Source organism: Myotis lucifugus, unplaced genomic scaffold (assembly GCF_000147115.1).
Source record: "Myotis lucifugus unplaced genomic scaffold, Myoluc2.0 scaffold_136, whole genome shotgun sequence".
NCBI lineage: Eukaryota > Metazoa > Chordata > Mammalia > Chiroptera > Vespertilionidae > Myotis > Myotis lucifugus.
Window position 1 is genome coordinate 650,950 of NW_005871184.1, and position 129,392 is coordinate 780,341.

At 37.6% G+C, this 129,392-nt stretch overlaps 4 protein-coding genes, 1 long non-coding RNA gene and 2 other non-coding genes across 14 annotated transcripts in view; 1 reads left to right on the plus strand and 6 right to left on the minus strand.

Annotated features, from left to right (window-relative positions):
* Window positions 1-6,053: 6,053 nt before the first annotated feature.
* Window positions 6,054-16,091, minus strand: AREG (amphiregulin). The gene is made up of 6 exons (XM_006094374.3): window positions 15,806-16,091; window positions 14,522-14,752; window positions 11,469-11,667; window positions 10,391-10,546; window positions 8,864-8,981; window positions 6,054-6,303 (listed from the first exon to the last, which is right to left on the minus strand). Exons 1-5 carry the CDS (start codon window positions 15,864-15,866, stop codon window positions 8,882-8,884), a joined length of 747 nt encoding a protein of 248 aa, XP_006094436.1. The 5' UTR covers window positions 15,867-16,091; the 3' UTR covers window positions 6,054-6,303; window positions 8,864-8,881.
* Window positions 16,092-51,445: 35,354 nt separating this feature from the next.
* LOC111827140 lies at window positions 51,446-51,571 on the minus strand. The gene has a single exon (XR_002830651.1). It is a non-coding gene; the product is annotated as a small nucleolar RNA SNORA28 (small nucleolar RNA).
* Window positions 51,572-58,521: 6,950 nt separating this feature from the next.
* EREG (epiregulin) lies at window positions 58,522-77,475 on the minus strand. The gene is made up of 5 exons (XM_023758644.1): window positions 77,245-77,475; window positions 66,509-66,595; window positions 64,566-64,689; window positions 63,797-63,946; window positions 58,522-61,821 (listed from the first exon to the last, which is right to left on the minus strand). The coding sequence occupies exons 1-5, from the start codon at window positions 77,288-77,290 to the stop codon at window positions 61,740-61,742; spliced, it is 489 nt and encodes a 162-aa protein (XP_023614412.1). The 5' UTR covers window positions 77,291-77,475; the 3' UTR covers window positions 58,522-61,739.
* On the minus strand, window positions 74,583-74,746 carry LOC111827138. Its single transcript, XR_002830650.1, has one exon. It is a non-coding gene; the product is annotated as a U1 spliceosomal RNA (small nuclear RNA).
* Window positions 77,476-77,570: 95 nt separating the features above from the next.
* LOC111827136 lies at window positions 77,571-100,756 on the plus strand. 3 transcript variants are annotated; one of them, XR_002830647.1, is made up of 3 exons: window positions 77,571-77,769; window positions 89,833-89,937; window positions 99,746-100,756. It is a non-coding gene; the product is annotated as an uncharacterized LOC111827136 (long non-coding RNA). The 3 variants fall into 3 exon arrangements; XR_002830646.1 differs by lacking the exon at window positions 89,833-89,937 and adding an exon at window positions 96,677-96,912; XR_002830648.1 differs by lacking the exon at window positions 99,746-100,756 and adding an exon at window positions 92,537-93,195.
* Window positions 100,757-110,030: 9,274 nt separating this feature from the next.
* Window positions 110,031-118,448, minus strand: EPGN (epithelial mitogen). Of its 5 annotated transcripts, none has more exons than XM_023758645.1 (5): window positions 118,336-118,448; window positions 117,735-117,823; window positions 114,532-114,650; window positions 113,705-113,857; window positions 110,031-112,272 (listed from the first exon to the last, which is right to left on the minus strand). In XM_023758645.1, exons 1-5 carry the CDS (start codon window positions 118,376-118,378, stop codon window positions 112,218-112,220), a joined length of 459 nt encoding a protein of 152 aa, XP_023614413.1. In that variant the 5' UTR covers window positions 118,379-118,448; the 3' UTR covers window positions 110,031-112,217. The 5 variants fall into 5 exon arrangements, with proteins under 5 accessions (XP_023614413.1, XP_006094480.1, XP_023614414.1 ...); XM_006094418.3 differs by having other exon boundaries at window positions 114,532-114,646; window positions 117,734-117,823; XM_023758646.1 differs by having other exon boundaries at window positions 117,735-117,866; window positions 118,336-118,432.
* A 4,779-nt stretch (window positions 118,449-123,227) lies between these two features.
* Window positions 123,228-129,392, minus strand: part of MTHFD2L (methylenetetrahydrofolate dehydrogenase (NADP+ dependent) 2 like) — a 94,607-nt gene continuing 88,442 nt past the window's right edge. For both annotated transcript variants that reach the window (XM_023758642.1, XM_023758641.1), the window contains exon 8: window positions 123,228-124,541. In XM_023758642.1, coding sequence (XP_023614410.1) covers window positions 124,429-124,541 — 113 coding nt within the window. In that variant the 3' untranslated portion in view covers window positions 123,228-124,428. The remainder of the gene's footprint in view (window positions 124,542-129,392) is intronic.

Below are 129,392 nucleotides of genomic sequence, written 5' to 3' on the forward strand. Positions count from 1 at the left end.
TGAAGATAGCATTCCTACCCAAAGCAAGCACCTTGACAATGGGAGCACTAGCAGAGAAAGGAGGTTAAGTAACCCAGCTCTGGAGGCAGAGAGCCTGAGTGTCATTTACTAGCTGTGTGACTCTGGATAAGTTACTTAATCTCCTTGAGCCTTACTTTATCTCTAAAACGTTCTTACTTTCTAAAAGTTATGGTGATTAGATGGGTTACTATGTATAAAGCATTTAGAACAGTCTGTGGGGGCCCAGCTGGTGTAACTCAGTGGTTGAGCATCGACCCAGGAACCAAGAGGCCACTGGTTCAATTCCCGATCAGGTCAGGGCATGTGCCCAGGTTGTGGGGTCATTCCCCTGTGGGGGGCATGCAGGAGGCAGCCTATTGATGATGTTTCTCTCTCATTGATGTTTCTAGCTCTCTCTGTCCCTTTCCCTTCCTTTCTCTCTAAAAAATCAATTAAAATATTTTTAAAAAGAACAATCTGTGGGAATATCTGAGTACTTAATAAACTTAAAAGTATTATTTTTATTATGAAAGTAGTAATTTTTTTCTTCTATTCCACTGTAACAGTTTGCTAAACTTTTATTTTAAAGGATAGAAAAGTACATGGGATAACAGATAAGTGCCTAAAACCTTCACAGTGGCTATAAATAGTCAGGGTCCTTACTCTAAGTGTTTGGTAACAACTGGGAAATTTTGTCAATCCTATATAATAAAACCCTAATATGCAAATTGACCAAATGGTGGAATGACCGGTCGCTATGATGTGCAATGACCACCAGGGGGCAGATGCTCAACACAGGAGCTGCACCTTGGTGGTCATTGAGCTTCCACAGGGAGAGCGCCGCTCAGCCGGAAGCTGGGCTCAGGACTGGCAAGTGCAGCAGCGGTGGCGGGAGGCTCTCCTGCCTCTGCAGCAGCACTAAGGACCCCTGGGGGGATGTCCGACTGCCCGGAGCAGGCCTAAGCCGACAGGCGGACATCCCCCAAGGGGTCCAGGTCGAAGGTGCAGGCCAGGCTGAGGGATCTTCCCCCCAGTGCATGAATATCATGCTCTGGGCCTCTAGTATAAACATATTTTCTTCAGACTCATTATAGCCTCCTTAGGTTACCTTGAAGCTGCTTTTGTGGTTGCAATTACCATATATATTTTGGCAACTCTTAATCTATAATTCTTGCCCTTCCTGAACTTCTGACTGTATCTAAATGCTTACTAGGTGTCTCCTGACATCCCAAACTCAACAGATCCAAAGCAGAACTCATTATCACACTTTCAGAACTGGACTTTTCTTCTTAGTTGCTCAATCTCAGATATGAGGTAAGGGCCTGGGTTGATTCAGTGGACTAATTGACTAGGCTGGTTGGTACTTATTGCCTCATAAGTTCATTACAGATTGGTAAGGATGACTTTGCAAAATAGAGGAGAGCCATTCTTCAGTCAAGGACAACTAAAAAGCCATGCTTCCCACTTAGAATATTCATTAAGCTAGTTCAAAAAACTCCCTACTTTAAATTATGATGTCACCATCTGCCTAGCCACCGAAAGCCAGGAACCTGAGGGTCATCTTAGATTTTCTCTTTTCTCTCACCTTCCTCATTATGCTCAGCCTTACTTTTATAATAAATAACTTTGTTTTTGTGCTTTTAACTATTTTAGAAAAAGTATTCAAATTCAGGTTGAGTTTCTCTTTCCCTGCTTTCGCTTCCCAGGTTCAGGTGTTCATTTCTCGCTTGGCATATTTCAACTGCTTCCGAGACAATCTTCCACCCTTTGGCTTTGGCTCAAGTCCCTTTTTACATAAGGTTGCCTGTGACCTACTTGGAATGCAAATCTGATCAAGTTTATAGTACCGATCAACTGGCTTTAATGGTTCCTCATGGCCTAGAGTATAAGTCAAAGGCCCTATGTGACCCTGCCCTTACCACTCCAGCTTCCTTTGCAGCCTGTTGACTTCACACTTCCTGTTTCAATAACACTAAACTATTTTATGTGTTTTCACTTTCAGGTCGTACTGTTTAATGACTTCATAATTTTGTTTGTACCTATAATGATCTCTCTGTCACTCCTACTCATCCTTCAAGGATAATGTTGGGGTAGCATCTCTGTAGGACGCCCTCCCTAACTTATCAGGCTGAGTGAGGTGAGAGCTCCCTGAACACCCAAGGATCTTGGTACACACCTCATCCAGTTATTTACTGCACTTTCTCGCACCAGCTAGGAGGAAAACATATCAAAGTCAGAGATTGCTTCATGTTCTAGCACTATACTTGAATCATCCACAATAAATGTCTAGTGAGTAAGGCTGAAGAAAATGTATACTGTAGATCAGGGGTCCTCAAACTACGGCCCGTGGGCCACATGCAAATACAAATATTGTATTTGTTCCCGTTTTGTTTTTTTACTTCAAAATAAGATATGTGCAGTGTGCATAGGAATTTGTTCATAGTTTTTTTTAAACTATAGTTTGGCCCTCCAACGGTCTGAGGGACAGTGAACTGGCCCCCTGTTTAAAAAGTTTGAGGCCCCTGCTGTAAATATTTAGGCTGAGGTGAATCAGAGGTTCTCAGCACAAGTCTTATATAGGAAATACCTAGGAATCTTTAACAAATACAGATGCCAATGGCCCACCCGAATCTATGTTGTTTTTTAAAATTTTTTTATTAAAGTATAGTTTGCATACACTATTAGATGTTTCAGGTGTACAACATTTGTGATTTGACATTTATATACCTTACAATGTGATCACCACACTAAATCTAGTAATCATCTGTCACCATTCAAAGCTATTGCAATATTATTGACTGTTTCCCTTCAACCCTTTTCACCTATTCCCCCAAACCCGTCCTCTCTGGCAACCATTAATTTGTTCTCTGTTTCTAGAAGTATTTTATGTGGGGTATTTTGTTGTTGTTCATTATTTTGCAATTCAGTGATTTTATTCCTTCATTTTTATTGAATTTATTCAGGTGACATTGGTTAACAAAATTATGCAGGTTTCAGTTGTCAACTGTTTTACACTAAACAGGCCAAAACATTGAGTTGCCTGGCTGATTTATCTATAAATGACCTGTGATCCACTTCACAGCATCTTTTTTGACTTTTATTTTTTAAATTTATTATTTTTGTTGAATTTATTGGGATAATATTGACTAAGAAAATTATATAGGTTTTAGGTATACAATTCTATAACACATCATCTGTATGTGGTATTGTGTGTTCACCATGTCAAGTTAAGCCTCCTTCCATTGCCATTTATCCCCCCTTTCCCCTTCTTACCTCCCCCCACCCAGCCCCCTTTCCCTCTGGTAATTACCATACTGTTGTCTGTATTTCATAGTCAAGATAGGTTGTCCGCTTTCACCACTCTTATTAAACATAGTACTGGAAGTCCTAGCCATAGCAATCAGACAATAAGAAGGAATAAAAGGCAACCAAATTGGAAAGGAAGAAATAAAACTCATTATTTGCAGATGACACAATGCTATATATAAAGAACCCTAAGGATTCCCCCAAAACTACTAGAACTGACAAATTCAGTAATGTAGCAGGATACAAAATATATATCCAGAAATAGGTTGCATTTTTATACAGCAAAAATACACTACCAGAAAGGGAAACTAAGAAAATCCCATTTACAATTGCATAAAAAAATACCTTGGAACAAATTTAACCAAGGATGTAAAAGACCTGTACTTAGAAAATTATAAGATACTGAAGGAAGAAATTGAAGAAGATACAAATAAAAGGAAGCATATATCATGTTAATGGACATCATTAAAATGTCCATACTACCCAAGAAATCTATAGATTCAATGCAATTCCTATCAAGATAACAATAATGTATTTCACAGAACTAGAACAAATACTTGAAAAATTCATATGGAACCACAAAAGACCTCACATAGCCACAGCAATCTTGTAAAAGAACAAAGTTGGAGGAATCACGCTACCTGATATCAAACTATATACTCCAAGGCCATAGTAATCAAAACAGCATGGTACTGGCATAAAAAGACATACAAATCAATGGTAAATCAATATTTAACAAAATAGGAAGAACATACAATGGGGTAAAGATAGTTTATTCAATAAATGGTGTTGAAAATTGGACAGATATGTGCAAAAATATAAAATTAGACCACCTTCTTACACCATATGCAATAACAAACTTAAAATGGATTAAAGATTTAATGTAAGACTCAAAACCATAAAAATCTTAGAAAAAAAATTGGTAGTAAAATCTCAGACATGTCTTGTAGCAATATTCTTTTCCTGATATGTCTCCTCAGTCAAGGAAAGATAAACAAATGGGACTACATCAAATTAAAAAGTTTTTGCACAACAAAATAACCATCAACAAAATGAAGACATCCCACTGAATGGGAGAACATATTCACCCATTATACATCTAGGGGTTAATATAAAAAATTTATAAAAAACTTATACAACACCAAAGGAAAATCAAATAATCCAATTTAAAAATGAATAGATTTTTCTCAGAAGAAAACATACAGATGGACAATAGATATATGAAAAGATGCTAAAACCACAATGAGATATCACCTCACACTTGTCAGAATGGCTATCATCAATAAATCAACAAACAAGTGGTGGAGAAAAGGGAACACTGTGCACTGTTGGTAGGAATGCAGACTGGTGCAGCACTGTGGAAAACAGTATGGAGTTTCCTTTAAAAATTAAAAATGGAACTGCCTTATGACCCAGCAACTTCACTTCTGGGAATATAACCGAAGAAAACCAAAACACTGATTCGAAAGAATATATGCACCACTATGTTCATTGCAGCATTATTTATAATACCCAAGATTTGGAAACAGCCCAAGTGCCCATCAGTAGATAAGTGGATCAAAAAGCTGTGGTACATTTACACAATGGAATACAACTTGGCCTGTAAGAAGAAGGAAATTTTACTTTTTGCACCAGTATGGATGGACCTGCAGAGTATTATGCTAAGTGAAATAAGCCAGTCATAGAAAGACAAATAACATTGATTTCACTTAAATGTGAAATCTGATGAACAAAACAAACACATAAAGTGGAAACAGACTTAAAGATACAGAAAACAGACTGATAACTGTCAGAGGGGAGGGGTTTGGTGAAAAAGGTAAAGGAATTAAGCAAAAACAAAACAAAACCCCACACCCCATTCCTTAAATCCGAAGGTCAGAAAGGGGAGCCTGGGCATGTAGTCATTTAAAACTCACGTGACAATGTGCAGGTGAGGCTGGGTAGCAATTGGTTAGATGATCAATGGGCAAGAATTTCATAAGTTGTATGCTAGAGACAGATGGAAGTACTGATGTGCAAGGCAGCTTTCATTCATGAAATTCTGTGTGATGATTGCTGGGATTATGCTTATTATTGGTTAATTTCCCCAAGATGCTCTCCACATATTTTAAAGATTGTTTTGTATGCAGGTAACTTAGTTGACCAGCCAGGAACCAGACTGTGAGTCATTCCATAACATTAATGTTCTTGAAAGACTACCACCACAAATACACATGTATTTGTTATAAAAGATGTAAGAAAATGTAGCAAGAGGAGGAAAGGGAGGTGTGGGTTTTAGACGCTTTATACATCCATGCCACGATGTTAGGGAAAGAGTTTCAAATCTAAGTACTTTCTAGTTCTCTTGAAATGCCACATTTGTAATATTCAATTTTATTCATGTCACCTTATTTATGGTGATGATGATGATGAGCAGTAGATTTTCTCTCTTTTATATTATCAGTGTCTATGCAGTGTCATATGTTCATTTTAGAGGCTTTTATAATTACCAGGACTTGGAATAAATTCTATGTGAAATAAGAAAGCCAGTTTGAGACATTAGTATTTGTGGGAGAACTAAGTGACTCCAGTTTATAATTTTCCCATGATAAATGCTTTCTAAGAAAAGGAATACGTTTTGAATATGAACATAAACCAGTAAATAAAAGGGAAGGAACTCCTTTTAAAACAATCACCTAAGTGTTATGAGAAAATACTCCAGAGTCTTACAATCTCAAAACCAACTCTCAATATTCAAACTCTCAATCTGTTTGATTAAAAAAGTTTATTGAGCTGTAAAATAAATACACTTCCATTAAATATTAAATAAATTATTTACAACCTGAAAAAATACTTTTTCTCTCCATGCATCTTTATATACAGACATAAGACTTGCATAAAAAGTGACAATTGAAAGTTTGAAACCATTAGAACAAGAACGTTCAGTTTTCTTATGATCCACTGAGAAGAGGAACCAACTCATCACTCCTGGTTGTGACTTGGCAGTGACTCCCATCCCTGTTCAAAAATAAAATAAGGTGTTAGAAACAAGCTCAGTTCCAGCACAGCTTTAAGAATATGTCCAAGAATCAGAATTTCTGTCAACTTGTATTTCTAGGATGTCTTAGGAAGAATGCTACAAGCGTTTCAGAGCTAGACTATCACACTGATTTGAATCCCTCTTTCACACCTCCTTTGGTTACATGCCTACTTAGGTAGAAGGCTGAATATGCTTAAACCTGTTCCATTACATTCTGCTTAATAAGAGGCAACAACAGTAACCAAATCTATGCAGTGGACATAGTTAAAAACAAAGGTTAAGTGGCTCAGTGTATTTATGTTATACAGTTAATTTAAGATAATTAGTAGCGAGAGCATAATAATAGTAGCTACCAGTTAATAGGCAGCCAGTGTGTGCCAGCACAGCATATTCCTTTACCTAAAATCATCTGGGACCTGCTTGGGAGGGAGAGGAGGATAAAGGGGGGATAAATAGTGATGGAAGGAGACAGGACTTGGGGTGGTAAACACGCAATACAATATACAGACGATGTATTATAGAACTGTACAACTGAAACCTATATAACTTTATTAACCAATGTCACCCTTAATAAATTCAATAAAAATAATAAAAAATTAAAAAAGAAATCTCAGTCGCACTAAGACACCAAAAATCCACCCTCATTCATGTTGGTAGTCTTAGCATCAGCACATTAAGCCCATACATTAATACGTTTTCATACAATAAGGACCTGAGTATAGCATTGGCATGGATAATTACCCATTTCCTGAATTTACTGAGTTAGTTATGTAATAGGCTTGCAACATACCAATGTTAAATGTGGTATTTTTCCAAGCAAGCATTTAGAGCAGGTGTGGGCAACTTTTTGACTTGAGGGCCACAATGGGTTCTTAAACTGGACTGGAGGGCCGGAACAAAAGCATGGATGGAGTGTTTGTGTGAACTAATATAAATTCAAAGTAAACATCATTACATAAAAGGGTACGGTCTTTTTTTTTTTTTTAGTTTTATTCATTTCAAACGGGCCGGATCCGGCCCGCGGGCCGTAGTTTGCCCACGGCTGATTTAGAGTGTTAATTTAAAATGGAAATGCTGATTTAGTCAATTTGGAATTTGGCTTAAAAATATGCATATTTAATAAGCATCTCAAGTCATTCTTAAACTCATCAAAGGGGAAAAAAATCAATGACTTAAGGATGGGACATCTTTCCTAAATGTCTGAGGAAACAGAGTGCCTTCTTCTGACTGATTTTAAGTGTGTCCTGGAGCTCCTTGCTCCCTCTTCCTCTAGAAGTTTGCTTCATTAGTGTTCACTTTGTTATTTATCAAATCTCCCTCTCCATACTTTCTTACCTTCTTCCTACCAACATGCTCAACTCATCTTCTTTACAAAAAAAATAAAAATAAAAACTGCAATATATAATCTAACCAAGTTCTCACAAATCTGCACCCCCTTCACCCTTCCTACTCTGTTCCTTTAAAAGGATATTCAACCTGCTGTCTCCACCTCACATTTGTAATGCAAGCACTCCGACTTTGGCTCTCCATCATGTGAGCTCAATCTACCATTTCAACCTACTCTCCCCCAACATGCATTTGAACTAGGCTATTTGTCACAAGTTTCCCAATGACCTAGTGCATCTCACAACATTAATCTTCCTATCCTTTCATAATTGCTTGTCCCAATCTCATCAGTCCTTTAAGGCTTACTCCAATGCCACCCGATATATCCATTCTCTCATGCTCTGTAAATGCATCCTACTGGATTCCTTCTACCCCTTCATTGGAAACTCCTCATATCCCATTGGTTTCTTTCTTTTTTAAAAAAATTAATTTATTGGGGTGACATCAGTTAAGAAGATTATATAGGTTTCAAGTGTACATTTCTATGATACATCATCTGTATATTGCATTGTGTACCCACCACCCAAAGTCAAGGCTTCTGTCACCATATAATTGATCTCCTTTACCTTTTACTCCCCCTCCACCTTCCTTCCCACTGGAAACCATCATACCATTGTGTGCGTCTATAAGTTTTTATTTTTCTCATTTGTTCATTTACTATTTTCAGTTTTATATCCCACATGAGTGAAATCATATGGTTCTTGGCTTTTTCTGTCTTACTTAGCTATCTTAGTATGATATTATATATATATATATATATATATATATATATATATATACTGAAATACTACTCAGCCATAAGAAAAGATGAAATAATGGTCCTTTGCAACAACATTGGTTCCTTTCTCATGACACACATTTTACTTCACCTAGTATTCTGTTTCCTTACCCAATTTTCTGTCTACTAAACATTAAGTTTGTTGAGAAGAGCATCTATGTTTCCCTCGTGCTTATATCCCTTATAATACTAAGGACAGAGCCCTTTCTCAATATTGAACTCTACCTCCTGTTTAAAGAATAACACTTTAATGTAGCCAATGTTCACAGTGTATCCATAATTAAGAACACTTACTTTCCTCATTTTTCTTAATAGATGCTATATTTTTTCAAAATTACATTATGTGATCTAATGATATCTTTTAAAATACAAACCTGTAATATCATCTTCATTTATGCTATGATGTGTGCATTTCCATTTCCATTTTCTTGTCGAAGTTTCTTTTGTTCTTCAGCTTCTCCTTCATATTCCCTGAAGTATCGCTTTCGAAGCCTTCAGAGAACAAAATATGCTACTGTCATCAAAGTTTTATTTATCATATATTAACTGGGGTTTTCAGGAGTACAGGGAATTCCTTTTTGTGCATCCTTTATAGACCATTATACATTATACCCTACACCATAAAGTTTTTTTCATGTTTTCCAAAGGATTATTAAATATTTCAACTTGAATAATTACAGGTTTAAATAATTACTTCAAAACATCTTTAATTGGCAACCTTTTTTTCTTTCTCTCCTATGTCAAATAATAATGGTTTGTCTGAGGGTATCTTTCCTAAACATATCTGCATATCTAGTTTGAGGTACTGACAGATCAACATCATTTCTAGGGTGTGCAAAACAAATTTAAACCACAGATCAAACTTTATGTGCACCATAAAACAGTGTTCTTTTTTTAAGTGCCATTTTATCATTATCTGATCCGCATTTAAAATAATAGTAAACAATGGCAGAGATAACCCCTTGTTTCCTGAATGGCAAGAGTGGTGGATCATGTACACAATCCAGTTGTTAAAGTAATTTACCAAGACCTAAAATTAGAATAATGAGTCTATTGCTTTTCCCAAGCTCCAGTAGCACATGAGTCATCATAGAGCCATTCACACCCTCCCCCAGCTTCCTTAATTCACTGCCTTCTGTTTGACAGACAATGCCATTTTCACATACCCACCAGTGTCTACAAGCCGGAACAGTCTAGTTCTAGCATTCATTGGTCATGAAGTGAAGTATCTGATCTGTCACTGTGAGCACAGAGAAGATATTGCAGGAGCGAAACAAGTAATAGAATTGTCCCTGCTTCCTACGCCATACCATACCTCCATATGGAGGAAATGTTGTGTGTTTTTAATAATTGAGTTCCCATATTGCATTTGACCATAACAAAATAGGCATAAGCTCTAAGTAAATTAGGATCATGCTATAAAATTCCTAATTTGGAATTTTGCATTCTAATAAAAGCAAAGACGTATCTTTTCTGGGCTCCTGTTTTGGAGCTCTCTGTGATTTTTAGTATCAAAGCAGTATCTCTGACAACCTACTTTGAACAAGGCCTTAGATTCTGGGAGGCTAGCTTAAGCTTAAGATACTCATAGTAGATACCAACACTCTGCAATTTGAAAGTAGTCATGAGTAGAAATATGACATGAAACAAAACCATCAATTTTCAAGTTCAAAAAATGTCTAGATTTTGTGGAAAAGGCCTTTACATATTAAGTTTCTGTGGTGGTCAAAGTAACATAAATTTGGACCATACTGTGATCTTTGTCAATGGAGTATAAAGATATGACCAAAGATCACATGCCACCAATAGAATAATTTATTTAAAATATGAGAGTATAATAAAAATATTGAAATTAACCTGGCATGATTTCATGAGAAATGTTTAAGTTATGCCATACTTACTGGATTATAATAATAGCAGCAACAACAGTGAAGGTCACAGCTGAGACAAAGGCAATTATGACTGCTAACGTAATTTTTGATAAGTCACCATCAACCATGCTCTGAGTCTTCATGGACTTTCCCCCACACCGTTCACCAAAGTAATCCTGATGACATCTGTAAACAACCCACATTTCAAAATTATAATCTCTGAAAACATTCTATATATTTTAGGCTTACTTTCCAGGTTATAGCCATTTAATTCTAATATTTAAAAAATAAAGCACACCTTATTTGTATTTCAAATTCTAAGACATACAATGCATTCAAGCCAAAGATCTGTTCATAAGAGAACAAGTTGAGATTAGTTTGGGTGTTATTCTAGGAAGACACACCTTTTCATTCTTTGTGCTCCTTTTATGACCAGCTGATGAGTTCAGTGATTTGTTATGCAGCTAAAACATTTCACTATCATTTCATGTACTAGCAGCTTTTGGGGGGAAGGAGGATAGATCAACATTATGTGAAAAGTATCTTTAGGTCATTTTTTACCAAGAGGTTATGTAAAACCTATATTGTAAAATGATGGTTTGTACCAGGGGTCAGTCAACTACAGCCCATGGGTCAAATCTGGCCATTTGTCAGGGTTTTTAAAGTGTACAAGCCAAAAATGTTTTTTACATTTTAATTGATTTTTAGAGTGAGGAATGGAGAGGGAGAGAAAGAGAAAGAGAGAGAGAAACATCAATGTGAAAGAGAAACATTGATTAGCCACCTCCTGCATGCCCTTACCAGGGATCTAGACTGCAACCAGGGCATGTACCCTGACCCAGAATCTGTCGACCTTTGGGTGCACAGGAGGATGCCCAACCAACAGAGCCACACCTCTCAGGGCTACCCAGTTACTTTTTAATTTGTTGTATAAGTACATACATAATCTTGACCCAGGAAGTCTAAAATATTTACTGCCTGGTTCTTTAAGAAAAGGTTTGCAGACTCTTGGTTTATACATTGGAAATATGAAAATGGTTTTCTGCAGCTGGAAGTTTCAGACATGGTGTTAGAAATACAGAATTCTACGTAATTTAGGAAAACTTACTTGCATGATACTCTTTTCAGATGCTCTATATATTTGCATTCTCCATGAATGCAGAAATTTTGAAATTTTGTATCACATGGATTTTTCTTTTTGTTCTTTCGATTTTTTCTATTTTTCTGTCCTTTTTTCTTTCTTTTGGGTTTGTCTGTAGTGTTTTCACTTTCTGTCTTGTTTTCCTTGGGTTTAACTACCTGTTCAACTAAAAAAAAAAAGATTTATTGACAAGAGTCTCTCTTCATTTTGAATATCATTTTGGAGACATGACAGAAAGAAATTTTAATAGTGAGAGCTCATGGGAATAACCAGCATATTTGTCTCATTATGTAACACAATTCATACACAATAATAGGGCAAAGAGAATACATGTATCGTGTGGCACTTATAAATCTGAACCCCTTTGTTATTTATTCACTTAGAAACATATTTTGAATTTATATGTATCATTATTATCATTATTGATGATATGGGTTACCTGTCCAAGAAAACCCATAAAATATTTTAAACAGCTTTCAAATTTCTAGTAAATACCAAGTTCTTGGTACTGGACATTAATTAAATTAAACTCAAATAACAGTGGAATGTATTGTTACCCAGATGATATAAAGGAGGACCCTGAAGTTGAGTGAAGATAAATAACTGGCCCTGGGACACGCGGCTTGCAAATGGCAGTGCTGGGACTTCACAGCCTGTCATTTCCCCGCTCCATCATGTTTTCTCTTGGAAAAGGTCAATGTCATTTAATGTCATAAAATGGGACATGCGCATATTTGTGGCTTTTATTTATCCATATGGGTCTAGTGCTCACTATCATAATTGGGAATTAGTGTGCATTGCCTGAGGGTGGGAAAACCTGAAGCTTATACATTAGAGATCATCCGTTTTCTCCAACTCCCACATTACAATGGACTATAATTAATCAATACCTTCCAGGGGGTTCATTTCTGTGGTCAATCAATTTGAAAAAATAAGAGTCTAGCCAAACCAGTTTGGCTCAGTGGATAGAGCGTCGGCCTGCGGACTGAAGGGTCCCAGGTTCGATTCCGGTCAAGGGCATGTACCTTGGTTGTGGGCACTTCCCCGGTGGGGAGTGTGCAGGAGGCAGCTGGTCAATGTTTCTCTCTCATCGATGTTGCTAACTCTCTATCCCTCTCCCTTTCTTTCTGTAAAAAACCAATAAAATATATTTTTTTTAAAAAGAGTCTAGATATATTTGTTCTTGATGCTTCAGAGACTCATCTTAACTCCCAGATCCACAGAAATGTTTTTTTCATTGTCATCGTTATGCAGGGTATAGTTTCCCTACATGTTAAATATAGAGAGAAGGAGTTTTAATGTTAGAGCTGTGCATTTTGTAGTATTAATCCCTGAATAGACTTATCTGACCAAATATTGAGCAAAGCTCAATGACAAGAGGCAATGATCATAATGTCAATGTCATAATCCCATTAGTCATAATGGTCCTACAGTGTCCACTAAATGGAAAACATTAGAAACATAGGGAAGGGTATCAAGATAGAACCTTGTGATTAAAGAAACAACAAATAAATATTATAAATATTTCAGCAGGTTATTACAACAACATTAAGAATAGTCAAAATGGGAGCTATGTTTAATAGGTAGCTATTCAATTTTTATACTGAAACTTTCCTCTGATATTAAAAAAGTGCCACAAGTTAGAATAAGTCCTCTTATAGGTACATTGTAAATGGCTATTATTGCATTTTACCAGACATATTACAAAGTTTAGACAGAGGCAAATAGTTGCTATTCTGAATAACCCCTTGGATTTAATAGCCTTTCAAAGGAGTTAAACCAACATTTTCACTCTTATCACACAATGTACTGCAATTTTAACCACTAGCCATTTTCACTACTAACAACTTGACCTTTTGAAATGTTAACAACTGGAAACATCTTTAAGAGAACAGTTTCTAGAATCTTAATGGTCTAATATAATTTCTCCAAAAGTAAGAATTATAAATGGACCTCTTCCCACCATACATCCAAGTACAAGTTCTGAAGCAAGGGAATAAAGTGGAGTGTTCACTAAAGCTTTTCCCACCTGTCACTTAAGCAGGTCACTGTCCCTATGGTATCACTGGTCCTCTCTCACCAGTTCTGGGATCCAGGCAGAGAGGGAGAAGTCCAGGAAGCTAATGTTAGTAGAGAAAGGGCCTCATGTCCTGCCTTCACAGTGGATGATACTAGGATATTCAGATCTGATTTACTGATGACCTTGTCTGCCCTCGAACTCGGAAGTAATATGAGGGTAATGAACAATCTTTACCTCCTACTTAGATACTCTCATTTTAAGTAAATGTTCTTTTCTAAAGCCAACAGACAAAGCGAAGAAAACTATGACTCACTATTATTGAGCAGACAAATGGGATTTGGAGTTAAATTGTGATTTTAGTGATGTAAAATCCATGCATATCTGTTCCTTAATATTTCCAGAAGATGCTATTATAATTACATATTATAATTACCTATTCAACATCTAGTGCTTAAGGCTGAAGTCCAATTGCTCCTTTTCCTCTGTTCCCTTGTGCTAGAATGTACTTCCTTTAGGGAAGAGTGGTGGTGGGAGAGGGAACAGAAGCTGAGATACAGAGGAGACAGAACTAGCAGGTGTCTATGTCTGTCTCTCAGAGTAGGGTGTGTGAGGCACAGTGGGAAAGAGCATAGGATCTGGAATCAGACAGATTGGAGTTCTCATTCTGGCTCATCTGCTTACTGGCTAATGGAACCTTGAGCAGAACACTGAACCTTTGCAAGCTTCAATGACCATATCTGTGAAACGATATTTCCTATTCATAGAGTTGTTGTGAAGATTGGACTTAATAGACATAAAACATTAGAGATCTTGACATATAGGATGTGCCCTCATATAGCTCTTTCCATCTCAGTTTGTGGGCTTACCTAGCAGGCTATACAACAGCCACACATACCATAAAGCCACTGGAAGATTCAGGGAGCGGCTTTTCTTTGGAATTCGCTTTGCTCATACAAGCACACACTGCATAGAATACATTTTCGCCTTATCCTCTACTCACCTCTGACTGAATCATCTACGATATAGCCAGATATTTGCCTCTCAATATCATACTCTTCTGCATAGTCATAGTCGCTCCCCGAGGACAGTTCACCATCAGAAGGCACCTCACTCACAAGGGAAATCTCACTTCTTGAGGTGACTTCAAATTCATCAGCACTGTAGTCCCCAGAAAAGGGCTCCCCTTTCCCAGAGGAGGTGTCATTGCCGGCCGATCCAGCAGCATAATGGGCTATGGGAGAAAGAACAAGGGAAGAAATGGTAAAGCAGAGTGCCTTTCTCGCCAGTCAGCCGCGCTCAGGAGAAATGTTTATCTTCTGATATCAAAGCAGTTATTGCATATGTGCGATTGCGATTGCGTCACTCATGAAAGCAACTCCACGTTTTGCCAACAAGCAAACTCAGCTGTTCCAATTACAGAGCTTCTTTCATCGAGGTTTTCTTTTCCACGGAGAGTCTACATTAATTTCCACATCAAAAAAAAAAAATACTGCCAAGTAGGCAAATTAATCTAACATACATAATTACTTAACAGGTATTGTCTAAATATTCCCATCTCTTCACATACCAAATGCATTGGTTGCTAGAATGCCGCCTGCCCCATGATACCTAGAACCCTAGACAGGTTCTCGATACAAGTATCAGATTTCCTTAACACGTGCTCACATTTTCAAAAGCCAATGTACATAAAATGTAAAAAGTAACATAAAAGGTAGTCAATAATGATTCTTCCTGTCAGTTTTATTATTGTTGTTCTTGATTGAGAAAAAAAAACAACAACCTGGGAACTAGGTAAGGTGCCCCAACTTTAGCCTTTAGACTTCAAGAAAACACTGGCGCTTTGAACTTCAACCTGGGACGATACGAGGTCCTCTAAGAAAGTGAAAACCAAATCGCTAGACAGAATTTAGACGAGACGCCTGGGTCCAGGGCTTAGAACTCTGAGATCTGCAGAGATCACGTCACCTCTCTGGACTTCGCCTGGTTTCTCTAATCTAAAGCGGAGGCTGCGGATCACAGGATCGCTCAGGTCTCCGGCTGAACTTAGAGTACAGGACGGGGTCTCCCGCACCCGCTTCCTGGCCTGGGACGGGGGACACCTGCTTGCTTTTCTCTCCCTCCCAGGGAGCAACCCCGGGGAGGAAGCTACTGTGAGTACCTCCCGCGGGAGAGTTGGGAGCCCAAAACGCATTTTTTTAGAGGAGCTGCCACAAAACTCCAGAGGCGAGCGCTTTTGCGGGCAGTGGGAGCAGCGCTGGGCGGATCGGAGCCGGGATGTCCTCACCTGAGCCCAGGATCAGCAGCGACAGCACCACCGGCGCCCGCGGCAGCAGCGGGGCTCTCATTGGTCCCTCGGCGCGGCGGCGTCGCGGTCTCTGGGGCAACCGGATCGGGAGCTGCGGCTGGAGGAGGAGGAGGAGGAGGTAGGAGACCAGGGGGAAACCGGGAGTGAGCGGCAGTGCTCGCCGGCCCGGCCGGGCTCGGGGCGCCGCACGCAGCGCGGGGAGCTCGCCTCGGGTTCTCCGGGATCCGACTCGGGTGCTGGCTCGACGTGTGCGAATTTACCGGAGGCGCGGCGCTCACCTGCGGCTTTATAGGGCGGGCGGGGACTCCGGCATCGCCCGTGACATGACGTCAAGGCCACCGCCGTGGGTGGAGGCGGCCGCCGCCCCAGAAGAGGTTACTACCCCAAAACCACACACGGATGGAGGCACCCCGCCTACCTCGAGCAGAGAAAGCCGCTGGGAGGAAATGGAAATTAAACCCCTAGCCGCAAACAGAAAGAACATCAGATTCAGATTTGAGGGCGGGAGTGGAGGCTGTGACCTAGTATCTGACAAAGTCCCAATTTTTCAAGCTCTCTGGAAAACCTCCGCGTATACTTCGGTTGGTTTTAATATTACAACAGGTAGGGATTCATTGGAACAGAAGATGTAAAAGCACTTTAAGACCGAGTGACTTAATGATAGCCCAGTGTCTTTAACAAGGATAAATGAAATTCAATAAATGACCAGAGAGCCCTCAACCAAGGGCCCTTTCCCACCCACCACTATGAAGTGGCCACAATTTCAACCACCTCCCTTCCCATTTCTTTAGGTGGTCCAGGGCGCTCATCAAAATTGATATTAACCATTTATTACCGACAAACTATACACTGGAAATATTAAACCGTCTCAACAACCTTGCTGGGTAAAGTATTATCTCCCTGTTTTACAAGGAGGACAAATGCCAGCTTTTCAAAGCCAGGAGGACTTTACACAGCAGGCCATGGCAGAAGCCAGATAAATTTAAATTCGCATTCAGCTGACTCTAAAATCTTTCTACTCTGATAAAGGAATATAGACTAAACTGATCTTTAAAAAGAGAGTTTCTGGAGAGAACAACACAGCACAAAGGAATAATCTCTATTGGTAGCATATTGGCATATGGATGAAGGGTGGTGCCCAAGACTATACCCAGAGCTGCTTAATTTGACTAACCATGATGTAGAAACAACCCCAGAACTGGATTTTCCTTGACTTGAGAGAAAAAAGCACTGTTCTAAGTGTTTCCATGTCCTGACGATGCATATCTCTTCCCCATCCTTGCAGTAAAGCAGGCTTTCTAGCAATGTGATCACAGAGCATGCGTCCTAATTCTGAGAAACTTTTCAAATGCTACTTTTTAATGGCATATCATACTGAGTAGGCTAAGTAATACATTTAGCAGAATATTGTCATGACTCATGCCTTCTCTCATATTCAACATTTACTGAGAGCATATTTTGTGAAATTCACTTGTTTTTTATGCGGGGGGGTTTGGGGGGGGGTTGGGGAAGGCAGTACAGAGGAAGATTAAATGATGACCAGCTCCCTGCTGTCCAGTGCAGTGCGCTGTGGGCCAACTAGAAGAGTAATCCTGTTACATCAGATGATAAGGATTCAGAGTGCAATGGGAAACAAGGATGCAGTTCACTTTTGCCCATGAGTATTAAGGGGAAGCTTTGTAGAAAGAGGGAGAGTACGCTCAGTAGTTTTCCCAGCAGAAAATTTAAATGGAAGGACTACCTGGTGACACGGTGTGACTGAGAATAGAAAATAAGACTAGAAAGATGGCACCACCCACCCGAGGGTAAAGCAGGGGCCTGCACTGTCATCCTTTTTGGCAGATGAGATTCAGAGCCTGCCCACAAATTTCAAAAGATGGTGGAGATTTTGTTTAGACTTCAGGCCATGAGCCTACACTTTTGCACCTTTCTGCTCTGCTAGATGTCCATTTCTTTTTAATTCTGTTCTTCCCCCTTTCTTGTGCTTTCTTCTTATGGAGGTCAAAGCAAGTTGTGCATATATGTCATCATATATGTTTTACTTTGAAGTGAAAGTTGGCTCTTCACATTACAATTGGAAATTTAGAGGCTGATAATTTACATTTGTGTGGAATATAACATAGCATCATAGGGCCACAATGGCTAGTGCTTAGTATAACCTTTAGATTCAATCCAATTGAATTTTCATATAGAAATTCTACCACATAATAAGTTGCTTCATATTTGAAAGACTCAGATTCTTCATCTGAAAATAGGAATAAAAATATCTATCTGCTGCTAAGCAGATCAAATGAGATAAGATACATAAACAAGTAGCATAGATCCTAGCATTTGGTGAGTACTCAGGAAATGGTAACTATTATTACTAACCATGATATTATGATAGTTATATTAATCACCTTAAAGAATTAAGAAACTCTTATAAATGGAGCTACTCACAGAGCAAGTGAAATAATCTCCTTCAGTATTTTCAAGCCATGCACTGTGTACCTACTTCACATTAAGACTAACCATTTTGAACATTTTATGTGCATCATAGGGTAACTTAGAGCATCATAATCGAATCACAATGGCATTACTGCTTGATGACTCGTGGCATTCTGGAATATATGCATGAGAAGGAAACCAACCCCATTTAAGTGTGAGATTCTTTACATTCTGCATATTAAGCTCAGACAAAGAGGAAAAATTTCAATAAATTAAGTAGAAAAGCAATTCTTCTTTATCCTGGTGAATTGATGGTTCCCTCACCTAGAATGAGGTAAAGGGCAGTCCTAAAGGCAAATGCTCCTAGCCAACCACTCATTTTGGTGCCTAGTGTCTGGATCCTGATAATATTTTATACATATAGTGGAAACAAACTCACTTTGACTATGCCAAAAGGTGTGCTACATAACCAAAGTATAAAGATGTGTTTGTTCATATAATTCATCATAAGTTTTCATGAATAGTGCCAGTGTCTGAGTATTAATTACATCATGATCCTTTTTATGAGTAAATACATGAACCCCCAAACTAAAATTAAGAAATTTTCTAATGTATAAGTAATGTTTCCTATATTATTAGTAAATGCTTTAGCTCTGTTTAGACGTCTATAATTTTCGACTTTTTCACCTTAGAATTTATCCATGCTAAAGAATATATGATTTATAGTTCCTTCATAAAGAGGTTTACATGAACTTGATTGTTGGGTACCTTGACATACTAGTAAAATAAAACTATTTGCTCTTTATAGCCTTAACATGATTGGCTTTTGCAGACCAAGGACTAAACAGATGGGGCTGGAGGTGGTGGATGGTTTGATAGGATGGAAACACACAAAAATGAATCGTCTGGGTAGTTCATTTACTCATCAAGTGTGTTTGGAGAACTAGATACTCTTCTAGACATTAGGTCCTTGTTTTTAAGGACCTTAAATTCTATTAAGGGGATACACATAATAAACAAGGCACAACACATAAAATAATTTTCAGTAGTAAGAAGTGCTGGAAAAGAAATAAAATATGAGCCCTAGCTGGTTTGGCTCAGTGGATAGAGCATTGGCCTGTGGACTGAAGGGTACCGGGTTCAATTCCCAGGGCACATGCCTGGGTTGCAGGCTCCATCCCCAGTAGGGGCTATGCAGGAGGTAGTAGATCAATGATTCTCTCTCATCATTGATGTTTCTATCTCTCTTCCCCTCTTCCCTCCTCTCTGAAATAAATAAAAATATAGTTTAAAAAGAAATAAAATATGAGATATAGAGAACTTGGGATGATGGTGAAAGTTAATAAAAATAAATACAAGATAGTTCCTACACTTAAGTAACTCCCAGGATAAACAGATGGCAGGACAAAACAGAGGATTTTCCTACTGAACAGTAATGACAGTGTGGAAGAGCAGAGATATATATAGACAGGAATGAAGGTAGAGATAGAGAAGAATGAGGGATGCTAAATAGACAGAAGCCTTGAATTGGGCTTCAACAATGTGGAGGAATTTAGAAGATTATGGAATTCCTTTCACTAATTGTTTCTCAAATATTTCTGTTAGCACGGCTAGACAAGAGCTCTCTTTAGCTTACTGAAGGAAGGCAAACTAATCGAATCACCTGAGAAACATTTCAAAATGTTCACTCTATTCTCACTGGATTCAGTAGGTTTGGTATGGGGTCCAGCTACATATATTTTTTAAACTTTCAAGAAAATTCTGATTGTACCTCTGATTAAAATTTTCTCCAGTAGGGGATGCAAAGATGAAAAAAGTCAAGGTATGTTCAGAGATATTATAAACTGGTGGGACTGTACATTCATATAGATGGAAGTTTTGTTGGAAATGTGAAATATGGAAAAATGAATTTCAGCAGGAAGCATGTGAGTTAGTGTGTTGCACACACTTATTTTACCTCTAAGAAACTCATGTTACAAATGGACTCAAATGCTATTTCTTTAAATAGGGAACTACTTTAGTGTACTAAAAAGATGTCTGGGGGCGGGAAAAGTCACTTTTTACTAAGTCCTTCAGGAACCAATTTGTTGCATAAATGGAATCAGAACTACACTGAATTAATATGGAGGCTCCCTAACTGTATTCTGCAGGAGAGACCAGGAAACAGGATGTCTGCAACCATCAGACACTAAAATAGGAAGCATGTCAAATTTTAGTATGCTATTAATTCTTCATAAATTTAGGATTTCAGGATAAGATTTGGCATTTTAATATTTCAGAAAAATTATATACTGAAGTTAGATGGTTGAAGTAGAATCCTATGAAAAGTTTTTACTACTTGTAGTAATTAAATAATTATATCCTTGATTTTTAAATTATGTCCAGGCAACCTTTTATATGCATTTAACCTTTCTTTAAAGCATTTCTACTTTCCTTATTGTTTTTGCATTTTATTTTACATTTCATCACTCCAGTTATCGCATATTCAAATATTGTATGATGACCACTTGCTGAGTTGCTGAACTTTTAAGTAACTCTTGTTACTTAAAAATGGATATCATATGCATTCCTCTAAGAATTATATGAGTTCTGTTATGAGTTTAATGTCTAAACATTCATGCATTTTTAGCCAAGCTAGGATTATATATAGATTTTGTTGTTTTTTTCCCCATGAGCACAACAGGCTTTTATTTCCAAGTTCAGTGACAGTAATAGTGTTTTAAATATCATTAGTGGAGAAATTACTAATTTTTTGTAGAGATCACTCCTGTACAGTCTGTCATATGCAGAGACAGGTTAAACCAGAAAGAAACTGTTAGGCCAGTAGGTCAATGCAATCCTTAACGCCATTTTGTAAGCTTCCCACCACTGGAGACTGAAAGATCAGGAAACACTCGCTGGACACCAGGAATCAGACCATATAAGGAATGGAAACTGTCCTGAAGGCACCTGAATGATCACACACCTGCATTCCATCCCCATCCCAAACCCACCAGTTCTGCCCCAAAACCCACTGATGACAAGTTTCCCACCAATGACGGCATGTAAGGACGAAACTTCGGCTCCTGGGTGCTGCCATCATTGACCCAATGTCCCCTTGGCTGGGTGCGCTGCAGCCCTTCCCTTTGGGTATCCCTTCCCCTAGTCTATCTAATAAAGAGGTAATATGCAAATTGACCATCACTCCAACACACAAGATGGACACCCCCATGTGGTCAAAGATGGCCACCCCTATGTGGCCACAAGATGGCCCGCAGAGGAGGGCAGTTAGGGCCACCAGGCCTGCAGGGGAGGGTAGTTGGGGGTGACTGGGCAAGCAGAGGAGGGCAGTTGGGGACGACTGGGCCTGTAGGAGAGGGCAAGTGGGGATGACTGGGCTTGCAGGAGAGGGCAGTTGGGGACAACCAGGCCTGCAGGGGAGGGCAGTTGGGGGTGACCGGGCATACAGGGGAGGACAGTTGGAGGCGATCGGGCCTACAGGGGAGGGCAGTTGGGGGTTATCGGGCCAGCAGGGGAGCAGTTAGGCGTCGATCAGGCTGGCAGGAAAGTGGTTAGGGGGTGATCAGGCTGGCAGGCAGAAGCAGTTAGGGGCAATCAGGCAGGCAGGCAGGCGAGCAGTAGGAAGCCAGCAGTCCTGGATTGTGAGAGGGGTCCCAGATTGAAGAGGGTGCAGGCTGGGCTGAGGGACACCCCCTCCCTTCAGTGCACGAATTTCATGCACCAGTCCTCTAGTCTCTAAATAAATTCAATGTTTCTTTAACCACTGTTTGAGGTGGCTATTTAGCCTACCCATGCACACCATCCACTTTAACCTTTCAGAAACTAGTCTTTATATGTCATATACTTCCCAAACCTTCCTGAATGTATGAGCTGAAATTTCATGGCCAGAATAAGGGAAAGTATTTGTTAGTTAATATGGAAAAAAAATAGACACATGTAGATCTCATAAAGAATTGAAAATATAGTTATAAATTTTATAAACATTGTATGTCTCTCAGCATTCTTCCTAAAATGCATAGATTAGTCTTAATCTTGGATTTATTTGCTCCCAAATGAATTGGCCATTTGCATAATATGTAATTTCACTCTTAGATAATTTTCCTTCCACTGGAATCCCAAAACTCATTAATTTTGGTCACTTCTCAAGAAAAATATTTTTAAAATTTATTTTTCAATTATAGTTGACATACTTCAATATGGTGAGCAACATAGGGATTAGACATTTATATATCTTATAAAGTGATAACCCCAAAAAGTAAAATTACACCTTTGGAAAAGTCAAGCAGCTTGCATTTTTACAAGTTCTTTTACTGCCAGAGAGAAGACTATAACAACTTGTACAAATTCTGTGTTAAATTTTGTGTTTCTAAATCTGCCTAAGTCAATGAATTGAATATATGTCTATACTAATTTATAAAATATGCTTTATTTTTATTTTCCTTACAGTGATATTGCAATCTGTACAAAATGACTAGTTTCAACAGGATTTTCCTGGGAAAAACTGAAAGTGTATCTCTATTTCTACTCATATATTTGGGATGTACCACAGACACACACACAGAAGTAAGAAAAAATAGTATAAGAACAAGTCTACATTTTTAAAGAATCCATTATTTTTAAGATTAGAACAATAAAAAAGAGAAAAAGTATATAGATGTGCATTTATTAACATTCTACAAATATGTTACCTATTACGTAAACATTTTTAAAAACTGCATATAGTATGAAACTTTTAATAATATATTTGCAAATATTTATTTACATGTATAAATATGCATATACATATTTACAAGCACAGAAACATTTTGATAGCATATATAAAAATGTTGATAATGTTTACCTTTGGTTGAGGATCTCTGTACAAAGATCGTGTGTTACATCTATTTTTTTTTTTTTAGTTAAAAATCCAATCTAGGAAAAAAGATGATTTCTCAAGCAAACTGATGACATCATTTTTTAATGTTTGAATTTTTTTATTTTAATTAAACTAGAGTTAATAGTTTTAGGTGTACAACATAGTTAACATTTACATATCTAACAAAGTGGTCACTGGGAAGTCTAGTAATCTTCTGACACTCTTCTGACACTACACAAGGATATTTATGATGTTATTGACTAAAATTTCCTAAGCTATACATTACATCTTCATGACTTACTGATTTGTATCTTTTATTTCCTTTTACCTTTTTTTGCTCTTCACTCTACTCCCTTCCCCTCTGGCAATCATCAATTTATTCTCTATGACTATGAATATGTTTTTGTTTTGTTTTAACTTTTTGTTTTGGTTTTCAGATTCCACATATAAATGAAATCATACAATATTTGTCTTTTTCTGTCTGACTTATTCACTTAACATAAAACCCTCTAGATCCATTAGTTGTTGCTAATGACAAGGTTTCATTCTTTATGGATGAGAAATATTCCATTGTATATATGTGCCACATCTTCTGTTGATATGATGTTATTGCCTAAATTTCAAATTCATCTTGCTTCAAGATTGTGGTTATTGAAAATAACATTGGAATGAACATAGGGGTGTATATATTTTCAAATTAGTGTTTTTAGATTCTCATATACCTGGATGTGTGGGTCATATGGCATATGGTAGTTCTATTTTTAATTTTTTGAGGAAACTCCATACTGTTTTCTTTAGTGTCCGCACCAATTTGAAAGCCCACCAACAGTGCACAAGGATTCTTTTTTATGCTTCTTATAATCAAGTACATCTATTTTGCCAATGAGGATGTCAATTTTAAAAGAAAATGATGACTTAAGTTGTCTGCTTTTCCAGACCCTTTTGTACTCTTGTACAATTTCCCTCACATCTGTGCTTGCCTTTGCCATGTGGTGTAGTGAGGAATAGAGTGAGGTGATTAAGGCTGTAGCATCTGAGATGCTGTGAAACTACTGGATTTTCATACAGCTCTTCCCCTTACCAACCAGAGTAAATTATTAAATGTTTTGTGGCTCTAGTTTTCTCATCTTTAGAAAAAAAGATGATAATAACAGTATCTAAGTCAGGGGATCCTGGTGAGGTGTAAATGTGATAATGCATACAACACTTAGAACAATATTTGATTTCATAATTATTCAAAACTAGAGGCCCTGTACACAGATTTGGGCACCAGTGGGGTTCCTCAGCCTGGCCTGCGAGATTGGGGTGAAACCAGCTCTCCAATATCTCCCAAGGGGTCCCAGGTTGTGAGAGGGTGCAGGCCAGGCCAAGGGACCCCTCCAGTGCATGAATGGGTGGAACTGTGGGAGGGCTCCAGGGCATGTCTGGCCTGTCTCGTTCAGTCCCCATCTGCAGGACCCCAGCAGCAAGCTAACCTACCAGTCATATGGTCTGTCCCCTGGTGGTCAGTGCATATCACAGTGAGCGGTTGAACAGCCTTAGCATATCATTAGCACGTTACACTTTGATTGGTTGACTGGACAACCGGACACTTAGCATATTAAGCTTTTATTATATAGGATATTTCTATTATTAATATTGAGAGCAATGAAGAGAGTACTAAGGATGCCAATGGAAAATTTTCCAATGAATATTTATGGCCAGGGAGGAGTAAAATTCTTTTAACTGATTTCCTAACTTGAGAACCTCTGTTTACTGTGACACATAGTCTGTAAGAATTCAAAACTTTTTAGAATGATGAAAACCACAGAATGAGACCTGTTATCTAGGTCTTGTTTCAAATAGCTTGTACTGCTGATTCAAGAGATAAGACATTTCCAGAGCATTGCTTGTTCTTAAACATCTAAACCATTAAATTTTTTCCTTTTCTCACTTTACCTTAGCTGTGTAATATTTTCTTATCTTGTGATGTCATTGTACCAAAATTTCCTATAGAATCAGGCCATTTTTGCCGTAAATACGTTGCTTGTTAAATTTCATTTCACTACAAACTAACCCAACTGACAAAAAGTAAAAGGGAAAGCTATTTTTTTAGTACTAACTACCATATCAATAATTTTGTCATAGATTCTACTCAACATTCAGTCTTACTCTTTCCTTAATAACAGAACCTTGATATTATTCAGACTGGAAATATACCCAAATAAAATATAGCATTCTCAGGGTTCCTCAAAGATATTCCTGACCATGTGTCTAAGTTTTGCCAGTGAGGTCCAGTGAATTTAAACAGATGTGATGTGTAGAATTTCCTGGGTGTCTTTCTGAAGGGAGCTGATGAAGGTGGGGACCACACTGATACTGTGCTTCTCCCTTTACTCCTTTCCAGGTGCCTGAAATATGGACCCTTGGCTGCTTCTGTAGAAATCACACTGGGCCTAACCCTGTGCTAGAATGGTGGAAGAGAAAGACAGGAAGAGCCCGAATCTCTGTACACCAGCCCTGTGCTCTTTACATTCAGACTTCTTTTACATGTGAGAGAAAAACTTCTATCTTGTTTAAGTCAGTGTTGTTTTAGGTTTTCTGATATAAATCATTTAGCTGAGCCCAGCACTGAATGATTTGGTAATCAGACACTAGGTTGTATTCATTACACTATTCCTTTCTATGTCAATGTCCTCCAGCCAAAACACCACCAGGAACACAGCTGACACGTTGCACTGAGGAAGAAATCACACTCTAGGGAACTATGAATATCTCAGTGTAGTGTTAGAAAGGACACAGGGGATTTGGGCTTGTGTTAGGTGATTTAGGTGAGGGTTGAAGGAACAACGTTTTGGATTGGATGCTATCAGGAATCAGGCAGAATTCAATGAGTATCTTAATAAATCTTCTAAAACAGGAGAGAGGCTAAAGCCATAATTGTTAAAGAATTAGCAGTCACCATAATAGTTGGTATAGGAAGGTATTTAGTCACAGTTGTACCTTGGACAATGCTCATGTTTTGTCTGTGTTCAGACATGATTGTAAAATGGATTTTTGCCATAATCCATCATGGCCATGCAGTGGTCTTATTCAATGTGTATGTTTTGGGAAATTATGTTCAACAGGGGAACACCAAGGCCAAGGTACTAGACCAGCTCCTGGATGCCAGGGACTGCCTTTTCTTTCTCACCTACAGCAATGCTTGGTGCAGGGTAGGGGCTCATTTAATGTTGGTTGAATGAATGGAACAAATTAACAAGTGTTTATCAAAAACATACAGTTACTATGCTTATTTCACAGAAATTATTTTAGTTATTTGTATTTAGATATTTAAGAACAATGAACACATATATATTCCATATTTAATGTTAATATATTATATATGATATTCATATATTGCATACATATACGTATATAAACTAGCCTTATATCATTTGAATGAACTTATACTATTTTAAATGATTTTTTTAAATAAGAAAATTGTGTGGTGATTAGATTAAAATTATTTCCAAAGTTCAGCGAGATATTTAAAAAGCTACTGAGAATGATAATTAACTATATTCAAAATGGATAATTTGTAAGAATAGGGGCAGGAATTTTATTCTCTTCATCTGTTCATCGCCCTTAATTCAATTTTATATACATTGGAGGATCTTAGTAAATAATAGTATTTATCATTGTATATAGAGGTCCTGAAAAATCCATTAAGTGTTTTTTTATACTTAAAAAAATACTCATAATTTATTGTTAACTCTGAAACTATTAGTTTGGGTTTCCATTTCCTTTATAGTAAGAAAAGCCTCTGATTGAAAAGAGTATCTTCAAGCTGTAAAAATTATCATATAATTTAGATGGCATTTATTAGGAGTTTAGGTTCTAAATACTTTATAGATATTACCTCACTTGATCTTTATAGAACTGTATAGAATTGTTACCAACCCAAAGTAACAGATGAGACAATTCACTTGCTAGAGGTCACACATTTATTTGATAGAAGTGGGATCCAAACCTAGGTTTCTATGATCCCAAGTTCAGGCATTAGTCACTATTACATATAATGTCTAGTATAGTTCTAGATATATAGTAGGTGCTCAAAATTTCTTTTAAATGGAACTTGCATGGTAAACTGAAATACTAATAATTCCATAGTGTAAAACAAGCATGTCAAACTCAAAGGCTAACAAGAGACAAATAAACAAGGTTTAAGTTTCTGTGGGCCACAAAAAACCAAAAACTTCAATTTTCATAGAAACGTAGGTTTATTTCAATAGAGACATGCTGAATACAAAGGGCTGAAATAAACGAGTAATCATTAACATAAAATAATAGAACATTTTAATAAAACTTAATTTTTTTGAACATTAACTTACCAGACACTGAATAACTGCACAAATTAATAAGCGTAACGCAAATAAACCTATTTCTCTTGTTTTCCGAAAGCGAAATATTTCCTGTTGTGCACACCAAACAAGTCAGTCCAAGACTAATGACCTGGCGATCGACTGCTAAAATATTTGCTGCTAGTATTAGTGGAGAGAAATGGTGCACCTGCTCGTAAGGTGCGTAAGGGAAATGAATGCAACATGATTATAGTAATCAGTCATTAGAAAATGTTGTAGTTTGTTATTAATAAGTATAACAGGATAATGTAAAAATTAAGTTATAAAATGTTTATTAAAATGTTTCTTACATACCATTATATTGGCTGGGCCACAAATATATTCATTATGGGCTGTAAGTGGCCACGGCCTGCAAGTTTGACATTTTTGGTGTAAAAGAATCTAGTAATAAATCGACCTATGACTTTATAATTGATAGGGCAGAGAAGACATGTGAAATAACTCTTAAAGATCCAAAATATTCAGAAGCCTACTAGACATTGACTATTTTAATAAAACTGAAAGACAAATGTACTAATTATAAGAGAGATTTAAGAAGGCTATAGCTCATTCTGTCCATCCAAACACATTTCCAGGAAGGGTATTCTCTGGCCTAAATAGTCCATCTTTTTTATTTTGGTAGCTGACAAGTCATTATTGAAAAAATGTAGATATATCCATTTCACTCAGTCTCATGCCATTGCAACTTTCTGATTAGAATTTGTCTTTCTCTCTAGTTGTCCAATGTTAGTGCAGGCTAGAGGGATTCCTGTAACTAGGTACATCAGCAGTCATATTTTCACTATAAATTATTACCTTGACATCTGGATTTCCACCTTCACTCAGTGCAGCTTTGATTAGACCACTCCTAAAAGCCAGCTTTATCCTTCCAGAATGGCCATGGCAGTGTTCTGAACCTACAAGTCATTCATTCATTCATTTATTCAAGACCCATTACCTATTACATATTAGTATGTATTATTATATATTACCTATTATATCCCAGGCACTGTGATAATCCCTAGGGACACAAAATTGAACAACACAGTTCTTTTACAGAGTTTATAGTGCACAATTAGCTACAGATGACAATTATAATGCATTGCATTAAGTGGCTTGATACTACATAAATGACCTATTATCCTGAGATCTGCATAGTGTGGGAATGAAGCCTGGACTTAGGAGTTCAGCAAGGCTTCCGGGGAGAAATGACATCTGAGAAAGATGAGTTGGACTATTAGATGAAGAGTAGGTGACAGTGTATGCTCGTTTATTGTGAGAGTGGGGGTGAGGATGAAAACACTAGTGTTTCAGGCAAAGGAAACCATATTTGTAAAGGCCTATATTTAACCAGGAGCTGGGGACTATCTGCTGATACAGCTCTGTCTACCAGTTAACTGGGCCACTGTCAGCAGCCTTACAAAGTTACGGTAAAACAGATCTAACTCTTGAAACATATGTGGTGTCTCATCCTTATAACAACAAGTACTCTTCTTCTTTGACCTTTTTGTCATAAGCCACATAGACAGGAAACCAAAGCCCAGGCAGTGAGTGGGGCTCCTCTAGACTTCATCCTCTATGACGTCAGCTTGCTTTGTTTCCTCATATTTTGAGAAGGACTATTACCTACCAAGAACTGTTGCTGTGGCAGGTCTGTTAAACATGAATCATTCTGGAGACCTTAGCACATGTAGCACCCTTCATGCATTCAAGAGTTCTCGATATGAGTACTATTTGCAAATGACACATAGTTTAGGGATTTGGAGCCTGCAGTTGAAAGCCTCTAATATTATTCTTTAAAATTTTGTAGAATCAAAGGATAACTTTCACAGTACAAGCTGAAGACAACATTTTTAAGGGTTTCAACATAGAAAGGCAAATTTCAGTATAGAATAATATTGGGAATAGTGTAGAATTATAGAGAATATAGACACATCCTACATATGAAAGCTTAGGTGTGTGTCAGTTAATGTGGATCTGCATTTTAAGCACAGTGGTGGAATAGGAGAATGAGGATGTGTTTCTCTAACATCTCCTAAATCATTAACATGTTGCCCTATAGCAACCATGTATTTGTTTTAAGGACATTTTCCTTCAACTTCTTATATGCTTAAGATGTCCAAAACATACCTTGGAGAAAAAAAAATCAAATGTCTTCTTTATGAGAGAAAAAACTTTTAACAAATATAAAAATCTCATGAGCTTTCTTATATTACTTTTGGAATGTCAATGAATAAAAATAAATGGCTAGATCACAGAATTTAAAACAAGTTTTATTCATTTCATTGTTAAATTTCCAAAATAATTTTTGGACATGATTAGATCATATCAAGAGTAAAAGTGTGTATGAAATAATTCAGAAAGGCCTCTGTCTCCACCACTACTTCCCTCAGTGCCATTTCTCAGATGTAGTCACTGGTATCCATTTGTTTTGGGTTCTTCTGGTAGTTATTATAACTTTACATAATACAGTGGTAGCTCTATTCTTGACTTCAGTTTTAGACATTATTAAGTTCCTCTAATGAAGAAAAAGAACTATAATACTTAACACTGTTCCCAATTCCATTTGGTTCCCATTTTTTTGTAAGTTACAGCATAGTTGTATTTTTTCTGCATTCAGTTGCCTTTACAAAAAGACTTTAAACAACATACTTTAAACACTGTTTTGGATTTATTGAGTTTGCATAGAACATTTTTACTTTCTCTAAATAAAAAATAGAAATGAGCCGAGACCGGTTTGGCTCAGTGGATAGAGCGTCAGCCTGCGGACTGAAGGGTCCTGGGTTCGATTCCGGTCGGGGGCGTGTGCCTGGGTTGTGGGACATCCCCGGTGGGGGATGTGCGGGAGGCAGCTGATCGATGTTTCTCTCTCATCGATGTTTCTGGCTCTCTGTCTCTCTCCCTTCCTCTCTGTAAAGAATCGGTAAAATATATTAAAAAAAAAATAGAAATGAGTTTATGCTACTGTTTTTCTTTTTTTCACTTTTTACTTTGTCACTTTCTAATCTCTTTAGGTTACTTTATTACATTAATTTTGCCCTATTTTGTTACTCCAACATCCTATTCTATTACTACTAGAGGCCCGATGCACAAAATTTGTGCACGGGTAGAGGAGGAGGTTCCCTCAGCCTGGCCTGCGCCCTCTTGCAATCCGGGACCCCTTGCTCCTAACCATCCTCCTGCTCACTTCTAACCACCCGTTTACTCGCTCCTTACCACCTCCCTGCTCACTCCTTACCACTTGGCTCCCTGCTCCTTAGCACTGCCGCAGAGGTGGGAGAGAGTCCTGCCACTGCCGCTTCACTCGCCAGCCGTGAGCCCAGCTTCTGGCTGAGCAGCACTCCCACTGTAGGAGCACACTGACCACCAGGGGACAGTTCCTGCCTTAATCGTCTGCCCCCTGGTGGTCAGTGCATGTCATAGCTACCAGTCGTTCTGGTTGTTCCGGTCGTTCCACAGTAATTGTCACTGGGCTTTTATATATATAGATAATTAGTGTCCTTTTGCTTTTTTATATAGATTATTTTTTAAATTGAAAATCAATAAATAGCATTTGCAACATTATAGAAACAAGCAATACATTGCATCTGTGAAGAAAGATGTCATTTAAATTCTGCTGCTCAAAATAGAATCTTGTCTATCAATCTATCTCAAGGTGTCTTTCTATTTTGTTTTCTCCTCTTCTTGTGGGTCATATGATCTGCTACTCTTTCTTGAACTACATGTCATTCCCTGTCATGTTCTTCCATTTAGGTTTGTTTTATCCTCCTGGAATTTCTCCTCAGATAGATTTTTTGACATAGGTTGTGTGAGTGTTAAGTTCTTATACATCTTGAAATGTATTTTCTCTTACATTAGGTTGACAGTTGGTTGTATATCACATTCTACTTTTAAATTATTCTGCTCAGAACATTATAGTCACTGCTTCATTGCCTTTCACTGCCCAGTGCTGCTGCTGAGAAGTTACATATCACCAGTATAACACATTTTATCACGCCTTTATCAGAGAGGAAGGGGGAGAGATAGAGAGTTAGAAACATCGATGAGAGAGAAACATCGATCAGCTGCCTCCTGCACATCTCACACTGGGGATGTGCCCGCAACCCCAGGTACATGCCCTTGACCGGAATCGAACCTGGGACCCTTCAGTCCACAGGCCGGCGCTCCATCCACCGAGCCAAACCGGTTCTGGCAATCACCATTCCATTTCCATGCACTGTTAAAGCTTTCAAGTATAAGTAAATTTGATTTTTTTTAGCTATAAATACTTTTAAATGAAATTTTAGTTGAATAAATTAAAAAGCTTAATAATTCTGACAATAAAATGAAGGATAGAATTAAAAATTCTTGATATAGCTTTAAGTGAGAAATATGATGCATTTTCCACTTTTATTATTAAATGTTCTGTACAAACTAAAGTATATTTATAATGTAAATGTCATTTTACAAATGAAGTGTTAAAAAAGAAAGAACACTTGGGTATTATCCATTCTCTAAGTTCGGTATAATTGACTTTCACCTGCATGATGTTAGGAAATCATTTGAGATTGATTCCTAATCAGATGTAATGATTTTTTCCCAAATGATTATTATTTAAACCACTGGCTTTCCCACTTACGGTTTTGTTCTAATTCATTTCCATCCCAAAGTTTTAATAGACTTCAAGAGGAACTATGTGGGATGCAAAAAAGAGGCAGATGACTTTCTATAAACATACTGTGTACCGTCTGAGTCATAACCATTTTGTTGACTGTTTACTTTCCCTGTTGTCAGCACTATAGAGCTGACACCAACGACTTGGAAGTGAGTTACACACTATTCTTAGTTTATTACCATCAGCTCTTGATAACTTAGGGACTCATGTACTCTGAACTGGTTTCATTTCTTACTGTGGACTGGAATATGGCCTTGCCCTGAGCATTAGACCCTTTAAAATCAGACGTTTATCACAGTGTTAAAGTGTAAAGTTTCCTCAAAAAATTGAAAATAGAACTATCATAGCACCCAGCAAATCTTCTTCTAGATATGTATCCAAAGGACATAAAATCACTTTCTCAGAGATATCTGCACCCCTATGGTCACTGCCTCATTAGTCACAATAGCCAAGAAATGGAAACTGCCTAAGGGCCTATCCTATCTAATAAAATATGTCAGACAGAGAAAGATGACTACTATATGATCTCACATATGTGTGGAATCAAAAAATGCTGAACTCATAGAAATAAGGATTAAAATGGTAGTTGCTAGGAGTTGGGAGGGTGGAGGCAATGGGATGTTGGTCAAAGCATTTAAACTTTTAGTTATAAGATGGATACATTTTGGAGACCTAATTCATGACAAGCTATTACTAGTAAAACAATTAAAATACAAAAATACAGAATAATAAAATAAATATCAAAAAATATGAGGATATTAAGTAGTGGATGAAAGTTTGGCTTTTGGAGCCTTTTTTCAAATCTTGATATTTCTACTTATTACATACTAGAGGCCCGGGGCACAAAATTCGTGCACTGGGTGGGGTGTCCCTCAGCCCAGCCTGCACCCTCTCCAATCTAGGACCCCTCAGGAGATGTCTGACTGCCGGTTTAGACCCGATCCCCATAGGGGGATCGGGTCTAAACCCGGCAGTCAGACATCTCTCTCACAATCCGGGACTGCTGGCTCCCAACCGCTCGCCTGCCTGCCTGCCAGCCTGATCACCCCCTAACCATACTCCTGCCAGCCCGATCGACACCTAACTGCTCACCTGCCGGCCCGATTGCCCCCAACTGCCCTCCCCTGCCGGCCTGGTCATCTGCAACTGCCCTTCCCTGCTGGACATCTTGTGGCTATGGTCGCCACCATCTTTGAGGGCGAGGCAGTCATTTAGCATATTCCCTTGTTATTGGCTGTGGGCGCTGCCATCTTTGTGATGGTGTGAGGGTCGATTAGTATATTCCCTCTTTATTAGATAGGATAAGACTTGTAAAGTTACTTAATCTTTGATTGCTTCAATTTGCTAATCTACAAAATGGTAGGGTTATTGTGTCTCAATAGATTGCTGTGAAGGTTAACTAAAATAACCCACATACTGTTTTTGGCTAATTGAAGCACACAAAGACTACTTTTTTTGTTCATCTCTCTCTTTCTCTCTCTCACTACCTCTCTCTCTTTCCCTGACACATATTTTCTCACTCATTGACCACTACTTATTCAGCCTTCAGTTAGAAACTAAATCCTCTAAGGAAGCCTTCTATGACATTTGCCCCCTAAATCGGAGTGCATGCCCTTCCTACATATCTCCAAAGCACCCTGTATTTTCCCCACCATCTTGCAATCCCTAGTGACTGTCATGTGTTCCAAATTGCACTGAGACGTTAATGAGACCAGGGTCAATAGTATCTTGAGTGAATCTTCAGTGGAGGACCCTTTACTTACCCAGGGTCTAGCACTGCCTAGCACATGAAAGTGCTCAATGAATAATTATTTAATATTTGTATAGTTCATTAAAAATCTTTTTTAATCCACACTTATATATTCACTTGATTTTTCTACCAAGATGCCAAATCAATTCAAGGGGGGTAGAGGGGGAGGGAAGGTCTTTTTAACAAATCTTGCTGCCACAACTGGATATCCATATGGAAATAAATGAACAATGATACGTTCTCACTCCAGTTATGAAGATTAATTCTAGATCCATCCTAAATCTAAATCCCAGAACTTGAAAACTTCTTAAATTATTCTGTCACATATAGTAGTCACTAGCCACATGTGTCTACTTAAACTAAATACAATTTAAAAATCAGTTTCTCAGTCATACTAGGCACATTTAAAGTGCTTCACAGCTGGGTATGCCTCCAGGTTATTATACTGAATAGTGCAGCCATGGCAAGAAGTATCATCATCAAAGAAAGTTCTATTAGACTGTACTGTCCTAAAAATAAAAGTGTGAAAAATCTTATGACCTTGGCATGGACAAAGATTTTCTGGACAGGACAGAAAAACACTAAACTATAGAAGAAAAAATGATCTTTTTCATTTCTTCAAAATTTCTGAGTCTCAAAAGTCATCATTAAGAAAGTGAATAGACAAGCCACAGACTAGAAAAAAAAATTTATAGCACATATATCTGACAAAGAGTTTCCATCTAGATTATACAAAAAATTCAATCAAACTGACAACACTAAAATGAACCATCCTGTAAAACAATGGGCAAAGACATGAAAAGACATTGTACCAAAGATTATATGAGTGGGCAATACATGAATGAAAAGTTACTCACTATCATTAGTCATCAAGGAAATAAAAATTAAAACCACAATGAGATACTGTTTCACAACCACGAGAATGGTTAAAATCGAGAAGACTGACAACACAAAATGTTGGTGATGATGCAGAACAGCTAGTCTCACCTTCATTGCTGGTGTGAGTGTAAAATGGTGCAACTACTTTGGAGAATTTTTCGCAGGCTTTAATAAGGCTAAACTTACATCTAACTTATGACCCAGCAAGTCCATTGAGTTGGGAGGAGTGAGGTTACTGTATACTCCTTCCCAAAGTTTTCATGAAAAACTAAGTTTCAGCACCTATTCTCCTCCTATCTCCCCCTCTCCATCTCCTATACACCAACTTCTCCCCAACCTTACTTAAAGATATGAGTATTTCCAAAAAAAACTGACAAAGATAGCAAATAATAATAATAATAATCTCTCTGTTAAAGGTCATTTAGCAGAGACCATAAAAAGCAAACTGGAGGCCAGAAATTGAGTGAGAGGAGAGTGATACCTGTGGAAAGAGAAAAACACAAAATCTATACTGACGCTGAGCCAGATATTTTGGCATAAATGCAGGCAAGGTGGCTCTCAGTTTAGTCTCATTTTCTGCAATAGGAAATATAAATGTCTATAGAAAACAAGCCAAAAAAAATTTTAAAAAATGACAGGCAGAATCCTGCTGCCCAGAGCCTTAATATATTTATCTTCCTGCTGTCCTTTCCTCCATCCCTTTCTTCCTCCCTTTCCTCCTTCTCCCTTTCCTCCCTTTGGTAAATTGAGTCAAAGCCACAATGGAAATGATATCTCAGGGAGAGAAACATGTACATGAGGCAGAAGTGAATAATCTATGTTTTTCCTCCATATTTCAAGGAATTCTCCCATTGCCACAAGCTGTCATGTTTAAATACCATGTGTCATGGGGAGGGAGGAGTGGAGACAGTGGAAATAGAGTTGGCTTTCTTCTTCACATGTCCTCGGCCTTCTGGAGCACCATGGCACAGCAGAAAGCATCACCTTTGGAAGCAGAACTAGCTTTACTTATAAGTTATATGATCTTGAACAGGCTGTTAAAAGCTCTTTCAGTCTCAGTTTCCTCATCTGATAAATGGGGACTAAGGAGTATTTTCTAGGCTCCCAGTAAAGGTTGGCTCCCTTCCCTGTGCTGCAACTTCACACAGTTTACCTCTTCGTTCTCCCCCACACAATACAGGTTGTTTTCCTCATCTTCAACAAGGAGGTAGATGCATGTAAGATGACCCTTGTTAATACAAATTAAAATATTTTATGTTTATAAAGTGCTGCACAGTGTACAAAGAGTTTTCACACACATAAATTAAGAGCATCTGGGAAAAAGAAATGAGTATGCAGATAAAGGGAACCCCTAGGACCTATATTCATCATCTGAGTTTTTGCTCAGAGAAGAACCAATTCTCATATTATACTCAGAATGTTTTACTTTTATTTGCTTCAGCTTTCAATTGACTAGCCCATTGCAACAAATAAGCTTGCTTTATTGCTTTCAATAAAATTATTTTATCAGTATAATTTGCATCACTTGTTTGTTTTATCCATTCATTCTTTTAATAAAAATCTATTTAATATAAATAAATATATTTTAAAATAACATTTACCAATTGCTTTTCTAGACATTGGAGATGAGCAGTGAACTAGACATATGAGGTCTCTGCTCTCATTATAATTTGGGACACTAAATAAATAAGTAGATAAAGACAATTTCAAATGTAGATAAGACTGTGAAGAAAATAAAATGAGTAAGAGAGGGCTGGGGTGATTGTGGCTACTGCATGTTGAAAAGGTCAGGGGAGTTCTCTTCCACTATGCATTTGACCTTAGACCATGTATAGATTTAGGTGGAGGGAATAAAAAGCATAAAACCCTGGGGCTGAAATTGTTTTCAGGGATAATTATAATTCCTTAGGAGACCTAAGAACAAGCATGTAGTGGGACTAGTAATCATATGGAATTTTATGATCTGTGAGAAGGTAGTTACAAACATTTCCAGCCACCTGTTCCCAAATTAATAGAATGGACTAAGATTTTCCAGTATCTAAGTTAATAATCTATGATCACCTTTTATCCACAGGAGAACCAGGCTTGTGTGTCCCCATAAGAGACTTGTTGAATCACTTAATGTAGTGAGTTCTATTAAATTTTATTCTTTGACCTTTTCTACCATTCAAGGAAGTGTCCAGAGGAATGCAGAGATAAAAGAGTTTTGTCCACATACCCTTCTCTGCTTTTACCCCCACTTGCTTTCTTATTCTCTCCACTTGCTTTCTCACTCTCTACAGAGGCAGCTGTGACATCCTGCATGGATAAGGAAATGATGTATATCTTCTGCCACCCACTTAGAAATACTTTGGTGTCATTGGCTATGAATATTTTTCTCTCATCCCCACCCCCTTCTCTAGCCCTGTCTATCCAGTATGAGAACAAGAAACTCATTTTGGAAAACTTGATCTACTTGGTCCCCAAACTTGACCTTGCTTATTCTTGGGTGATTATGTTAAGGATGGATTTTTTTTATTGTATTCTACTGTGGGTTGTTTTGTGTGTTTTTTTCAGTAAATATAAAAAGTTATAGTTTTCTTATTTTTAAAAGATATGTCATCTCATAGAACAAGAAAATGATGGGTGGGTAGATTTAAATATTAACTTAATTTTATTTATTTTAAAGCATTCTTCAGAGAACTATTTTCAGTAGCAAAGATGTTGTAGTGCATTTAAAATACATTTGATTCAGTCAGGAATGTTAAGGACATCTCTAGTACAAAAGGAATTAAACTTGCTGGGTGTATTATGGCTTTGGATAAGATAAACAGTTTGAAAAGGATATGATATCACTCATCTCTTTAGGAAAGCATTTCTCTGTCTTAGAGTTAAAGCTCCAGGCAGAGGAAATGGGAAGGCGGGAGAACATGGCCCAGTTCCAGAGGAGATGTTGGGTCATGGAGAATGAATGAGTCAACAGGCATCAGAGGGTGTGTAGTGAGGGATTGGAAAGAAGGAAGAAAGGAAGCAGTGGGGCCTTTGAGCGCCCTCGCACCTACACCCATGCACACACACCAGGTTCTTGGGGAATATGATGATAAGTCCTTAGTCTTTTCAAAGAGTGACTGTGTACCCCAAGCAACCAAATCACTTCCACAAACTGGCTTGGCTCTGGGGGAGAATCTGACACATCAAAGTTAGGGAGGTGATGAAAGTAGAAGAATCTCTACAGTAGAAGAAAGAGCATTGTAAATTGTCAACATTTCAGTCTTTTGTTTAGACAGGTTGGGAAGGAAATGAGAAGTCAATTCTTGAGGAGAAGCAATGCAAATAAAATTGGTGGCACTTAGTTGTGGCAAAATTAGGTGTTTAAGGCACCCCAGAGGCCTCTTTATGGCATCTGTGTGAGGTATTTTCTTTCTTTTTTTTTATTCTTTTTAAAAAAATATTATAATAAGTATTACAAAGGGTATTACATATGTGTCCTTCCCCCACCCCCCCGCCCTTGACAATCCCCTACCCTCCCTTACCCCCCAGTGTCTTATGTCCATTAGTTATGCTTATATGCATGCATACAAGTCCTTCGGTTGATCTCTTACTCCCCTCCCTTCTGCCCCCAAATCCTCTCTGGCCTTCCCACTGCAGTTTGACAATCAGTTTGAGGCAGCTCTGCCTCTGTATCTATTATTGTTCAAAAGTTTGTAATGGTCTTTATTATCCATGAATGAGTGAGATCATGTGGTATTTTTCCTTCATTGACTGGCTTATTTGTGTGAGGTATTTTCATTTCCCAGTGGACATGGATAGGTGAAGGACCCTTGTTTCTGTGAATATCTATGTATTTCTGCAGCTCAGGCCTCTAGCACATAGACCTGACATTTGACCAAGTCTTTTATCAGATCTTGTTCATCATATTTACATTCCTAGCATTAAAAATTATTTGAATTTCTGTAATATTCTGAGGATCTTAAATTTTTTTACAGGAATTTCTTACTTAATACCTATGCACTTTTAATTAAACAAATGGAACCACTGCTGTCATCCCCACTATATCATATGGCATTAAGAAAATTTGCTACCCACATGAAGCAAGTAAATGAGCAAAATAAAAGTATGGCCTTAGTCTTTTCAAATTAATGTTCTAACTTTTTGACACTTTGTCCTGAAGTAAACCAAGTATGCTTGAAAATAAAATAAAATAAAATAAAATAAAATGCCTTCAATTTCACCATTACAGCTTCCAGTGTGATCAATTAAACTATTAAATAAGATTATGTTACTTCTAGTAACTAGGAATTTTTACCATAAGAAGGAAAAAAAACACATACCTAATAATTTCATTACGGCCAAAAGCACCTGTGTGATCTGGCCTCTGCCTGCCTGTATGGGTGGTCACCATGCACCTTCCTCTGTATCTAATTGTCTTAAAGTAATAAAGAATGCACTCTGTTACTCTAAAAAATATTGTTAATAAAGTAGGTAGTCACTCAACTCCAACCTTATTTTTTTGCCCCTGCCAAAAATGTCCCTCCCTCCTGCCTGGAACACATTTCTTCTCTTCATGTAAACATTTAGGCCTTTGAGTCTGCTGAAACTCACTTCTGTAAATCCCAGTATAGTAAGTGATTACACATGTCATGATTTTCAATGATTTATTTAAGTTTATGTTTATATTTTTAATATTGTCTTCTCCACAGGACTCTGACGCAAGAGCAGGACTGATATTCTGATGGTTCTGCTGTAGCCTGGCAAGGGTGCTGTGTGTCTGCTTTTTCCATCATGGATACCGAGTGCCTTGCATAGTGTCTAGATCTAGAACAAGGTAGGCACTCACAACATTTGGTTAATAAATGAAAAAGCATGCCCTCATGAAGTCCATTTTCTGAATTCAATTAATCCAGCCTGTATTGAACTCTTATCGTTGTCAGACATGAAGAGGGTAGTTCAGGAACCATCAGAATCAGCTGGTGCTTGATAAAAAGACTGAATCTCAGGTACAAACCTGCTGAGTCACAATCTATTATTTAACACGATACTCAGGTGCTTCCAATTGCACATTAAAGTCAAAATGCAACAGTTTACAGTTATGTACTAAGCATGGGCAAATAAGAAGCTGAGTACTTGGCTGGCCAGCATGGCCAATGGTGGAGCTTCGACCTATAAACCAAGAGGTCGTGGTTCGATTCCTGCCCAGGTTCCAGCTAGATCCTCAGTAGGGGTATGCAGGAGGCAGCCGATCAATGAGAAGCTGATTACTCATACTCTTCACTTTTAAGCAACTTTCATGGCCTACCAAATGGGCCAATTCCTATTTTAGATATGAATGAAAACTTTGCCAGTTATTCTAAAATCTGTACATACTACCTCCTGTATTTCTTATAACTCACATAATAAAATAACGAATTCTATTAGAAAGTTTATGATTTCTTGTCTTGGCCTGTTGTCTTAATCTAAGCAAATATAATTAGATTTGGGGTCTAATTTAAAATATAAAGGTATACAGAGTGTTGAAATTCTACTGTGGTTTTTAAATAAGTACAATTATCTCATTTAAAAAATATGAGTGAATAAAGGTAAAATCATAGTGATACATAAGAAACTCACTCAGATTGGTGACTCACGTATCTTTCATGCATGTCTTCAAAGGCTCCGTGGACTTTCACATAAAAAGAATTTTTGCCTTTTACTTACTTCAGCAGAGTCCATTGATTTCCTGTTAATCAAGATTTGAAAATGTCACTGAGGTTTATTTTAGAATAAACTAGGACAATTTAGAAGGACCCAGGCCAATATCCGGAATGCCAGAGGTGATCAAATGAACTTTGACTCAAAGCAAACAGTGTTACAAGTTCCATAGCTGTTCTGACATTCTCAACTCAGGAGCCTTCTTTATCAAAGGGCAGAGAGAGAAAATGCATTTGTGCATGCCAAGGCGTGTTTACGCTTCGCATTTAGCATATGAGGTAGCTGCCAAATACACATCTTGCATATTAAGCGAAATTTAATTGATAATTATCATTGTACTCATTAAAATTTTTTGACTCATAGTATTGAAAAGATAAGGTAAAATACTAATTTGTCCTATAAGACCCCAAACCCAGAACCTAAAATCACAAGACCATTCATGGATTACTAAATTGAATATTTTATTGCCGTGTCTATTAGTGTAATGGGATGCTTTAGCTTACTTCCATTCGATTCTGTAACTACCCAAATGAACAGAGACAAAGAACTAAGTTCTGGTGAAGGTGAATTCAGGGCACTGCCCAAGTATGGAAGTGTCCAAAGCTCTTCAGAAATGTCCAAGAGACCTGTGGGCGGCTCTGATATTGCTGAGGTGGTACAGTGTAGCAGGGGTCCTCGAACTTTTTAAACAGGGGGCCAGTTCACTGTCCCTCAGACCGTTGGAGGGCCGAACTATAGTTTAAAAAAAAACTATGAACAAATTCCTATGCACACTGCACATATCTTATTTTGAAGTAAAAAAACAAAACGGGAACAAATACAATATTTGTATTTGCATGTGGCCTGCGGGCCGTAGTTTGAGGACCCCTGGAGAGGCTAAGGCATAGGCTTTGGCATCATAGGACTGGACTCAAATCCTGATGCCCATTACTTGCAGTAAGCCTCACCTATGGATCAATGATAATAGTTATCTCTGAAAGGTTTTTAAGGATTAAGTCAAATAATCAGACAATGAATGAAATTTACTATTAACAATTAAAATAGGACAACAGAATTAAAACAAAACTATTTTAAAAATCTTCAAGCTTTCTGGGGACTTCAAAAGCACTGGTGTAAAATGGCTCTATCTTAACACCATTCTTACTAGTGGCTAGCTTTGGCCAAACCATTCATTCATTCAACATGTATTGATTGAGACTTCATATTGCATTTTGACAATTACTAGGGATCCAAAAAGAACACAAAAAGGTTGTAAAATACAACTTGGAGTTTAGTAGAGATAAGATTTTTAAAGTAATTAATATACCATCAAAAACTATGTGAATTGTTATAAATATGGAATAAAATTATAGTATGCTATTAGAATATACTAATATATCAAGAAAAATGAACTTAAATTGCAAGGTAAGGAGAGGCTTCTGAGAAAAAGTGACATTTCACTTGAGATGTGAAGAATGAAGAGGAGCTTGCTAAGGCAAAAGGATATAGGAGCTGTCCCGGTGAGATGCAGTTTTGAGTCTGACAGAGTTTACACCATGGGAAGAGCTGATCTGGCAAAGAGTGGTGGGAAATGGTGCAAACCCTGGGGGTCTTTTACCCTGAGCACATGGGCTACCATTGAAGGGTTTTAAGCAGAGGTGGTCTCATCACCTTGGTTTCAGTGTGGTGGATGAATTAGAATGTGACCATAGTGGAAGGCAGGAGACTAGTTTATTATGGGAAAGTCTGAAAACACTGGAAACTGAATTTACCTTTTGCACATTCTCTGTGTAAGAATGAGAAGCATGGGGCAAGTTAGGGTTTTACAAGTTCACATTCCAGTTCCCTTTTAGATGAGCTTAGAACATGTATTTGCTGAGGGATTAACTAAAACTGTCTATGTTGGCTCATCCACTTCCAACAAATATTTATTAAGGTTTCTCATGTGCCACTTATCATCTTAGGTCCTGGGAATAGAGCTGGGAACAAAACACATGAAGACATTGCTTCCATCAATATTTCATTTTAATGGAAGAAGAACTTAAACAAGTAAACAAATAAATATGTAATATATAATAGGATAACACTATGAAGAAAAATAAATCCAAGTGAGAGGATCGAGAGTAAAAGGAGGGTGGTAGAATTTTAGAGAGGTCAGAAAAGATTTCTCAGAGAAGGTGATTTTTGAGCACAAACAAAGACTAGGTAATGTAAAATCCAAAAAGATCATTTCAGGCACGAAAAACATAAGTAAATGCAAAGGCCCTGAGATGAGTGCTGTGCTTAAGGTGGGAGGATGGGTGAAGGGAGGTGGAGGAGAGTATAGGGAGGACAAATGGTGATAGACAGAGACTTGACTTGAGGTGGTGAACGTACAACACATTGTAAAGATGATATGTTGTAGAATTGTGCAGCTGAAACCCATATAATTTTGTTAACCAATGTCACCCAAATAAATTAAATAAAAAGACAAAAAATTTAAAAGAAAATTTAAAAGAAAAAGAAACAGAATGAATATGATTGCATCATCTCCACCACTAACACTACCATTGTCATATTTATCACCACCATCACTACCCTCAGCATTATCATCATCACCACCACCACCACCACTACCACCACCACCACCACCACCACCATCATGATCATCCTGTAACACTGGGAAACTTTTCTAGAGGCTTCATAGGACATGCTCTTGATTTGGCTCCATTAGAGATAGTCTTACATTAGGCAGAACATAGAGCTCAACAAAAGTCTAAATCTTTAAGGATGCCCAGGTTTTATAACACTGGGATTTTAAAAGTTAGGAAAACAAATTATTTTTAGGCAGATATTTTCGGTTTTCAGCATGAGTAGGAATCAACTGAGCTACTTAAAAGTGCCATTCCTGTATAAAGATCTTGATTTATTAGATCTAGAGTGAGCCCCAGGAATCCATATGTGCAACAAACATTTTAGTTGGTTTCTTGATGCAAGTGGTCCAAGGACTATGCTTTAAAAAATTCAATTTTAATGTCTTTTTAGGTATTGAGAATCTCACAACTTTTACAGTTTAAAATCACTTTCATCATTGCACATCTGTGCTTGAACTCAATAATGGGGACCTAAAATATTGTCCTCCAAATCACAAAAGTGACAGAAAAGTCAAGACAAACCAACCTTAATGAGAAAACATCTAATATCTAAAAACTGATGGAGAAGTGAGACCAAGGAGTTAAAATTCATTGTCACTTGAATTATGACACTGATGACAATAATAATTTTGTTTTAATGTACTTTCACTTTTCTAATTGACATCAATGACAAATCTTTTACTCCTAATATAATTTATGGGGAATTCTTCAAATAGATGCTATTTACAAAAGGTCTGGCACCTTACATTTCTAGAGAGTAATTTCATAGCTAATTAAGGTATGTCAAAGATGATTTACATAAATATTATTTATTTGCAAGTAGTAGATTATACAAATATTCGTGGCCTTTAAATAATTCTTTATAATATTTCAATATCCCATTCTTATGATCACAATAATGAATAAAAACTATCAATGTATTGAAAATTTTAAGGAGTCCCAATTAATAGAGGACTTTGGTTAATAAACTGATGGATAATAGAAAACTGATGTAACTATATTCCTTCCTTCAAATACCAATATTTGCAACATAGAAATGTTGTGCTTCCAATAAAATATTTCTTGCCTTTATGTCAAGCATCAATTGACAATTTCATCTTGCTTAATTACTCGGTAGTAGCCAAAGTGTCCTCTACACAACCTTCATGCCAAGATGATTACCTCATTTTCCAATCTTTACAAGTAGTTACTGGAGCATCATCCTGTTCTGCCTTAGAAAGGGAAAGTGACACCTAATATGGGTCAGCTGTTTGGGTATGCAGTGTGCTTTTTTTTTCTTCCCTACTACTTAGTTCTTTTTATTATCTCATTTCAAAAGGTTAATAAGGGGCTGGGAGACATCTGTTCCTGAAAACATAAACCTGAGATTAGCATTCATAGAAACATAGAGGATATTAATACAGAAAACTAATTTTAGATCAGACACTGAGATTCTAACCTTCAGATGATTTACTATTCTTTTGTAAATAATTTTCAACGTGCTTTCTAACATAATAATGGTTATTGTGATTATAATTTTAGTTGAAAGTAGACTGTTTTTTCATCCATGTGCATCACACATATGTATACTTAAAATTCAAAATATCTCTTCTCCCCACCCCCACCTCCACACCTCAAGTCTCAGTATACTGGTAATTCTTTAATCAGTTGTCTGCATTGAATATTATCCTGCTCCCAGTTAAGCACAAAGAGATTTTTGAACAGAATCATTGCTGTTTGTCCATTAGGCTTGCCAGCATTCCTAAAAAGTCATTTGATCACAAAATCCAATAAGCTTGGATTCTAAAATCCACAGCAGAATTTTAATACCTGGAAGCAGTTAAATTTTTGGCCAAAGAGCAACCCAACCCAGCCCACAGTCTGGGTGCTGGTGTGCCAGTGAGCCAGGATGCTACTCTGAGTAAAGTAGGGCCATTTATGATAATTTTTCTTCATTTTCCTTCCTCCTTCCCAAGGGCAGGATTTTTTTTTTAATTTAAATTCTTTATTGTTTAAAGTATTACATAAGTCTCCTTTTCCCCCTATTGACCTCTCCCCGGCTTCTCCTGCTCTTTAGTACATGCCCTCGCCCGCCTAGTGTCTGTGTCCATTGGCTATGCTTATCTGCATGCATACAGTTCTTTGGTTGATCTCTTACCCCCTCCCCTGCCTTCCCTCATAGGTTGGATGGTCTGATCGATGCTTCTCTGTCTCTGGATCTATTTTTGTTCATCAGTTTATATTGCTCATTATATTCCACAAATGAGTGAGATCATGTGATATTTATCTTTCTCTGACTGGCTTATTTTGCTTAGCATAATGCTCTCCAGGTCCATTCATGCTGTTGCAAATGGTAAGAGATCAGTATAGTATTCCATTGTGTAGATGTACCACAGTTTGTTTTTTTTGTTTTGTGCTGATGGGCACTTAGAGTGATTCCAAATCTTAGCTATTATAAATTGTGCTGCTATGAACATAGGGGTGCAAATATCCTTTCTGATTGGTGTTTCTGTTTTCTTGGGGCATATTCCTAGAAGTGGTAAAAAGGCAGTTCCATTTTTAATTTTTTGAGGAAACTTCATACTGTTTTCCACAGTGGCTGCACCAGTCTGCATTCCCACCAGCAGTGAACGAGGGTTCCTTTTTCTCCACATTCTTGCCAGCACTTGTCCTTTGTTGATGTTAGCCATTGTGACAAGTGTGTGATGGTACCTCGTTGTTTTGATTTGGATCTCTCGGATCATTAGTGACTTTGAGCATTTTTTCATATGCCTCTTGGCCTTCTGAATGCCCATTTTCAAAAAGTATCTATTTAGGTCCTTTGCCCATTTTTTTGATTGGATGGTTCATCTTCCTTTTGTTAAGTTGTATGAGTTCCCTATGAATTTTGGTGATTAAATCCTTATCAGATGTAACATTGGCAAATATGTTCTCCCATGCAGTGGGAGTTCTTGTTGTTTTGTTGGTTTCTTTTGCTGTGCAGAAGGTTTTTATATTTATGTAGTCCCATTTGCTTATTTTCTCTTTAGTTTCCATTGTCCTAAGAGATGTATCAGTAAAGATTTTGCTACCTATGTATTCTTCTAAGGTTTTTATGGTTTCCCATATTACATTTAAGTCCTCTATCCATTTTGGGTTTATTTTTGTGTATGGTGTAAGTTGGTAGTCTACTTTCATTTTTTTGCTGTATCTGTCCAATTTTCCCAACACCATTTATTAAAGAGACTGTCTTGACTCCATTGTATGCTCTTGCCTCCTTTGTCAAATATTAATTGAACATAATGGATTGGGTCGATTTCTGGGTTCTCTGTTCTATTTCATTGGTCTATGTGTCTGTTCTTGTGCCAGTAGCAGGCAGTTTTGAGAACAGTGGTTTTGTAATATAGCTTGAAATCTGGTATTGTGATCCCTCCAACTCTGTTCTTCTTTCTCAGGATTCCTGAGGCTATTTGGGGTCTTTCTTCATTTCCATATAAATTTTTGGAGAGTTTGTTCTAGGTCTGTGAAATATGCCATTGGGATTTTAATGGGGATTGCACTGAATCTATAGATCACTTTGGGTAGTATGGACATTTTAATGATGTTGATTCTACCAATCCATAAAGACAGGTATATTCTTCAATTTGTTTATGTCTTCCTCTATCTCTTTTTTCAACATCCTGTAGTTTTCTGAGTGTAGGTCTTTTACATCCTTAGTTAAGTTTATTCCTAGGTATCTTAATTTTTTTGTTGCAATGGTAAATGGGATTTTTAAATTTGTTTATTTCTCTTTCTTTGAGTTTATTATTGGTGTACATAAAAAAGCCATAGATTTCTGGGTGTTAATTTTGTATCTTGCTACATTGCCAAATTCACTTATTAACTCTAGTAGTATTTTTTGATGGAGTCTTTAGGGTCTTCTATTTACAATGTCATGTCATCTGCAAATAATGACATTTTTATTTCTTTTCCAATTTGGATGCCTTTAATTTCTTCTTCTTGTCTGATCGCTATGGCTAGCACTTCCAGTACTATGTTGAATAAGAGTGGTGAAAGTGGGCATCCCTATCCTGTTCCTCTTATTAGGGGAAATGGTTTTAGTTTTTGTGCACTGAGTATGATGTTGGCTGTAGGTTTGTCATATAAGGCTTTTATTATGTTGAGGTATGATCCCTCTATTCCCACTTTGCTGAGAGTTTTTATCAAAAAAGAGTGTTAGATTTTGTCAAATTTTTTCTGCATCAATTTATATGATCATGTGGTTTTTGTCTTTTAATTTGCTTATGTGATATATCATGTTTATTGATTTGCAGATATTGTTCCAACCTTGCACCCCTGGAATAAATCCCACTTGGTCATGGTGTATGATCTTTTTAATGTACTGCTGGATGTGATTTGCTAAACTTTTGCTGAAGGTTTTCGCATCTATGTTCATCAGGGGTAATGGCCTGTAATTCTCTTTCTTTGTGGTGTCTTTATCTGGTTTTGGGATTAGGGTAATGCTGGCTTCATAGAAAGGGTTTGGAAGTGTTCCTTCTTCTTGATTTTTTTTGGAATAGTCTGGGGAGAATTGGTGTTAGTTTTTCTTTGGTAAAACTCCCCAGTGAAGCCATCCAGATTCCCAAGGGCAGTTTTGATCAGAAAGGCCTGAGAGTCTGATTTCTTCAGATCATGCTATAGTCCCCAGATGCCTCTGATGAAGCCACATTTCTTTTGAGAATACAGCACTTACTAGTAATAGGTAGTTGTTCATTTAAAATAGTAGGACTGCAACAATGCTACGGGCTGATTGTTGACTGCCATTTAGCAAAGGAAAAGGCACATGTCTCTTGAGTGTGTTGGGCTGTGCCAGTCTGCAGCTGTGCTGTGGCACGTCAGCAATGCTGTAAGGCATATGCAGCAGCCCCAGAAGTTGAAAATCTTAGCATTTCATTCATTCTCTGGAATGTAAGCTTCATGACAGCAGGAGCTGTAAGTATAAGGTTCACTGTATCTCAAAGGCCTAGACAGAGGCAGCCACAGAAGTTCTGGATAGTATTAATCAACGCAAATGGAATTCTCTAATCATTTATTGAAGAGAAATTTATTGAACACTTACCAAGTAAAATCATTTGTCAAATACTTGTGTGGAATGCAAAGGTAAATAAGATACAGAAGTTAACCTTAAGGGATTTTTAGCTTATTAGAGGAGTTAAGGATGATAATACAAAGAAGAAAATGATAGGCAATATTAGAGAGGTATTGGTTTTGTATTTTTTAAAATTATTTTAAAGACATTTCCCCATACCAACTTAATGCCTTGGAAAAACACTCTGAAATGTGCTGCATGCTAAATAAAAGTGAAGGATTATTATAGTTCTAAATGGCTGTTTTCTCTGAAGAGGCCAATGTTGGAGCCACTGCTTTAAGAGACTTCCTCTTCCTAGATTTCTACAGATGTTTAAACCAAAGATACAGACAATTTATAAGATCATCATCTTGGCCTGGCTGCACATTAGAATCACCTTCAGAGTTCTCAAAACTCCCAATGTTCAGGCCACACCCAGACCAATCAAGTCTGAATCTCAGGGTGTAGACCCACACATCTCCACTTGATAAAGCTCTCCAAGGGATCTCATTGGTTAAGACCATTGTTCCAAATCCTGTCTGCTCATAAGAATCATGAGGAGCTACTACTAGTAAAAACCAAGTGTCACCCCAAGGGATGCTGATTAATTTGTCTGGAATAGGACCTAGGCATAGATATATTTGTTTGATCTTTTAAATTTAATAGTAATATGTAATCAGTGTTGATATGAACAGAGTTAGGGAATAACAAAAATTATATCTAATTGTGGGGAAAACATACTTTTGTCATTGTTTATTGTTACTTATCATCTGTAATAAGTAATAGCAAGTTTAAGGGACTACTCTACTAATTTTTCCCAGTTTTAAGTGATTATTATAAAAATCACAAAGGGTTTCTATCCCTAAACCTATGACTGGTTGGGCCTGGGCAGGCATAGACTGTCCTGAAATTCTTGGCCCCATGAGCTGGTATGGTCACTCTTAGTCATTTCTCTTTGATGGAAAAAGCCTGGGCATGAATAGCGTGCAAGCCTGTGTGATCATTTCAACACAGATGTCACCACCCATAGGAGCCACCATCTGGGAAGGAACCTTATTTATCCCTTGCACATCGTACATGGATAAAACAAAACATTGTGTTATTTCAACTGTGATTTGTTTATAAATACTTCTGTTGTGTAATCCATGATAGAGTTTGGAAATTTCTTGAATGATCAGTTACTCAGAACTATTGACATAAATGGATCCTTCTGACGCATTGTATCAACTATTTATAAAAAGAAAGGATTACAAATTGAAAGTTTACTGGTAAAGTCATATACCTTCAATCAAAGGCAAAAATACCAACTTTAATCTCAAAATTTAAATAACAGCATGCTGGTTTTACAGTCTTGAGAGAGTCTGTGTGATTTAAATGTACAAGAAAGAAGTGAGGGCAAGGTGAAGGAAAAGGTGAAATAGTTACAGGAAGACTAATGATTCTAAGTAAAGTCGACAGGAGTTCTGGTGTTTTCGGAGAAAAGAATTGACTCATCTCTTGACATTTAATTCATTTCACTTAGATCACTTAATATAAACTTTTCCTTATGCCTTCAAATAACTTCACATTTCCATTCAAATGAATCACATGAATGGTAGCCTAGGGCAGTTTATTTTGTTAGACTTTTTTTGTTTGCTTTTTGTTCAGCTTCACCTGAACAAAGTCTGGCAAGTTATGGATTCATAACTGCAAAACTCTTCTTTGAGGAGAGCAATTTTGATGAGAAATGGAATCTAAGACAGCATTCATGTGCTTCTGTTCAATTTGCCAGCAGATTGTCTAACTGATCCTAGGCTCAAATACCAACTTCAGTAAAGGGTCCACTCCTTCTGGTTAACCTTGGCTTCTCCTCAGAATAGCCCTTCTTTTGGTAGAAAAGAAGGTAACATGCATGTACTGAATATCCATTGGATATGTTACTCCATGTAATTTGTACCACAATCCTAGAAGTCATGGTAGATAATTATACTAATTTTAAGAGTAGAAAACAAAAATTATTAGAAATAACTAATATTTGTTTTTAAATATTTTATCATGTTCATTTTTATAGATGTAAATATGTAATTTGAAAAGGTCTACATCCATATTTTAGACTACTCATTTATACTCAGTTGATCCCATACCACTTAAGCTAGTTGGTAGCTAAGTGAATTGCAGGCATTGGGAAAAAAAATTACAGCCATAGGAAAAAAGAAAATCTGTGAAACACTGGACTCTCAAATACAAACCTAAAATGTTTGGTCATTTATACTTGGATTAAGGGATTTTAAGAAGAATGTGTCATGTATTCTACTATCTGAATCTTTGAAAAGCTACCTTACCCATTGCTATCCTCCTTTCTTTCCTCTTCCTTTTAAATACATTTTGGGGGGCACAAATTAAGGCCATGCTAGTTGTCTGAGCTGATAACTCAAACCCCCTCATTGAGAACCTATCTGGAGCCAGAGATGGGAATAAATAGATAAAAATTCAAGTTCCTTATTGTAGCTGTTGAGTAGTGGTTCCTGTAAAAGGTGTTGGGGAGGGAGGACACTATTGGTGGCGGTGTGTTGTTGCTCTTAGGACAGACCAAAATCTTTAATAGGACCACAGGCCCTACCTAACCTGCCCACCTCACTAGTCTGATCTCCCCCCACTCACCTCCTTGCAGTCTGGACTCTGACACACAGGCATTCCCCCAGGCTTCATATGTGACATGTTCACTTCATTCTCAGTCTTTGCCCAAATTCTTCTTCTACCTGGACAGGAAACCATTCTTCTCACTCCTTCCTCTTAGCTCAAATGTGCTCAGGGCTCAGTTTAAACATTTGCTGCTGTGGAACACTCTCCTGATTCCCTCAGATTTGTGTAGGTCCGGAACGTACCGCCATAGCACACTCTGGTTCCTCTTCTGTAGCACTTAGCAGCGTCATTATTTCATACTTAATACCTATCTTCTTTAGTCTAAGGCCGTGGTCAGCAAACTGCGGCTCGCAAGCCACATTTGGCTCTTTGGCCCCTTGAGTGTGGCTCTTCCTAAGCCTTAGGAGTACCCTAATTAAGTTAATAACAATGTACCTACCTATATAGTTTAAGTTTAAAAAATTTGGCTCTCAAAAGAAATTTCAATCGTTGTACTGTTGATATTTGGCTCTGTTGGCTAATGAGTTTGCCGACCGCTGGTCTGAGGGAATAACTAACACATTTACTGTCAGTAACAACTTTCTGAGGGAGCTATTATTCCTATTTACAGATGTGATAACTGAGAGTTAGTGATATTGAATAACTTACCCAAGGAGACAGTAAGGGATAAGCCAGGTTTTAAACCTGGGTCTTTGACTCCAAACCCATATTCTTTTTTTTTTTTAACACTGTCTAAGTTTATATAATGGCTTGTCTCATAGAAGAGAGAGCACTGGAATAGGTTCGACTTTGTTGCTATGGCAAGCTCAGATTCTGTCAGACAGTTTTGACCATCTGCCACAGAGTGTTACTTACAACAAAGCCATACTCGTAATCACTGCTGTTACCTGAGCTTCACCTGCACGTCTTCTTTTCTAATCCATACTTTGCGCTTTACACAGTGCCAGAAGCATCTGGAAACTCATACATACTTGTTAAATGTAAGAATAACTTAGTTGCAAAAAACAAAAAAGAGGTAAGAATAAGCCCTAGCCGGTTTGTCTCAGTGGTGAGCATGCAGGAGGCAGCTGATCAATGATTCTCTCTCATCATTGATGTTTCTATCTCTCTCTTCCTCTCTAAAATCAATAAAGTTATATATTTTTTTAAAAAGTAAGAATAAAATAAAATAATATAAGGAAGCCCTGACATCTGGCAACTCACAGCTAGGACTAAATAGTATAAACTATACCCACAGAGTATCAAGAAGAGTCAGAGAGGGCCCTGAAACATGACAAAAATAAACCACTTTCCAATCATGTGTCAACACAGAGACAGGGTGTGACGCAATCACAAAAATACCCAATGCCCTCCTCCCCTGGCTAAGATGCAGGACTGTTATTTCCTTACAATGACAAGTCTAGCCTCACATCCTTCCTCTCTGACCTTGGGATGTAGTTCTGCCCTCTGTTCCCTTGGTAGGAGCCATTTTCAAGGATGTAGCTTTGAGTAAGTAAGGCGTTGCTGAGACCATCCGGACAGTGCACCTCTATATAAGCTATGCAAGCTTTTATGATTCTGGTGGGTGGGCACAGAGATCTCATCTTGTGGCAGCTCAAGACGAGCCTTCTATGGAAGTCCCTTGCTTATTAAAATTGTCACCTACAATCTGGAGTGGTCTGCATCTTTCTTAGGTCTCTACTTGCCCTCTGTTTACCAGGGTCAGTTTGAAAACCATTACCAGGAAATCCTTTTACTATTGCTATAGACCGATGCGTGGCTGTTATAAAGGGGCATGGCCTGTTGGGTTTGTTTCCTGATGAAAATATCAAGGCTGAACCCAAATGCTGTGCATTCTGATAAGAAAATGCAACATGATGTATTATAATCTATGAAAAAGGCACACTTTTTTATTATTTGCTAAATTTACATTTTCTCAATGTGATGTCCCGGACTTATAAAGAAATTCAATGATTTCTCTCGTGATTGGATGTCCAAGATTAGTTTAGTTTCTTACATGTTTTTAAGGACCTAAATTTCAGATTGTATGGGCCTGGATTTAGAAATGATTTCTGTGTTTTAAAAAAAAAGATATTTTCTTTGTCATTCAACTCTAAATAATTGATTGTAGTTTTATCTGTGTATTGCTATAAAAATAATGTGTACTTGTGTGCGTGTGTGTGTGCACGCGCGCGCTAACAAGGCAAATACTATGTCTATGATAGTCTTGGTTTGGGTATTTTTACAATTTAGATTGGTCTTAATGGGGAATTATTACTTATCATATTAGTAATAAATATTGAGCTCTTCTATTAAGTACCACAGAATGATAAATGGTCAGAAGACAAATATATATTAAGCATATAAACTACTAGAGGTTGGGTCCCAACCTACCGAATAGTACAAGGAGGCTATGAACTATTGGAGACTGAAGCACAAATTAAAAAGGCAGAAACAATGTTATAATGAGGCAATTTATTTTGACTCCAAGCCCTCATTAGGTTTCCCAGTATGTATAACATGGGAAGCAAATTGTTACCTCTGAGAAGCCAACTGTGATTTATACCCATTAACGGAAACTTCCTACTCAGGATTTCTAAATTACATGTCACTAACAACAGATCAGGAGCCGTCATGTGCATTGGAGGGGGAACAAATTCTCAAGATAGCTCCTGAGCATGTTCTTCAGTTCAACTCTCTGTTCCATAGCCCAACCCATGTTTTATAAAGAGGCCCTACCCAGTGATAAGGGGCTTATTTATATTCCCACAGCAATATCCTCCTCCTGTAATCTTGACTTCATCTTATGTAAGCACATGACTCACATGAATTGATTGGTTGCTTTCCTGAAACTTGGGGTGAGAGCCAACTCTCAGTTATCTGTGGTATGAATGCCAGAGACAACTTGAAGAACTGAAATCCATTGGTTATTCCCAACTTCTATTTTAGCAAATAATCTTACTCTCCTCTCTGATGTCAACTTTCTTTTACTATTGATTTTAACAAACACAGAAAAGTCCAAGGAGAAAAACTACATAATTATTGAACAGTTGAGAGCTTTTCATTTCTATTCTCCTTCACAGCCAAGATTCAGGATAAGTATTTTCCAACAGCAGTCACCACCAACTCCTTTAATCTAGTGTAATCTAACCCATCATCCACTAAAACACTTTTTCAACCATCTTGACATTCAGCAGTCAAAACCAGTGGCATTTTTTCTCTACCTCAGTTTTTTCTACATTTCTTTTGTACTTGACAGTGTTGACTACTACTGTAAATCTTGTTTTATTTTTTTCTCCTGGTTTTCATGCCATTGGGTTACTTTAGTTGTTTTCCTGGTTATAACCATAAGTAAGTCCTGGTGATATGAAGTGTATTCTAAATATAGCCCAAGTTCAACCACTTCTAATCACCTGTACTAATATATCTTTATTCCTGGCCATATTATTAAACAGATGATTAAAATAACCTTCTACCTTTTCTCCAGGTTTGTCTTGCCCCTCTTTAGTCTACTTTCCACAAAGCAAATAAACTGGCCTTTTCAAAATACAAAGTATACCAACATCCTATCCCCAATCACCTGATAGCTTATTGCATTTTTAATAAAAGAAACACTACCAAAGTCTATGCTCCCTAAATTGCCTACCCTTGTGTATCTCTCTGACTTCTCTTGCCACTGACCATGGAACATGCTCCAGCCACACTGACCCTACTACCCCTTAAACTTTAGCATTTTTGTACTTGCTGTTCCAGATAAAAAATAGTTTTGACTCCACGTGTTTGTATGGCTTTCATTTTACCGCTATATGTTCCTGTTCATATGTTACCTCCACAGACATGCCTCCCTGACCACCCCAGATAAAGCAGCCCTGAAGCTAAAGCGTGTATGTTACTATCTTCTTTTTATCACTACCCATGCAATCTTGTGCAAGTTACTGTGTACCTGTTTCCTCATCTGAGAAATTAGTCTCATAAAAATAGTTATATACTTCATAGTGTTGTTATAAGGACCTCCCGACTTCAAGATATGTAACCTTAATCACATCTGCCATGTCCCTTCCACCATGTAAGATGACGCAGCCACTGAATAGGACATGGGCATCTTGGAGGAAGGCGGGGGTGAGGAGGCATTATTCTGTTGACCACACCAACTTATGCTGTCGCTCTTCTGATCAAGAGCTTTAAATGATATCCATTTTCCATTAATGTGAGGTTTATCTTCTCAGTATGGCTTTGAATATCCTTCAAACTAAATACTTAACTATTTCCAAATAGAGATCCTATACTACTGTCAAGAGGGTCTCCCTGGCATACCTTAAACATACTATGATTTTTTCTGGTGTTTTTGCTGATTATCCTTCCCTGTCTGACAGACTTTCCTTTGCATATCAAAATCCTGTCAATTTTTCAAGGTCTAGTTAAAGTTCTATCTCCCCAATAAATGTTTCCCTATTCAGGAAATCTTCCTCTAAATTGTTTGATACGTTACTATTTGGTATATATGGGGGACTTCTGTTTATCTGTTCAGAATTCATTTATTCTTTCTCTGGTAGAGACACTCTGGTTTTTCTTTAGGGGAAAATTTTCTCCCATTAGATACAAATTTAGTGGCTTCTCAAGCAAAATGCACTGCCTTCCTGACCAAGAGGTGAATCCATGATCCCGGGGAGGCAATCAGATGCTGTCTCAGACCACAGGCACCCAAGAAAAAATAATGCTATGATTTTATAACTTCACCTTTTAAACGCAGAACATAGCTAACTAAGTCACCAGGACTTCCCTGGTTCATTGGCTTTTACTTTAATTCTATCTAACCTCCCATATCCTTCCTAAAAATTTCTTCTTAAGCCAGAATTCTTTTATGTTCTATAAAAATCAAAGAACCCTAACTACTAAAGCCTTGAATTGTTCTTTAAATGTCTCCATAATTGCAAAGTTCTCTTCTAATTTTCTTGAAAATGGCAATATATTTTATCCTTTCTTTAAATATTCCACAACCCCTTATATATTACTAGATACAAAAATGCTTTCCAATAATTAATGGCTGACTAATTAATAAAGTATTAATTTTTATTATCTTTTTTGAAGAATGTGAATTGCTCTTTGTATCAAATTGAGGGCCAGGAATCTGACATATATTTCCTTGGTATCAATTCTGCCATCCGCAGAATAATGGAAATCATTGCTCTCTTTTGAGAGATTGAATGGAAAAGTCACCATTCCTCTGATAGTGCTTTTTATGTATGGTTCCTATATCCCCAATGAGTATAATAAAAACGCTTATCTAAAGTTGTCTATCATCCTATCACAATGGATTCATTCCAAATGCCTTCATTAAGTGAACCTAGGCTGTGCTTATATGAAATTTTTGGAAGACTTTTCTCAAATATCTCTCAGATATTTAGATAAACTGGATGGAGTATCTGTGTTTGGTTTTATATGAGGGATAGTTACCATTAGCTGGTAACCAAACAGGATATTTAATAGATACCCATGTTTTATGTCTCCTTCTTAATGAATCCATCTTGAAACCTAATGAGCATCACTTATGTTTTATAATGTTTTGTAACCATGTGGGATAAAATATGTTTGAAAATTGATCAAAGTCAAATTCAGTGCCTATAATATCTTCCTTTTGAAAATTGTGATATTATATCTAATTCTGGTTCCCTGGAATTTTCTTTTTTCTGCATAATCTCTTCAAAATGACCAATTCTGCCATTGTTGTAAAAAGTTTAGGGTAATCCTTCCTCAAATCACTTGAAAGTGAGTCCCTCAGCGCCTCCCAGAGGATGATATCAGGTTTTTGGCCTGAGTTATAAGAAGGATGAGGTTGAATTTAATTGAGATGGGAACATTGTAGAAGGAACAAATTTTCAGGGTGATATGAGTGATTGAACATGTTACCTTTGAATGTCTAGTGGGTATACAAGTGATGTTAGATAGGTAGTTGGATAATGAAGTCTGGTAATCAACAGAAATATCTAGGCTGGGAGTACCAGTATATACATGGCAACTAAAAGCATAGGACTGTATGAAATAAAGTAGAGAGTGGCTATACAGAGAAAAAAGTTTCAAGATCATGAAGTGGAGACACTCCAACATTTATAAATCAGAGGTGGGGGTGGGAGATACTAAGGAATGTCTAGCACAAGACTGAGAAGCAGGTGGAAAACCAGGTGAACGTGGTATCCTGGAAGCCAAGAGGAAAGTGTTTCAAAAGAGTTCTTTTTCTTACTCTCTGGCCTCTCAGACTGTGAACAGAGTCAATCTAATGGTTCTGTGAGAACCCAAGAATTTTATTTTACACAAATTTCTGGTTCTCCAAAGGAAACTCTAAACTAAATTTCACATTATCTCCACGTGATTGTTATGCTGCTTCTTACAGGGCCAGGATGACAGTGGAATCGGGGATCGGAAGACCTTGTTTCTCATACCATCTTCACCTTTTACTATCACTGTGATCCTGGACAAATGATTTTACCTCCCTGTAAAATGGTCATAGCTATGCCTCCCTGCCCTATCTTCAGACTGTGACATGGTCCAAGGAGCTAATAACTGGTACAGCACTCTACAGGTTGCTGAAGCATGAACGAAGAAAGCCATTACTGCGATGGAGTTCAGAGGGAACAGCTTTTACTGCTCGAAAGGCCTGGGGACGTCAAGCCTCTTAGTTGGTAGAAGCTGAGGGCATCATGATACATGTTCTGGCTGATGTATTCTTTCAAAAGTTACTCCTTAGTAAGGTATTTATTCTTTTCACTTTATTTATTTAAAAATGTTTTCAATTACAGTTGACATACAATATCATGCTAGTTTCTAGTGTACAACATGGTGATTAGACATTCATATAACTTTCAAAGTGATCACCCCATTAAGTCTGGTACCCATCTGACACTATACATAGTTATTCACATACACATATTTTTTTAAAGGAAAAAATAAGTCTTTACTTAAAATAAATGTTCTGTGAGCACAAAAATTCTCTTTTAAAATAAGAAGCTGTTCAATGAAGTTATTTATGTTAGAATTCAGCATATTGCCACTACTTTGCTCTCTAAGTCAGTGGTTCTCAACCTTGGCTGCACATTAGAATCACCTGGGAATCTTTTTAAAATCTTGATTTCTGGGCCAGGTTGAGAACCACTGCTCTAAGTGAAATAAGTCAGTCAGAGAAAGACAAACACTATATGATTTCACTTATATGTGTATTCTAAAAAACAAGATAAATGAACAAACCAAACAGACTCAAAGGTACAGACAGACTGATGGTTGCTAGAGGGGAAGGGGGTTTAGGGGAAGGGTGCAAAACATGAAGGGATCGAAAAGTACAAATTGGTAGTCCCAGAATAGTCATGGGGATGTAGAGTACAGCATAGGAAAATATAGTCAATAATATTGTGATAACTAGGTATGGGGCCAGGTGGGTACTGGAAATATCAGGGGAATACTTTGTAAAGAATATGATTAACCACTATGCTGTACACCTGAAAGTAATACAAAATAATATCAAATGTAAAAAAAAATGTTCTTCAAAATAATATCAGTTATTTTTTATTAAACAGGGTATCTATTTTGTTTGAAATACTCTTCTTTAATATTCTAAATACTCTTTTAAAATACTAACACCTAGAATTTTATAAATAATGTGACTTTTATATTTCAAAGAAATTTTTTACTATGGTGGGCAATAAAATGTGATAAAGTTATATATTGCTTTCCCAAACTAAGACCATATGTCTTTATATCTAACCACATTGTAGTCCTGTCACCGCTTTTAAGTCATAGCATACATTATGAGGAAAAAGAAAGAGACTATATTGGTAAAGTTTTTATGCACGGCTTTATTTTTCAAATTTTTTTTCCATTTCTCAACAAAAATAAATAAGCATTAATAATATCTTGTAAAGTATCTATATTCTCCTTCAATATCTTAAGGTACACAATTATCAAAGCTGATATTGAACACAAACAAATTGATACAATTCAGTACTCTGATAAAATTCATTATCAAATAAGTTACTTTAATCCGCGGGCAATACAACTTTATGTTCCATAGCATCTTTAATATAAACTGTATACCAAAATGGCTCTTCAACTTTAAAAAGTGCAATTACAGAATACAAAAAAAAGCAAAGAGAAAAATACTTTTAACATCGTACCAATTTGAATAACAGCTATGTTTTAGGTAAAATTTTTCTCAAATTAAAATATTACAAAGTACTCCAGAACACTGTTTATATAAGCTGTTACTCCCTTTTCTCCCACATAAGTAAGAGTAGAAAAAAACTGAAAATATTAGGAAGCAAAATAAATGCATTTTTTCCAAGTCTGTAGAATGGATATTGCAGCAAAAATGACAAAGTGGATCAGACATTAGCTTTTACAAACTGCATTATTGAAATCAATAGAAATTAGAAACTAGTATTATGCATTTGTTGTATGAAAATATATTATCTGACAGAAATTGATTTTAGCTTTTTCCCAGACCCAAAATAAAAATCTGAGTTAGACTAGTCATGCTAGTGCACCATTTCTCCCATTGCTTTGACATTGGCAGAAAGATGAGAGCAAAATAAAAAATGTCTAGAATGGTAGTGATCTATTGTACTATAAATGTTCAATATATATTTATATATATACATATATACACATATATCTCAATTTTCAGGTAAAACCTTTAGTACTAATCATAGTACTTATGTTCTTGGCTATAGAGTATGTTAAGCGAGTTACATTATTGTATGGTCTTGGTAGGAAGCCATGAATGATCATATATACATATATACATTGGATTTACATTTGTTCTCAATATCTTGGCTATGAATAGCCCCTTCTAGAAATATAGTGAGAAATCCGTAAAATAAGGAAGACAGACTAAATGTGAGCCAACATATTTCCATTGCTTATAGGAAACATGAGCTGATAGTAATAATTTTACTTCTATTTTTGCCTAGCATTATCCTCATTAAGGCAATTATTTTTTACTTACTTTTCATCCACAAAAAGCAATCTGGGTCCTACCTTTTGATTATTTAACATGTATTTCTAAATAAAGATTTAACTTTTACGGGGGCTGGTTTTATAAACATCCTTAAATGAAGATTTAAAACACACCTAACTACTTACAATTAGTGATGCAATATGAGTTGAGATGCTTCAGATAAACCACTATGACTCCCTTCTTGTCAGTAAAATTAATGAATTGAAGCTGATTTCTTGGTTAGTCAATAAATACTCTGAAGCAATGCAGATCACTTACAATAGGCAGACCTTGTTTACAGGTGTCAATAAGTATGTATAGGATTTAAAATGTGTTCTTACACATTTGACTTCAGCTATATTAGATGGCAAACAGAAATATCCTTTTTGAGCTCACTGAATTTTATTTTACTTCTCTTTATCTTGTTTTTAAGTTTTATATATTTTTGATAAAGTGACAAGTGATTATAATTTGATTAACTGAGCTCACATGTACCTGTGTGTTTGTATGTGAATATGCACACAGACACAAATAATTTGTTCTCCTAATAGTAAAGAACCAGGTTCAGGACTTTGGATAAGCACCGTGTGAATGCACCAGGCTATATAATGCAGGGGTACATGTGGAAGCAAGTCCTGGCACCTGGCACCTCAGAGGTTAGCCATCACTTATTTTATCTTTGTTGCCCTAGCACGTCAGGACAACAAGTGGGAAAGAATAGACCCTCCCTGATCAAGTGTGTGAGGCTGAGAAACTAAAGGTCTACATTCAGCGAGATAGTCTCCCTGCGACCCCCAGGTGGTAACAGCCGTGACTCCTTATGCAGTTGCCCCAAGCATCCTTACTAACTCACTGAGACCATAGGCTCTGAGCACAGGAGAAACCATAGTCTCTTCCCCAAAATAAACAAAAGACAGAAAATAAGGCCCTGCTTTCATCCCAGTCTTCATCAGAAGGAATGAATGGTTAAGTCTAAATTGTAAAAACTTTCAAATGTGTTCATTTGGAAAAATACATTATGGCTTATTTTTTCTTGTTTTCCCCGGGTTCTGCATCAGGATATAATTTTAAATATATAATTTCAAATTCTACAAGAAGCTACTTACTTTATTTCTTAAGTTAAAAATTTATTCGGTAGAAAACAACTATTTCTGTCTTTAGACAATATATATAACTATTGTCTTGTACTTTAAAATAATGATTAGTCCATCAAATTTTGGACTATGAGTTAACCTTAGAATTCAACAAAATACTTACAAAAATAAATACTCTTAAAAAGAAGCTGTAAGTGTGGATTTTTTTAAAAAAAATGTCTCAGAAGCAAGAGTTGCCTCACATAAATGCTGTACAAAAAAAGGAACTTTGTGAAGCTATAAAAATTTCTACTATTTGCATAAAAGATGGTATAAATTGGTTCGTTTTCCTTAAGGAGAATCTGTTAGACGGGTGACAAGTATCCATAGGAGCTGTGGGTTGGAATAAGGAATTGTCCACTTCCCCTTTAAGCAGGTAAACAGAGTTATAGCTGAGGATGGGCCTGGAGGGAGCAGAGCTCTCCCAGTTTGTTTCAAATGTGTAGTGTTTAGCACACGATCTGTATTTGCTTCTCCCCAATTCCCATTATATCATTGTTTCAATATATGACACAGTGGAGTCAAGTTATACATCAAACTATGGTATAAACAAACCAATCATCATTGCTTTGAGGAGTGGAAAAATATACTTATTAAACTGATTTGACCATATATTTAGGCTTACAGCAATCTGCCCTTTGCTGACACTTCCCGAGCAACTTTTTTGTAGCAGACAAATAAGTTTGAAGCTTTCAATAAAGCACTTAGCTCAAGAAAAAAAAAATATCAATTTTCTTTCTATATTAGTTTGTGTACATTTACAAATAGTTTGTCAAAAATAAAACAGAAGTAAAAAAGTTTCCAAATATATTAAAAATATACCATTGTTGACTTAACACATGACCCAACATAAATATTATTAATAAAATAGGAATATTAACAACAAGCTTGCTGTGCATCCCGGCCCTTGAGCTTGGTGGCGCCACTCAGACTTGTGGCAACGCCAGGTCTCCTGAGGTCACCCTTTCATACTCCGTCCTTGACTTTTTACTTTCTCGATTTCTGTACCTGGAAATATTCAGAAATGAAACTGTTAGCACTGCAATTAACAGTAATGAGAACAAAGTGTGTTAACAAAAGGAACACATATATGGTCTCAAAAGGTGCATCCGCATAGTGTTTCCAGAATGACAAAGGTGAATAGGTTTAGGTTGGACAAGAAAAAAAAAGAGAGAAGAAGAAATAACATTCTGTGGTCAAACAATTTTTTTGGGGGGGGGGGTGGACTTAAAAATTGGGGGAGGAAATGGTGAAACATGGTTAAAGGAGACCTCAGAGGCCTTAACATTATCTTGAAAATTGTAAAATTTCAAGAGCATGTGACCACATTTAAGCCTCATTTGTTTTTGTTTTTGTTTTTTCTTCCTCTCTCTCTCTCTCTCTCTCTCTCTCTCACCTTTGTTTCCTTCATCTCTACCTACCTACTTAAGAACTAGTATTTTGAATATCACACTATATTATTACATTCTACCCATCACAATGATATAATGCTATCACCAATAAAAATTAAAATAACTAGGATTTATCAGACACCAACTAGGTTACTGACAATGTTCTAAGTGCTATACATTCATTATATTTTATCCTCACATTTACATTGCCATCTTCATTTTACAGCTGAAGAAAGTGAAGTACAAATAGGTCACATAACCTGGCCAAGATCTCCTACATAGGATTCATTAATCTATCACCATTTATTTTGTGGGTTTTTTAAAATATATTTTTATTGATTTCAGGGAGGAGGGGAGAGGGAGAGAGAGATAGAAACATAAATGATGAGAGAATCATTGATCGGCTGCCTCCTGAACGCCCCTTACTGGGGATCGAGCCCGCAACCCAGGCAGTGCCTTGACGGGAATCAAATCCGGGACCCTTTAGTCTGCAAGCCAACAGTCTATCCACTAAGCCAAACTGGCTAGGGCTATCACAATTTAGAATCATCTTTCATTCAAGCTATCTTCCAAACATTTTGGGTTTATTTTCTACCCATTTTGGAATGAAGCATATAGCCTATGCGTAGTGGAAGAATTCATTAAAAAGCCTTCGTTTAGACTCAGTCCTGCCACTTGTCAACTACACGAGCTGGGGCATGTCAGGTGGCCACTCTGGACTTCATTTTCCCATCTTTACCACGGAAAGAACTGTAGTCGAAGACCTTCCAGGTGTATTTCAGATTTAATATCTAGTTCTGTGGTCATAACTAATTAGGAAGGCATTGTTATTTGGTGAATACTTAAAATCAAACATGGGCAAAAAAAATTAATCTTATAAAAGTAGCACACTTCAGACCATCAAAAGTGGAAGTTCACTACTTTCATAAAAATTATTCAAATGTACATGGAGCGATTTGTAACAGTTCCAAAATGGAGACATTTTAATAGCACCTGTTAGGATGTAATTCACACTGCTCCCACACCCTGGTCCTAGCCGCATGGCATTGTACATGAGGACGGGTGGGACTGTTCTGCGGACTGACCTGAACCACTTTTTAAAAGTAAGCTTTTATCATTGCCTGGAAACTCATTTCTATTCGTCTGCCTTAAATTTTAAGACCCTAAGTTTCTGGGGTTATTAATTTACGATGCTGTATTTTATGAAACACAAAACTGGACCCAATAAATTAAATACAAGTGCCTAAGTATAACACTGGCATCATGGCTTATGGCTTATTTCCTATTTATTATCATCTTCAATACTGAGTTCTGTAATTAATGTAGGATAAGGAATTCTCTCTGCATTTTATAAGGAACTGATACTCCCAAGTTTCACACTCCCTATGCATAAGGTCACATAGGTAATAAGTAACTGAGATAATCGTAGAATCAAATCGAGATGTTCTGCTACTACAACTTCTCCCTAAATAAAATCAGTGCAGAGTCTATTTTCTCCCTCTAAAGAATACTTTGTCCATGTTTTTACCCAGTTTAAAAGTCTGTATTGTATAAAAGTGACTGATAAAGACAGTGTAGAAGCGCTGTCTTACCATCTCCAGAAGTAGTATATGGAGCCAGCGACGAAGAGAAGAACGAAGAGAATAAGAATCACAGTCAGAGCCACATATTCTTTGCTCAAGGGTTGTTGGACCGTTAAAAAGAAGTGCTCACACCGGAGACCAGCATAACCCACCTCACACCTAAAGGGAAAGGCAAGAAAAAGATCAATAAATGTTCTCAAATCATGGCTGCGGCTTAGTTTTGTAAGAACTAATCTCACACTATGATGCAAGCAATCAACAAGGTTTGGCAAAAGATGCATTCAAAGCCTGACCTAGAACCAGGCCGCTAGATACAAAGAGCCCCATATTGCTCTCAAGCTAAATTGTGGTATGAAAATGACAGTCCAGTTCAGCAGCCAGGTGACTGTCCATCTGGAATAGGGTTTTGTAAGTTTTTCAGGTTTGAAGTGCTTTTTGTCTATATCAGTGGAATCAATTCCTAAAACAGTGGTTGATAACTATACGTCCAGGGGCAAGATTAGAAGTTGACCTGCTATTGTGGCACATGTGAGAGGAAGGGATCTGAACCCCTCCCCAATCTGTACCCCTGAAGTATCTGTACAATTTGATAACTACTATTTGCCCCCTAACTTTTTTAAAAAAACTTACTTAATAAAGTTTTTAATCGGACATATAAACTGTATGCTCATAGTACATATAAACTGCTCCCCATGGAAATATAGAGTAACTTCAATAAATAAATAAAAATAGAGAAATCTAGGTTAAAAGATGTTGTTTGTTTGTTTGGGGATATTACCTGCAGTATTTTTCACTCATGTCCACCAGGAAGATGCACTGTCCATGCAAACAGTAGCCATTCATGTCAGAGCTACACTTTGTTATTGACACTTGAGCCACACGTGGATTGTTTTCTGTCTTAACTGTAAAGAAAATGGAGAGTTGAATATATTCTGTTGCCTTCTTGGAAGCATGAATCATCCTTTAATAATAGTATTCACTGATCTGCTGTGATGAAGCAGGTCAGGTACCAATCAGTAGAGACGAATTTTCAGGAACACGGAGTCACTCTATTATCACACTCCCTTATCAAGAGACAACACCTGAGTCCAAAAGAAAGTGGCCAACAGACTAAACCAGACAGACCTGGGGATTTAATTCTCAAATGACAACATGTAAAGGTAGAAAAGGTAAGTTGAGGGACACAAACACGCACACACACACACATTATTACCCTCCACAATTATTCACTTAACCAAAATTAGTCCAATTTTTTTCAAATCTCAAAATAATTCTGAAATTCATTATTCCAAAAGCAATTTTAAACTGAATACATTAATTTATTTAAAATAGTTTAATTCTATAATGGCTTGTAAGCTAGTAAGGCTTGCTCCGGTGTGCATTCCAGAATTGTTGAGGTTACCATCAAAGAAATCAACCAAAGCCTCCCAACATCTCTAACAATTAGTCCTGAGCATGAACTGGATAAACCCCGAGTTACTGAGGCCAGTTATAGCAATGGAAATAGGAGCTTTGTTAGAGACAGTGTTGCAGTTTACATGTACAATTCACTTTAGAATATTTTAGTTATTAAAATGTGAAGAATGCTCATGACATAATTTAAAAAAAAATAGCATCTTGATTGCAATACTCTAGTTCAAATAATCAGAAAAGGGAGAAGAAGGCAGACCAGACCTCCAGAGAGCACCGTGATGAAGGCTGACAAGAGAGAAGGTGAATTTTTGGAAAATATCTTGGTTCCTCAGATAACTCTGGGCTCAATAGCTCAGGATAACCCTTGACTCAATGACTCAACAACCTTTGACTAAATATAAAGCAAGTCTCTCTTGAACCCCCATCAGAGTCCTCTAGGGTCCTTGAGAGAGACTGTGCATCCACTTATCTTTGCATCCCTAGGCCTAAACACTGTGTTTGTGTTTGTCACAGTAATCCATGAATGTTTTCGAATGAGTGCTGTGACTACAAAGACAGAACATCACTTGTTCCTCTTTCAACAATAAAATGAAAATACATTGATGATCTACTGTGTACAAAGTTTCAGCTTGAGCCACACGTGGATTGTTTTCTGTCTTAACTGTGAAGACAGTTTTGCCTGGGATCCAGCCTGTAACAATGGTTTCTCAGCAAAGCTCTGGGGAATGGCGCTAAGGCAGTGGTTCTCAACCTTCCTAATGCCACGACCCTTTAATACAGTTCTTCATGTTGTAGTGACCATAAAATATTTTCGTTGCTACTTCATAACTGTAATTTTGCTACTGTTATGAATTGTAATGTAAATATCTGATATGCAGGATGTATTTTCATTGTTACAAATTGAACATAATTAAAGCATAGTGATTAATCACAAAAACAATATGTAATTATATATGTGTTTTCCGATGGTCTTAGGCGACCCCTGTGAAAGGGTCGTTCGACCCCCAAAGGGGTCACGACCCACAGGTTGAGAATCGCTGTTCTAGGGAATCTGATTTTCTTGTTCCTTATCTCTTCAAGATCAAGTTTTTCCATGTAACTAGAAACACAGTCCCTCTTCCCTCAATTATTTCTTTGTATGTTTTCCAGGTTGCTAGCTCATAAGGGAGTTAAAAAATTCGTTTGTTAACACAGTAGCTATTTCCCTTCCTCCCCCCCCCACTTTCATATGTATTTATAGTCTTTGAGTTTGCATTTCTGTTAACAATATGTAATCCTCTGAAGCGCTGTTGATAAAGTTGGGCTTACCTAAAGCTGTGCAGTTGTCTTCAGATTCTCCAGGGATACAAGAAGGAATCACAGTGGTTCCAAGAACTAGATGTAGAAGATGAAAACCTGTTTATGGGGAAAAAATCAAATATGTAATTAATGCTTCAAGGAAAAAAAGCTTGGTCAGATTTCCACAATAATGCAGCATTTAGAATTTGATCCATTGAAACCATAAAAGAAAATCATTCCTGGAAACAGGCATATAATTGAAAATGAACCCCCAGGTCTTAGGTCCAAGGGTAATAGCTTTGGCATTGTATTCATGGTTAGCTACAGATTTAACCTGCTTCAAATCTTTCACAGGAACCTTTTCCAAGACCTGATTTTGAAGTTTGATATCCTAAGAAGCTTAGAAATTCAAAAATTGTAGGATTTCTAATGTTTTATTCCATGTTATACTTGAAGCAATGCTCCAAGATAGAACCTATCACAAAAGAATGATTCAAATAAGAATTAGGTTCTACTTATGATAACAACTATGCAGGACTCTCTACCTAAGATATATTCCTTGTTGACCTAAGTGCCTAAATTCTAAATTACTCTTGCATTGTAAAATGTAAGCTAGGCAAAGTCAGGGTATATCTTATCTAACTCGGAATGCACACACGTACACCGAGCCGTAGGAACACAGTTTCTGTCAGCCCAGGAAGCATTTGAACATAGCGTTTCATCCTGTATCTCCAACAAAAAGGCAAATATTGGAAAACAGGCACCAGAGTGACTCAGGTAGTTTCTTCATTGAGTAGAAAGCATAAGATGAATGTTTTTAATTGCATAGGTATTTTCTAAAGAGAGTTTAGTCTCATCTGTTTAATAGTCAGATATTTGTACTACAACCACTCTTTCCATTCTTATGAGTAATTATTATATAAATATAAATGGTGGCCGAAACCGGTTTGGCTCAGTGGATAGAGCATCAGCCTGCGGACTGAAAGGTCCCGGGTTCGATTCCGGTCAAGGACATGTACCTGGGTGGCAGGCACATCCCCAGTAGGAGATGTGCAGGAGGCAGCTGATCGATGTTTCTCTCTCATCAATGTTTCTAACTCTATCTCTCTCCCTTCCTCTCTGTAAAAAATCAATAAAATATATTAAAAAATATATATAAATGGCGGTGTTAGTGGTAACATTGGCAGCAGTTAACATTTCTTGAACACATACTACATGCAGGGATGATTCTATCCTCCTTGTCCTTATTATCTCATTTAATCCCCTATGGACTCTTAGAGGAAGATACTAGTGTTGCTATTAGACATATGAGAAAACTAAAACATAAAGAGTTTAAGCAACTTTCCTAAGGGTACATAGTCTTGTTGTGAACGGGGCACTTGCAGAATTTGGAAACAGACAACAATGTTAGCGTATAATAGACATCACATGGAACAAACAAGGGAAATGTAATTGAAGCAGATTATTTAATCCCAAAGGGAGGCAACAAAAGGCAATCCTGGGAGAAAACTTGAGCAATGTATTTCCCTCCCTTGGAGTTTTTGGAAGAACTAAATAAAATGGTATTTTTCTGAAATAATGCCTAACATACCAGAGATCACCAGAGATGTCCCTTCAAAGTCAACCTCTAGTCTCTAATGTTAGCAGTATATACAGGCAGTGCCCTCTACTGGTCTGTACCAAGATTACTTTCTTTTTCTCCAAGGAGGCATGGATCTGTTAAGCAAATTGCATATTTTCTGTGTCAGCATCATAGTTTGTAATTTAATGTTTCACACTTGACACTTCTAACAATTCTGTGAAGTAGTTATTAGCCCCAAACAACCTTAGTGCCGTTAAATTAAATGTCTTGTCCAAGACCAATTATCCAGTGACCATAGAAGATAAGAATCAGAAATGTACCTTTTGACATCAAGCCTCATAATCTTTCAATGATTTGAAAATACTTTTTGAATATTAGAGCTACCACCCCCCCTTCTGTATTTCTACAACAATGTAAATGTTGCCTCAATTACTATTATAAGGGGGAAGGAGGAAACCATCTTTCTTAAATGAGAAAAACAAAAAATGGCTCAAGTTTGGACTTTATTGTCAGTTGAGCAGAGATGAAAAAAGATTACTTTGTCCACATAGTTTTTCATGGAGAATGAGCTAGAATCTCATCCAAGTCCATTTTGTTCTACATCTCAATATAATTTTGCCATGCACTTTAACGACTGAAGAACTAAACCCTTCAATGTATACAGTCTGCTCAACTCAAACTGAAGTTCTAAATAAGTATTTTTACATCCTTGACCTCCTAGTCTTCCATATTTCTCCAACCGAGGAGTGCTTGGGAGGTAATGTCACTAATTCTCCCACCAGGAAAGGGGCAGCCAGGCTCATTGAAGCTCATTTTTTTATCCTTTGCAGGAATCAGAAACTAGCCTCTCCTGTTCAGGATTGCTTCCAGCTGCAACCTGCGACGGTGTTAGAATCCAGCTAATGGTTTGGGGGTGTTGCTTCTCGGCCTTTTTTTTTTTAAGGATTTTAGCAGTTGTTCATTTTCCCACTGTTGGGCACTTTGTTCCACTTGGTCAGGCCACAGGTGAAATATTTGTCTTTGTGAACTAAAGAATGTTCAGTGCAGGGCGTGCCTCCACAAAAACTGGGCTCTCCTAACCTGTGACACTCCCTTGGACATAGTCCATCACTCGGGATGGTTTCTGTGAGACTCACGACGTTAATCCAACATCCGGGTGTTTTACAGAAGAAATTGTAAATAATTTTAAATGCTACTCTCAAAAGCAAGTGTGTAGACTCCAGTTCCCTCGCGAATGTATGTAACCAATAAGATAGCAAAACTAACTCTCAATCATGTGTCCATCTGCACAGCTCTATTGCTTTAAAACAGTGGTTCTGAAGCTTCCCTCCACCTCACCTCTGCCCCAGACCCTTGCAAACTGGGTTAAAGGAGTAAGTGGAGGTGATAAAAAAAAAACTGAAAAACTCCACCATGAAAGATTCTGATATCTACAATCCTGTACCCTTAAGAATCACTACTCATTACTTTAAAGTCATACAGGAAAGGAATAGATGCTAACGTCATATCCATATATTTCTTTAATCTTATAGTTTTTCATGACTTTAGCATCATAACTTTAGTGTTATCTATACTAATAAAAGGGTAATATGCTAATTAGACCAGATAGACCAGAGGTCTTCCTAACATTCTTCTGGATGTCCTTCTGGACAAAGCTGAAGCGGCTGAGAGGGCCAAGAGCCAGCAGCACAGGAGAAGTGGTGGCACAGGCCTATTCAGCGCAGCGGGCCCCTTCCGCAGAGGCAGCAGGAAAAGGGGCTGCGCGGTCCCGGTTCCAGTGTTGCCCCTTCTGCAGAGGCAGCCACAGAGGCAGTGGCACGGCCGCGTCCTGGTGCCACACCTCCACCGAGGCTGGATGGGGTGCGACCTGCTGTGCCTCAACCTCTTACAGCCCCTCCCTCAGCTGGCCTGGCCCCAGATCGCCCCCCTCCCACAGGTGGGTGGGGGATGGGGCCAGCACTAAGAAGTGAGGGTTGAGGGCCAGCAGCCATGGCAGTGGCAGCAGCAGAGGGTTGATGGGGGTGGTGCCTTCCCCTGGTCAGCCGGTCGCCTCCCGCAGAGGGAGGCCAGACTGGGGAGTGGGCCTAAGCTATCAGTAGGACATCTCCTGAGCGTTTCCAGACTGTGAGAGGGGGCAGGCCAGGCTGAGGGATTACCCGTGCCAGTGCATGAATTTTCATGCACCGAGCCTCTAATTTGAACATAATGATCTCTCTAAGATTCAACTACTTGGGTTTGGATCCTTGACCAGGGGCCCTGCTAAGTAAATAATTCACTATGATACTAAAGATTTTGGATAGTGTCCGTGTGTGAGAAAAACAGGTCTAGTGGCAAGTTCACATTGGTAACTAAAACACGAGGAATTCTGCACAAGGTGAAAAGGGGTAAATGATTTGTGAACTCAAAATTAGCAGGTGAAATGTCTGTTTCATTACTGCTGTAAAAATCAAAATCCCTTTAGAGGTCATTTTTTCTGTCAAACTTCCAAAGGGGTTTTAGGATCCTGAAGCTCACCTATTCATCTCTCTACCTTCACCTTTCAAAGACTGTGTCTCAGTGAAATCTCAACTGCGCCAGCAGGAAGTGGTGTTGGTGACTCACAGGATACAAACCACCTCTACCCTGTGAGTCAGGGCCTGGGCCTACACCCTTACACAATATTGGGGACCGCACGCGTGGGAGAGGTGAGTGGCATTACCTGAATGGGGGTAGCACTAAATGTTGTGGGCCCTGGAGCATTAAGAAGTGCTTGCCCAATAGCAGGAGGAATGCCAAATGTCAAACGTGTCTAATTACATCTGGTTTCTTTTGACCTTGCTTTTTTTGCCCGCACTGAGGGGCTCATCTAGAAGAAGGCAGGGACTTGGTGACTAGCCTACCAAGTCAAGTCAGCAAAATCAATTGCAGTTCCGGAAATAAATTGGCTTCCCTTTTTTCTCCCTTTGAAAAAAAATCAAGCACATAAAAATGACCCAAAATAAAATGAAATGGGTTACAGAATGAAAGGAATGCAATTTTTTTCTCCCTAATTTTACCTTTTATGTTTAGAACAGAACACCAAACTTATAATAAATTGTAGTATTTGCCCAGCCCAAACAGGTAGTAAAACCTGTTTTATTCACATTTTTGCTTTGGTCACATGTCAATCTACTCATGGACTGCTAGATTTCCACCTCTTCCATGGTGGTCTATAACTTTAGCATATGTGTGTAACACAGTAGGCACCTTATGTCTTGTACACTTTGAAAGAGTGAATATACCTTCACCATTTCCACATGCTTTTGTTTTAAATTACATTCCACTATTAGATGAGGTCTTGCTGCACCTTGGTTAAAATAACTGGAAAATCTTTATTACATGACATAATGTAAAACACTACTGGCAATACTTTACAGTAACATCCTACTTTTCATATACTTATAAATAATTTTGTCTTTGTTTCAAGCAACCCCTCTCTTCTTATAGGTTTTCAATGTTAACTTTTCAACTAAACTTCATTAAAAACTAAATGTAAAAACCAATTAAAACTACTTGAGACCAAACAGAATGAAACCAGAGGTGGATATGATAATGGTTTCAAATAAGTATTTCTTTTAATTTTGACACTAATAGATAGCCATAGGATCCTATTTGTCAAGGGAAAAGGAAAGACTTCATAGGCCATCTTTTTTTTTCAATTCAGAGGCATTATACCCTTCAATTTTGGTAGTAATTTCTAAATCATACTTCCAAGTGCTCATAATTAGTCATACAATACTACACTTAAAGCCATTCAAATCAAGAATCAGTGTGTCAAAATATAAGGGATTAGTTTATTTCACCCTAAAATAGATTTAAAGATATATCTTTTTCATGATAGAAATCTTCTCAGAATGCAGGTGGATGCATATCACCTCTTGTATAAAGGGTACAATGCTATTAATCTCAGTGTTTGGAATTTTGTGACTAAAGACCTAATATGGGGCATGCATTCCCTAAAAGCCAGATATATTTCTAGAATATTATTTCAAATGTTTTATTGTACATTTTTCCTTCCAAGATAATGTCATATGGAAGGATCTTTATATAACTTTTTTTTAACCTTGACTCCCTTCCATCTTGTTTCTCACACCTATCCCTATAGAGCCAATTCAGAAATATAAATTACTATTACATTATTGTTTCAAAAGAAACATCTCCTAAAGGGGCCACAGTTTAGATTATGAGTGTTTTGCCATTTGCCTTCTTTTCATTGTGGTCATATTGTATGTGGCCTGAAGTTTTGAATATGTAATGGCATCTTTAGAAACAATGATTATTATCACATGCATTCTTTCTAAAGACCTAATGCCAAAAATGAATTTGCAAAAGAACTGAGTCTTAATCAGCGAGCTTCAAAAAAAAGGGGGGAAAAAATAAGTACACAAAGGTAACATTAAAGTCTCAAAGCTAATTGCTTTTCATTCAGCAAGACTGCATACTGCACCTAGCACACTTGAAGCTGCTAAAAAGTTGTACTTTGTGAAAATATATTTTTGTTAAATTGGAGATTTCAGCTTCAGTAAGAAGCATAAATGCAACCGTAGTATAATGCTAGGATGGGAAGAACTTAGTTACGCCCAATAAATAAAAAAGGAGACTAGATTTGCCTATATTTATTTTTAGTAACTACATGTCTCAGATTCTATTTGTTCAAGACATATTTACTGAGGGTTTTCTGTCTGTGAGATATTGAACAAGATGCTGAAAGGAAAATTGGTGGAAAAGATAGAGCTCCTGTCCTAAATAGAGTTATTGGGCTAGACACCTGGGGATGAAGAGGACAGGAGAGAACTCATACATGATGTCAAGTTCCTGGCTAGACAATACCAAGGAGGGTGGTGCCATTAAAAGAGTAGGACACAGGCAGACCAGCAGGTTTGCAGAGGCTCTTGGAAATATGGTAGACATGAACGGAGAACATAATGAGTGAAGGAATTTGAGTATGTAGTTCATATGTCACCTATTTACACTTATTAGGCCCTTAGGAATACAAATCTTAAATAAAAGCGTAAGAATTGAGTTGATGGCGTCTATTTGAAATTCATCTGAGGGAATATGACCTTTAAAGGCATAGGAGCCATTCAGATGTCTCAAGGGAACTAGTATGAAATGGAGTATGATAGAACTTCAGGAAATAGGTAATCAAGAGTGATTAGAAATGGCCAAGGAAATTCATGAAAAAAGGAAGTTCAGTGTTGTCTGAACCAATAGGTAGAATTATAAAAGGAGGCATGGGGTAGTCAGCAAAGCAATTACATATGAAGAAAGTCTGAGTGACACCATCATAAATAGGATTCATCATTATTCAGGGCAAATGGTGCTAAAATCAGCAATAAAAATTGCTCAGTTGACTTTTTTAACACTAGAATTGGTTTTATGCTTGCATCTGGCTTACCATTAATATTAATTTTATTTGTCTTGGTAACTCAAGCATTGATTATTCAAACTTTGAATTATGAGTGCTAGTGGAAAACCCATTAGGCTAGTGATTCTCAATCCAGAGTAATTTTGTCAACCAGGGACATTTGGCAATGCCTGGTGGCATTTTTGGGTGTCACAACTCGGGGGGGTGGTGCTACTGACATCTAGTGGGTAGAAGCCAGGGATTGCTGCTGAACACCCTGCAATTCATAGGAAGACTCCCATAAAAGGATTATCCAGTCCATAATGTGAATATGGCCAAGGTCCCCAAACCCTGCATTAGAGACAGGAGGGATGGAGTCTAGTTGTAGCTCAGAAACTAATTTTATTTCCCTGCAGCTGAGATTCCTTTTCTCTGAAAATAGAGACCTAGGAATGGAGTAGGTTAGAGGGGGATGGAATTTAGATTAAATTACTTACTCTAAGGTCCCTTTCATTTCTAAAACAATACTTTTCTTTCTTTTACTGACTATTCATCATTCAGTCATATCACTGCCCAATTTCTCTCTCTCTCTCTCTCTCTCTCTCTCTCTCTCTCTCTCTCACACACACACACACACACACACACACACACACACACACACACCACACACACACACACACACACACAGTGTGTAATTTAAAATATGCTTAAATTTTTTTAGGCATATCATCACTGAATACAGACATGAATGGGGAAATGTGGGAAGAACAATTATTAGGTTTTATAGAACAATTATTAGGTTTTATCATAAACAACAAAGTTGAATTTTAAAGAACTACTGCTTAGTCTTAAAATATTTAGCTTCTCAAGTACATTTCCGAAGAACAGCTGGCTGAGTCAAAACATAGTGGTGAGAATTCTAAAAGTATCAAGCTAATCATGCATCCAACTAACATTTATTGAGTGTTTAATATTAGTGTATCACAGTGTGAATGAAAACAGACGAATGCAGCACCAGTAAGGAGAAACAGGGCTAGATGCACAGTATTACTTGAAAAGGGCAGGACCACAGGAATGGGAGAGGTACAAGGGGACTGGGGGACAGGCTGCACATTTATTTATGTATTTTTACTTTATCTTATATTGTTTATTTATGCCAGGGGAGAATGTGAACACAGTCCCCCACTTCCACAAATTGTGCAATCGAGTTTCCCACAGTTGGGGACGTCTCAGGGGTCAGCACATCTGGGGTGTAATAGATACCCCTGGTCCTGAGAAAACCATCTTTGTGACCATGGTATCTTCCCTGTCAGGTAAATCTATATACTTCTTTTTGAGTGGTGGGAGAAGAAAGGTGGAGGGGGTTATCAGAGAAAGCTTGACACTTTTCTCCAGACTTAAAGAATGAGTAGGTCTTTCACCAAAAGTGAAGAGTGAGATAGGGTCGTCCCCAGCAGAAGGTCCGCACATTAAAAAATGAAGCCTTATGCGAGGGATAACACTTCTTTTTAAATTTGTTTCCTTGTTTAAAAAATGTGAATAATGCTACCTTTCCTGGTTAAACGAGAGTTATAAAGTTTAAATGAGGTGTTTTATAAGAAAGCACTTAATGATGATGATGATGAAAATAGCTCTAATTTTAAAAGTATTTTTTATTATTTTCTAATATTCAATTTGTTAATTCCATATACAATAACCTGGTGACATAGTTATTATGATCTCCATCTTACAGCTGAGAAAACTGAGGTTCACAAAGGAATAAACCTTTCTGGAAGTATCAAATAAAAAACTGGGGTGTGAACCCTAGATTCTATGTACTATCTATGTCTTTTGATTCAAAACTATCAAATTTGACATCTATAAATATGTATATTTTTATATATGAGAGTGAGACTTTTTTCCTGATCTGGAGGGTTTGCAAGAGGATTTGCATTTAACTCACTTTCATGCCTCAAATTTAAAATTCAGGATTTTTGTCCTAAAAAAGTTAAGGGTTAACATTTTTTCTGGACAATTATCAAGTCATCTTGTGTGTTATAGATAGAATCCTAGTTAATAAAGTCATTACTTTAACCTAGAATGTCACAGAACTTTTCTTTGCCCTGTAAGTAGACACCCAGTCTTTCATAACACATTGCCAGAGGACACTGAGTCTGCCATATTACTTCACTTGTTAAAGCTTCCAGAATTGCTATACCAAGGGGATGGCTGTCAGGGTGCTCCTCCCCAAGGATATCACAGCTTTGGGGTGTCTCACCATTGTCTTCCTTCCTAAGAAATGTTCCCAGCAGAAATTACAACCTTATTAGTTAGACACTTTGCATAAGTCTATACTCAGGGTGAAGTCTTACAGATGAGGAAACCACACCTTAATTTATAGTCTGAAGAGGATTTCTTACATGACATTTGTATCTTTTGTGTGACCATTAACCAGGAAATGGGAGATTCTTGGGCAAAAATGGACAGAAGACATTTATTCTTGCCATTTACTCTAGTTTCTTTCCTGAGCCTTAGTTTCTTCATTTGTCCAACTGGGCTATTCATACCAACCTCATACAGTTACTTTAAGAAGTAAGTGAGATGATATGTATAAAGCACCTACCACACAACATGATTGGCTCACAGTAGGCATTTGGTAACTGTTAGTTCCCTTCCAAACTCCTAGATTTGGCCCCCAATGTGGAACCACATACCCCAGTTACCCAAGTTGTTCATATGGCCAGGTGATGTGGAAGGCAGCTGGGTACCTGGGTCAAAACCCAGACAGGAGAGGCCTGTCGTCATGTTTTCTGCCTAGAGGTGTCATCTCAGGTGTGCTAACATTCAGGCAGCTCACGAACTCTCAGGTCAACAGAAAAGATCCGAGGAGAGCCAATGTCTCATTGAGATCCATGCTTCCCATATTTTCAAGAAAATAAATGTTTATTCTGCTCAATTCTCTGTCATTGTGCAATGAGGTACGCAGAAATTGTCTTGGAGATATCATTCAGGAATATACTCAAAAGTCCATTTGGGTATCAATGAAAATGCTTTATTTTAGATCAAGAGCCCCTAAGTATCAAAGAGACATGTGAATTCCACAAAATGGAAATAATAAACAGTTTGCTGAAATCTAAAATAAATGAGAAAAGTCATTTGGGAAAAGTTTTTCTAGATTATATTTTTGTTGGGGAGGGGGCAATTTCAGAATTAACAGATGACCTTACCTTTTTCCCGGTGCTTAGAATAAAACTATTCTAAGTTTTAGAATAAAACTATTCTAAAACTATTCTTTTCCAGGTGCTTTAGAATAAAACTATTGGACTTGCATACCTGCATAGAGTGTGGAGAAATGATATAGAACTTCAAACAGGAACTTTCCTAGTGGCAGAGAAATATCTGAACACACTGGGAAAACAGAAACTGACCTAGCTCATTTGGAAATGGGCTTGGCAGCTGATGAAATAAGTGAACTATAATTAAGTAATGCAATAAAGGAGTTAAGCACTTTCATGACAACAAAAACACACACAACATAGGTGGGTAGTAACCAGGTTATTCATAGGCTCTTGCTGTCTCAAATTAGAATATTTAATGACTGTCCCGGAACAGACACTTGGCATTGTTCGGATGCAACCTTACAGGTGAGGGGGGAAAGCGCTAAGCCATTGTGACCTCTAGGTTAAGCTCTAACTCTAGGAAGACTGTCACCTTTCCAATTTTATTATTTTCACAGAGATTTAAACACAAAGACAGCAAAGCCACATTATTTACTAGAGAATCTTCTACCAAGTCCTTAGCACAGTTCTGGTAGAAACCAGACATCCAGTTTCCACTTACATTCCTGAACTTGGACACGTTCCACTATGCGTAGCATGCATTTCATTAGGTCTCAACCCCTGAGATAAGGCGTGTCGAAATAACAATTTAACTGTCACATCCTGCACAGGTAGGTAGGTAGGTAGGTAGGTAAGTAGGGGAATTCGCCTCATTGCGCGTCCAGAAAGAATGTGAGACTGGCAAGTTTTATTTCCTTATTTAAATCTTCATATGCAACTCCAAATTCCTCTTCAACTTTAAGGAATGGAGAGAAGCCATATATATATATTCAAACTAGGAAGCTTACACTAGATTCCCCCCCACCCCCCCCCCACCCCCGTCGACTAACATTAACTCATTTCAAATAGGATGATGATAGGCATCAAAGTACACTCAGCGATTACAGGCTGTGGGGCGCCATGCCCGCCAGTGAAAAGCGCTGACCAGCCATCCGCCACGAGGGCTCAGGGACAAACCCGAAAGGGCAGGTGAGCGGGCGACTGGCGGCGAGGAGCTCCGGGACCTGGGCGCGTCCCTCCGCTCCAGGTAAGAACAGCGGTTTCATCCCGGGGGTCTGGGGCTCCAGCAAACTGCCGCCCGGCCCCCGGGAGCTCATCCAGGCTTGACTTAGAGAACGGAGGGCAAACGGCAGGAAAGCACTACTTCCCAAAGGGTCTCCCGCGCCCCGGGCTCATCTCCTCCCGCCCCCTCCCCACCCCGGGCCCCTAGAGAAAGATCGCGGCTTGAAGTGTCAGAGCGCATTGGTCTCTAGAAAGCAAATTTAAAAGCAAAACCCCAAAACTTTTCGACTTTTTATTCTGCCTAAAACGGAGCTGTATAAATCCATGCATGACACATAGACCAATAGTTAATTTATCAAAGAAAAGCGTTTTTTATGCCGATCTCCCTCCTCCCGGGCTGGAGGGAGAGACGGACGGGCACGAAAGAGACATCATTTCCAAGGTGCCCAGTAGCCGGCGGAAACTCCCCGATTGTCAAACTCCCCGGCGGCAGGCGGGGGGCTTACCCAGGCCGAGCAGCAGTGCGCGTGCGCGGTTTAGGGGGGCGAACGCGGCTCCCTCATGTCCGGCGGGACGCGGCGCTCGGGTTCAGCTGGGCGGCGAGCGGCGCGGGGCGGGAGCGCGGGGTGGCCGGGCTGCGGCTGGAGCGCGGTGGAGAGACCGGAGGCCGCCCGTCTGCCACGTTCCCCTGACACCGGTCTGTCCGGCAGTGGAGCTCCCTGGCCCCACGACGCGACTTTTATAAGAGCCCGGGGAGGAGCCTGGGGCTGGAGGACTTCCTAGCGGGGTGAGGTGCAAAGTGTCCGGAGTTTCATAATGGGCCGCAGGAGGAGTGGCTCGCGCGCAGTCCGGATGTCCTCCTCCCTCTCTCACACCTGACAGCGGCTGAGGAATGAAAAAATGCCCTTCGGGCGAGCCGGGGACTACTCCCCGAACTTTTCCATCTTCCCCTCTGACTCCTCAGGGCGGAGGTGGGGAGCATGGGCCAGGTGGATTGGTTTGCTCTGTGGGGTCACTTGCCTGAATAAGTGGGTGGTTTTAGTTGCTCTGGGTGACAGGCATAACTTGACCCCAAACCAGCGCTGGTGTTCCCAATAGTGGAAACGATGCCTGGTTTCTGCCAAAACTGTGTGTGTGTGTGTGTGTGTGTGTGTACACGTGTGACTCCCCAGGGGTGCCTTTCATGTCCACATCTTCCTTCTCGGTGCCTCTGTTTCCATGGTACTACATGCATTTACGGCTTCAATGCAGCGAGTAAGTATGAAGAGAGTCCTAAATTATATATTTCGTTCAGTCCTATTTGCTATCCGTCAGACTGCTGCTTATGATTGAACTTCCCCAAATTTTGTCTTAATCCTATCACTTCCCTGCACAAAATCATTCAGTGCCTGCTCATTGCCTTTTGGACAAGACCTGCCACAAACCTGAACCCAGTCTTTTCAACCTCAGCTCCCACTAGTTCACCAAATGGTCTCACCCCAGCCTGGCTGGAAAACTCACTGCACCCTTGCTTATTCCCACTTTCCTGTCTGTGCTGATGGATTCACAGTTTGGGGGAATGGCTGAGTCTTACTGGAGCTACTAAGTCCTACTCATTTCCTCAGTTCTCCTCAAAGGCCTGGATTTGTTGACCTTCCAGATATCTCTTTTCATTCTGACTTCGTACAGCCATTATTTTTTATCTTCCACCTAGAATCATAGAATTATAGATATGGTACTTCACACCTGATGAAACTACTTGGTATTATTTAAATGTTATTGGTTGCAAGTCATATATTCAAATCTGTATGAATACATAACTGATTTTACTTTTTATTTTATCCCCTGGTAGGGCCTAAGAACAGTGAGTCATTTTAATGTTACTGAAAACATATTTGAATAGAAAATGACATCTGATGGATGTTAATAACTTCTACCTTCCTACTTTTTATTGTTTTCTTATTATCCTCTTTTTCCCCCATCTTTTTCTTCCTCACCCCAAATGGTGCCCTTTAATGTCAAGAACCTTCATGTTGGAAACAAATGCTTACTAAATCCTTTCATCTATGCTTAAGATCATGGATTTAGTAAGTCTGCTTTTGAACCCTTGGACAAGTAATTTAATTTCTTTCAGTTTTCTCATATGTAAAATAGGAATAATAATAATAATAATCAAGATAATGAAGGTACTTACCACAATGCCTACCACAAGGTTATCATCCATTAAAAATACCTATTATTATATGTAAACATTGATGTTAGCACTTGGTGGGATGGTGGTACTTGGTGGGGGGTCAATAGTCATGAATCAATGCATAGTGGGAGAGAGGTAGAATTATGGGCTCCAAAATCTAGCTTCTGAATCTACCAAGAAATCAAGCAGAAAGTGACTTATCACTTAACTGCTCTTTGTAAAGAAAAAATGAAACCAAGAAATATGATCCTGGGACTAGGTTGAAGTTTTACTGAGCATTGATAGAGATCACAATTTGGTAAATTAGAATTAGGAAAAGGGACTGCTGGCTATGTAATAGCTTTTGTTTTTCAAAGTAGATTTGGAGAATAAATAGCTCAAGAGTTTGAAAAATTAAGGCAGAATTTGAAAGAATGAGGTGTCAACTGGGAGTGTTTCCTTATTCTGCACGATGATAGGGAGGTACTTGCAAGGAGTGACAAGAAGAATGTATCAGTCCTAATGGCTTGTTTCACCAAATACAGTCTTGTGCTTTGTGCTCAGAAGAAGGATGGGGTGGAACGCACTGAGGCGAATGGGTCATTCCGCAACAGTCAGCTCTATGGTATTGATATGTGGGGAGGAATTTTTTACTTTGTGGCTGATGTTTGCAAGCATGAGATATTATCACTGTGAAAAAAAAAATGCTGTGCTTCTCCCAAAAGTTTCCACAGCAATGTACTCTTCGTATGGTGTGAAGAAATCTTTTCTTTATTGGTTCTATGTTTACTCAATTTTGTAGCCATTAGTTTTTGAGAATGACTCCACCATGACGCATCGGGGAAGATTGGCCACTGCCTCCGCAACTTTTTTTTTTTTTAATAATTGAGGACTATTTTCATTAATCGCTCATTTAAATATATACCCATAGTATGAATTACAATTATAATTCCTCCTAAAGGCACAAACATTTTTGAAGATAGAGCAACTTGGGAAAAAAATAATCAAGTCATATGGAATTTTCCTACTAGGAAGTGAGTTAAACACATTAGCTAGATGAGCAATTCCACGTCTGAGAGGTATTGGGGTTTCTTTTAAAAGGTTAGCAAATATATATAATGCTATTCTTTAAAATTCATTGAGTCTCTATTATGATTATTAAAATGTGTTCATTTTAAATTGATACTAAACTCAAGGTGGATCGTGGCCTATGTTTGTAATTGATACATAACAAACATGTAACTACTACCAGGCAGGTAAATGCTGCAAACATAATCTTATTACATTAAAGTGGGTCCTCTTAGGAGAAGTGAGGGAATCCTGGACTGCCAGCATCCACTTTCAGGCCCTAAACTGGTACAGCCCTACAGACCACAGCCAGATCAATCGCTGGGCCAACCCTAAAGAGCCACCATCCAGCCTCAGACAAGAACTTATAAAACCTCACAATTCTTCTTCCATTCCACCCCATGCCCGGCCCCAAGTTGGTGATCTTTGGGACTGCAACTGACACTTGCTTATTTTGAAATCACTGCTTTTAAAATTGACAACAGAGCACACCTGGTGAGTCAGCTTTTTTATACCACAAATGCTTAAAGTCTTTCATTTAGTTGATCCTTAGTTGGAATGATATTGGATCCCTTTTTGCCAATGAAGGCATTGAAAAATCAGGAAAGTGTCCAAGATGAGAGTGTTATGTTTAATATTCAATATATAAGAACTTAAACATAATTCTGTTCTATTAGATGCTAACTTTTGGGGAAAAATGATTTTATTCTAACTTTAGTTAGATGTTAACTACATGGGGCCTTTTGAACAAGTTCACCTTGAATGAAGAATTTATGTCTTTCATGATAATTTTTAAAATATATGTTTAAATTAAATAAAGTCTTATGAAATACAAAAAAAAGCACACATTTCCAAGAAAAATTCTGGGCTCCATATTTACCCATAACCTTTATAAGATAATAACTGTTTTGCTTTTCTCTTTGACCAAAATCAACAGACTACAATGCTATTTACACAAATCTCTCTTTTAGTTTATATGCTCATCAAATATTTATTGAATGTCTTTGTAATGACATTGTTATATGGATACAGATAAGATAGGTACATCCCTGAAGCCAAGGAACTTTTAATCCAGTAAGAAACAAAATAGAGAGAAGGAGGAACATATATTGAATATATGGTACTCTCTTTTATTTAAATAACCTCTATCATAGACTTTTTAAAAAGAGTCTTTCTCTCTGGAGTAATCCATTCTTAATTGAGAATTGGTTCAAGAATTCAAAAGGTAAAGTTATCTTCTTTTTCTTTTAGCATATAATCAAAGATGTAGAAGAAAATAAAAATGGATAATGCTTTTAAGTCTACTAAATAGTAAATTATATTTTGTCATTGATTGACTTCATAATTTGAGGGTTTTTCTTAAATTAAAAACGACAACACATTTGAAAAGTCACATACTCTTTGAATGCTGAGTGATTAAGTGGTTGGATGAGGGGACTCATTAAAAAACAATATCTGCTGTTTGTGGTTTCTTTTAGATTCAGAACTGTAGGTGGTAAGGAACATGAAAGCACTTGATATTTGTTCTTAAATCTAAACGAGATGTGCTTAATAACAATAATGATAGCAACTAATATTAATATCTAATATTTTAAATTCACCTGGAAGTTTTAAATGTTTGCTCACTTGTTCCTCAAAATAATTCTTTGGGGTAGGTACCGTTTTATTTCCATTTTACAAAGACAGAATTCAAACCAGGCAGCCTAATTCCAGCCAGCACTACACTCTTCACCACTGCACTGTATCATTGCTTTTACTTATAATATGTAGTGCACTTTAGTGAAAGTTTGTAATATGTGCGGCGCTCTCATACAGTCTCCTTAAAATCCACATTTCTGGTTCCCTAGTTTCAGATTATTGGCTAAAAGCATTCACATCCCTTTGCAGATAGTTTTACACTCTTTCCTTGAGAAGAGCAGTCTATGTTATTATTTTCCTATGAAGGAGAGAACTGTGTGTGCCTGTCTTCCACCTCCCACTATCAGAGCAGTTGTCTATCTTTTTTATTGTTCCTTGTGTTTATGAAAATCATGTTATTCTAAAAATGTCACATCAAACATGCTTTTTGTGGATTTCATCAACAGAATCCTTGAAAAATCATTCAGTAACCACGGAATGTAAAAAGAGCAGATACTATTTGAAACTCCTAGGAACCTGAGCCATTCTGAAGCTGCTGCTTCTTGTACTTGCCATGAGTTGTGCCCTAGACGCGCCTCCTGGGTCACTTATGTATAACCACAGACCATTAATTTCACACGTAGTGATGATGAATTAGGAATGCAGGCAGATTAACATCCCTATTTAAGGCAGTACTATTTCATGTTTAACTGACGCCTAGTTGCATGTAATTGCACATTACCTCCATTCAGGCTGCTACTCCTTACGTAACACTTTACAGTTAAAATGTTAACCTCCTTAAAGTTATTGATTCAACAATCATTTTATGCTTGGGCATTCAACAGTCATTTTATGTCTCATTCAACCACCAATCAGCCTTTGGGGAACTTTGCATTTTATTGCTAAATCATTTGCATGATTATGGCATGATTACATACGGATTTATGCAATTTTACAAGTATTTAATATTCATGTTCTTCTCTGGTGTGTAAAAAGGCAAAACATATGTGATAAATGTTTAAGCTTGAAACTTTCATATCTTTTAATCTCCTCAAAGGTACCTGTGAATTACTTTCTAAATATAAATGGTAATAAACATTACCTAGTATAGTCTAATTTATGTAGACACTGGGGGTAAAAATATCTACAAGACAGAGTGGGATGCCCCCCAAATTCTAGGAATATTTTATGATTGATTTTTTCCTCTGTTTAGCACTAGCACTAACAGACAAGTAAAAACTTGCTAGTGAAGGCTACAAAACAAAAAGCTACTAAAGTCTTTATTTTTATTATATTGGATATTACTAGTAATAATGGACTTGGAAAATATCCCTCAATAAAATTACACATAAAGAAGATAATACTCTATCTTGCAATGCATCTTACTCTATAAGGAATTATTCGTGTATATTGTTAACAGTTTGTTATTTGGCTGGCTAGACACTGGTTCTCGTGTATGGCTGCTCTTTAAAATCACTTGGTCAGCTTCAGAGGGGGAAACTGGTCCTTACCTTCCCAGAGATTCTGATTCACTTGGTTTGGGAAGGGCCTCAAATGAATGTATTTTTACAAACAGGCAGCTTGATGTTTTAATGAAAACATGGAAAGAGGGAGAAAACACTAAACCACACATTTTAGATCCAAGGTCTGGTCCTGACTGTAATTGTGTGATCTTATATAGGTCATTTAACTGCTCGGGGTCAGACTCTTCTCATCCTTAAAATGGAAGTTTAAACTACACAATCTTTAATGGAAATTCTCTCTATGGCATCTGAAATGTGGTACTAATATGGAACCACAGCTTTACTGTCTCTTGATCCTGTGTCTTGTAAGATTGAATGATTTTAGACAAGGATACAAAGGTATTGGCTAAAATATGCTAGAGTTACAGCACAGATAATGTCCTCGGGATATGAAAAGGTAGTTTATCCTACATCCAGGCTTCTCCACTGTTCTAGAATCTTGCCTCCATCACCCCTAAGATCTTTGCTTAGGCCTGTTGAAATTTTCTTTCCTTTGCTCACAACTTATGAATCATAAACTCTACCAAAAATAAAAAGAAGTGGGGCTTTAGCAACTAGGAAATCTACCAGTAGATCCTGTTACACATAAAGAAAACTGCATTGTTGTATGACCCAAACCACATTTATAAGGAAAGTTTCACTCTTTTTGATGAAAAAAAGAATTATAGGTATTAAATGTCCTAAAAATCAGAAAATAAAGCAATCAATTGACAAAAACTGATATCAAAATAGTAGTCAGAAGCTATAGGTTGAAATCCTGGCTCCCATCAGTTGTTGACTCTTTTGACCTTATGACCTTACTTAAATTTTAATCACCTCATCTGTAAAACTTAGCAATTATAAGTGCTCCTGCCTTCCATTCATCTTAGTATTTTTATGGAACAAAAATTAATGTTTAATAAAATAATGGGACAGAACTATAAGATATGTGTTAACATTAATGAATATCAGATATTTATTTAGTGCCAGGATGTACATAAGAGAGTTTAAAAAAAAAACATAAAAGGGCAATGATGACAGTGCTGGATTTCCAAAGCCAAAGGAGGTGGGCGTTCCAAAGAGGAGGCCCCGTCACCCAGAGCGGATGGAGCAATGAGGTCAAGACAAGAGGAATGATGGCAGAGATTTGGCAATAGTGAGGTCACTGGTAACCTTCCGGGAGAAAGTTCAGTAGAATGGAAAAGATGGAAGTCAAATTACAGACAATAATAGTCTGTATTTCTTCTAATACCAAATATTATGATAAAAGCAGATGAGTCAGCTGTGGTCCTCAGCAAGGGGATGTTTATAGCACAGGCCTCTCATAAATTGTCAAGACTAAGTGTAAGACTCACGTAATAGAGATGAGTCATTCTTCCATGTAGGCCTTTGTTTAACCCGTACTATATTCAAATGAACGAGATAGAGAAGCTGCTTGTGGTGGGCTTTACTATAACATGCAGTTCTTACTTTCTTATTATTTAATTTGGAGGGAAATATTTAAAAAATAATTTTCTTCAATACTACGTACGTAGCTTTAAGAAGGTATCCTTATACATTATAGTAGAGGAGTTAGGGACAACGTGATTTTCTGAGATACTAAGATTCTATCCTTATCATCTCTCCTTATTTAAATGCATTAGTCTTTCCTTTTATTCCTTTCCCAGCTGTCCCTATTTCACTATTTGCATATGTGTATGGAGTGGTGGGGGGGCTGTGATATATACACATCAGACACTATTTATATATTTTTGCTTATTTCTTGTTCTGGCTAACACTCAAGTGAGTCTCAATTTGAATATTCCTTCCTCTGATAGCCTTTCCTAATTTTCCTAGACCCTGTTATGCACTCTGCTGAGTGCATAAATCCTGAACTTTCTCTATCATGAAACTTATCAGTTGTTCATACATTTGCTTCTTTGCTTTTCTCACTGTAAGATAAGCTCTAGGAGGAAGGATCAACAACTATGCTTATTGAGTAACTTATGTGCCATGCAATGTTCTAAAACATGAAGTTAAAAATTTTAGAAACTTGCCTGACACATAAGTTATACAATAGGAATTGACTATTGTTATTGTGAGTTTAAAAGTTGTCATCTCAATACCATATTCCAATATTCTTGAAGCCAAAGTGATGTCTTCCTTGTGTTTTGATGCCATGCTGTTTCTAGTGTAGTGTCTTACATATAGTAGGCACTAAACATATTGTTGTTGAATGAATTTGTGGATTACAAAAGGTAAATTCATATTATAAATTATAGAAAGAGAAGGAAATTGCATTGGGGCTCAGTTGTCCCATATATGGTAGTGATCAGACATTAAAATGTTAATAATTATTGCAACTGTAATTCCTATTACATTAATGATATGCATATTAGTTCAACTAGCTCCTGGACCGGTTTTGTGAGACACCTACAGACCAAATTCAGAGCCAGTGGTAAAGAAGTCTTGCCCATTAAGCAGGCTACTTAACAATACTCTGCATTGATCAGTGCCACTTAAAAGTCACTATGTCATGTGATGGGCTTGGTGTGGACAACTAAAAGCCTGTTGCGCAGAAGAAATTCTTTAAGCAATCTTTATCATATGCTGTTTGTTGGAGACTCCATAGTATCTTGAATCATCCTGAGACCTGGTCAGAGATGAGATGAATCATTCTGAGAAAACACTGTGCAGCTTAAGGCCAAGGGACTTATTCTATTGGGAACCTAGTGATTAGGAGCTCAACCAACAGAAGACCCTTATGGCCACCTGAAAAAGAGCTGATCACATTTGGATGATCATTAATATGAAAATTAACACAAGAATGATACTCAGACTTAAAAGATAAACATATCTATAATGCATTAAGAGAAACAACATCATCCAATGTAATGATTTAATCTAGTTATTACTATTACATTTGAAGCGTTTGTAATACTTTTATATATGCATCCCTTATTTATGAAAGACTTAGTGACTATGATAGAGAGGATAAGGCAGCACATAGTATTCAACAATCTTAGGCTTAAAGCTAAAACATTTTTGATAGGAAAAAAATAACATGGAATTCATAACTAATAAATTCTAAAATAAAAATTTAAAAAGATCCAGCTACTTTCTTCATTGCTAGCAAAAAATTCTTTCTTTGAACTTCTTCATTTTATTCTGAGTAGAACTCCATTTTATTAGAGTTGGAAGTTTATAATTTCAAATTATTTTACCAAAGTGTTATTTTCATGAGGTTTTCTCAACCTCATGAAGTAGTGTGTGGTGAGGTGGGGGGCGGGGGAGGGAGCGCATTCAGAGTTTTCTTGACTAGAGCTTAAAATCACTTTACATAATGACACAGTATACCCAGGCATATATACTCATATATACCTGACAAATATTTCAAAAGCAATACTTTATCTTGTTGAAATGCACTGTGATGTACTTTATTTCATATGCAAGATAAAATAATAACTGAGATTGATTAAAATTTACTGAATGGCACACTAATTTATTATGAAGGAAACCAAAGATTTGTCACCCTGAAGTTGTCTTTTGGAATATTGATTTTTAAGCTCTTTATTAGTAAACAAAGATTAAGAAGGAAGCTTTGACCCTCCCCCCTTTTGTTTTTTTTTAAGTATATTTTTATTGATTTCAGAGAGGAAGAGATAGAAATATGAATGATGAGAGAGAATCACTGATAGGCTGCCTCCTACATGCTTCACACTGGGAATCAAGCCCATGACCCTGCAGGCATGTGCCCTGACTGGGAATCAATCCATGACCTTCTGGTTCACAGGTCGATGTTCAACCACTGAGCCATGAGGACTGGGCGACCCTTCCCCCCTTTTCTGCCCAAGAGATTCAGGAAGAGAACCTTAGGATGTTCACCTTGGCCTAACTTGAATTACGTGTCAAAGATAAGAGTGCTTCAGGAAGGTGCCTGTTAGCTAGATACCCACTGTGTCTCATGGTGTCTGAGTTGCCTGGCAAGGATTTTCCTGCCTTGTATGTTCTGCTCCTCCTCAACTTCTTGTAAATCTCTCATTCTCACTTCTGAAATCTAATATCTCATTCCTCTCAACCTTCCCCTTTGTCTAAAAATGTCTTATATACATAATGTTGCCTCATTGTCTTTGGAATTTTCATGTTTATGTGAATGTGCATTTATTAAAATTTTGATTTTTCTCCTGTTAATCTATCTTTGTTAATTTGATTATTAGTCCAGCCTAGAAGAACTTAGAAGGTAGGAGAAAAAAGCATTGTTATATTTTTTAATCCCCACAGATACAACATGCAATTTAGAAAACAACAACAACTACAAAAACAACAACAACCAAATAGATCAAGGATGCTTCAGAGCAGTAGTAACCTGAGGAGCTCTGAGGCGTGGGGGACCCATAGTGTCTGTAAGCTTAGAGGGGAGAGACAATATGTGTTCCTGGAACAGATGGATTCTAGGTTCTCACTCCCACTTTTGCTATTTTGTGTTGTATGTATACAAGTCTCCCATATAAAATTTCATTTAAAGAAACCTATTATTGGTTTTTAAAAGTTTGGCAGCCGAACCGGTTTGGCTCAGTGGATAGAGCATCGGCCTGTGGACTGAAGGGTCACAGGTTTGATTCCGGTCAAGGGCATGTACCTTGGTTGTGGGCATATCCCTACTGGGGGGCGTGCAGGAAGCAGCTGATCGATCTCTCTCGTCGATGTTTCTGACTCTCTGTCCCTCTCCCTTCTTCTCTGTAAAAAATCAATAAAATATATTTTATAAAAAAAAAAAAGTTTGGCAGTTACCTCTGTACATTATAATTTCCTTATCTTATAGGACAAAACTTGTTATGACAAAATCACTACTTCTAAAATCACTAAAGATAAAATATTTCTTATATGATGTGCTGTTTATTTCAAGCAATACTCCAGGAACAAAGTTGCAAAATAACTCTAAAGTGTTTATCTAGGTCCTTAGGATTTCCTTCTAAGCAGTTTTCCTTACATCCTTTAAATCTGGCATTAGCATTTTCAAGTTTATATTATAAGATTGTGTTAATTTTTTATATAATTTGCATGGAATTAACCCTTCGCTTAAAATTCTATGCTTAATTTTGAGTGGTCACTGTTTTTGTTTCTGATAAGTGGATCTATATTTTTTCTTTAAATCATTTATTTATTGCTTTACTCTTTATGATCTTTCAGATAAACATTTTATTTCAGTGACAGGGAGAATTCAAATATTTTTTAGACTTTATCTGTTTGTCAGGGATGGCAACACATTTTCCCCAGAGAAATATGTAATATTTTAAGCACAAAGGTGATAACTCACAGCTTTAAGCTAATTAGAAAGAATTTTAAATTGTTGTTAGAATTTCCTAAAATCACATCTGTTTGGGAAAGGAACAGTAAAGCCAATTTATAAAGAAGAATCAAGATTGGGCTGGGCGGATGTGGCTCAGCCATTGAGCATCAACCTAAGAATCAGGAGGTCATGGTTTGATTCTGGGTCAGACCTTGATCCCCAGTACAGGGCATGCAGCCAATCAATGATTATTTCTCTCTCATTGATGTATCTATCTCTCTCCCTTCCTCTCTCTCTCTAAAAATCAATAAAAATACAAAAAAATAAGAATAAAAAAGAATCAAGATTGGGATGTAGATGGGTGAGGGGAAGATGATTAAAAAGCAGAAGAACAAGACAACTTGTATTTATTGAATATTGACGATGTGTGAAACATTAGGCTAAGTGCATTACACGTCTTCCTTCTTTTAATCCTCATAGCAATCCACTGAGTCGATGTAAACATCCCCTATTAACTGATGAGGACCTGAGTGTTACCTAACACATCCAAGTTCAAGCAGTGATGGAACTGGAATTTGAAATTAGGTTTGTTTCAATTCAAATCCCTAGTCTTTCCTGATGTTCCCTTTGCTTCCCAAAGACCATTCTGTTTCTGCATGGTCCCTGTAATTACGCTCCTCACTGCTGCCCAAGCACAGGTTCCCTCACTGACCATGTCTGACCCTGAGCCACATTCCTCCTGCTCTCCTCTCCTCAGTCCTCTATGGCCAATCATTCTCTTTGTGATTACTCCTTCCATTTGGGGGCCCATCTCACCCTTCAGGCACAGCACTCTGCCCCCACCCCTTGTTTCTTAGCTTCACTTGACCCCAGTTTAACTTACACTTTGGACTACACAGCCTCGGGGTACCTTAGAATAAGCCTCTGGGTTGAAAATGGTCCCAGAGCCCCAGTTTGAGGATGTCTCCTGCAAGAAAGTCACATCGCCTGGGTTTAGGCTGGACCTTAAATTAGATTAATACATATGCAGAGACTTCACTTGATAATAACTCGGGATTTGGTGAGAAAACATTTAGGTCTGGGCTTGGAGGGTGTGGGGAAGGGGAACTTTTCCTCCCCCGCTTTCCCCTTTTCGTATTTCTAATACACTGCTGTTGAGGGGGGAAAAGAAGTTTTCTTCTCGGTTTTAAGCCTGAGAAAAATAAAACAATCAAGAAATTTTTCAAGTGAAGTACAGATCCTCAGCCAGAAAGGTTTGCTGCACCTGGGATCCTACTGAACAATCTGGAGAACTCTGGTGTATAGAATTTCCCAAAAGACCCTCCTCTTTTGTAGCTCAGGGCAGGACATGGGGAGGACCGCATTTCCCCAGGCCACACTGGAAGGCCAAGCAACACTTTCTAAGTTTCTCTCCTTTTCTGGATGGTGAACCAAGTCCCATGTCTCGCACTTTTTTTCTTATCATCCACCACCTGGCTCAATACCTGGAACATAATCAGTGCTTTATTAATGTTCGTTAGGCGAATGGATGGGTTGGGCATTGAATAGGATAATGTGTGAACGCGTTGAAGAAGGAGCAGGGTTAAAAGTATGGAGCCAGATCGCCTGGTTTCAAGTTCTGACTATCCCATCTACTGACTGTGTGACTTTGGGCAAGTTATTTAATGTTTCTGTGCTCTGTTTTCCTCCCACTTATAAAATGAAAATTAAAGTATTACTATCTCTTAAGAGTGCTGTGGTTAGATAAGCAGGGAGTATTTAGAATTATGTCTGGCTCATAGCAAGAGTTCCGTAAACTTTAGCCAAATGAAATTTAGAAACTTAGAAACTATAAACCATACAAGGTTTTTATTGTTTTTAAAATAACCAAGATCAGATGAAAGGCAAGTGCAACACAATAAACCCATGGCATTCATGTCTAATATTTTAAGTTTGACTCTTTATCATTAGTCCTAAAGGTTGTAACTTAGAGTAATTTGTGATTTTATTTATGTATCAATTTAAATTGCCAATACTGTTAGACTTGCTTGCAAGACAAATCTTTTCTCTTGAGAGTATGCCTCAAAATTTGTCCTCAGCACCTGACACTTCTTGTAATTACATATTCATTATTTATTTTTGTAATAAGCACTATAAGGACCAGGACAATGCTTGTCCCATATCCTAATTTTTTAAAAAAAGCTAAAAATTATGATACATTTACAATGTGCCAACTACTAAAAGCTTATATAATTAACATCGATTAATATCTCATTCAATACAACAACCATTTAAAGTCAACACAAGGAAGCTACGTTATTAAATACAAATAAATACAACTTAGAGTAGAGGGCTCTTGAAAGCACACATTTGATTGATTTAAAGTTATGATAATCACCATAAACAACAATAACATTGTAGGCAACCTGAAAGATTTAGTAATCTATAATTCTGTAGTTATCTGTAAAACTGCAGGTCAATTAATATTTGCTGCAAATACTCCTAACATTATTTATTCATTTAAATATTAGTCACAGACAACATGACTTTATTGTTGGTATTAGAAATAACAAATTTTCCAAACAATTATTTATATTTACAGAACTACTATTTTTTTTCACCTTTTAAACCACTTTTTACCATCTGTGTACCTGGTTAAACAAATTGTGTCAATTTGACTAGTTTGAGTGAGAATAATTTTGCACTGGCAAGATAAAAACAATATCATTTAAAACAGGACGGATAATGATTTCCTTTATGGGCTTAATTTTGTCCCTCCAGAATTCCTATGTTGGAGTCCTAACCTTAGTACCTCAAAATGTGACTGAATTAAGAGACAGCATCTTTAAACATGTGATTAAGTTAAAATAGACCATTAGGTTGGCTCATAATTTAATCTAACTGGAGTCTTTATAAGAAGAGGAAATTTGGAAACATGGAGATGTCAGATAAATGCCAAGAACACACGAATAAATGGCAGGAAGGTAAGCCCAGATAAAAGCCCCAGAAAAAACCAAATTTTCTAACACACTGATCTTCGACACTCCAGACTCTAGAACTATGAGAAAATAAATTTGTTGCTTAAGCTATCCAATCTGTTGTATTTTGTAATGTCAGCTCTAGCAAACTAATACATATTTTATTCTTACAAACTCTTAGGACAAAGGTATGACTATTATTATTTTTACATATTATTATTTTATAGACAAGAAAGGAAAAACAACAACAACAGAAAACCTAAAGCACAAGGACCCAGGATTTGAACCTAGTAGTAAAGAATCAGAGACTTGTCTTTGACCACCAAGCTTTTTGGCTCCCTTTACTGAATATTATATACAATGCCATGAAAGTCATATTTACATTATACGTATTTCTTTTACTGTATAATTGAGTATATTGTTAATGAAAACAAACTTAAAAGTTATGACTGGAGAGAAGGACAAAAGAAAAAATGGCAGATTAGGCCAGACCTTGGTTCAGCAACCTCCATGCTTGAGTTCAGACTCACAAAGAATTCAGAGCAAAGACTCAAACTATAAGAGAAAGTTTATCTAGAAAGTCACAGAGGTAGAAGAAGTGAGCCTGGAAGAAATGGGCTTAGGAAACAAGTTACCAAGGCCAAGGAAGGGCTTTTGGGGCTTAGAAGAAAGAGAGAGGCAAGGAAAACCTGCCTGGGGGAGGGGGTGGGAAAAGGCTCCATAGAGAGAGATCCAAAGGTTAAAGACTTCTATGTAGAGACCTTAGGGATGAATCCCAGTGAAACATTCATCAGCTTTCCAGATGTGCCCCCTTGTGGTTCAGCTGGCCGTGACCTGGAGCTAACACAAAGAAGAAGCCTAGAGGTCATCATCTAGGTGCAGCCGTGGGCAAACTACGGCCCGCAGGCCGGATCCGGCCCGTTTGAAATGAATAAAACTAAAAAAAAAAAAGACCGTACCCTTTTATGTAATGATGTTTACTTTGAATTTATATTAGTTCACACAAACACTCCATCCATGCTTTTGTTCCGGCCCTCCGGTCCAGTTTAAGAACCCATTGTGGCCCTCGAGTCAAAAAGTTTGCCCACGGCTGGTCTAGGGGTTAATGCTTAAGGGAGGGATCATACAGGGACTTACAGTTTGCCCATTGCTAGGCACCTGAGGATCTCCGCCCTGGTGACCCTCTGCACCTGTCCTATCTAAGTACCTACTACATTTTGATTGAGCAGATAAAAACCATGACAACACTTGACACAAACTTGCACTGCTTAGAATAAAAACCAAAGTTCTCTTAGATAACATAGAAGATCTCAGGGTTCTGTGATGAGGCAACAGAATGACCAGAGGCACGCAAAAGTTCAAAAAAACATAGAAGAAAAGTAAAATTTTATATAAATGAACACCTTTTAAATAGCAAAAAAAGACAACAAGTATTGCTTAAAACACAGAGGAAACACTGAGGACAGAATTTAGAAAAAGCAAGTAAAATGATAGATATAAACAAAATTAAGATAACTACCATAGTAGAAAATCTTTATTTAAATATTACATTAATGACAAAAAGTAAGGAGACTGGTATTTGGGATTAACCTTTCTACTGAGAAAACTTAGAAAAACTGGAGCAAAATAAAACAAAAGAAAGCATTAATCTGAGGCATCAGACAGCTAGCAAAGCAGTTAGCAATCAGGCATCTTCATCTGGCAGGGAGAGTGTGAGCCCAGCTATGGCTGCTTTTTTCCTCTGGGGAATTCCCAGTGGCGAAAGTAGTACATGAGGAATGAGAAGCTGAGCAGAACTACTGACTGACTTCCAATGGGGACTGAGATACTGTGATTTATAAATATATATACTCAGTCATTCAGATCTTCCTCCTATCTAGCTGTTCCTAGGGTATATAAACTATATACTAGAGGCCCAGTGCACAAAATTTTCGCACTCGGGGTGGGGGTTGTCCTTCAGCCTGGCCTGCACCCTCTCATAGTCAGGGAGCCCTTGGGGGATGTCCAACTGACAGCTGTCTGCGGGGAGCAGGCCTAAGCTGTCAGTCAGACATCCTTAGCACTGCCGCAGAGGCGGGAGAGGCTTCCACCACCACTGCTGGGCTTGCCAGCCATGAGCCCAGCTTCTGGCTGAGCGGCACTCCCCCTGTAGGAGCGAACTGACCACCAGGGGGCAGCTCCTGCATTGAGTGTCTGCCCCCTGGTGGTCAGTGCGCATCATAGCAACCAGTCATTCAGCTGTTCAGTCAATTTGCTTATTAGCCTTTTATTATATAGGATATCCTTTAATAATAAGCCAGTGATCTAGTAAGTAAAATGTTTCTCTGAGTTCTGACTTCTAGGAAATTAATCAAACCCGAGGAGGGGACCTTGGAACCTCTGATTTATAGTCAGTTGGTTAGAAGCACAGATAACAACTTGGGCTTACAACTGGCTACTGGCATCTGAGGGTTGTTTGAGTTGGGGGACAGTCTTGTAAGACTGAACCTTTAAGCTGTGAAATCTGATGCTATCTCTGGGTAGATAGTGTCAGAGATGAGTTGAATTATAGATACCAACTAGTATCCCAAGAATTACTTGTTGTGGGGAACACCCAACCACTGACTCGCCCTCCCCCCCACACACACACATACACATATTGGAATTGGTACTAGGACAAATACAGGGGCAAAAATTAGAATTTAGATCCTACCAAAAAAAGAGTGTACTTGTTACCACATCCACAGCCTTTCATTTAGGACGTGAAGAGCTACATCTTGAAAAAAAAAAGAACCAGAAGTAGAAGATGCCTCACATTCATTTCACATCCAAAAAAACCAATTCATGGAAAGGTTAAATAATTTGCTGAAGGTCGTATAGTTGCAAGTAGCAGAACTACGGTTTGAACCTGGCCATTTGGCTTTAGAATGCAGGCTTTTTCTCATCATGTTACAGGATTAAATCTGCATAATGTTGACACTAAATCCAACAAAGAGAGCATAGATAAAACTTTAGACCAATTTTATATATGAATTTTGATACAATAATATTTTGGGGAAAAACCCAAAAAATAAAATTCAGCAGCACATTAAGAAAACAATATAACAAAAGCAGGTGTGATTCATACTAACAGTGCAAAGAGGATTTACCATGAGGAAAATTATTAATTTGATTCAGCAAATTAATAGATAAAAGACAAAATCATAATATCTAGATATTAAAAATTATTTTAACAACATTCATAATCCATTCCTGATTTTAAAAGCATTTTAACTAAAATAGAAATAAAAGTTTTTTTTATTATACATAGATCAACTCAAGAGTCAGTTGATGGAAAACACTAGATGTATTTACACTAAAGTTGATAATGACTCAAATTATTACTAGCTAGTATAATTGTCAGCATTAGATGAAAGAAATAAAAGGCAAAAATATTAGAATTGCAGGAGGTAAAGTATTATTACAAAAGAAATGATTTTATATCTTTAAAACACAAGAGAATTACATAAACTATTACAATTAAAGATAAATTTTAGGAAGATGGCTAAAAATAAAATTTATATACAAAAATTGATGGCCTTGCTGTATAGAATCAACAACCAGTTAGAATACAAAATGGCAAAAGATCCAACTTACAGTAACACAAGAATGATGTTTAATAGCTATAAATAAATTTAACAAGAAATGAGTAAGATCTCTATGGACAAAATATTAGAATGCTATTATGAGAGATAAAAGAAGACTTGAACCAATTGGAAGATATACCCTAATCTTGGAAGGAAACACTAATAATTGAGTGTGCTCACCTCCAATATGCCTTGTTCTATAATATCCCCTCCTCATTCCCATCATTTTCCTCCTCCTTCGAAGCAACCCAATACCGTAAACTTTGTGTGTATACCTGAACAATAAATAATTCTGGTTCGCGTGTGTGTAAGCCATTTCAAAATGTACATATATTTTCCTTTCTCTTTCTTTGTTGTTCTCTGCCATCATTTTCCATTGTAGTTCATCTCCTTGGAATAGTAAGTTACTGTAAAGTCTGTCTCCGAGAGCTCCAACATCTGGAGCCTGGCTGGCTCTGTTTGTATTACCTATAGTTTTTGCAAATTTTTATTTGTACAGTCTTGTTTTCTTGGGTGTCTCTTTATTTTTAATTGTGTGCTAATTATGTATTTTCAGAGTTGTTTTGAAATTTATTTACAAAACATTTGAAAATGATTTTCAAATTAATTTGGGGCTTAGGATAATTTAATTCCCTTTTAATTCACATTTGCCTCTCTCCGGTGCCTGAGAAGCAGTTTTGGAATTTTAGGATCTCATTAACCTAATTTCAAGGACTGCAGTCCTTATAAGGATCTATTTCTGACTTATCCCTTACTCTTAAGGTGCAGCCTTTTAAGTTCCAACTCAGAGCAAGGGGGATGATGTTTCCCACACCATCATAGTAGGACTTGAACTCAAATCTATGTCCACAAAACACCTTGCAACCGTCAAGGGATCTGCTCAGCCTTTCCACTTTTCCTCTGGAATTGACAAAGGACCCCAAGGGAAAACAGATCCAAATGCTGGACTCACTCCTAGGCTATTTTAAACCGCCTCTCTACCTTCCCAAGGACTGCTGGTAATTGTGTTCTCATTCTTTTTAAGATTTCTTATCAAATCCAATTAAAGCTTACAATCTATGACTATATTTTCTAGCAAAGTTCAAATCAAAGAATATAGGACTTACAATTTTCCATTTCTGTAAAAGATTAAGAGTTTATTATATCTAAACCAACAGTGAAGGGACTGCCAATGAATATACTTCAAGGAAATGAGAAAAGATGCCACGAGGAAAAATGCCATGCAAGTACCAATGATAAAGAAGGAAATCGGAGATATATGTTGATAAAAAGAAATAAATATTGAGTAGCAGAGGTTAAAATTGACCTGGGGCAACATTTAGAACCTTCTTCCTCCCAGCCCTCGCAGTCTTCAGGAAAGTGCTCTGAACTGCAAGTTTAGAGCAAGTGAAAGGAGGAAGGTTGCTGCTGGGGCTGACCTTCCTGGGATTTTGTCTAGCCCGAGTGTGAAGTGGAAAAGCTGGGATCCAGCAGAGGGATGGAGGCCCAGAGTGGACTGGAGCCTCAAGGAGAGAGACTGAACCCCTCCCTGAGACACCACCCACAGACGGCATCCTTTCTGGGTCCAGCACGTTTTAGAGTTTTTAACCCTTCATGTTCTGCAGTGTCATTGTGATTTGTTTAGGTGTAGACTTGTTTTTAACTCACGTGTCTTAAGACTAAGCACACACCTCCAGTTTGAAGATTCTTGTCCTACTTTAATTCTTGAAAGTCCTTGGTCATTATTTCTTTTATATCTCCTCTACCCCTAGTCTTTCCTTCTGGAACTCATATTAGTTCCAGAGAAATATGTTCCATGAAAAGCCATCACATACCATTGGCTATGGAGACCTATCAGGCTCTATGATTAACCCTGTTCAGGTGCAACAAGAGCCATGGGTTCTGAATTATTCTCTCTTGTCTTACACTCTACTTCTCAGCTTAGGTTTCCCATCCCATGTGAGTGATGTGATTTCTGATCACTGTATCCTGGCTCAGTGTATCTTTAAGCTCTGATTTCTTGAAGTTGATTCTGTTTCTCTTTACTGCCTGCCCAAGGTAGTTATTTTTCTGTCTACAGATGCTCCCCAATTGATGATTTGACTTAAAATTTTTTGACTTTATTATGGTCAAAATGAATAAAAGCAATATTCATTCAGTAGAAACTACTTTGAATTTTGATGTTTTCCTAGGCTAGCAATATGCAGCAGTACAGTGTTGTGATTCTGGGCAGTCACAGTGAACTGCAGGTTCGAGTCAGTCATACAATCACGAGGGTAAACAGTGATACCCACAGTGTATTCATTTTTAGGTGATTTTACCCCACTACAAGCTAATGAGCACTTTTAAGGTAGACAAAGCTAAGCTATGGTACTCAGAAGGTCAGCTGTATTAAATGCATTTTCAATTTATTGTATTTTAAATGTAACAATGGGTTTATCTGGATGTAATCACCTTGTAAATTCAAGAGTATCTGCACCGTGATCTTGGGTGTCTGGTGGAGATTTTCCGTCTCTGTTCATAAGTAGAGCAGAGCTTTCCTAGCTCAGGGCTCTAAACATCTGCTCATGAAATCTCGACATCCTAGGGACCTAGGCCCTAACACGTAGTTCTGTTACAGATTCCAACTACCCTATCCCTTTCTTTTCTTTATAGCTTCAACTTCTGTGCTATGATTCTGGGATCATTCTCCTTTTGGTTATATCCATTTCTTTCTCCTGAGTTAAGTCATACAGTAGCAATTTCTGACACTTACATAATTTTCCAGGTTAAAATGTAAGCATAAATGATACAATTATGTGCCCTGACACAGAAGGAATTGAACTAGTGAACTCTTGGTTCATGTATCGATGCTCAACCACTAAGTTACACCGGCCAGGCCAAATTCCTAGAATTTTTAATTCAAGTAATCTGATTACTAGAAAATGGTAGAAATAACCCACAAAATCAATAGCTGAAACTACACACAATCAAATGTATTATTCATGAAAACATTTACATTCAAAGTTTTAAAGTTTCTTCAAAATAGAACTGAGTCTAAAATATGTTACCTATTAAATAAGAGACTAAAAATATTACTTATTAAATAAGACAACTTCTTAATTTAAATAAGTTTTACTTTTTAGTTTTTTTTATTATTGTTGTGAAATTATTACCTTCCAATCATTATATTAATATAGAAAACAATCATTCAATTTTAGGTTTGAAAATGTTTAAGCACCTATGCTCCTCTATACCAGCCTATAGATAGAACAAGTTTTTAAAGTATTTTTATTTTATTGCTTCTTAATTTATTCTCATTTTATTAGACATTTAAGTAAAACAAAAATTCAAACTATGATAATTTTTATTTTGTTTTAATAAATATTAACATTTATACTGTAAAAAATAATATAAATGAGCCACTTCAAAATGGAGTGTGAGCTGCCATCCCAGAGAAACGACCTTGCACATCTTACTCCTCAAACTTTGGGATGTTAAAACTAGGAAAAATAACCTCTGGACTGGGCCTAAAGCTGCACTGTGTTCCAAACAACTGTTTGCAAAGATAACAGAAAAGCAGACATTATGACTACAAGATTGAAAATTATAGGCATTCCATAAGATTAGCATGGCCATTTTAGCTTATCTAAACCTATAGAAATTGCTTCTTTAAGTTATTAATACCCATAAAAATTTTTTATTTATGTAATTATTCCCTTGTCCTTTCTCATAAATACCCCTTTATCTTTATATCCTTATATGAACACTATTTAGGTTTCTATCTGAATCAGTGCTTCCAAAATAGCTATTATTTTGTATCTTAAATAAATGCGAGTTGTCTCTCACTTTGGCTCTTTATTTTATTTTTAGGTTAACAACACCAACCCATCAGACACACTGAGAAAATTATGAAGCAAACCCTTTGACAGAAGGAGAAGCCAACTACAGTCATAGTGGCTTTGTAGTGGGCTCTTTCATCAGACGTTTTGTGTAATAAGTTTTACTCGTGGTAAACATTGCACCTTCTTATCCAAGCAATACTAAGGGTACCCGCCCCCCTCCCCCCCCCCCCTGGCAAAAAAAAGACTCTTTAAAAAGTCTTTGGTTGTTATACCATAAATCAATTCACAAATTTATGTCATCACTAACATCATCTGTAAATTTAATAACATAAAATGCAAGTAAATTCTGTTTCCATCCATTTTTAAGGTGAAATAATGTTGAAATGAGCTCCATCTTTGTCATTTGTTTAATATTAAAATTTGAGTTGCCCAAAATGATTCTGATATTGACTTTGAAGGATCTTTTAAACAATTTTAATTTGACCCTCTGATTGGGTTCTCCATTTTACCTAGTTAAGACTTCTTTTTTTGAAGTTGCAAAAGAGACTCATAATTTTTTTTCAAATGTGTATAATGATTTTTAAATTATTAAAATGAACATTTTAAGAATTTCTTATCTTGGGGTTTTCTCACCAAAGAAAACAATACTTGGTATCATGTGCAGCTTTACAGCAATAAAACTGATCTTTAATTAAGCATCTAAGTACCTGTTAGAATTTGTAGATTTGCTGCTGCTGCTGGCCACTACTGTTCACTATTTGTGGTCAAAGGCCTGTTCTCAACCACTTCATTTTCAAGTTCAAAGCAGGAGGCCTAGTGGACAATCACTCTTTTTCAACATGATTTCAGCTTGTTTTGAATTTTTCGCATCACAAATATTTTTTCTATAAGCACATGACTTAAATATATTGTCTTAAGTATATCAAGAACTATGTTGGGGGGCAATTGGGAAAAGGGGGACATATGTAATACTTTCAACAATAAAGATTTATTTTAAAACATTAAAAAATAAAAAGCAGAACTTTTAGTCCATTTGTATTATCTGGAACTTTTGCACAACAGTGGGGCTCTGTACATTTAACAAGAAAAACATTTGCTAGAGAACAAATCTGACAAATAATGAAACTGGTTTATGAGAGCCAGGGGTTTATGTAATCAAAAGTTTAAAACTGCCATTAATTTATGAGGCTAAAAACTAATTTTTTAGAAAAATCTATCTGTGCAGGGCATTTAGAAAGCGTAATTTCCAGCATAGCCATGAGGGTTACTAACTGCAGTGTTAACATCCAAATCAAATCCTCTCAAGTTTAAAAAAAGGCATAGTATTCTGTCACTCATTGTATTTTAGTCTTGGAGCTTTCATTTGAAAAAGAGTAAGTTGTGTCTTGAAGAAAACCAGAGTTTTGTCATCCTGAAGCTGCCTTGATTGGGATGTTGATTTTAAGTTCTTCCTTAAGAAACAAAACTCTGAAAGAACCTTTGACCCTCCCTATCACCTGCAAAAGAGATTCAGTCAGAGAAACCTGTTACAGGAAGGAGATCCTAGAATGCTACCTTAGCCTAATGTATATTAAGTCTGGTAAATCAGAATGCTTCAGGCAGGTGCCTTTTAGTGGGGGGCTAAAAAATATTAATACTTTTCCTCCCATCTTCTAAGTTCTCCTGTCTGGGCTATTCATTAAATTAATAGAGACAGATTAACAGGAGAAAATCTGAGTTTTAATTCATGCTCAAGGGGAATTCACATAAGCATGAAAATTCCAAAGACAATGAGGCAACATTGGGTATATAAGACATTTAGGAAAAAAAGAAAAGGAGTGTGCTAGATAGGGTTTTAGATTTCAGAAGGGGGTTGAGGAAGAGTAGAACATAAGTGGCAGGAACATTCTTGCTAGGCAACTCGGAAATAATGGTACACATTCCCTAAATAAGTTTCACATTCCAGAAGCGAAGTTGGCAGCTTGCTCCATATTTCACTGACCCAATCACTTAGTCCTGAGGATAAATTAGTTCAGTTAAGTAGCTGAGTCTCATTTCAGGAGGCACTGACACAGATGAGCACCCATCATGAGGCCTACATCGTATAAGCAAGCAATCTGTTATTTCATAAAAGGTGTGTCTATGAAAACAAAATAAAACAAAGGTTAATGATCACAGCAAGTTATAAACCAGTTTCTGAGTCTGTAAGGCTGTCCATCCGGAAGATTTCTAGATGTAAGACTTAAAGCTTCTTTTGGAATGAAGGCAGACAATCTGATAGATTCTCCTGACCTGCAGTTGAATGTCTCTGATGATATCAGGTGCTCAGGTAACTCTCGGTGGCTTATCCAACATCAGTGACTGGATCAGTTAAGCATGAGCTGTTGTAATGATTTCTCTAAAGTTTATGTTATGTTGTCTAGCTGCAGTTTGCAATTGCAAGTCTCAGGAAAAAAAGAAGTCCTGGTCCTCAGTAATTCCAGGTCAATGGGTGGGAGAAAAATAAAACATCAGTTTGGAGAGTTGTAGACAAATATTTAAGTAGGAAAAAAACATGATTTAGTCCAGGTTATAGATAAAAAAAAACTTTAAAGACAATTAACTTAGCTAGATTCTAATATCTACATCGTATATTATTGTTTCTATTAAAAAGCAACTTTTCTCATTTGACCCTATTTTTCTCAAAAATAGCCAAATTAAGACCATCTTATTTACTGCATAGGTCAAGTTTTAATAAATTTGATCTGATTACTTGTATAAATGCAATAAGAATAACAACTGATAACATAGGCTCTTTTAAGAATCTGCTTTGCTGGAATTTTTTTAACTTCTGCATCATTTAAACAATTTTGAATAAAAGTAATATTTTACTCAGAGAATAAAAAAGAAGAAGGGAATAAGTCAAGATGAAAGGAAGAAGAATTTGGATTCTTCATAGAGTGATATAAATTTAGGACTTAGAAAAATATAGTCATGAAGTTTTCTAACTATTTGTAGCTTGACAATGGAAAAGAATAAACACACTATGATAAGTTTGTCTCAGAGAATATGAATCCACAGTAATATGGGGCTTTGGAGTTAAGTTCTTGATACACTGTTAAAATTTAGGTGGAGAAATGAGTCATCATAATCCTGGTCTCCAAGGTCTTGAGTGCCTAATATAATCAGAATATTTCAAGTGCTTAATAAGTATACTTGAGGTCTAGATTGAGAGACAAAGGTTGTGATAATTTCAAGGTACAGTCAGTTCTGACTTAAGGCTTGTTTTGAAAACATGAATTTATTCCAACATAAAGGAACAACTTGAGCATTTTGTGTTTGCTTATGCATGATTTCATCTGATAGATCGGCTAGATCAGTGGTCGGCAAACTCATTAGTCAACAGAACCAAATATCAATAGTACAACGATTGAAATTTCTTTTGAGAGCCAAATTTTTTAAACTTAAACTATATAGGTAGGTACATTGTTATTAACTTAATTAGGGTACTCCTAAGCTGGCCTTTGCTAAAAACGTCCTCAATTTGAGGGGTTGACCTCAGCGAACGTACCCCCACTTCTTCTAACACCACTTCTTCAAAATAGACTCGCCCAGGCCGAAAACCAACTTCTGCGTATGGGCCACAAAGTTTCAATTGCACTGTACATGCGCGCCCGCACGTGGTATTTTGTGGAAGAGCCACACACAAGGGGCCAAAGAGCCCCATGTGGCTCACGAGCCGTGGTTTGCCGACCACTGGGCTAGATGAATGCATAATGCTGTTTAACTGAGCAGCATAAACTGTACCAAACACACACATCTGCACAAATCTCAAACATACACCAGGTACCTTGGCTCACATTTGTGCTATGAGCTACACTCATATTGGCTGATTTAACTTTCTATACAATTTCTATAACCCTTCACCACTTGACAATAACTTGCAAGCTATAACCCTTGGACCAACTTTCATAAGCAAATTTCAGGTGTTTTTCAAGATAAAGTGCCATGTCGACTTATAAATACATATTACTTGTTTTTTTAAAATATATATTATTGATTTTCCACAGAGAGGAAGGGAGAGAGACAGAGTTAGAAACATCAATGAGAGAGAAACATCAATCAGCTGCCTCCTGCACACTTCCCACTGGAGATGTGCCCACAACCAAGGCACATGCCCTTGACCGGAATCGAACCCAGGACCTTTCAGTCCGCAGGCCGACGCTCCATCCATTGAGCCAAACCGGTTACGGCTACATATTACTTATTTATGAACCATTTTAAATGTATAAGACTGTGCTACTTAAATTTTTTTTAATGTGTCCTTGACAAAATTTTTGAGCATTATACCCCTTAACTCTAGCTTTCCTTATTATAAGCCCTGTGGTTTTTATTGCTTGGTTTTGCAAAGTGATGATTTTTAGGAACACCTATGTCATGCTATGATACAACTGACTGCATTTAGTACCAACAAGAGCTTCAACACACTTTTAAATATTTACTAGTTATAAGTACTATTTATTGAATGAGTACTAGATATTTTACATACATTAGCTATCTAATTTAGCTTAATCCTAAAATCGCCCTATGGGTTAAGTGTAATTTTTATCTCCATTGTATAACAGAGGGCACTGATTTAGAGGAGTTAAATAATTTATTCTCTATCACAGAACTAAGAAACAACTGGGATTCAAACACCCAGCTCTCAGAGATTGCAGATCTTGCTTCAAAGAACATTGGCCAAGTAACAGCCATAGACAGCTGTGCTGAGTGAAGCCTACCTTGGAACTGGGCATCCTCGGGGTCAAATCTAGGTCCCACCACTTACCAGCTGCTTATAATTGAACAAGTGACTGACACTTTATAAATTTTGTTTCCTAATCTGTAAAATGGAAGGCCATTATAATAAAGCTAGAGGCCCAGTGCATGAAATTCATGCATGGGGTGGAGTGGTTCCCTCCGCCCGGCCTGCACCCTCTCACAGTCTGGGACAACCTTGGGGGATGTCTGCCTGCCGGCTTAGGCCCAACCTCTCGCTCCTCACAGCCCGCCTGCAGGGGAGGCAGGAGAGGTTCCCGCCACCCCTGCTGCACTCACCAGCCATGAACCCAGCTTCTGGCTGAGCTGTGCTCCCCCTGTGGGTGCTCACTGACCACCAGGGGGCAGCTTCTGCATTTAGCATCTGCCCCCTGGTGGTCAGTGTGCATCATAGTGACTGGTAGTTGCTCTGGTTGTTCCTCTGTTCAGTCGACTTGCATATTAGGGTTTTATTATATAGGAGAGTATTCATTGATCACTTACTATTACCCCCAAAACACTATAGGAGATAAATATCATTCCCTTTCTACAAGTGGCAACTTTCAGGCTTAGAAACTTGATCAAGGTAGCAGATCAGTAAGGACAGAGGTGGGGTTCAAGCCTCAGTCTGTTAAATTCCAAAGAACTGTCTCCTTAACCACTATTCATCACAGCCCCTAATATAACTTTCTCATGGCTATCTCTGATTGAAAGAGATGCTGTATAGAAATTACTTAGCACTGTGCCTAGTCTATAGTATAAACTTAATGAATGAAGTCCATTATTAATATTATTACCACTGGAACTTAGCCAAGAACATAAATCATTATAATACAAAACAATGTAAGCACCGTGGAGTTTTGTTTGCTTGTTTTTTAGAAGGATGTCTAGGGAGTTCAAAGGAGAGAAAGATGACATTTATAAATAACATGATTCTTCAAGGAAAAGGCAGCATTAGAAAAAAATAATGTATAGGATCTTGGCCCACAGAGCTGAGGGTAATATATACGGAGAAAATAGCAGAGACCCTAACACAAATATGAATTGTAGATTCTGCTTAGGGAGCCCGGGGAGGGTAGACCCATGAGCCTTCTGGGGGAGAGCCGGCCAGCTGGAGAGGAGCCTGCCCTAAACATGGCATACAATGGGAAGCTAGCACCAGCTTTGGGAAGGAGGTAGTATGAGTAGGGGTGAACACTGAGCAAACAAATCTGTCAGAGATTGTAGCAAGAGTGACTGAGGGTGTGGGCAGGGCGGTGTCTGATTCCCGGAAGCTGCCCTGCCAGCCTCCAGGTGAATGTGGGTTCTCCTAAAGAGCACATTCCTGGGCAGCCCATCCTGAGCTTCCCTCAGGGCTTCTGCAGTTTATAGTCCAACGAGGCCCTCTGCAGGCATCCTGATGACTAGACTCGGAATTTAGATGAGGCAGGATCTTCATAGTAAAATCCAGTCAAAGAACCGAGGTTGCAGACTTAAAAGCCCCTAGGAAGCCTGACCAGTTAGCATGGTGACAGAAATAGGTGGGTGTCCCGGCACACTCCTTTGAGCCAAAACTGCGTAAGAATATAGGGCAAGTGCTCTATACTTCTAGCTTTCAAAAGAAGGTGGAGAACCTAGATTTTCATAGATAAACACCTTGATTTCTAGAGGTGGTCTTGATTAAAACAAAGAAACAAAAAACAACAACACTGTGGGCACCAAAATAAGCAAGTCTGTGGGCTGGTTCTGCCTTCTGAACTGCACATTTTGAACACACAGCTTCCAACCAGGAAGGGAATGTGGAGCTCATCTTTAGACTCGAACTTCTCCACTTACCAGACAGGAATATCATGTCCAAAGGGTCCCAGCCCAGTTATATGATCCCACAGCTGAGGGAGACCACAGGTCATCAAGGTGCCCACCCACCGCACAGTTTTTTTAATGTTGCTTACAGGTTTTGCCCCAAGCTGGCCCACCAGCAGTGGCTGTTTTTCTTTACGGTGTCTGTGGGACTAGGGGTAAGATGGAAGGTGACTGTTTTGCTTTAAGGTGTTTGTGAAGCTAGGGGTAAGATTGAGGGTGCTATAGTGAAAAGGCAGTTGATAAGATTTTACTGTAGATGTGAAAACCACTCACTCCTCACCCCATCATCAACTGAGACAGGTATATCCCGGTTCCGATAGCATCAGTGCCAGAGAACCCTTGTTCTCAGGCTGGGATCAGGTATTCCCAAGTGACCTTATGGTACCCTGAGTGCGGAGGCTAAGTCAGGATTACTTTACAGTCTACAGTCTCTCCCCAGCCTGTACAGTCAACTGTCAGCAGGCACTCCAGGCCTATTCTGGCCGCACCCTAAGGATGGTATGCATAGCTTCATAATCTGCAGCTGACAGCAGGGAGTTTTTGTGGCTGATCCATGACAAAAGTTATTATTTTATATGTTTTAAAAAACAAACAAACCTGTTTCATTTGCAAATAAATCACTTGGGTATATTTCTAAGCTTATTAAGCAATTAACTCTCAATACTGATATTTTCCATAGAATATTGCAAAGTGTTATCGGATAGAGTTTAGATGAGAGACTTTGGCATCAGATCTACATGGTTCAGGTCCTTCTCTACATCTCAAATATGCACGGGCGTGGGATTCATTAAAATCATACTAATAATGCTTTTCAAACACCATAAGTGCTCATAAAGGGTAGCTCTATCACACAATTGCTTCATCTTGATCTGCGAAGGGACTTTATATTAAGTCAACATTTTTGTGAGGCTTTAAAGATCTAGAGATACCATTCTTTCCAGAAAGTTGGGAGGCCTGATTAACATCCTCTTCAAGATCAGAAGCATGGCGAGTTGGACACTTGCTTGACTGTGATCTTCGCCTAATTTCAATCTAAATGATTTTGCCCCAATAATATCTGAGACATAAAAACTACAAAGAAAGGACATAAAGTGTGTAGATAAGCCCTGACTAAGCGATTCAGTCCTCCTTGTTACTGTATAATAACGTTGCTAATCTTTACGAGATGGCTCTTTGGAAGCTGTGGGTGTTGCCCACAATCTGGAACAACCATCATGTTGATTTTGGGCAGAGGAGTGAAATATAATGATGGAATGCATTTATTCAGGTGGATATTCTTAAGGGGTCTAGTCTTTGAATTCTTAAGCAATTTTCTCTGAGCTGTACATCCATTGGTTGAATAATTAACAGACATTTAGAGCCGAATTTGGAAAATATGCTTCTGCATGTGCTACTGAATAGGGCTGTGCCAAAGGTTGGGACAGAAATGTGGACTTACCCAGATTAGCAGTGCCAGACTCTGACACATTAAATTTCAACACTTCCAGTTCATCTTGGCAGATGCTAGTGTCCTGATGTCATGCAGCCATGATGTAAGCCACAAAGAGTGGTATTTTGCAATAGAGAGATTCTGGGAACCCTCCCCATGAGTGTGAGCTGCAGGATATCAATATTTACATTATACCACAGAGAGTGTGTTACATTTTTGTAATTCACAAAAGTTAGATAACTTACTCATGATCTCCTGAAGAGAGGAATTGTTTTCATGTTCAACATCAAAAGCTTAAATTGCTGGTGTTTGCCTTGTGATCTTCTTAAGACTTTTTTTTTTAAATTACATATAGCGAATAAAAATCTTCCAAAAAGGACATTTCAAAATGAAAGGATTAGATTTGCATTGTTCTGGGAAACACTAAAAGATAAACTATGTTATAATTTTATTTACTTCAAATGTTAGAAAAACGTAATTATTAAAAAAAACTAATTTGGGGAAAGAAGACACAATAATAAGCAACTATAATTTCCTTTTTATAAATTTCTGGCTCAAGTATGAGTGAAATTATAGTGTTTTCTCCCACTCCCATTGTTATCATTGTAATTAGCTAGTTAATATTAGTAACTAGAGGCCCAGTGTGCAAATTCGTGCACAGGTGGGGTCCGGCTGGCCCCGGCCCCAACCAGGACAGATCGGGGCTGGGCCTGTTAGGAGGAGGAGATGGCAGGAGATTGGCCAGCTGTCCGCCAGATTGGGGCCCACAGGTGATTGGCCCACAGGCCCTGCCCTGATTGGGGTTAGGGGGCCGATTGGGGGCAAGGCTGGCCATGGGGAGGGGCCATGGGTGGTTGGCCGCCAGCCCCGCCCCTGATTGGGGTGGGGCCAGCTGGGGGAGGGGCTGCAGGAGGTTGGCCCGGGCAGCCCCACCCCCTATTGAGGTGGGGTGGCAATCAGGGCGGGGCTGTCCAGGGGGAGGGGCTGCCGGCCTAACCTGGTGGGTTGGGCTGATCAGGGGAGCATCTAAGGGGGGGGGAGGGGGGGGAGGAAGGGGGCATTTGGCTCTTGATCAGGGTGGGAGAGTCCAGATCAGGGGCAGGCTGGCAGTGGGGAGGGACTGTGAGGTTGGCCGCCCGCCCCACCCCCTGATCAGGCCAGTTTGCTGGCCACAGTGGGCTTCATAGCGACTGGTTGTTAGGTTGTTATGGCTGTTAAGGTAGCTGCCTTTTTATATGTATAGATAGGAAGAGAGCAAAGGGGAGGCCAGACATTATAAGCAAGGTCGTTTGGGCAACTTCACCAGGAAGCTAGAGCTTCACTCTCCCCAGGGAACCCCTGGTCCATTTCCTGCAGATCACTAGGGGAAGGGATCTAACAAAGGGAAAGATGGGCACATGTGCAGTGAAATTGGGGTGATGTAGGGAAGGTGCTTGTCTATCAGTCTGGCCTGGGGAACAATAGGTTGGCTAGAGGGTGAACCCCATCAGAAGCCCATGAAATCTAAGCTCCTGCCTAAAATCCCCAAAGAAGCTTCTTCTCTCTTGTGCCCTTGCTAGTGCTTGTTCTCACTTGCCCTCTAGCTCCATGACCCACACTCGCCCATGTGCTTGCCTGCTCTCTCTCCATAGCCATGTGGCCTTAAGCCACCACATGGCCCATGGCCATGGGACCATCAGGTGGATTGTAGCTGAGAACACAAGCTAAACTAAACAGATGCTGGACTGGACTGGACTTTAAGATGGAACAGAAATTCTGGGCAGTGGCCTTAATTCTGGCCCTCCTGGAAACAAGATTGCACTTCTCCAGGGTGAGAGAGACAGAGATGAAAACTTGGAGGAGACCCCCTTAATTTTACATCATCAATAAAGCTTTCCATGAAACCCCATCCTCTTGTGGGGGCCTCAGGAAATTATTTTCCTCTTGGCACCCCAAGAACTCCACTTCTACCAATAACACCATCATGCTTCAAAATGCTAACTCATGAATATTGAAGTCCTAGCATGTATTCTCAAAGAATTGAAGGGTAGACCCAGGAAGAAGACAAAATGGGAATGAAAGACATTGATGAACCCCTTGGCAAGTTTAATTTAGTAAAAAAATGCCAGAACATATTCCATTTCTTTCCTAAAGGAGCCACCCACCTAATGATCCATAGATGGATAGAGGAAATGTAGTTTGGATGCAAGGGACTCACTGGTAGACTTCTTTCAGGGCTTTATTGCACATGGAAAAAATAAAAAGTGAAATATTTGCAGAACATCTTGTATTTCTTCACTTTTTAAAAATTTATGTCCTGATTCCATACATAAATATTGGCAGCTCTAGCTCCATAGGAATGCCAGAGGTTCCTTCCTGCAAATTTAACTCTTGGGGTTATGGGGTCACAAGATCATGTGTAGGACAGAACATAAACAGGTGGCTTCTTATGAGTCACACTCTAACTTTCTATAGTCTCACCGGGTGGATTTTATACTGTTAATGCATACTGTTCCGCAGGTGAAAAAATTGGAATCTCTATTGTTTTTTTGTTTTGGTGTACTTTTCAGTTTGGCAATCTGGACATTTTAATTTTCGTCTGATGTTGTTTAATTTCAATTATATTGTTTTTATAATTTAGAAATATTTATAGACAGCAAATATGTTTAACTTTTTAGGTTATAACCTCTCCAGACTCCAGCATTAATTCCTCTTTCATCAGGAGGCAGTCCTTAATTAAGCTTTATTGTTTCTTCCTGGACTCTCCCCAGCTTTTTAACACGTCTTTGAAATGCTCAGGGAGAGCATAGCTTTCTAGGTGTGGTCCCTGGAGTCACTGGGAGGAACCTTCACCTCCCCACTCCTTGGTATGAGGTAACCTTTACATACTTTGTGAGGACAATCAGAAAGTGCTGACACGCCATTCACCTGCCTTACATTCCTTATGAAGGCAAAATAAAGCAAATGAAATACCTTCTACTCAAAGGACAGCAGAATGTAAAGTTTTAATAGTGAATGAAAAGTCATAACAATATAAGAGAAAGGCTTGTTTCTAGGCAATCATGGTAAGAATATTCATGATTGATCCTCTTTTAGCCCATCTCATGATCAAAATGGTTTTGCTTATTAAAATTACAATGGAAAAAAGTCAAGAGTTATAGATTTAATTTAAAAGAAAAGTTATAGACATTGTTTTTAAATTATATGTTTTGCTTCACTTAAAAACAAAATTCTTAATTATTATTTTACAAAACAAACACTAAAATATACACCTAAGATGATAGACGGTGGTGTGTTTTGGATTTGAGGTATGGTGGAGAATATCCCAATTTTTCAGTTGTGGAAAAATTGCTCTCTTCTCCCCTGGTCAAATTTTAGAGCTAGAAGGGCTCTGTAGAAAATGAAATTAAAGCCCAACAATATCAGTGGTCCTGCCCAAGATTATTGTAATTACATGAAAAAAAAATATGACTAAAGAGGAAGGACCCTAATTCCCAAATAGCTATTTCTAGAATAAGTATTGCATTTTCTCACTCTATGTGCAAATCTGCTCTCAAGTACTCAGAAGTGGTTAATAAATTTCCCACATGCTTTTGGTTGATGAAAAAATTCCTGTGTCCAACTCTTTAGTTTTTCTTTCAGGATCAGTTGTAGAATTTCATGTATTAGTAGAATTCTAGAATTTCAGTCCAAATGAATAGTCACCAGGTAATTCCACTAACAATATGAGGAAGTGCTAAACATAAGCATTAGGATACCAGTGAGTCCAACACAACATGTTATAATCCATGCAGAAAAAGAGATGTTTTGTCTACTCAGGGCTTGATATCCAGTAGCTTCCAGTCATCAGAAACTCTTTAGCTTATTCCATATTTCACAGATAACAGCTCCACAATGTTCTCACAAGCTGGGTATCATGTATTTTGCCTTGGACCTTCCATTTTCTTGTCTCTGGCTTAGACTCCAGGCACTTGTTTGGATCACTGAAGGTGCCACAGCGCTGATATTATCCTAATAGTTGACATCACATTCTTTTAGACCTTATGAGAGCAGCATGTTTGGGATTAGGTCCATTGAGCAGTGATCCAAAATACTGGTAGCTAGTACATGAAGAGCCCAAGCTTGGTATTGCTTTGACTTGTTGCAAGGTTGATGATCCTTCTCATGAAAACTCACATCTGACACGGTCAGATGCATGGCACTCAGACTCTCTGCAGTAAGAACAATAACCACACAACAACAGCAACAGGCCCAGAGTAGTACTATGAACTTGACTTCTGTCACTGTAAGCTTGCTCCATTGGCTCTCTTGGTATCCTAACAATGACAAAGTCTAGTGATTTCTGTTGAAATGTATTCTCTCATTTCATCATGATCCCAGCTTCCATCACGTTCAAGTCTATTCAGCTTAAGAAGTTTAGTTGTTTCATTTGAAGATGTCAATGTGGGGTTCACTGATCTTTACAAATGCCTCAGGAAAATTTCTCACACAGGCCTCACAGTGGTCTTCCTCTGGAACAGACCTTATAAGGTGATTTCAGTGTTAGACACCTAAAACAGAGTATTGATTTCCATAAGAACGTGAATGCTGTTAGTATACCTTATTGCAGATTATATAAATGTTCTGGGGTAGCCATTGTTGCTGGTGCCCCACCCAGATCCCTTTTACCCATTGGTAGATCCATCCCCGGCAGCTATGGGTGTTAACAGACCCAGAACAGTATCCTTCTCCAGAGGATCCCCTGGGCCCACAGAGAACTTTGCCTGAATTCCTGGGAGACTCCTGGTCTGTGCCCACTACCCTGCCAGGAGCATCCTGCCACCCATGCTAATGGCACAGGGTACTAAAACCAAGATCCCTCACCTTCTTGGGATAGGTCTATAATGCCCTTCACATTTGAGATCATCCTGTGGAGTCAGGCTGAGACTCGACTTTAGCTAATACCACACCTTTGCTTACCTTCTTCCTCTGCTCTAGCTTTCCTTATTGCCTTATAGGTCCTACTTTAGGGCATCCCTTGACCAATCACTTGCACAGGAATCCTCATTTTGTGTTCTGCTTCTAGGAAACCTGACCTCAGACAGCGGTATTATTAACATTAAAAGGTCTACTTTCTTTTTTCCCCCTCTTTTTGGTTCCTTAGGCAATTGGCATAATAAATCAGTTGATATAACATATTTTATATGAATTGTTCTACAATTGATATAACATTTTATTTTCTCTAAGATACAATTATTAAGCAACCAAAATTTTTCTTATTTTGATAGTCAGTCTTGATCATTTTTAAAATGAAAACTTAGTTAATAGAGTATGCCAGGGAAATGTATTTATACTTTTTTCTTTAATTTAGCTCACATTATTTCTTGAGTTTCCCTAGCTACATGAATTTAAGGGAAAAAATTACCAGTGTGGATACACTAGAAATAAGAATTAATACACAAATAACTTATATTTAGTGGATCCTGCTTATCTTCTTAAGCTTCTAGCAGTAGATAATATCTTCTGAATATACCTTCAATTGATTGTTTGGAAGTAAATGGCCCATGTTTGCCACACTTTTTATTCATTTAGTATTCATTTCTTGATTTCTTAATTCAACAAATATATACAGAGTGTCTATTGTGTGCCAGGCACCATATTTGGCACTGAATATATAATTTTGGATAAGACATACTTTTCAATACCCTTGTGGGGCTTACTGGCCTCTTCATTTGTAACTTTGATGTAGGCAGACAGAAGCAAGGATGGAGGGAAGTTGTAAATTGGAGCTATCCTATTGCAATTGCAGGTAAATTTTTACTGCTAATCTGGGTTTATGAGGAAAGGTATCAAAACAAATATGTAGGAACTTGCCAGATTTGCAGCCATATTTTTACTAAAAAAATTAAACATGCCAATTCCTAGTACATTGTAGGGGCTCAATAAATATTGTTCAAATGAACAAGTACCCACTGACTTCATATTTTGTGTATTTTTCCATACCTCGTTCTTATGTAGCAGTAAAAAATAGCAAGAAAACCACTTAATAATACTCCGACGCCAATCCAAATTGCAATGTATTTTTCATAAGAATTTACAGCATATGAAGTTAAGGTCAAATGCTCACACCTTTCTCCAGTATAACCAGTAAAACACCTTTACAAAAAGAAAAGAATGAATAATTTTAAGATTCACAATGACAGAAATATAAAGAAAAGACCAGTTTCAAAGAATGAAGATGCAAATACCAAATGAAAGCCAATCTGTTACAAGTACTGAAGAAGCTATGTATTTTACAATAATCATTTCATTAAGACCGCATATCAATATACCTTTTCTCAGTGATGAAGTGAAGATAGTACGTGTGCTTTATGCCTTGATCTAGAAAATTATTTTCTCTTATATAGGAAGATGCTGAGCAAATCAATGATCATCAAAATAGTATTTTAGTTGCTCTAGAACTCTCTATTCTCCAAGTGTTTTTACCATGCCCTATTTCATTTCATCCTAATCACATTTGCATGAGGCTAAAATGCTGATATGGATTCAATAGTTTTGAGGTGGAGCATAAGCTTCTGCATTCCTAACAAGCTCCCAGGTTCACAGATGCTGCTAATCTGGGAACCATATTTTTGAGTAATGAGGATTAGGTAGCTTAGAAACAGACTCCTTAGATATCCAACTACAAAGAGGATTGGTGAGTCACGATCAGATCATGTACTCTTTTAGCCCCATAAGATAGAGGTGTGGGAAATGTACTGTGTGAAGCACCAGAGGCATAAATTCTCCTCCTCCTGTGTCTAGGACTTGGGCAGTTCTTTGCAAATTACCTGCAGATGGCTTTCTTCAACTCACGATGGAAGGCACAAACACCATTGATGCAGTAACTATCGTGGTGTTCCAGGCAAGGGTGTGAGAACTTCAAGGCTATGGGTCCTTCTGTGCCTTCGGATAGGAAGAAGGAGAAACAATATTAACAGATGAAATAGGTCATATTTTTATAGTAGTTTTATAATGTGTTAAAGAGAGCTTTAATTTTAATATTCTTTGGGTGCTCTGTCCAGTGAACTATTAATCGGTTCCCTTGGCAGGTTATAGTCACAAAACTTAGGTTAATATCACCTGGAGTCAGTGGTCGGCAAACTGCGGCCCCTTGAGTGTGGCTCTTCCATAAAATACCACATGCGGGCGCGCACATACAGTGCAATTGAAACTTCGTGGCCACACTCAAGGGGCCAAAGAGCCGCATGTGGCTCGCGAGCCTCAGTTTACCGACCACTGACCTAGATATATCATTCATTAATTAGGGGATGGAGGTAAATTTCATTCTTTTTTTAATTGATTTTTTACAGAGAGGAAGGGAGAGGGATAGAGAGAAACATCGAAGAGAGAGAAACATCGATCAGCTGATCAGCTGCCTCCTGCACACCCCCTACTGGGGATGTGCCCGCAACCAAGGTACATCCCCTTGACTGGAATCAAACCTGGGACCCTTCAGTCCGCAGGCCGACGCTCTATCCACTGAGCCAGACCAGTTAGGGCAAATTCCATTCTTTAGAAGCCACATAATAAGGGATAGATACAAGTTTGCCAAAAGGTGGCAGCATCAAATCTAGTTTTAGCAGCTTTCTAGAGCAAGGCTTCCCAAATGTGTGTCTGAATGCTGATAAGTATAAAAGGACTCACACAATTTTCTCATTCTCTCCTTTACACCTGAGAAGTCAGCGCTTAGAAAGATTTGGGCTTATAACTGTGAGATAATGAACTTGATTTCTCTTTTCCCAGAGGAGCGTGAGATGAGCACTCCCTCTTATGTGGATGCCATGAGTGGCTAACTGAAAAGGGAATATTTTCCCTAACTGATTACAGAAGAGGTATGGTTATGACCTACACAAGAAGCCAGAAACAACTTGTGGCCCAGGCTTAACATAGTTAAGACCATACTTTGAAATATCATTTAGAAATTTTATTTACTTAAGAGACATTACGAAATAGTGGGGAAAGCTTTGGAGTTAGAACTTAAAAACCTGGGTTTTGATTTCTAACTCTTATACTGTGCAAGTGACCACACTGGATAGAACTTTTGTGGCCACATGTCCAGAAGCTTCTTTATGGGAAGCCCCCTGGGGAAGCTGTGATGTGGCAAATGTATCTCCTTCGGGACGCTTACTCTTCATTCCTGATGTACTCAGGACATACGCCTATATAATCCCTGGGGTTTATGAAGTGGGACGCACAGTGGTAAAACTGTAGAACTGAGTCCTCTTTGCTATACTTTCATTGCTGATTCTTAAATTTTTCTCCAGTAGATTTAGTGGCATTTTAGTTTGTCATTGTTATGAATAAATATGTCATGAATATCTCCGCATCCTTAGTTATGTTACACAATATTTGTCTTGCCAAGCAGATTAAGACACTCCTATTTATTTGTTCAGATCTAAAAAGGCAGACTTTTTTTGATAATGAAAATACTAAATTTTTAAGTACTAAGACACCAACAAGATCCCTTCTTGTAGAACTTCCTTTTGGTTGAGAACACACAATATTATCTTAAGATTCACATTCATGTGGAGTCATGAATCTATTTTCTCATTTTAATAATTAATTCTGAAGCAGTGAGAATTTTGCATTATAAACTGGGCTAGGTTCTTCCTAGGGCCTGAATCAAGATTTGCTAGAAAATGTGAGACCTGAGAGAAGACATTGCCAAAGAAAGGGTATACTGGAGCGATTCATCTTTCCTATACAAATCTGGATTCAGGTTTTTAAGTCAAGTAAAAAGCAAGGAAAAACTAAAGTTCTCCATCAAGAAAGCAAGGGAAAATGATAGAGATATATTCATTTTCCATTGTTATTACCTGTAACTTGGAGAATTTTACTTGCAGTTCCCTATTAAGAAAGAAAATAGTGGTCTGGGCATAATGTTATGAACTCAGTCATAGAAAGAAGCCATATTTTACTTTTCTGCAGTATTATTTTCTACTAAACATATTTCCTTCCCTTTTTGTTCAAAAGCTCAGAAGACAGGGAGATATAAAAGTCATTCTAAGCCTTACACTTATTTTGGTTTGCAGATTAATAGATATTTACAAGTTCAAATGTGTGGGAGCAGGGTGGAGAGAGTTAAGGGGGGGAGAAACATCTGTAATGCTTTCAACAATAAAGATAAATTTTTTAAAACTCAAATCGGCAAAAATATTTCAAATACATTTTTAAATTTAAAATTATTGGTGAAATGAATTCTTAATTATTACTACCTCATATTCAGAAACAAAATATCTGCCTTAATCTTTTTTATTTGCCTGGCTCTGAGAGCATGCTATGGCATTTCCTCTGCCCTGTGTCACATCACTGGTCCCCACATCAGGGGGCAGTATGTGATTTGTGTGACAATCAGAACCATGCAGTACGCAGGTCTTGGTAGGTTACAAGCTTTCCAAGTTCACCTCTAAGAGTTCAAACAGGTTTGAAAATATGCTGATGCTCAACAGCAGTGGGAAGCTATTCAAATAATATAATAATAAGATATGAAAGAAAAAAAGTGGGTAGAGGAGTTAGAAAATATAGCCTATGTGAAAACAACAACAAAAGCCCCTCAAAAGAAATAGGAAAAAATATTTCTAAAGATAGGGGACATGAATTAAGATTTCATTTTGTAGCCATAATTTCTTTGGCTGCAAAGCCCATAGTCACAGATCAAAATATAATGCCAAAATGGTGACAAATTGCCCCTGGACACGTGTGAGTTACAGGGAACCAAGCATGAATCAAGCAGAAAATGTGGCATGTTTAAATTAACATTCAGGAAAAGTAACTGGAGACATTTCTTTAATTTCCTCACTTCCTCCTTTTAGAAAGCTAATTCTTTTCAGACACATTTACCTGTCACTTCCATTTAACATCATCATGCTAAGAGTTGATTATCTAATCATAAATTATATATTAAACATTTTCCAATGTTGCTCTTATCACAATCCAAATTCTCTCAAAAATGAGGAAGTCCCTTGAAATACAAAAATGCAAAGAAAATACCTTTTGTTTTGTTAACTGTCCAATTACTTGGTTGGGTTGTGATTGCGAGTGTCAAGTTCAAGGCCACCTCTTCACTTAATGCTGCCATTGCTGTATGAAGGGGGGAAAGGTATCTTTAGCAGGTGAGCCCCTTCTATGTATAAGCAACAGATTGAAAGTTATTCTATTTATTTCCTTTATGTTTTATTTTGAAACCATTTACATTTGCGATCCATCACCTAAGTAGGGCAACTTCCTGACAGTTTCTCTTCCATATCCCGTCTACTGACTATATTATAATTATAGAAAATAGGGACACATTAATAATTAAGAGAAAGTGAATACATTTATATACTGATTTAATCACAAGGATGCTGTCATATAATAGTTAAAATGTATTAACCTCTTTTCAGTTTTACAAAGCAAATATTTAAAGGTTTCAAATATGTATTAGGAGAGGAACATACATTACATAAGAAACTAAATTAATTCAGATTCCTTGCTCTAATCTTTGTCATGAAGAACAACTCCGAAAAGCCAACTTCTCCCTCATTCAGAGAAAACAAATCCTTTTCACATTTTACACTGACACCAAGTTAACAAAAGAAGAAGAAATCACCTACCATTGAATAAGAGGTAGACTGACACTGAAACACTGAAAGCCATCGCCTGTCCTTGTTGACAGTATCTGCTCCTCTCCTCCTGATGGTGGAAGGCTTTTATGGAGCTCTCGGAGTCTTTCTTGCATTTATATTTGATGAAGCGTCATCTGGCAGTTACCAATCAAAAAAATATGTACTCCTGGCAGCGACTTAAAGCCTCAAGGCGCTCACACGCTGGGTGAGGATGCCTGTGTTATCTCCCAACATGATCAAGTTTTCCTTTGAAACCCTTATTTCCTGTTACCTGTGGGCATAATCGGGAAAGTAAAAGTGCTTAAAACAATAAAAAAAGAATCTGATGTCAGGAAAGGCCCCATTGGTGTAAAGAGACTTGTACCTGCTCCAATGCTCCTAGCAACCTTTATCAGATTCCAATAAAGGGAGTTTTGATATTTGCAAACCAGGAAACAGCATAACCTGTTAATAAAAGAAATATTCCTGCCAGTTGCACTGCCTTTCAGTACAAACTGGGTTTCATTGCAAATCAAGATATTTTGTCATTTAGTGGCACAGGAGAACAATTTCATTTGTGTAATAACAGAGGTTTCATATTCCATTTTAGTTTTTGCTATCTAGTTTTACTATTACAAGTTCTGCACAAATAATTATTTTTAATTGTATAACATTTATCATTATGCTATTCTGCCATTTAATATTTTTCTGAATAAATAAAATGGGCTACTAAGTTATGGGAACTACATTGCTTAAATTTGTGTCCCAATGAGTAGACTAGAGAGGACCAGGAAAACACAATAATAATAATAACAACAACAATAATAATATAATAAAATTTCCATTGAGATAAAATTAAAATATTTAGGTTGGTACATTTAATGAATAGAAATTTTAAAACTTAACACAACATTCAAAATTTTCTCACTGTTAATCTAGTTATGATTATTAAAGTGCCATTTAAAAGGAAAAAACATGCAATTAATGTTAGTACATATTGTGACTATAAGGAGTTTCTCATAAACTTTTACTTGCTCCAATTATGAACAATTTATAAATATGTTCTGCAGAGTTGCCGTAACTTTCTCTCTGGAATTCCAGTTGCTCATATTTTCTATACCTTAAAAAGCTGTTTAAGTCAAGATAGGTTATCATTTGCATCATGTCCACCCAGCACATTCAATTTACCAGAAAGGATCCCTATTACTATTCAAACATGAATTTGGCTTTAAAAAGCACACAAGAATGAGCTTGTTGAACTCATTATAACTTGGGCAATCACTTACCACAGGCGTCATCATTTAAAGTTAAAAGAATATATAGTCCCTGGCTCACTTTAGATGTGCCCACATTTTGTTTTCTAGTTCTGCGAAGTTTTTTTCAACTATTTATTAAGATAATTTCTGGATAATATTTCTCCCAGGAAAATATTATTTGAATTATAAGTCAAATTGTCATCTTGTGAACCACTGGTGAGAATTTAAGAAGGAATCATTTACAAAAGATTCAGTGAACTGTCACAACCCATTGCAGTTTTTAGAGGAAGAAGCTAGGACTAATGTCACATATCTTTATTTTTAAGACTGGGGCAAGGAAGTACAACCAACCATCTTTGTAATAACTATTAACTGGTGCTTCCGTAGTGCTTTACATTTTACTAAAGGTTTTTGCACACATTTCAATTCTTTGTTTAGTAATCCCGGCCCTAACAATTCCAGCATCCATTATATAGTTAATCTGTCTTAAGTGAATAAAGAAATTAACAACAGGTCTTGTTTCTACTCTCATATTACAAATAAGAAATGAAGGCTCAAACGAATTAAGTGACTTGCCAAAGGCCATGCCCCAGAGTTAAGACTTGAATCTGTGCTCTGATTCCAGACATATGCACTTTCCATTTCCCCAGCTGCGCCCTCCTGTAGGAGTGGGTATACTGCTCTCAGAGGAATTCTCTTAATTATCTCCTAAAATCAAGCTTTACATAATTACCTTTATCATTGGAATCTAAATATTAACTGTGGCTTTCACACACATTTGGGCTTAGAGAAATGGATCAGTGTCTCTCCAGATGTTTCCCTATTCTGGTGAGTTGGGCCACATAATATTTAGAAACTCATCTGCCACTTCAGCTTAAGGTTTCTATCAGAACACAGCTCTGAGTCATCCGCATGCTTCTTTTCCTCTGGATCCTGCTGGATCCCACTTACATTCTCTGTAGGAGAGACTCCAATCTTCACTTCTTCAATCCTGTCTTCAGCAAGTCCTTTCTCCAATCCTGAAAAATGGGTGAGATGGGTGTTGTAAGGTGGCTTCATTGATATCTATTCATTCTTGATACACATTAGAGCAGGTTGGAGGGAGAAAGGAGAAGGCTAAGAGCTGCAACACTCCACTACCATTTTCCCCTCCTACCACTTTGTGCCTTTTTAAATTTATTCATCTTGTTCCTCTAGTTATAAGCATCTCTGCAAGTGTCTTCACTCCCCTTCCATTTCCCTTCCTTTTCTTTCCCTTTCCTTTCCCTCTCTTCTTCTCTTATTTCCTTTCCTTTCTTTTTTTCTTGCTCTTTCACTAACTCAACCAAAATTTGATGCTGGATATTGGCAGGAAATGGTATTCTTATGGATTCAGTTGTCATTCACTCATTCATTCATTCATGAGATATCGAATGCCTGCATCGTTCATGGCACTGGGCTGGATGTTATGATGTATGCAGGACAAATAGACAAATCATGTGTGGATTCTGACCTCAAGGAACTGAAGGGAGACAAGGAAAATATGTACATGGGTGTTGTCAGGGTAGGAACTGATAACTGCTACGAATGTCTACATAGACTATGAGAGCTCAGGGGTAGGACTTAAACTCTCCCAGCAGTTTCCATGGATAAGTTTCAATTGAAGTAAACCTTACATAATAAGTAGGATTTGGACAAATACTGATACAAGAAAGGATTCTTTGTGGGGGGAGAAGCAGGGAGACTGGTGAAAAGAGAGTGGGTTCTGGCTCATATCATCCCAACAGATTTGTTTCAAATTCCAATGCTGCCTGCATCATCCACTTGGCTTTGACTGAGACTTTAATAACCCAAAAGTTAATTTTCTTATCTATCAAATGGTGATTGTCAATAACAAAAAGAAAATAAAGCATTTAGCATATGATAGGTTCTCTATTAAGGATAACTGTTACTACTGAACAAATACAAAAAGACAGGGTGTGCATAATGGTCAATAAGACTGGGAGTTTAGTGGTAGATACATGCTGATAAGTCCCAAATTTTCATCACTAGCCATGAATTCTTATTCTCTTCCTAGACTGATATTACATTAGGACTTTCATTTATATATTATCACCTCAAACTCAACATGTCTTAAACATTTTATCTCTTCTCCAAAATCATCTTCCCTTTATAATTTCCTCATGTAATCAATGAAAGCCTCTTCCAGGCTCTAATTTTAATTCTCATAATTTACTCAATATGGTCTAAATTTTAATTTATTCAAGTTTTCCCTAATCTATTTCTGCATACTTATTCAGTTGTATTTCCACCGCTCTCCAACACACACTTTTCATTTTTAGTATGACTGTATCCCATATATATATGCTAAGCTCATTCTTGCCTCCATATTTTTGTATTATTGTTCAATCCCAATTAATTCTGTAGGGTCATTTTTACAGATACTTTTTGGAGAAGGCAATTTACTTTTCCAAAGGTTCTGTACAAAGTCATCATATGTCTATCTTTTGTGGACTCCAAATATTTTAAAAAGTCATGATAACAACAAACCAATTTTATCTCCTTTATGTGTTGACAAAGGTTGCTTCCTTGACCACATTTTAATCAGTCTCCTGTGGGTCCTCTTCTTGACTAGGTCTTGACTTGACATGTTTGGCCCAGTTTTAGAAAAGAATTTTGCTAAATCAGTATATGGACCACCCCCCATATCTGACCAAGTTTCTCATCCCCCAATTCTTTTTAAAAAATATATTTTATTGATTTTTTACAGAGAGGAAGGGAGAGGGATGGAGAGTTAGAAATATCGATGAGAGAGAAACATCGATCAGCTGCCTCCTGCACATTCCCTACTGGGGATGTGCCCGCAACCAAGGTACATGCCCTTGACCCTAATCGAACCTGGGACCCTTGAGTCCGCAGGCTGACGCTCTATCCACTGAGCCAAACCGGTTAGGGCTCATCCCCCAATTCTTAATATCATAAGTCATTGGCCTTTTAGCAAGAATGGTAGTAAGCTAGTTTAGCAAGAGTCCCCCAACCCTTGACACCAATCAAGTTCTTCTTAATAATTTTCTATCCACTGATCCCCTCATTCTGCTCATTGGCTATAAATCCCTAGCTGTCATTGCTGTATTGGGAGTTGAGTTCAATCTCCTCTATTGCTATAGTCTTAAATAAAATATGTCTTACCCTTCTTAACAAAGATCAGAATAATTATCATTTTACAGTATTTTAATTAGTTTCTGGAAAGGCTCACTCCTGAATTTTAGCCTAGCCAAAGGGGCAAAAATCTTTAAAAAATAACCCCTCCTGCACTTTGGGGAAAGCAGGATGGGCTCAAAATGACAGACTTCACCTTTTCAGTGTACATGTATTTTCAGTCATTTTGTTTGTTTTGAGAATTTGCAGCCTTAAAAATTTTAAAAGGCCCATTTCTGAAGTGTTTGTGTGAGAGCTTTGAATTTAAATTTCTGTCAGGGTTATCAGACAAAGATGATCTAGGCTGATTGTGGAATGGGACATAGAACCTTTACTTTCCTGCTTAAAAAACTTGTACAGTTCTCAGCATGCTGTAAAAAAAATAGATAACAAATTTATGAAAAAATAAACTTATAGATATCTTAAGGGAAAAAGAAGACAGGTATTCTTATTCAAATTGCTTTTATTATACAGTTAAAATACTATTAATCATAAACATCTAATCTATTCTCACATAAATAATAAGTATACACATCATTAAAAACATGCATTGGGTAAGAATTATTGGTACATAAATGTACTGGGATTTGAGTATGAAAACAATACAATTATGTGGTTAGAGCAGTCTCAAGATACCTTCAACTGAGAGTCACATGTATTTCCTAAATTTAAATTGTGTTAGAAGCATGGCATCTACTTTGAGAACCAAATGCTATAAGAGAAGAGGGTAGAACTGTGGGAAAGAAAACAGTAGATTTTTAGTCATATTCTAATGTTTAACATTGGCACACTGTTTGTGTGTTTTACCAATGGATTTCTGCATTTGTGAAAAAACATAATTTGTTCTTTAATGAAGGCTTCACTCATAGTATGTCATATTTTCCTGATCTTTGTGGGGAAAGACCACCATAGTTTTGTTTTGTGCATTTGTTTGCTTTGGGATTTTCTATTATTCCTCAAAGAAGGCACTGTCCACATATTTTTCTAGAACAACAAAGAAATTACATGTAAGCCTAATACATTCTTATTACATTTTTACTATAACAAGTAGTCATTTATCATTTCACATAATCATTACCTTCCCAAGCAGCACTGTATTTTTTGTTTTCTTTGTATATTTCTCTTTCCTTGATTAAACATTATTTATTAGGATGCCTCATAGGATGCATTTAGGAGATATATAAGATGAATATTTTATTTTTTATATTTTATCTTTCTTTTAGCAACTTAGTTCTTTTTTAGCATACGATATAGAACTAAAATATTTAAAAATTGATCAAGCTTATGGCAAAACCTGAATTACATTTTACATGGGTGTCCATTTGGCTGACAAAACATTTGTTGAAAACATATGGCATGTGATATTTAATTGTGTCAAAATATATTATTTATTATGAGCCCTTTATTGTTTGAACATTATGAACAAATATTATTCATAAAATAAATGTTACCAATATTTCCAGTTATTGTTTTTTTTCTCCTAAAACTCAAAATCTGTTAGCAGGAAATGCATACAATTGTGTGAATCCTCTGATCCACAGTGATTCCATCCATGAAAAAATAAATACAATGTAGAAATAAATAGCTTTGTAGTAAAATAGAAAGGATTTTCCCCCTTGTCGAGTAAATAAATAGCATGATTTCAGCTTGCTTCGTTCTTTCATGCAACCTAATAAATGACTTTTTTAGCTGCCAGGAGGGTGTTCTTCAGAAGCATGGCCACCGTCATGGGTCCCACGCCTCCTGGAACTGGAGTGATGAAGCCAGCCTTCTTCTTCACAGCTAATGGAGGAAACAGAAAGTACTCTTTACTCTTAAACTTTTCTGGGAGTTTATATTTTTAAACATACTGAACTGTTAAAAAGATCAACTGAGGCACTAAAAAATTTTTAAGTTTATTTGAGCATTTATCTATTGCAATTGGGCAGCGCCAAACCGGAAGTGATTAGGACAGCTCCACTGACAGGAACTCGGGAGAGGCTTTTTGTTTGTTTAAAAAATTGTGTTTGATTTTTCAATTACAGTAGACATGCAATATTATGTTAGTTTCAGGTATACCACAAAGTAATTAGACATTCATATAACTTATGAAGTGGTTGGGCAGAGACCTTCATAGAGAAAGGGGGGAAGCAAAGTCAGCAAGTTATTGATGGATAGAGCTTTGAATCTAGCTGGATGTTTATGATTAGAGGTCTTTAGGTTTGTACTTCATAACTTTAGTTCATTGATAGGCTTAGATTTGTGTTTGCTTCCACAGGCTGCCATGGCATTAGAGCCACCTCAGTCTACTGGCCTCCTTATTTAATTAACAGAATACTGCAGATTTTTCTGCTTTACACATATAACTTAAACAAAACAACTTCAAATTATTTTTATAATAAAGTAGGCTATAATACACACACACTTAGACAAACACTCCTGTGTATGATATCTAATGTGGAAAGAATACTTCTTTAATGCATAACCTGATATTATTAAACACATGCTATTTAGATGTATAGCCTTTCACAAGTTGGCTCATATATGCTTCTACATGAATCAAAATCAGCAGATGTTTTCTAGATCTTAAGTATTATTTTTGTACAATTTATATTGCCTTCTTGAAATATGGCTTATAAAATTTATATTTACCTTATTTGAAATATAGTATCGGATGACAATAATTCTTTAAAACCATAGGAAAAGCAAAGGAACAATATTACTTGAAGAAAAGTCCAAATAAGTTTAAAAACATCACACACAAAAAAATCCAACTAGTGTGTATTATGATATGTAACGAAGTAAAGATAAGAATACTGTGATACGGAAGGTAATATTTTAACTTTCCAAAATGACTCTCTACATGAAGCCTGCCCTTGCCATACTTCCATCCCACCCTATGCTGTACTAGTAAAAGCCCTACACTAGGTCCAGAGCCATTCTGTAAACAGCTATGAATTATGAGTCCTTTGTTCTCACTATTCCTTCTACCTGGAATAGTCTACCATATCCAACTAAGAAACACTTTACTAGTCTTTAAAAGCCAATAAAATGTCACCTGGTTCTAATTTTTCTCAAAAATTTACCCCTCCAACATGGAGCTCCACTATCTACGTTTCCAGGAACTTTACAGCTACCCCCATCATGGAATTCACACTTTGCTGTCGCTCCCTTCACTAGACACCAGGACTTAGAAGGCAGAACCAAGTCTTTATGGTGGTGGAGGTTGTCATTTTCAATCTTCGAACTTCATGCACATGTTAGGTATTCATTACATTTTGATAAAATGAATTAAGTAGCCCTTGAAATTTAAAATCTAAAATCAATTTGCAGGAATATGTCAGTGCTGTTGATTGGATGCAAGCAATATAAAATAATTTAGCTCAAGCTAATTTCCTGGAAAATTCAAAGTACTCATTTTTCCTGAGGGTGACAAACTGCATTTTTCATTTTCCAATAAACTGACGTGATGACATGAATAATGCCACCCAAGACCTTTCTATATGATTGAAGAAGCAACACCTTCAAATATTTTAGGTCTGTAGCAAAAAAGTACTATATAGACTACTACTACTATTTACACTGAAAGTGTATAAAATCTTTGATTTGTAAAACACTAACTTTGAAATATTAATAGATGAAAATAAAATACTGAATAATATGGTAAATTAATAATCAAATACAAATTAAATCTTCAATAGAAAACAAAATGATTTATTTCACAATTGAAAGGTAAATAAAAGCAAGGTTAGCATGGTTGAGTGTCAATCTATGAACTAGGAGGTCACAGTTTGATTCCCAGTCAAGGCATATGACCGAGTTGTGGGCTCAATCCCCAGTGCGGGGCATGCAGGTGGCAGCCAATCAATGATTCTCTCTCATCATTGATGTTTCCATCTTTCTCACCCTCTCCCTTCATCTCTGAAATCAATAATTTTTTAAAAAGGTAGATACAATTGATTATCTCAGGGAATCTATTGTGGGTATGAAATCATTTTTATATAATTTAATTTTCAACTTCAAAAAGTAAAGTGGCTTGAAATTATGTATATGTTGAAAAAATAAATAACCATAGCTACTATCCGTTGAGCCCCTACTACTTGCCAATAACTTTCTATACACTATTTTAATAATATTTAATTATTATTTGATTTTAATAGATGAGGAAAATGTGTTCACTGAAGTCACTGACTTACCACTCTCTTGTAGAGACACTGTTCAAAGCCAGGTTTGAAAAGTTCTATGATTGCATAATTCCACCCCTTCCCAGTACAATTACCATGACCTGAACAAATGGAAAAGTCCCAAGAAAGGCTCATTGCCAAAAATGAACTGCTTTCTTAAAGGGTTAGGAGGACATTCTGAAAATAGAAACAAAGAGGAAAAAGTTCTAATCTAGTAATTTTCCTACATTTTTACTATAGGTGCTCATAGCTTATCATCTTTGGCTTTTATCTAACACTTCAAGTTACACAGCTGGCTCAGCGGTCTGCGTTGCTTTCTTCCTGGATGTCAAGACAGATAAAGCACTGGTTTGCTTAGGTGTCATGACCCTTCTTTACCAAATTACATTTTTCACAACATGGTTACTATCGCATTCTTGTGCTCAAAAGTGATCTTTATGGGGAAGGAGAGGGAATGGACATGAACTGTTTTCTGAAACATACCTGCCCAAAATGTGTAGCTGGTTTTGCATTTCCCACATTTACTGGTAGACTAACACACATTTATCCTGTCCTACCTATCACTTCATAGAATTAGACTATGTGATGGGTAATGAGTTTTCACCTGAACCCGGAGTAGGGCTTCCCTGGACATCCATAAGCATTTAGCAACAACAGAGCCTTGTAGATTATTGACGAGGCAGAAGTTTATATCACTGTGAATACCCCTGGTTATTCAAATACTTGTTTCAGATATATTTTATCTTTAAAATAAAGTGAATAGATATGAAAATGAAATTTGTACATAGTCCTAAAAGGCAGACAGTAATGAATTTGATTAAAAACATATCCTATATAATAAAAGGCTAATATGCAAATTGTCCCCTCGACCGGGAGTTCGACTAGGAGTTCGACCAGGGGGCAGGGCTGGCTGGCCAACTCCCCACAGCCCCTCCCCCTGTCTGGCCCGATTGGCCAGACCTCACCTGTGCATGAATTCGTGCACTGGGCCTCTAGTATAATATATACAAGGTCTTCATTCCTTTGGATTTGATTTTCATGGGAATCTATGTCTGAGAAGGAAATACAGAGATGGGCAAAAATAGGTTCACAGTTGTTCATTATGGAAAATAATATTAATAAATAATAATGCAATAATAAACTTGGTGTTTTGCATACTCACAGCTATAAACCTAGTTTTGTCCACCTCTGCCTAAATTGATGTGCTACTGGCTAGTCTTACTGCATTCTTTGTCTATTTATATAAGGACTAGGATATGGAAGTCATTTCTCAGGAAAGATAGGGGATTATCATGGGCAAATGCCAGTAGGTACAGATGCGAATGCTTAAAAAAATTCTCTAGTCTAATGATTTTGCATAACTATTTCATAGCTGTCTTAAGTGATAAGCTTATAAAGTATCAGAGGTGGTTTATGACTAAAATTAGTCATGTGAGAAAGAGTTAAATTCAATACATGTTTGATACTCTAAAAAGCATCTTCTCCAATTATATGTGCAACAGAGTAAGTTAACAAGCATTACTTCTCCAGAATAACCTTTTATTGGCCGGTCTCTCCCTGAGGGCAGACAAGGGTTTGTACCTGCTTATAGAAGTTGATGCTTTTAAAGATTAATCCTATAATGTGCGGGCAAAAGTGTTCTATATGCTCCATTGAAAAGAAATACAGAAGCATTTTAAGGTAGTAATTTCCTTCAGAGACTTCCTGTGAGTGTGTCTAGGTGTGAGGGAGTATATGTGTGTTTTAAGGAAAATGCCCAAAGTTCTGTTTATATGTGAATCAGGTGTTAGACCTTGATTGATATCAGCACTTTTATAAGAGACTCATGAACAGTATTATAAAAACCAGGGTTAAATTCAATTTCATAAAATCAACATAATTTTAACGTCACTAAAACTCTTAAGCAGATAGAAAAATCATCAAATCCTATTATCTGCATGGAACTTGCTCTAAGGAATGAGACTTAGATGGAAATGATGTGGCCATGTTTAAAGCAGGTTCCTAAAAAAAAAAAGAAGAAGAAGAAGAAGAAGAAGAAGAAGAAGAAGAAGAAGAAGAAGGAGAAAAAGATTATTTTGAGGAAAGGCAACAATTATCTTGACAATTTGAATGACCTCTCTGTGAACTTTAGACCCTGCAAAGTAAATTCTATAGATTTCACATGGTCAAACTCAAACTTGAAGACTTGGAATAGAAAGAATAGTAAAGTCACCATGCCAATGGGATGTTCATGTAGAGATTGGAGATATGTGCAGTCATTTTTTATAATCCTATCTAATAATAGACAAACATGGTAATTAACTGTACCTCCGACATGCTTCCCATTGGCTAATCAGGGCGATATGCAAATTACCTGCCAACAAAGATGGCGGCCGGCAGCCAGGCAGCTGAAGCGAACAGGAGGCTTGCTTGCTCCAGTGATGGAGGAAGCCAATGTTCGCTGCCTGCCGCCGCCCAGCTCTGAGCTGCA

Bases quoted from the DNA above. Each gene is read 5' to 3' on its own strand.
- AREG (XM_006094374.3), bottom strand. From the start codon at position 15,866: ATGAGAGCCCCGCTGCTGCCGCGGGCGCCGGTGGTGCTGTCGCTGCTG. The intron at 14,753-15,805 runs GTGAGGACATCC...TTTCTCCCATAG, and splicing joins GCTGCTGATCCTGGGCTCAG to CCCATTATGCTGCTGGATCG. The intron at 11,668-14,521 runs GTGAGTAGAGGA...TTTTTTTTTTAG, and splicing joins CGTAGATGATTCAGTCAGAG to TTGAACAGGTAGTTAAACCC.
- EREG (XM_023758644.1), bottom strand. From the start codon at position 77,290: ATGAAATGCATGCTACGCATAGTGGAACGTGTCCAAGTTCAGGAAT. The intron at 66,596-77,244 runs GTAAGTGGAAAC...CCCCATAAACAG, and splicing joins ACGTGTCCAAGTTCAGGAAT to GTTTTCATCTTCTACATCTA. The intron at 61,822-63,796 runs GTAAGACAGCGC...GAATATTTCCAG, and splicing joins ATATACTACTTCTGGAGATG to GTACAGAAATCGAGAAAGTA.
- EPGN (XM_023758645.1), bottom strand. From the start codon at position 118,378: ATGGCTTTCAGTGTTTCAGTGTCAGTCTACCTCTTATTCAATG. The intron at 114,651-117,734 runs GGTATTTTCTTT...TTCTTCCTATCC, and splicing joins GGACAGTTAACAAAACAAAA to GAAGGCACAGAAGGACCCAT. The intron at 112,273-113,704 runs GTATGGAAAAAT...ACTCTGTTTTAG, and splicing joins TACTGCTACATAAGAACGAG to GTGTCTAACACTGAAATCAC.